Source organism: Chlorocebus sabaeus, chromosome 8 (genome assembly GCF_047675955.1).
Source record: "Chlorocebus sabaeus isolate Y175 chromosome 8, mChlSab1.0.hap1, whole genome shotgun sequence".
NCBI classification, from domain to species: Eukaryota; Metazoa; Chordata; class Mammalia; order Primates; family Cercopithecidae; genus Chlorocebus; species Chlorocebus sabaeus.
This window is the reverse complement of record NC_132911.1, coordinates 1,208,334-1,352,512: the sequence shown is the minus strand read 5'-3', so window position 1 is coordinate 1,352,512 and position 144,179 is coordinate 1,208,334. Positions and strand designations below refer to the sequence as shown.

The 144,179-nt window shown below is 45.0% G+C and overlaps 1 protein-coding gene, 1 long non-coding RNA gene and 1 pseudogene across 2 annotated transcripts; 1 reads left to right on the top strand and 2 right to left on the bottom strand.

Moving 5' to 3' along the window:
* Window positions 1-23,166: 23,166 nt before the first annotated feature.
* On the bottom strand, window positions 23,167-23,269 carry LOC119623296 (U2 spliceosomal RNA; annotated as a pseudogene).
* A 43,926-nt stretch (window positions 23,270-67,195) lies between these two features.
* On the bottom strand, window positions 67,196-78,472 carry LOC119619383 (uncharacterized). Its single transcript, XR_012093632.1, has 2 exons — window positions 77,259-78,472; window positions 67,196-69,901 (listed from the first exon to the last, which is right to left on the bottom strand). It is a non-coding gene; the product is annotated as an uncharacterized lncRNA (long non-coding RNA).
* An 834-nt stretch (window positions 78,473-79,306) lies between these two features.
* On the top strand, window positions 79,307-136,772 carry TDRP (testis development related protein). Its single transcript, XM_007961556.3, has 3 exons — window positions 79,307-79,620; window positions 131,976-132,079; window positions 133,840-136,772. Exons 1-3 carry the CDS (start codon window positions 79,516-79,518, stop codon window positions 134,183-134,185), a joined length of 555 nt encoding a protein of 184 aa, XP_007959747.2. The 5' UTR covers window positions 79,307-79,515; the 3' UTR covers window positions 134,186-136,772.
* Window positions 136,773-144,179: the final 7,407 nt, after the last annotated feature.

Sequence of the window (144,179 nt, the reverse complement as noted above, 5' to 3'; positions counted from 1 at the left end):
CCATTTTCTTGTATTGCTTTTTGGTATTAAGCGGATATTTTCTAATGTAATACTTTTTTTTTTTTTTCTTTTTGAGACGGAGTCTTGCTCTGTCACCCAGGCTGGAGCAATCTCGGCTCACTGCAAGCTCCGCCTCCCGGGTTTACGCCATTCTCCTGCCTCAGCCTCCGGAGTAGCTAGGACTACAGGCGCCCGCCACCTCGCCCGGCTAGTTTTTTTTTTTCATATGTTTTAGTAGAGACGGGGTTTCACCATGTTAGCCAGGATGGTCTCGATCTCCTGACCTTGTGATCTGCCCGTCTCAGCCTTAATGTAATACTTTTTATTTCTTAAATGACTTTTTTACTGTATTGTTTGAGTCATTTTCTTAGTGGTTGCTCTGGGGCTTACCATGTACATCTTAACATCAAATTTAATTTCAGATTTATACTAGCCTAATACCATTGAAATATAGAAACATACTCCTGTGGAATGAGTTCAATTCCATAGACTTCATACAACATAGTTTCATTCCATAGACTTCTTTTTTGTGCTCTTGTTTAATATATTGTCCCTGTATATGTTACAAACCCAACAATATATTTTTGTAATTACTACTTTATATAATCTTCAGTCTTTTAAGGAAATTGAGAGAAGAAAGGAGAGCAAGTATATGTTTATAAAGTTTGTTATATTAACCTCCTTATTTACCATTTCTGATTCTCTTTTCTTCCCCCTGTGGATTCTGGTCACTATCTGATGCCATTTCTTTCACTCCAATACAGCTTTGTTTCAACCCGCCTTCTTTGTGCTGCTATTTTCAAATGTATTACATTTCTATATGTTATAATACAAATAATACAATTATATACATATTATTTTATGTAAGTGTTTTTAAAATAAGTTAAGAGAAGAAAGAAGAAATATATTATATGGTCTTTTACAATTATCTACAGAATCCCCTTGTGTGAGACGGGTCTCCCCGGGGCTGCCTCCTGCACAGCGGGTCAGACGGGTCTCCCCGGGGCTCCCTCCTGCACAGCGGGTCACTTGCCCTTGCTGCTCTCAAGACTTTCTCTTTATTTGGCTTTCCACATTTCCACACGGGGCTGGGAGGTGGGAAACACGGGTGGCCAGAGCCCCAGACTGGGCGCTGGGGGAGTAGGGCCCCCATTTTCTTCTCCACATCTGTACAGAGCAGAGCTCCCGTTTTCTTGATGGGCTTGGAGGGAGGGGAAAAGGAGGCTGAGGCTCAAATGCCACAGACGCTCACTGTTCTTACCAAGATTTACTGAATTTTCCTGAAGAAATAGTTTTTCAGTCCGTGTATGCCCTTAGGATCATTTCAGAGACTTTAAATGATGTTTAAAACCATTTTCTCCAGTTAAATGATTGTCTTCTCGGGGGAGTCCACCACTCCCAAGGTGGTAGCTGTGTCCTCTACCTTTGAAAATTCCACCACTGATCTCCAACTTGGTCAGGCATTTGGGGGACCACATCTCAAGTGGCCCTCTCAGTCTGTGTACTCTTGCATTAAGATTACACGTAGCAGTGTAGTCCATGACACCAGGTTTAACCACCGTTTTAATAGTTAATATCCATTGGGTGCTGTTCCAAGCGTGCTGTGTGTGATAACGCAGTTAGTCTCACCACAGCCTGGAAGGAGGTTCCAGTCACACCCATTTCATAGCTGAGGGCTGGAGGATTTGACAATGTTGCCCAAGGTCTCTGAAAGAGAGTGGGGTGGGTGGGAGAGGCTACAGTCACTCAGTCAGTTAGCGTGTACCCACTGAGCTTATGCCAGGCACTGCTCCAGGCAGTGAGGACAAGCCAAGCACCAAGCACTTACAGGGCAGTGAGAATAGACCGAGCACCAAGCACTCAGCAGTGAGGATGGACCAAGTACCAAGCACTCAGAGGGCAGTGAGAACAGACTGAGCACCAAGTACTGAGCACTCAGAGGGCAGTGAGGATGGACCAAGCATCAAGCACTCAGCAGTCAGAGGGAAGTGAGGATAGACTGAGCACCAAGCACTCAGCACTCCCCAGTGGGGTCAGATGAGGAGCAAATGGATAAACGCGCAGGTAGCAGATGACAGGGAGTGATCAGTGCTGAGAACGGTGAGGCAGGCGTGGAGCCATGAGCAACGGCGACGCTCTGGACATAGTGGGGGAAGTCCTCTGAGGAGGCATCCTCTGGCTGCCCTGAACTGCCAGGAACATCCCAATTTAGAAGACGCTCCCAGCAGTTGGAGTACTTCCTGCTTTTTATGGAAGCGCTTCATGAGGGCACCAGTACCACTTGGAATCGTTTGGTCCCCACCGCCTGTGCCCCGAGTGGACTCCTGCCTTCTTCCATTCTCGGTTTCCTAGCCAGCTGAACTGGAATCATATGAACTGTCATACAGTCATGGGTGGGCTAGGACAAAGAATCAAAGTAGGAACCAGAATTATTCCATTGGGCCTGAATCGTTTTTCTTCCTTCTGGGTATTTACTTGCTTATATAATCAATGTCTCTCTTTCTGTCTCTGTCTCCCTCTCTCTCTATCCCTCTTTCTCTCTCTCCCCTCTTCTCTCTCTTCCTCCCCCTCTCTCTTCCTCCCCCCTCTCTCTTCCCTCATCTCTCTCTCTGTCTGTCTTCCTCTCCCTCTGCCTCTGTCCTCTCTCTTCCTCCCCCTCTCTCTTCCTCCCCCTCTCTCTCTTCCCCCGCTCTCTCTCTGTCTCTGTCTTCCTCTCCCTCTGCCTCTGTCCTCTCTCTTCCTCCCCCTCTCTCTCTTCCCCCATCTCTCTCTCTGTCTCTGTCTTCCTCTCCCTCTGCCTCCGTCCCCTCCTCCTCTCTCTGTGTCTCTCTCTCCTTCTCAGTCTCTGCCTCCCTCTTCCCATTCACTCTTATTCTCTCTCCCTCTCTCCCCAGCCCTGACTTTATCTGCTTTTCAGCTCCATTTCCCAGATGCACGTGTTGTGGTCCCCAGATATCAATTCCAAATTCCTGGGAGCAGTGCTCTGGCCATACATATCTGGGTTTGTTGTCCAGCCCTGAGTCTGCTTAGCCAGGAGAGCATGACCAGGGGTGCGGGGCTCTGTCAGCCTCACCCACGTGGCGGGAGTCTGTCTCGGGATGGCGGCTGTGCACACCTGGCCGACAGGAATCTGTCTTCAGCAACTGCCAGTTAACGCCCTCCCTCTTGCCCCTCCTGCCGCACAAATGTGAAAATGCAACGTTACAGAGATCTGTGCCCCAGACACCACCTGACACAGAGAAACTGTCATGAGCCCACGTGACTACACGTTTCAGGTTATGGGATTTCTTTAAGGTGTACCCTTGAGTTTTACTTATTAGTAACTTATCAATACAGAGAAAAAAATTACCAGAAGTACAGGGTGTTTCTAACGGACTTTCTTCTGTCGCACATTTCTGGGCATGGCGTGCACTAAAGGCGACGGAGGGGAGTGACGGGCTGAGAATGTGTCCTCTCCAACAATTCCCAAACACCTACATTTTCAAGAAAACAGCAATCGAGTTCATCTGGAAAATTGTAACTTAGTAATTCATTAGGTTAATTTCCCTAGGTTCTCTGTACTGCATGAGACCACAGCATATTCATTAAAGAGGAAAGCAGAATATTGACAGAAAACAGGGTTGTAAATTTGTAACAAGATGTTCTATCAGAAAATGAAACGCAATTTTCTGTCCTCTCTGAGCTTTTACCACGTAGCTCTTAGCAATGGGTGTTTTCTCTGTCATTCCACTCAGTTCTCACTCGAGTAAACCTCCAAGCAATAAGAATGTTGTCTTTCCTGTTTAGACTAGACTGATTGCCTTTCCAGGACAGTCCATTAAGTTGATTTCCATTGGTGAAGGGTCAGAGGCACGCCTCCCCTGGGCCGATCAGGGATAGTTCATAGCACTTGCCAAATAGCTGTCTGCAGCTGCAGCCATCACCTCCGTAATCAACACTGCCATTGTCTGAGCCTGCCCTTTGCAGGAATGGCATCAGCGCACCCAGGCCTCATAGAAACGACAGCCACCCCGGGCACTATTGTGATCCTTGCTTTGATCATTGTCCTGTTTATGACTGAGGAAAGGAGGGCTTAGGAAGATTAATCTTAGTTATCTCTTTATCCTAGCAATCGGCACACATCTGTGGATCAATAAACATTGTATTAAAATAATGAACACAACTGATCTCCCTTAACCTGATTTTCCAGGAGTTCTAAGCAGGCTTAAGACCGAGAAAATAAGAGGAGGAAAGAGAGAGGGGCCGCCTTAACCAGCTGTGGTGCTGACCTGGGCAATTCCAGGTCAAGCTTTTGACTTTGAACTGTCTGCTTTTGACTTTGTGTGATGAGTGACTTTTTAAGCAATGGACCAGGAACCCAAGACTCAGATGCCGCGAGCTTTGCGAGGCGGGCGAGAGCTGAGATCTTCAGTGGCCGGCGGGTACAGGGCTGCTGGGAGCGGGGTCTTGTCTGCTCCAAGGTGGTTTGAATGAGGCAGTGCCCAAGCCCTTCTGACTGGCTGAGGTGAGCCTGTGGCTCAGTCACGCACTCTGTCCTTCTCCTAATATATGCAGTCCCCAGACAGCAGCTCCCTGGTGTCACGCAGCTGAGGAACCTGACTGGCTGGGTGGGTTGTTCCTGTCCAGCTTCCACCTGAACGAAGGATGCTTTTTCAGATCAACAGCTACCATCCACAGCTGCCATCGTGTCGGGCACAGAGCTGGGTATCAACAAGTGTATGTTGGATAAAGAATGAATTGATGAAGTGAATGGAAAACATTGACTCAACACTCCTTCATACTTATTATTTAGTCCAACATGAAATATTAAGGAAGAGAAATCCTAGTCTTTATCCATGAAGAGCTTAGAATTTGGAAGGGGTCATAGACACACGCACATGACCATTAGTGATCCTGACACGGTCCCACCAGTAACCTGACAAATCTGTAATAATACTGCATTGAGTAGGCAGCACCTGTCTAGACAGATGCCAAGGGGATTATAACACTTGGAGTCAGATGAATCAAAAGTGCAAATGCTAACACAACTCCAGAACTGAGAGAGGTTAAATATCTGTAAAAACATGAAACCATACCCAGCAGATTTGGCTTAATGAAGACGTATGTCGGTGTTTCTTTTGCATTTCCGAAAGGTGGGCCCCAAGTCTCAAAGCAAGAGAGTTTTCCAAGGGTCTGAGATAAGGTTCCTCAGACTCCACCCCTCGGTGGCCGGGAAGCTGTTTGTGGGACAGTAGGCGATGGCCGGGACTGCAGACAGCTGACAGAGGAGGCATCAGATCATTACAGAGGAATGTGAAATCTGGCCTATGAGCTTTCCAGAGCAAACAGCCTGTTGTGTACAGGTGATTCATGTACAGAAATTCTCAGACACTGGTCGAGTCCCCCCAAAAGGTTTTCAGGGTTATTTCTTCAAGGCTGTCCTTGTTTCAACCACTTGTCTGCAGTGCTGGTGCCTCCTGGGAATCCTGCTTGCATCTCTGGGCAGATTCCAAAGGGAGGCGGCCCTTGCTACAGCTGCACCTGCCTCCTCCATCACCACCTGCCTGTCACCTGGGAGTCAGGCCCGCTGCACTGGAGCTGGGGCCAAACCAGTACCAAAGCTGCCCAAGAGCCAGCCAGGGCCTGGAGTGCTCCCTGATGACACGCAGACAGCAGGTGAGCATTCTAAGGCTGACACTTCTGGTTCTGGGCAGTCGCTGAGACCTTGGGAAAGAAATAGTCCCCCAGCCCTGCTTTCACTTACAGGTGGGAACAGCCACTGCCCTGAGTTCCTGGGAGGAGAAATATGCACGGTGCCCGGCCTGTGGCACCAGAGCTTTAGGGCACTGGTCCTTCATCGCTGGCCATGAGATAGCAAAGCTTTGAAAGGAAGCTTGATGGAGTGTCCAATCCTTGTGGGAATCTTCTCTTCTTGGAAAAAGAATGAATAAGTGAATTTGGTCACGGAGAACATTACATGCTAGAGGCATCTTTGTAGCCACCATCTGTGTTTGTAGCAAAGCACTTGATACATATTTGCCAAAAAGAATAACCAATAAATCAATACAACTCTTAAATTTTTCACACCAATTTGAGACTTTATGCAACTCTTGAAGCTCTTTCACAGATAAGGAAACAAAGGCACAAAGAAATTAAGCCATATGGGGGCCTTGGAGAGATCATTGACCAAATATTTTGTGTTTTATTTATCAGTTTTGACTAGGATTTTATAATTTACTCATATAACTTTTCATATATTTTCCTTTTCTAATGTATTTTCTAGATTGAGTCTCATGAATATTGAATTTTTATTTTAAAAAATTTGGATCTGTCTACACATATGAAATTCAACCCATTAGGCATTCTTATAATTTAAACAACTGTTCTTACCTAGGAAGAGTAATACATTTAAGATATTCCTTTGTCACAATTTCTGAACTGTACCTAATGAAAATTCTCTTTCATGTTTGGCATATTTTCCACTTCAAAGGCGTTTTATCCACGTAATGAGGTTCGTAATTCATTCTTTAGTATTTTTATTTTGCACATTCTATGTATATTCCATGCATCTGCACAAGTACTTTACTGGTCTCCAGATTTTATTCACGGGCATGTCATTTTAAATAAAAATTGGAAATTGAAAGTCTTTTTACTTAGCTAAATTAACATTAATAAAAGATACAACAAATCTGCAAGGTTTTCTTCATCCATGGAAATGAGGCCCTGAGCATTTTCAAATGTTGAGACCTTTCAAACTCTACTAGTTACTGTGTTAGCTGATTCATGTTCAGGTTGCTCAAACCCTCAGGACTCGCCCAGACATCTGAAAAGCAGGCACTGCGGTGCGTTGCTTTGTTACTCTACATTGTCGTTGTCTTTGAGCCCTTGAGTAGGACATGGAGCTTGGAAAAGACCAAATCTGGCTCAGTCACGCATGCTCCATTGGCTCCAGTACTTTGCTTTTCCTCTTTTAATCATAAGAAATTGAGTTGAAAGAGAAATAAGGAAAATCTATGTCTTTTATTTTGTGAGGGAATGTATTTATGCTGCAGAGTATAGAGTTGGAGGCAGACAAAGATAGAGTGTGCTAGCTCCAATCAAAATGGATCCATTTCAGATGGGAAGGAAGATGTTCGTTAAGGACAGTCATGGGAGCCTCTGGCCAAGATTTGATCATTTCCTTCCTTTAATGCTCTGGTGCATTCAAAACCAGCCGTTGAGCTCCATGGTACCCGAATCCCTCACTCTCACCACGATGGCTTGTTGCAAATACAATTCATCCTTTCTTAAATTTATTTAGGGACAGCATCTAGCTCTGACATCCAGGCTGGAGTGCAGTGGCATGAACCCAGCTTATTGCAGTCTCAACCTCCCAGGCTCAAACAGTCCTCCTGCCTCAGCCTCCTGAGTAGCTGGGACTACAGGCATGCACCACCACGCCCAGCTAATTTTTGTATTTTTTATAGAGACGGGGTCCCTATATTGCCCGGCTGGTGTCAGTTCCTAGGCGCAACTGATCCCCTTGCTTCAGCCTCCCAAAGCATTTGGGTTACAGGCATGAGCCACTGCACCTGGCATGATTTTCTATGAGACTTTTAATGAGCACTAACATCCTATGCAATCCATATACAATAGTATTTATATAACTTTTTGAATATTTGTGATGTTACCCTTTTGTGCTCCTCTAAAAAAAATCTATATTTAAAAACTTAGTGGAAGATGCAATCTAGCCGGAAATCCTGATACTAGGTTTTAGATATGGTCCTCCTCAGGCAGACCCCGTGAACTCTGGCGAGTCTGTGGCAGCCGGCGGGGGAGGCGTCTTCCTCGTGTGCGTGCTCCAGGGCACTCTGCTGACAGCGTCTCAGGAAGCACAGTTGTGCAGAAAATCTGAGATTCTCCCCACAGGGTGTTGTGTGCTTGGGCCCTACACAGTAATTATCTGTGACCATTTTGGAAGCATAATTCTGGCAGCAAACTGCATTTTAGAGTAAAGGATGTGGGGTAATTCACGACATGATTTACTCTAGTCTCCATGTAGTCACTCTTCGGTCTGAGTTACATAAAAAGAAAGTCTAATAAAATAAATTGCAGTTGGAACATAGCTGAGCTTGGCCCACAGAAAAGAAACCAGCAAAAAATATCATTTGTCTCTGAGGTTGATATGAATGACCCTGTTAGACATCTATTTTCTCCAAACTCACTTTGGGACACTTTATCTCTCAGAATAAGACTCATTTTCCCAAGTCTTTCCAAACCAAACCACGATGCGTTCCGGAACCTTTGTAGCAGTGTCTAGAATGTTGCGATGAGGTGATACTCAGTCTTTACAAATGAGAAAGACAAACTTAGAGACAGCTCTGGATCAGAAGAGAGAACGGCAGCGGCTTTTCAATTTAGGGCAATCTAAAATAGGAAAATTAACACCCAGGGCTTACGTGTGGAATATAATGACAAATTGTTCCAAGATAAGTCAACATATTAACTTCCTTTTAAAAATTCACTTGAAGATAAAATAAATGGAATTGGTTTTCACAACAGTTAATCAACTCCACTCCACTGGGCTCTGCACCCTCAATGTGAAAATCTAATTGCAATAGTTGAATATATACTTAATTGTAAGGCACTTTATTTTAGGAAATGGAAGTCACACTTAGCACTTATTCCACTGGAAAGAAATAGATAAGTGACGGTATTTGGTAATTGGGTAATGTTTGGAGAAAGATTTTTCATTATTTTTCAAGCATTTTTCAAACAGATGCTGGTTCTACACAAACCCAAACCATCCAGGAAGTTCAGTAAATCAGACAACTTGTGTTTTGTTGGCAGGGACTGACCTCCTCCCTCGCCATCTGCAGAAAAATGTGCTACTAAATATTTATTACACCCCATCAGATACTAAATCATAGCTACATTTAAAAAGACACACATTTCACAAGGTCCCCAGAGCCCCTTCTAGCTACTCAATGACTCATGGGCCCAGGACATCATGTAGCTCTCGCGCCAGGAGCTCACAAGACAGACCCTGCCTGACTCCCCTCCGGCCCAGGACGCTGTTATTGATAAATGCAGCATTACTGAGCAATTGAGCTGTTCGCTTTGTTTGAGGGGTTGCCATCATCCTCGCAAGAGCCCCGGGGGATGCAGCATGGTCCCTCCTGGCAGGGGAAGCATCCGCTCGGAATGCGGGGGGCTTACAGGGATCCGGTGGGGGCACCAGAGATGATGCCTGTGCTCCTGCCAATCAATCAGCCATCAGGATCAATCAGTTCTGGGTTTTCTATTTAGTCCCCCCTCTAAGACTTCACCCCATCCATTCATTTTCATACCTTTAGGGGCAGGTGAAGAAGTTTAACCTTCACTCAAGACAATGGGATATGATTCAGGGCTAAAAAGAAAATAACTTTCAGGCCGTGAAAAGACGTGGAAGAATTTAAATGCAGATTACTAAGTGAGAGAAGCCAATCTGAAAAGGCTGCACACTGTGTGATTCCAGCTACAGGACATTCTAGAAATGGCAGAACTATGGAGACAGGAAAAAGTCCAGTGGTGGCTGGGATTGGTGAAGAGAGGGATGAAGCCACAGAGCACAGATGATTTTTCAGAGCAGTGAGTCTCTGTGAGATACTGTGATGGCGGGTACAGGTCATTACGCATTTATCTAAACCCACAACATTTACAGACCCAACAGTGAGTTCTAACCGTTCTAAATGATTGACTTTAGTTAATAATAACATTCCAATGTTGGTTCATGGATTGTGACAAGGACGCCACGCTAAGACAAGATATAAATAACAGGGAAAACTGGAGAGAGGAGGCATGAGGAAACTTTGTACTTTCTGCTCAATTTTTATATAAATCTAAATTTCTCTAAAAAAGAAAGTCTATTTTTAAATGCAATATTCAAAGTTATTGCATACAGAGTATGATCTCAATTATACATATAAATACTGGAAAAATACACCAAAATGTTAATGGCTACCTCTAATGATGGACTATGGATAGTTTTGGTTTTCTTCTCTATACTTTACTGAATTTTCTTATTTTTATGCAGTGAAAATACGATTCTTTAATCATTAAAAAAGTGTTTCATATCGTTTTGTTTGAATAAGACACAATTTCACAAGTGTGACTGTACTTCAGGGAGAATAGAAAAGAATTTTGAAATTGTTGTTGTTTCAGAAAATCTAGGGACCGTGTTTTCTGTTATTACACAGACCAAGGCACATTCCCCAAGGAACTGACACTAAACTAAGAACAAATGTTGGACAAGTTCATGTGTGTCTCTAGCTAATTCAAGGCAGCAGAAGTTATATAAAAGTATTGGTGTACATTAAGACAAGGGTATGAGAAAGCACGTTGCAATTGTTTAAACTCCCCCGTGGCAGAATGAGACCCAACAGGAAATCAGAGATGAGGATGTACTTGATTCTCTTAAATTCCACTCCATACTGGAGTGTGTATGTCAGGGATGGAGTGAAGCCGGCGTCCTCCCCACCTGCTGGTCCATCTGTAATTTTGCTGATTCTCTATTCTGCACAGGGCAGTGTTCCATGCATTTTCTTTTTGTCAAGGAGCCGGAATTTTGTGAGAGTTAAATGGTTGGTTGTTGTTTCATTGTTTTGGCTGGGTGGCAAGTGGGTATTAGGCTGAACTGGCTTTTGCTTTGGGGTTCATCATGTCCTTTGGTTTTATCTCCCTCAGAAGGCGTGACATTGGGGGCAGAGAGTGGATGCTGCTCCATGCTTCCAAAGACAGGAATTTTCGTGGCTCTGACCTCCCGGTGATTGTGCTGCACAGAATGCTCTGGTCTTCAGGAGGTTCAAGTCCAGAATGACTTAGCAGCCACAGACTGTGTTAGGTGGTGTGGGGGACAGTGGGGACAGGAAGGGTAACCATGCACAATCCACAGGGGGACATTCCGGGGCCATTGGGCCTGGGATGGGCCAGCTGATGGGGGCTATACAGCATCCTGAGCCACAGAAGGGAATAGAGGCTTGGGGCTTCTTGGGGGTGGTGGAGGCAAATTTTAGGAGGGTGCAAGAAGGAGCTGTCTGGTGAATAAAGTCGTCTAGTTGTGCAGGTAAGAGTCTCTCTGGGCCAGGCTCAGTGGCTCATACCTGTAATCCCAACACTTTGGGAGGCCAAGGCAGAAGGATTGCTTGAGCCCAGGAGTTCAAGACCAGCCTGGGCAACATAGTGAGACTCCATCTCTACAAAAAAGGTTTTAAAAATTAGCTGAGCATGGTGGTTTACACCTGTGGTCCCAGCTACTCAGGAGGCTGAGACAGGAGAATCACTTGAGCCTGGGAGGTCAAGGCTGCAGTGAACCATGATGGTGCCATTGCACTCTAGCCTGGGGGACAGAGCAAGACCCTGTCTCAAAAAAAAAAAAAAAAGTTTCTCTGGTGCTCTGGGGTAGAGGCTATCTAGAGTAACTCTCCTCCTGGTACAAGATCTTTACTAACAAGTCTTTCCCTTATCAGTGTCAGTTCCTTTACAAAAGAGGAAACTTGTACATTAATTTAGGCATTTTATGAGGAGGCAAAGAGCATTCTTGTGTTGGCTCTCAATTTTTAAATTTTTTTTCACTGCAACCTCCAGCTCCCAGGTTCAAGTGAGCCTCCCACCTCAGCCTCCTGAGTAGCTGGGACGACAAGTGCATGCCACCACACCCAGCTAATTTTTTTACTTTTTTCTAAAAATGGGGGTCTCCCTATGTTGCCCATGCTGGTCTCAAACTCCTGGGCTCAAGAAATCCTCTGACCCCAGCCTCCCAAAATTCTGGGATTACTGGCATGAGCCACTGTGCCTGGCCTTCCATTTCTTTTAGCTCAAACTAATCAATATGCTATTGTTGCATATTTTGGGGTAGCAAGTTCTGGACCCCTTAAGTTAAAGCAGATGATGTTGGTCCTAATCCAGCCACTGAACTTGGTATTCTGACATTGGACAAGTAGCCTCAGCCCCTCAGTCTCCATCTCCTCTTCTTTAAAGAGAAAATAATAATCATTGCAAACCGCCAAACTTGCAGAGGTATGCACAGGTTCAAAGCAAACGTCAGATGTGAGGAAGCAGCATTTGTAAATTTAATTCAATCAACATCTATCTGGCATCTGATATGAGTCAAGTCATGTGTTGGGCACAGAGGATAACCGTGCTGTGACCTCGGATCTGATGGTGCTGCCATGATCACTTCTGTACAAATTCAAACTGCTGTCTTCACTTGCAAACCAGAATTACAAGGAAGACTTTCTTGAGCTCATGAGTTCAATCTGAAATCTTACAGAATGTAGAAGAAAATTCAGGGACATTCGTAAAGTTGCCACCTAGGAAAGATTTAATCTCCAATAAATATAATACACAGAAAGCCAAAAATAAAATATTTACACATCATGAAAGATAGTGGTCATTTGTGACATCGTCACTTTGAAAGTTCCTTTATGAGAGGATCCTTTATGAGAAGGATCCTTCAAAGTGACAGATCCTTTCAGCTCGACTTTCTTTCCTCAAAAATGAATTACTAGGATTTCCACTCATGGGAAGATGAAGATGTAATTTTCTCTATTCCTCATGTTAAGTTCAATTAAAAACCATACAGCATATAGAAAGGAAACAAAAACTGAAAGGTGAGAAGAAAGCATACTGACTGGGGACCCCAGCATTGAGAAGTGGCACAAGGTGAGCTATGGATTTTTCCTGGTGTATCCCAGACTTGGAGCTGAAGAAGCCAGGAAACTGCAACACAAGAGGTGCAGACAATAATAGGCCCAAGGGAAGCCTGCTCACACCAGCCACAGGACCAGAAACCAGGGAGCCTAGAGAGAGAATGTTCAGGCAGAGAGAGCTGGGGCCTCAGCTTCACTTGCACCAACCTTACTTGTACCAGCAAATGGTGTGGGGGCCTAGACTCCCCCGCTCAAAGATCTGCAAGGAGGCAACAAAACCAACAAAGCTCTGCCTGGGCTGATGACAAAAGCAAGAGAGAAGGCACTGATCAGCATCAGGAATGAGACGGGGCATCACTACAGACCCCACAGACATCCAAAGACAATGAGAGAACACTATGAACAACTTTACGCAGATAAATTTGACAACTTAGATGAAGTGGACCAATTCTTCAAAATACACAAACTTCCACAACTCACCCAATATGGAACAAACAATTCAACTATACCTATATCTATTAAGGACATTAAATTAGTAATTTAAGAAGTCCTCAGAAGATAGCTCCAGGCTCAGATGGTTTCACTGGAGAATTCTAACAAATATTTATGTAAGAATTAACACTAATTGTACACCATCACTTTCAGAAAACAGAAGAGAGAATGCTTCCTGATTGATTTTATGAAGCTGATATTACACTGATAGAAAAATCAGACAAAAAGATAGTACACAAAAAGAAAACCATGAACCAATACTCCCCATAAATACAGATACAAAAATTCTTAACATAATATTAGCAAATAGAAGTCAGCAATGTAAGATATAATTATTCACCCATGCCCATAAGGTTCATTGCAAAATAAACACACAAAAATCCATTGCATTTCTATATACTAGGAAGGCACACGTGGATGCTGAAATTAAAGACATGATACCATCTATAATTACTAAAAAGAAATGTGTGTGAATGTAACACATCCTCTACAGGACTGGTGTGCTGAAAACTAGACAACACTGATGAAAGAAACCAAAATCTAAATAAATAGAGGTAGCTTACCAATGGATTGAAAGACACGACATAGTAAGGATACCAATTCTCCCCAAATTGATATACAAGTTTAGCAAAATTCTTATTAAAACCCCAACAATTAGCTGAGCATAATGGCTCACACCTATAATCCCAGCACTTTGGGAGGCTGAGGCAGGCAGATCACCTCAGGAGTAAGACCAGCCTGCCCAACATGGCAAAACTCCATCTCTACTACAAGTACAAAAATTAGCTGGATGTGGTGGCACACACCTTTGATCACAGCTACTTGGAAGGCTGAGGCACAAGAACTGTTTGAACCTGGGAAGCAGAGGTTGCAGTGAACCAAGATTGTGCCACTGCACTCCAGCCTGGGCGACAGATTGAGATTCCATCTCAAAACCCAACAATTCATTTTTGAAATATAGACAAAATTATTCCAAAATTTGATGAAAAGGCAAAGGAACTAAATTAGCTAAAACAATTCTGGAAAGAATAAAGTGGGAGGGAACACTTTATCCAGTTTCAAGACTTATTTTACAGTGACAGAAAAGACAGTGTGACACTTGTGGAGGGGCAGACCCTGGATCAAGATGAGAGACCCCGAAATAAACCTGCATGAATTCGCCGTGCTGACGTTTGACGAAGGTATGCGTGCAACTTGGGAGAGGAGGTCTCTGTCCACAAGCGGTGGGAGGCACTGGACCCCTGAGGCAAAAACAAGCCTCAACCTGAGTCTCACACCTCTTACAAAATCAGCTCAAAGTGGACCCCGGACATACATGTTAGGAAAAGTGCAGGAGAAAATCATCAGGGTCTACCAAGGCAAGGAGTTCTTACTCTCCACACTAAACATCCAAAGGAAAATGATTACAAATTGGACTCTGGCAAAAACGTAAAACTTGCTCTGTGAAAGACCCTGCTAGGAGGATGCGAGACAAGCTCAAGGTGGGAGCAGTCCACACAAATCCGACACCAGACCGGCACCTTGAACACTCAGAGAAGGCTCACACTCCAACAGGACAGGAAAGCCAACAATGCAATCAGAAAATGAGTGAAAGCTCTGTAGAGGCATTTCACAAAGAGGACGTAGAGATGGCAGATAAGGACATGGGAACACTCCACAGCATTAGTCATCAGAAAACTGCAAATCGAAACCACTGCGCCCCTATCCCGATGGCTAACATGACAGTGACAGTGCCAGGCCCTGGGCCAGGGAGAGGCCGCTTGCTCTGCTTTGTTGCTGGAAACAGGAGATGGTGCAGATGCCCTGGAGGGCACCAGGCAGTGGCTTTAAAAACTAAACCTGTGGGCCAGGCGCGGTGGCTCAAGCATGTAATCCCAGCACTTTGCAAGGCCGAGACGGGCGGATCACGAGGTCAGGAGATCGAGACCATCCTGGCTAACACAGTGAAACCCCGTCTCTACTAAAAAATACAAAAAACTAGCTGGGCGTGGTGGTGGGCGCCTGTAGTCCCAGCTACTTGGGAGGCTGAGGCAGGAGAATCGCGTGAACCTGGGAGGCAGAGCCTGCAGTGAGCTGAGATCCAGCCACTGCACTCCAGCCTGGGCCACAGAGCGAGACTCCGTCTCAAAAAAAAAAAAAAAAAATCTAAACCTGCAACTACCCTGCAACCCAGCATTCATAACCCCGGCACTCATCCCAAGGAAACGAAGACTTACGTCCACACAAAAGCTGTGCACAAGAGATTATGTCAGCTTGTCCTTCAATGCCTGAAGGGTCAAACTGCGTAATGTCTGACCATGAAATTCTACCCCCACGCTAAAAGGGAGTGAATATGATACCATGACCTGGATGAATCTCCAGAGAATTGTGCTGAGTAGGAAAAAAAGTTAATCGCAGAAAGGTATAGACTGCATGATTCCAATTACAAAACATTCTTGCAACAAAATTAGAGAAGAGGGAGAGCAGAGGAGTGGCCGTCAGGGTAGCAGGGAGACACAGGGCTCAGGTGCAGCCGTGAAAGGCATGGCTGGGTTGCATCTTGGCCAGATGGGTGTTGACACTGGGCTGTGCCGATGCGACATGGTTTTGCAGGATATCAGCACTGGGGGAGGAGATGAAGATAATGTAGGAGCTCTGCATAATTTCTTACACCTGCTTGTGAATTAAAGGGTTTAATTTAAAAGATGAATTACTAAATCCCTAGTTATATAACTGCTTATCTAATTTTTAAAGAACTCAGATCTAATAAAAATATTACATATACTTCATCTAAAAGCACTTAAATCTGGTTCTTTAATCTGAAGCTCCCAAAGTAATTTCAGGAGTCACCACTGGGACATTAGCTGTTGGGGACCAACTAAAAACAAAACAAACAAAAAAACTTCAAGCTTCCTAGTGCCTTAGAATCCATGGAAATAAATCATATTCCCATTTCTACAGAAGAAACTACAATTTGTTTTTCCATGGTGTCATTGTTGCAGTTGAATAAACATGAGGTGAATCATAATGGACTGCAGCATCATTAAACACGCTGGGTGTCCTGGCCTAGAACTGGTAGGAGGCAAACGCATCTCAGGAGGACACAGCTGTCGCCGGATCTGGGAGGGGCTGTCACATGCGGGAGGGATGAGGCTGTGGGTAGCTGCAGAGGCAAAGCGTGGGTGTGAGCTGCAGGGGCAGGCTGCTTTTCCTCAAAAGGAGAAAATGGCAGCACAGGTCAGCTCACCTTGAGGGGCAGTGGCAGAGTCTGGGGGCCCTGGGTGTTGAGGTGGGGTCTGGCATGGGGGGTCTGGGCACTGAGGCAGGGTGGAGTGTAGGGGGCCTGGGTGTTGAGGTGGGGTCAGGTGTGGGGGTCCGGGGCACTGAGGTGGGGTGGAGTGTGGGGGGTCCGGCCATTGAGGCGGGGTGGAGTGTGGGGGTTCTGGGCGCTGAGGCAAGGTGGAGTGTGGGGGGTCCGGGGCGCTGAGGTGGGGTGGAGTGTGGGGGGTCCGGGGCACTGAGGCGGGGTGGAGTGTGGGGGTTCTGGGGTGTTGAGGAGGGGTGGACTGTGGGGGTCCCGGGCGCTGAGGCGGGGTGGAGTGTGGGGATCCGGGGCGCTGAGGCGGGGTGGAGTGTGGGGGGTCCGGGGCACTGAGGCGGGGTGGAGTGTGGGGGGTCCGGGGCACTGAGGCGGGGTGGAGTGTGGGGGTTCTGGGGTGCTGAGGTGGGGTGGAGTGTGGGGGGTCCGGGGCGCTGAGGCGGGGTGGAATGTGGGGGTCCGGGGCACTGAGGCGGGGTGGAGTGTGGGGGTTCTGGGGTGCTGAGGTGGGGTGGAGTGTGGGGGGTCCGGGGCGCTGAGGCGGGGTGGAGTGTGGGGGTTCTGGGGTGCTGAGGTGGGGTGGAGTGTGGGGGGTCTGGGGCACTGAGGCGGGGTGGAGTGCGGGGGTCCCGGGCGCTGAGGCGGGGTGGAGTGTGGGGGTCCGGGGTGTTGAGGAGGGGTGGAGTGTGGGGGTCCGGGGCGCTGAGGAGGGGTGGAGTGTGGGGGTCCGGGGTGCTGAGGAGGGGTGGAGTGTGGGGGTCCGGGGCGCTGAGGCGGGGTGGAGTGTGGGGGTTCTGGGCGCTGAGGCGGGGTGGAGTGTGGGGGTCCCGGGCGCTGAGGCGGGGTCGGCCGTGGGAGCTGATGGTGCCCTTAGGAGCCTGACTTCCCCCCACTCCCTGACCCGGCCCTCGCTGGTGAGAAACCTGGACGTATCCTGGGACGTTTGCGGCAGCCACGCAGCATCCTGGGGGTGGCGGTATCTGCCCTCTGTCCACTCACAACCCCCTGCTCTTCCAGGGGGAGGACGTGGCTTCCCCAGGCTGAACCCCACTTCTGTACCCACAGCGCCATGGGAGAAACTCAAAAGAGCCGGCTCGCTGCCCTGATTCTCTTTCCCTGTGAGCCAGTGTGGAATAAACGGAGAGCGGGATGCTGGGTGCCAGCGTGGCATTATTTGTGGATTATTTGTGGATGGCTCATTTTAGTCATGGCTGGGTCCTGACCTAAAGCAATTTTTCGGGTGTGCTTTGTGGTCAAAAGAATTTGAAGCCACTGCTTTAGGGCCTGTATTTTCTAAGGGGATGTTTATTTAAAATGGGGCCTGCATGTGCCCCTCCAGCCTCAGGGAGGGGCCTGGGTGTGCCATTGGGTGCCTACTGGCCCACCAGAGCCTGGCAGGTCCCAGGAACCCTCCTTGGTCTTGGGGCTCCCCTGTCCCCCCTTGAAGGTCAGAGTCAGAGTTTCTTAACCAGGGCATTTTCAAAACCCTCCTCCTTGGGCGTGATCTCCAGAGATCCCAGTCCTCCTGGTCTGTGTGGCTCAGCCCTCCCTCCCATCCAGGGTCTCTGAGAGAGCTGCTGGTGAGTCCTGCAGATGCTTCAAGCTCGAATCCATTGGTCTGTGTGGCACGTGGTACAAACCTGGAGAGGCCTGCGAAGAGGGAGAGAGAATGAGATCAAGACAGATCCTGTGGGCGCGTGTGGTATGTGCGGAGGGCTTGCCTGGGTATCTCACACAGCCTGCACTGACGGCCCGATCAAAGCTCCTCCTGCTCTGTCCCTCTCGCTTCCCGCTGCCCAGCACCTCCCTTCCCTCCAGGCCTCCAGCACCTGTGCCTTCTGACCCCTCCGTCAAGGTGCTCTCTGCCTGTGTGTCTCTCTGTCTCTGTGGGTGTGTGTCTCTGTCTCTCTGTGTCTCTCTCTGTCTCCTCCTCCTTGTTTCACTCCCTCCGGCTTCCTGGTAAACCTCTTCGCTGGAGGGGCGGCCACATGTCTTTCTGATCATGGGTTTGTCACTGGGTGTGGAAATTCCCGTTAAAAATATTTGCATGGCCGGGCGCGGTGGCTCAAGCCTGTAATCCCAGCACTTTGGGAGGCCGAGACGGGCGGATCACGAGGTCAGGAGATCGAGACCATCCTGGCTAACACGCTGAAACCCCGTCTCTACTAAAAATACAAAAAACTATCCGGGCGTGGTGGCGGCGCCTGTAGTCCCAGCTGCTCAGGAGGCTGAGGCAGGAGAATGGCGTAAACCCGGGAGGCGGAGCTTGCAGTGAGCTGAGATCCGGCCACTGCACTCCAGCCTGGGCGACAGAGCGAGACTCCGTCTCAAAAAAAAAAAAAAAAAAAAAATTTGCAGTTGGTGCTTTGAGCAGCGGGATGTGCAAAATCATGCAGGGCTGCCCTCGAGAGCCATGAGGCTCCAGGTGCAGCATGAGTGGCCCTGGAGTGCCCTCGCCCCTGCCTGCACCCTGCTCCTGGCCAGGCAGTAGCTCCTGGCTTCTTGCTGCTCTCTCGCTCCTGATCCTGATGGTCACAGTTCTGTCAATGCTCGGGGGAGGTGGGAGGGGTGGCCTGTGCTGTCCAGTATCCCCTGAAGAGAGTTCTGGGAGCGTGGCAGTTCCTGTGGAAAAGCCCTGCCATCTGGATGACACTGAGCAGTTTCAGGACATAGAAAACCCTGTGAGGCTCCAGACAGGTGAAACGTGGCAATGCCTCTAAGCGGTGACTCCATGGCAGAGGGGGCTGAACGAGGGGATTAGAACCCAGGCTGCATGGCAGGCAACAGCCCCTTCCCACTCCCAGCGCCTTCCACTGCTCCTCTCTGTCCTCTCTGTGCCAGGAGGAGTCGCCAGATGCACTCCTGCCCAGCTGTCTCCTCTAGCTTTGCAGTTCCAGGACTGAACCGAGGCAGCCACCACCCACCACATGGTGACTCCATGTTCTCAAGAGCCCAGATTTGGCAGAAGGAAGCCTGGCTTGAGGCCCCATTTGCCAGGTGACCGTGGATAAGTCCCTTCATAACCCACACAGTGGGAAAAATGCCCATCATGTCGTTATGCAAAGACAATATTCATGAAAGCATTTTATGAAGTGTGAAAGTACAAGCTTTTGAAAATATTAATACTTAAAGTCTTTCCATCTACCCCTAGTGGTCTATAAGGGTCTTCACACGTTTTTAAGGCGGGCTGTGTATCTGAGCGTCTTTGTGCCAAGTGTGTATTTCTGTGTCTTCCCTCGTCATTAGCACAGTAATATCATAGTAATATTACAGCGGCAAATCATGGGTTGGGAGAGAGGTCTTAGAAGCCAAGAACAATGGAGCTTTCTGAAATGTTTGTCCAATTTCACGGGACTTGCCAGCACCACTGGCACTGAGTTTTCTAAATGGAAAAAGAAGAGCTAGCATGCATCTGCCCTGTGACATGCTCTGTGGAGTCCTAAGCAGGACAAAATGGGCCAGTGAAGAGAAGCGGGTACACGTCTCATTAAAATTCTGCATTAAGCCTGAACTTGCAACCTCTTACAACGCCTCTCTGTGACACTAAATGTGGAGAATATTCACATTTTGTTCATTGGAAAATGAGGGCTGGAAACAGACACACAAGTGGTGTGAACTGCTCCCTACTCATGTTTCATCCTTCATCTGCCTGGCAGCCTCCCTGCAGCCTCGCTTCTCGTCTCCCCCTCACCTCCTCCCTCACCTCCTAGCCTTTTCTCAGTTCTTCCCGCTCTATTTTCTCTTCTCCTCGTTCCCTGTCTATGTCAGGAAGCTTGGGCTGTGCTGATTTACACAACTCTGTGCTGCAGGAGCCACCTTGCTCCCTGCCTCGTGTAGCTTATGGCCTACGGTTCTTTTTATTTTAATTTCATTCATTCAACAAACATTCCAAGGTCTACAGTGTGCTGGGAGCATGTTTGGTTTCCAAAGACAAGTAAGAGGCTTTCCTGTTCAGGGACTCAGCATCTGAGCAGATACTGGGTGCTCTAAACTGGCACTGCTGAGTGCGTGTCTGGGAAGTGCCTGTGAGTTCAGCGAATTCAGCAAGGCTCTCTTGGTCGCCCTCAGACCGAGAACCTGTGACCCTGGTGGGGTGAGGAATGAGCCGTGGCCACTGCCAGAAACTCTGTTGGCTCCTCCTAGATAAGTCACACCGAAGGGGCACTGGCGACCTCCTTGGTGCCACAGAATCTCCTGCTCCAGCCCTGCTGGGATCTCCTGCACCAGCCCTGCTGTAGACCTACGGCTTTAGTTTACTCGCTTTATTATGAACCATTGCCCTCAGTTCCTTTTGACCTCTCGGTGGGTGAGTGTCATGTTCTGTTCATTTCTGCAACCCCAGTACCAGGTGTGGCACCTGGTGTGTGGCAGATGCTCCGTGGATGTTTATTGGACTCCTAAAAGCAGCATTGCGTGGGGTGGATTGTGGAGCCCATGGCACATGTGGGTTGCACGGTGCTCTCCACCCTAAAGCAGTGGCCCCCAAGCTTTTTGGTACCAGGACCAGTTTCATGGAAGACAATTTTTCTACGGACCTGGTGGTAGGGGGGATGGTTTCAGGATGATTCAAGCATATTATCTTTATTGTGTACTTTATTTCTATTATTATTACATTGTAATATAATTATACAAGTCATCTCATGTCGAATGGGTGAGAACCCTGAGCTTGCTTTTCTGCAACTAGATGGTCCCATCTGAGGGTGATGGGAGACAGTGACAGATCAGCAGCCGTTAGATTCTCATAAGGAGCGTGCAACTTAGATCCCTCCTGTGCACAGTTCACAACAGGAGGTGTGAGAGTCTATCCATGAGAATCTAATGCCATTACTGCTCTGACAGGAGGCAGAGCTCAGGCGTTAGATTCTCATAAGGAGCATGCGACTTAGGTCCCTCGTGTGCACAGTTCACAACAAGGTTTGTGCTCCCATGAGAATCTAATGCCGCCACTGCTCTGAGAGGAGGCAATGGGGAGCAGCTGGAAATACAGATGAAGCTTCGCTCACTCACCTGTCACTCACCTGCTGTGCAGCCCAGTTCCTTACAGGCCACAAACCAGTACTGGTCCTTGACCCGGGGGTTGGGGATCCCTGCCCTGATGTGCCCTGCAGTGCTCTGATCAGTGGAACTGGCTTGGTGAGATATAGTTGTACAGAGGCACTTAAAATATCCAAATAGAGAATAAAGCATTTCTCACCACCTGTGGTTAAAAGTAGGTGTGTTTCCAGGTGATAGGTTGTTTGGCTTGGTACCCAGTCTGGTACCCAGCCCAGGCCTTCCCATGGGACCTTCAGGAGAGACAAGGCCCCATCCCAGAGTGTGCCTCATTGAACAAGGAATGAGGCAGCTGCAGGAGAAGCTCTAAGAAGTCGCCCTTTTGGAAGGGGAGTTTGCCTCTGTGAAGGAATCTCTACCTAGCGGGCATCTCCTCTGGGATCCAAGAGAAGGAGGAAAACTCAGTTACAAGAGACACTTGTTGAGGAGAAAGCTCTATTGCAAGCCCACAACAAGTTGTGACCTCGGTCACCTGCCTTTCTGGTCACCTCCCCACTGCTGGCCACCCCCACCTTCTTTCTTTGTTTTAGTTGAAGATAAGCTAGGGTTCTGGGCCACCTCCTGCAGATTTGCACATCTTCCCCTGGAGTCTCCCACCCATGCATGAGGTGTGTGGATTAATAAACTTCTATTTTTCTCTTGTTCATCTGCCGTGGGTTACAGGTGTCCAGTTTTTCTTCTCCTACAGGGAAACAATTTGCTCCACTGGGAAGAGGGGAAAAGGTCACAGAAAGGCAAGTTGACCAGAAGACCCCTCACAGCGTCCCCTTATCACCACCTCCTCTGTCTCTAGGGAAGGCGTGGGGGCTGGTGGTGCATTGGTTAGGTACAGAGGCAATGGCCATGGCTGGGACCACTGTGGAAACCCCCATACTGAAGACCCACTGCCTGATCTCATCATTTTACATCACTCTGTGACCTATGACTTTGACCCTCTCTCCTAACTGGCCTGGCCTGGTGGGAGCAGTAGCCACTTATTTAGGTCTAAGGACTCTAGGCTCTAGGGCTTTGCAGATGCAGGCAGATTTGGGGCCTGAGCAGAGGTAGGAATGAACTTGGAACACAACCCTCAGAAGTTCTGAGGTAGTCCTGGCCATGGGGTCCATGCAAGGACTACATCCCACAGCTTTCTGCTTCCCACTCTGCTGTCAGTGCCCACACATGGTTCAGGAGGTGGAGATCATGAGATGGCACCCGTGTCCACGCACTCGGCTCTAGTTCTGCTCAAGGCTTGTGGTATTGCTCATGGAAACAGAGGATGCTGGAAGCAAGGGGCTGGTTTTGTGGCAGAACCACAGCATCTGTGGGCGAGTACAGGGGCTCAGGCCATGTCCAACCAGCTGGCCCCTGCAGCAGGGCCTCCATAGCTTCCAGCCTCTGGGGACTTTAGGACCTAATGGAGACTTTTATTGGCACAGCTCTAAGTTGTTCACCTCAGTCTCTTTCAGCAATTCCCAAATTGCAGCCTGTGTGTAATGAAAACTACCAGCAAAATAAAAAGCAATGTGTCCTCTACTCATAATTATTTTTTAAAATAAAATTTCAGAAACTAATTATTGAAATTTTATAAGCTGCATCTGCCTCAAATTCCAGTTAAGCCTAGTAGCGCTGCTCTGTTTTATACATCAACACCCAAATTATTTGTTGCTATTTAAAACGTAACTTTCTACATATTTTTAAGGTTTTACTTGTGATTTTGATTACACTCATACATGTAAAATTCTTAAATGGCTCAGAACAGGTACTACACTTGATCTTAGCCAAAAGGGCAAGAATCACTGCATGCAAAGCTTTTAAGAGCCCAGCATTACTGCCTGGTGTGTGGTGAAAGCAGCTTCCTTATTCCACCCTCGGTCCCTGCGGCTGCCACTGTGTCTCTTGGTGTTTGCCTCCTGTGAGTGAACAACATGCTTGTGTTTCATGTTGTTTATTTTGGGGCTCATCTATTGATTTCCTTCAATGATGGGGGAGGGCCTAACCTTTCTGCTAAGCACATGCATGTACCCACACTCTCTGCACCCTCTTCTCCTCCAATGCGATAGCCACACTCTGTGATGACCTCAGTATTCCAGGTTGCCATCCTGTGATCACACAGAGCTTATTCTCAGCTGAGCTGTGTAATTGTAAAATGATTAAATTTTCCTTCATGCACTCCCTGTTTCCTCTGGGGTTAGGAGCTGTTGCATTTTAGTTGTTATTTCCTTAGACTTCTAGGAAGGGACCACTGTTCTAGCCACACACTTCCTAACAGAAATAAGAAAGACCCTTGCATGATCAGGCACATCGACGGTCTAACCATGGGGTCCCTAAGGCCCGCATTGCCTCAGCTGCCAAGGCTCCGGCCACATCTCCCTGTGTCTCCCTGCTCCTCACCTTCAGGGCTCCCTGAGAGACCCTATGTGGGAGGAATACTTTGAGACCTGCAATGTCTGGAGACATTGCCATTCTCTCCTTGACCTTTTATTTCTGGGACCAGGATTCTAGGCTGCAAGTAACGTCTCTCAGAACTGAGGAGGCCTCGCTTCCCGCCCTGCAGACTCCGGTGTTCAGTAGGGAGGTGTCAGCCATTCCAGTTCTGCCACGAGAGTGCTGGGGCCTATTGCTCTGGCCTCTGGGCTGCTGGTGAGCTCTGCGTGCAGTGTCTGGGCAATGAGGATGTGGATGACACAAGTGTTTTTACTCTGTTCTTTCATGCATATGCTGCTCTCTTAATCTGGGCTCCTGTCTGCAGTTCTGGACCACTTGTTTGCGTTATTTCTTTGCTGATCTCTCCTGTGTGACCTCTCTGGTCTCTCTTCTCATTAAGTGGGTATTGGAGTTTCTGGGTTCTCTATTTCTTTTGTCATTCCTCCCTAATTCTTCATCTGTGCATCTTTTTATTCTGTAAATGAGTCTAATATTCAACATTTCTATTAAATTATTTATGTGTATTGTACTTTTAATTGAAAGATTCTGTGTGTAGTTTTGTGGTGTCTGTTCTTATTTCACGGCCTCCCTGTTTCTCTGTGAATATCATAGGTTTGTCTGCGTCCTACTCCCTCCATCCACCCAGCTTCCTCCAGGTGTCTCTCTGGGTCTGCGTCATGTTAGAGTCTCCCTGGGTGTCTGGCCTACATCCTCCACACAGAACCCCACCCCACCCAACCCGCTCACATGCAGGGAGCAGCCGCATGTGCTTCCAACGGGAGTGGATGGTGTGTGGGGAGGAGATGCAGCCGGGCTCTTTCCCAGTGAGGTTTCCTCCAGTCGTCTGCATCCCTCTCCTGAAGGCCTTGCTGGGCATCCCTGCTGTCCCGTGGCCTTCCTGGGTTCCACTAACTGCCCAGGCATGTCCTTCAAGACTGGAGTTGGTGCTGGTGGCAGGGCTCTGCAGCTCTCCCATGGTTTCCCAAGACTGCCTGCACGTTTGCCATTAGTTCCTTTTTGATTATTGCTTTTCATTAGCAGTTCCTTAATTAAACTTTCCTCGATTTACCAAGCTTGAGCGTGTCATGGATTTCCTGCTGAGACCCTGGCTGAGAACAGCTCTTCAGCCAAGTGCCCTTGGCTACACCAAGGCATTAACAGCTGTAGGCAGCATATGGGGGCTTGCTTACGAGTGGCCCTCACCTCACAGCAATGGCAATGGCCCAGTTCTTCTACTGGGGACTCCTAAATCCAAAGACTGCATTTTTAGATTTTCCCTCCACAGCCAAGAGAGGGGTCCTTTAATTCTTTGACCTCCTGCCTGGGGGTATGAGCCTGGCCTTTGACATTCTGGGAGCTTGGGAGGTGGGTGAGGTATCCCACTCTCCACAGGGGGGCTCCACTCACCCCTCTTAGCACGGTGTCCTCCACCCTCACTGCCCAGCTGCCCCTGCATGCCTGAGGTGCCTCACAATCACCTGAGCTCCCTGACACCCCTGACTTCTGAAGTTTCCTGAGTCTGGTGCAGATCCCCTGGGTGGTAGCTGGGCTTCCCTGTTCCTGCTCTGCCTGGGAATGCTCAGTCCTCCCACCTGGCTGACTCTTCCTATCTTCTCCTCTTTGAGTTTTGTTTCTATGCCTTTTCAATTACTTTATTGCCCTTTTGATTGAGAGGTGAAGGAGCAAAGATGGGAGGTCTCTGTCTCTCCATCCTCAGCCCTGCTTTGCTTTACAGCAAAGATATTGTTGGTAAAAAAAAAAAAAAAAAAAAAAAAATAAAAAAATAAAAAAATAAAACCCTTATCCATGAGTGATGACCCCCAGTGTTTATAAGCAGGTGTGGAGAGAAGAGCAGCTTGCGTGTGAGCCACCCAAGGGGTGGACAAATGGACTGGGGAAGGCGTCAGGAGCTCCTTGCACAAGGTCCTCTTGTTGTTCTTGTTCCTGTCACTCTTGGCTGATGAAGAACCAAGGAGACTTCCATGATGACCCAGGAGAGAACCACAGTGACTGGCAGGAGGCAGGGGAGGTGACCAGGACCTTCTCACCAGGGACCCTTTCCTGGTCTCATAGGCCGAGGCCTGCTCCCACAACTAGCTCAGTCAGAGGTGTTTGCATGAGACAGAGAGTGAGCAACACTGGTCTCCGAGGTCCTGGTTGACCTTGAGGGTGACCAGAGGAAGGTTCTCAGGGCCCCAGTGGCCCCTGGAGAACCTGCACTCTAGGGCTTATAGGAGGCCCCACTCTCTTGGAGGCAAGGTGGTGAGGAAATGCTGCTTCAGGGGCCTTCTCAGTAACCCATGCCAGTGCCAGGCCTGTGTGGAGGAGCAAAGGGGAGAACGATGAAGGTGAAACCAAGGAATTGTGCTTTAAACATCCCCTCGCTGAGCTCTCCTCACAGAGCTCACTCACATCCCTCCCCTCATAGCGCCCCCTTCACATGCCTCCCCTCAGGGTGCTCCCCTCACATCTCTCCCCTAAGGGCTCTCCCCTCACAATGCTTGCTCACATCCCTTTCCTCACAGCGCCCCCCTCACAGTGCTCGCCTCACAGCGCTCTGGCACAGTGCTCCCCTCACATCTCTGCCCTCATGGCGCTCCCCCCACATCCCTCCCCTCACAGCGCCCCCTCACAGTGCTCCCCTCACAACAACCCCCTCACAGTGCTCGCCTCACAGCGCTCTGGCACAGTGCTCCCCTCACATCTCTCCCCTCATGGCGCTCCCCTCACATCCCTCCCCTCACAGTGCTCCCCTCACAGCACCCCCCGCACAGTGCTCCCCTCACAGCGCTCTGGCACAGTGCTCCCCTCACATCTCTGCCCTCATGGCGCTCCCCCTACATCCCTCCCCTCACATCCCTCCCCTCATAGTGCTCCCCTCACAACAACCCCCTCACATCCCTCCCCTCACAGCACCCCCCGCACAGTGCTCCCCTCGCATCTCTCCCCTCACAGCTCTTCCCTCACATCCCTCCCCTCACATCCCTCCCCTCACATCCCTCCCCTCACATCTCTCCCCTCACAGCTCTTCCCTCACATCCCTCCCCTCACATCCCTCCCCTCACATCCCTCCCCTCACATCTCTCCCCTCGCATCCCTCCCCTCACAGCGCTCTGGCACAGCGCTGCCTCACATCCCTCTCCGTGTCCCCTCACGGAGCTCCCCTCACAGGGTTCCGGTAGAGCGCTCCCCTCACTGCCCTCGCATCACAGTGCTCTGGCAGGCCTAGAGCCAAGGTGCCCAGGACATTCCTGCCTCCAATGTGTTCCTTTTTATGTACTTTTTGAGACAGGGTCTTGCTCTGCTGCCCAGGCTGGAGTGCAGTGGCGTGAGCTCTGCTGACTGCTGCCTCAGCCGCCCAGTTAGCTGGGACCACAGGCATCACCGCGCGGGTGCCTGGTTCCTGTTCCTTTATCCTCCTCTGGAGTACTCTTTCCTCTTCTCCCTCTCAAACCTACATGGATTCCGACCTTTGTTCTCTCTCCTTTCTTTCGGAATATCTCCTTTCTCCAAAATCGTAGAATTGACTCATCAAATATGAGAGCCAGGAAAGACTTTAGAGACAGCCTCATCCCACGAATTTTGGCACCAGATATGAGCCTGAAACCCTAAAGTTCACAACACTGCAATGGGTCAGGCGCTACTGCGCTGGTGGAGGTAGAATGTACTGAGCAGAGGAGAGAGGCTGGCAGCATCGGAGAAGCTGACTGGGCTTCAGGGCTAGGTGCTGAGGGGAGCAGCTGGGTGCAGAGCCTCAGGACTACACCTGTGTGAGAGACAGAGACACAGAAAGACGAGGAGGAGGAAGAGAGATCATGTGTTATTATGTACTACAAATGTAGCCTCCTCTCGAGATTTTGGGAGAGATTTCAGAAAAGATACATTTGGCTTTTTTCCTTCATTGGCCGTTTTTTGTCCTTGTTAGTTACTGCTCTGTCACTGACTTTCTAGATGGGATTTTTCATGCTGACAAATAAACTGTGGACTCCTGGAGGCGCCCTCCTCGCTTGCATGCGGATGTCTGACTCCCATGCATCTCCTCCAGACCTGGCCGCCTGCTGCTGTGACCTCCACGGCTTTGTTCTTTATGAGTGTGTTCCATCACAGTTCCTTGGCCACATCCACTCACACAACTGTGGATTCATTGAAGGGCCTGTGCATTATTCACTCCTGTCCCCTGAGCACAGAAACAGACACATAATAAAATGTGCACAGTGACTTGGTGCCCCACATCCAGAGGTGCCTCACTTGGCCTTCAGAGAGCTCTCTCCTCTCTCTAACAGATGCATATCATAGGAGAAAGCATGCATAATTTTTCATCGCTCAGAGCAAGATATAACATTTTGAAGACCATCTCAGGCTTTTATTCTCGTCCCTTTTATAACTTAAATAAACGATGCTTTGGGAATGGAACAGTGCACAGCTCGCAGTGCCTTGCTCTCTGAGTGAGAGTTCATCTGGGGCATCTTTGTTGGATGAAAGGGAGAGGTGCAGCCACAGCAGCAACAGAACTAAGGGTTCCAGGGCACCTTCAGGTCATTGACAGCATTTGATTATTTGCAGCTGTGGGACTGAAACCCTTGTTTCCTCACTGACTGTCAGCTGGGGCCACTCTCAGCTCCTCGGGCACCTGCACCTGCATTCTTCTCCCGGGGCCACATCCATCTTTAAAGTCAGTGACGGCGGTGAGCCCAGTCTTTGCATGCCCTGAATCTGTCTGACTGCCCTTTGCACCAGCTGGGGAAAGCTCTCTGCTTCACCAGATATGTGGTGAGATGAAGCCCCTGCCAGGTAACTTAACACAATCATAGGAGCAGCACCAGGTTCAGGGGCATCCTTAAAACTCTGCTGTCTCAAAGTACCTCCATCCCCAGCAGGGACTCCAGGAGGCCTAGAGGAGAAGCCATCCCTGTAGGGGGAGCCAGGAAGACAGGGCCGGCCGCTTCTTCCCACCAGTGGTGCTTCTGGCAGGCCAAGCCCATCAGAGCACCTGGGGAGAGCCTGGGCCCCATCTTAGGAGCCAGCCTGCAGTGCACGAAGGAGCTGAGCCATGGATGGAGGTAAGAGAGAGGATGTACATCCCGAATGAGCTGTTCCTCAGCTCTTTTTTTGCTTTTATAAATGTGATCTTTCCCTTTGTTTGTAGCTTCTAGCTTGTTATTTGCTTAATGAAAGCACTTGGATTGTGTCTTTTAATTTCATACCAGACTGCCTCACCAATTCTCTCATTGTTTGAGGTTGTTTTTCAGTTCATTCTGCCAGATTCTCCAGATATATGGTCTTTATCGGCCTCCTAATTTTGTTATTGCTATTTTATTTTATGTACATAAGTTTACCATTAGTGACATTTAGTGCATTCACAATATTGTGAATCACCTCTGCCTATCTCCGTCACCCCAGTAGAAAGCCCTGTCCCCACTAGAAGTCTCTCTCCATCCCCTGCCCCCAGCCTCTGGCAGTCCCCAATCTGCCGCCTGCCTCTGGGCTTGCCTACTCTGGATATATAAGTGGAGCCGTGTAATATGTAGCCTTTCATGCCTGCCTTCTTTCACTTAGTATAACGTTTTCAACTTTCACGTATGTGTAGCGTGTATCAGTGCCTCTTTCCTTTTTGTGGCTAAATAACACTCCATTGTCTGTATACACCACATTTTTGATCACCCGTTTTTCAGCTGATGGGCGTGTGGGTTGATTCTACCTTCTGCCTATTGAAAATAAAGCTGCTATCAATGTTCATGAGCAATTTTCTTTTTGAACACCAGTTTTCAATTTGGTGTGGGGGGTTATATACCCAAAACTGGAATTGCTGGGTACTTGTTGAGTTAAAACTCTTCCATGGCAGCCTCACCATTTTACAAATCTAAGGCAAGGTACCAATACAATGTAGGAATTCCAATTTCTCGGTCTTGGTTCCAAGATGGTCAACTAGGGACAGTGCTAGTCGACAGCTCCCAGTGTGAGCAACGCAGAAGATGGGTGATTTCTACATTTACAACTGAAGTACCAGGTTCATCTCACTGGGACTTGTTGGACAGTGGGAGCAGCCCATGGAGTGTGAGCCAAAGCAGGGCGGGGCATCACCTCACCAGGGAAGTGCAAGGGGTCGGGGAATTCCCTTTCCTAGCCAAGGGAAACTGTGACAGATGGTACCTGGAAAATCAGGACACTCCTGCCTTAACACTGCGCTTTTCCAATGGTCTTAGCAAACGGCACACAAGGAGATTATATCCTACGCCTGGCTAGGAGGGTCCCACACCCACGGAGCCTGCTCACAGCTAGTACAGCAGTCCAAGATCCAACTGCAAGGTGGCAGCAAGGCTGGGGAGGGGCATCCACCATTGCTGAGGCTTGAGTAGGTAAACAAAGCGGCCAGGAAGCTCCAACTGGGTGGAGCCCACTGCAGCTCAACAAGGCCCACCTGCCTCTGTAGACTCCACCTTTGGGGGCAGGGCATAGCTGAACAAAAGGCAGCAGAAACTTCTGCAGACTTAAACGTCCCTGTCTGACAGCTTTGAAGAGAGTAGTGGTTCTCCTAGCACGGAGTTTGAGATCTGAGAATGGACAGACTGTCTCCTCAAGGTGGGTCCCTGACCACTGAGTAGCCTAACTGGGAGACATCTCCCAGTAGGGGCTGACTGACACCTCATACAGCTGAGTGCCCCTCTGAGACAAAGTTTCCAAAGGAAGGATCAGGCAGCAACATTTGCTGTTCTGCAGCCTCCACTGGAGTGGACCTCCAGCAAACTCCAACAGACCTGCAGCTGAGGGTCCTGACTGTTAGAAGGAAAACTAACAAACAGAAAGGAATAGCATCAATATCAACAAAAAGGACATCCATACCAAAACCCCATCTGTAGGTCACCATCATCAAAGACCAAAGGTAGATAAAACCACAAAGATGGGAAGAAACCAGAGAAGAAAAGCTGAAAATTCTAACTATCAGAGCACTTCTTCTCCTCCAAAGGAATGCAGCTCCTCGCCAGCAATGGAACAAAGCTGGACGGGGAATGACTTTGACGAGTTGACAGAAGTAGGCTTCAGAAGATTGGTAATAACAAACTTCTCCAAGCTAAAGGAGGATGTTCGAACCCATTGCAAAGAAGTTAAAACCTTGAAAAAAGATTAGACGAATGGCTGACTAGAATAAGCAGTGTAGAGAAGACCTTAAATGACCTGATGGAGCTGAAAAGTATGGCATGAGAACTATGTGATGCATGCACAAGCTTCAGTAGTTGATTTAATCAAGTGGAAGAAAGGGTATCAGTGATTGAAGATCAAATGAATGAAATGAAGTGAGAAGAGAAGTTTAGAGAAAAAGAGAGTAAAAAGAAATGAACAAAGCCTCCAAGAAATATAGGACTATGTGAAAAGACCAAATCTACCTCTCATTGGTGTACCTGAAAGTGACAGGGAGAATGGAATCAAGTTGGAAAACACTCTTCAGGATATTATCCAGGAGAACTTCCCCAATTGAGCAAGGCAGGCCAACATTCAAATTCAGGAAATACAGAGAATGGCACAAAGATACTCCTCTAGAAGAGCAACCCCAAGACACATAATTGTCAAATTCACCAAGGTTGAAATGAAAGAAAAAATGTTAAGGGCAGCCAGAGAGAAAGGTCGGGTCACCCACAAAGGGATGTCCATCAGACTAACAGCAGATCTCTTGGCAGAAACTACAAGCCAGAAGAGAATGGGGGCCAGTATTCAACATTCTTAAAGAAAAGAATTTTCAACCCAGAATTTCATATTCAGCCCAACTAAGCTTCATAAGTGAAGGAGAAATAAAGTCCTTTACCGACAAGCAAATGCTGAGAGATTTTGTCACCACCAAGCCTGCCTTATAAGAGCTACTGAAGGAAACACTAAACAAGGAAAGAAACAACCAGTATCAGCCACTGCAAAAACATGCCAAATTGTAAAGACCGTCAAAGCTAGGAAGAAACTGCATCAACTAACAAGCAAAATAACCAGCTAACATCATAATGACAGGATCAAATTCACACATAACAATATTAGCCTTAAATGTAAATGGGCTAAATGCCCCAATTAAAAGACACAGACTGCCAAGTTGGATAAAGACTCAAGACCCATCAGTGTGCTGTATTCAGGAGACGCATCTCACGTGCCGAGACACACATAGGCTCAAAATAAAGGGATGGAGAAAGATCAGCCAAGCAAATGGAAAACAAAAAAAAGCAGGTGTTGCAATCCTAGTCTCTGATAAAACAGACTTTAAACCAACAAAGATCAAAAGAGACAAAGAAGGCCATTACATAATGGCAAAGGGATCAATTCAACAAGAAGAGCTAACTCTCCTAAATATACATGTGCCCAATACAGGAGCACCCAGATTCATAAAGCAAGTCATTAGAGACCTACCAAGAGACTTAGACTCCCACACAATAATAATGGGAGACTTTAACCCCCATTGTCAACATTAGACAGATCAATGAGACAGAAAGTTAACAGGGATATCCAGGACTTGAACTCAGCTCTGCACCAAGTGGACCTAATAGACATCTACAGATCTCTCCACCCCAAATCAACAGAATATACATTCTTCTCAGCACCACATCACACTTGTTCCAAAATTGACCACATAGTTGGAAGTAAAGCACTCCTTAACAAATGTAAAAGAACAGAAATTATAACAAACTATCTCTCAGGCCACAGTGCAATCAAACTAGAACTCAGGATTTAAAAACTCACTCAAAACCACTCAACTACATGGAAACTGAACAATCTGCTCCTGAATGACTACTGGGTAAATAACGAAATGAAGGCAGAAATAAAGATGTTCTTTGAAACCTTTTAGAACAAAGACACAACATACCAGAATCTCTGGGACACATTTAAAGCAGTGTGTAGAGGGAAATTTATAGCACTAAATGCCCACAAGAGAAAGCAGGAAAGATCTAAAATCAGCACCCTAACATCACAATTAAAAGAACTAGAGAAGCAAGAGCAAACACATTCAAAAGCTAGCAGAAGGCAAGAAATAACTAAGATCAAAGCAGAACTGAAGGAGATAGAGACAAAAAAAAAAAATCCTTCAAAAAATCAATGAAACCAGGAGCTGGTTTTTTGAAAAGATCAACAAAATCTATAGACCACTAGCAAGACTAATAAAGAAGAAAAAAGAGAAGAATCAAATAGATTCAATTAAAAAATGGTAAAGGGGATATCACCACCAATCCCACAGAAATACAAACTACTATCAGAGAATGCTATAAACACCTCTACGCAAATAAACTAGAAAATCTAGAAGAAATGGACAAATTCTTGGACACATACACTCTCCCAAGACTAAACAAGGAAGAAGTTGAATCCCTGAATAGACCAGTAACAGGCTCTGAAATTGAGGTAATAATTAATAGCCTACCAACCAAAAAAAGTCCAGGACCAGACAGATTCACAACCGAATTCTACCAGAGGTAAAAGAGGAACTGGTACCATTCCTTCTGAAACTATTCCAATCAATAGAATAAGAGGGAATCTTCCCTAATTCATTTTATGAGGCCAGCATCATCCTGATACCAAAGCCTGGAAAAGACACAACAAAAAAAGAGAATTTTAGACCAATATCCCTGATGAACATCAATAAAATACCGGCAAACCAAATCCAGCAGCACATCAAAAAGCTTATCCACCCCAATCAAGTTGGCTTCATCCCTGGGATGCAAGGCTGGTTCAACATACGCAAATCAATAAACGTAATCCATCATATAAACAGAACCAAAGACAAAAACCACATGATTATCTCAACAGATGCAGAAAAGGCCTTTGACAAAACTCAGCAGCCCTTCATGCTAAAAACTCTCAATAAACTAGGTATCTATGGGATGTATCTCAAAATAATAAGAGCTACTTATGACAAACCCACAGACAATATAATACTGAATAGGCAAAATCTGGAAGCATTCCCTTTAAAAACTGGCACAAGACAGGGATGCCCCCTCTCACCACTCCTATTCAACATAGTGTTGGAAGTTCTGGCCAGGGCAATCAGGCAGAAGAAAGAAATAAAGAGTATTCAATTAAGAAAAGAGGAAGTCAAATTGTCCCTGTTTGCAGATGACATGATTGTACATTTAGAAAACCCCATCGTCTCAGCCCAAAATCTCCTTAGGCTGATAAGCAACTTCAGCAAAGTCTCAGGATACAAAATCAATGTGCAAAAATCACAAGCATTCCTATACACCAATAACAGACAAACAGAGCCAAATCATGAGTGAACTCCCATTCACAATTGCTTCAAAGAGAATAAAATACCTAGGAATCCAACTTACAAGGGATATGAAGGACCTTTTCAAGAACTACAAACCACTGCTCAGTGAAATAAAAGAGGACACAAACAAATGGAAGAACATTCCATGCTCATGGATAGGAAGAATCAATATTTTGAAAATGGCCATATTGCCCAAGGTAATTTATAGATTCAGTGCCATCCCCATCAAGCTACCAATGACTTTATTCACAGAATTGGAAAAAACTACTTTAAAATTTTTATGGAACCAAATTAAGCCCACATTGCCAGGACAATCCTAAACAAAAAGAACAAAACTGGAGGCATCATGCTACCTGACTTCAAACTGTACTATAAGGCTACAGTAACCAAAACAGCATGGTACTGGTACCAAAATAGAGATATGGACCAATGGAACAGAACAGAGCCCTCAGAAATAATGCCACACATCTACAACCATCTGATCTTTGACAAACCTGACAAAAACAAGAAATGGGGAAAGGATTTCCTGTTTAATAAATGGTGCTGGGAAACCTGGCTAGCCATATATAGAAAGCTGAAACTGGATCCCTTCCTTACACCTTATACAACAATTAATTCGAGATAGGATTAAAGACTTAAATGTTAGACCTAAAACCATAAAAATCCTAGAAGAAAACCTAGGCAATACCATTCAGGACACAGGTATAGGCAAAGACTTCATGACTAAAACACCAAAAGCAATGGCAACAAAAGCCAAAATAGACAACTGGGATCTAATTAAACTAAAGAGCTTCTGCACAGCAAAAGAAACTACCATCAGAGTGAATAGGCAACCTACAGAATGGGAGAAAAAATTTGCAATCTATCTGACAAAGGGCTAATATACAGAATCTACAAAGAACTTAAACAAATTTACAAGAAAAAATCACCCCATCAAAAAGTGGGCAAAGGATATGAACAGACACTTTTCAAAAGAAGACATTTATGCAGCCAACAGACACATGAAACAATGCTCATCATCACTGTCCATCAGAGAAATGCAAATCAAAAGCACAATGAGATACCATCTCACACCAGTTAGAATGGCAGTCATTAAAAAGTCAGGAAACAACAGGTGCTGGAGAGGATGTGGAGAAATAGGAACACTTTTACACTCTTGGTGGGACTGTAAACTAGTTCAACCATTGTGGAAGACAGTGTGGTGATTCCTTAAGGATCTAGAACTAGAAATACCATTTGACCCAGCCATCCCATTACTGGGTATATACCCAAAGCATTATAAATCATGCTGCTATAAAGACACATGCACACATATGTTTATTATGGCACTATTAACAATAGCAAAGACTTGGAACCAACCCAAATGTCCATCAATGATACACTGGATTAAGAAAATGTGGTGCATATACACCATGGAATACTATGTAGCCATAAAAAAGGATGAGTTCATATCCTTTGTAGGGACATGGATGAAGCTGGGAAGCTGGAAACCATCATTTTGAGCAAACTATCATAAGGACAGAAAACCAAACACTGCACGTTCTCACTCACAGGTGGGAATTGAACAATGAGATCACTTGGACACATGGTGGGGAACATGACACACCAGGGACCTGTCGTGGGATGAGGGAGGGGGTAGCGATAATGTTAGGAGAAATACCTAATGTGAATGACAAGTTAATGGGTGCAGCACACCAACATGGCATATGTATACATATGTAACAAACCTGCACATTGTGCACATGTACCCTAGAACTTAAAGTATAATTAATAAATAAAGTATTCCAATCTCTCCACATCTGTGCCAACACTTGTTGTTTTCCTGTTTTTTCTTTCACCCCGACTGGAGTGCAGTGGCACAATCTCAGCTCACTGCAGGCTCTGCCTCCCAGGTTCACGCCATTCTCCTGCCTCAGCCTCTCAAGTAGCTGGGACTACAGGCACCCGCCACCATGCCTGGCCAATTTTTTGTACTTTAGTAGAGACGGGGTTTCACCATGTTAGCCAGGATGGTCTCGATCTCCTGACCTCGTAATCTGCCCGCCTCGTCCTCCCAAAGTGCTGGGATTACAGGTGTGAGTCACCGCACCTGGCCTTCCTGTTTTTTTTTTTAAAAGTATAGTCATCCTAGTGGGTGTGAAATGGGTGTGCAGTGGTTTCCATTGTGGTTTTGATTTAAAGCAAACTAAATATCCCCTGAGAAGGACTCCATACTTCTATATTTGAGTCCTTGTGGACAAACTGTAACTTAGCTTAATAGGCAGACAAGATTGAAAACCCAACTTAGGAGTATGTGCCTGTAACAACAGCTGAGTCTTGGCCAATCCCTGCGGCCATACTACAACCTCTCATAGACAGCTAAGTGTTCAAACTGTGTTCAAATAAGGCAAACACCAACCTGTAACCAATCCAGTTGTTTCTATACCTCATTGCTGATTTCTGTATGTCGGTTCACTTTTTTGTCTATAAATTTGTTCTGACCATGAGGCATCCCTGGAGTCTGTCTGAATCTACTGTGATTCTGGGGGCTTCCCAATTCATAAATTGTTCATTGCTCAGTTAAACTCCTTTAAATTTAATTCGTCTAAAGTTTTACTTTTAACATATATGTTTGTTGGCCATTTGTAAATCTTCTTTGGAGAAATGCCCATTCACTCCTTTGCCCATTTTTCAGTTGGGTTGCTTGTCTTTTGTTGTTGAATTAGAAGAGATTTTATGTATTACAGATAATGCAATTTGTAAATATTTTCTCCCTTTACATGGGCTGTATTTTCACTTTCTTGGTTGTGTTCTTTGATGCACAAAGTATTTTATTTTGATGAAGTACAATTTATCTACTTCTTTTGCTAGTGTTTTCGGTTTCATATCTAAGAAATCATTGACAAGCCTAGGGTTGTGAACATTTACTGCTCTGTTTTTTTCTAAAGGTTTTATGATTTAAGCACTTGTATTTAAGTTTTTGATTCATTTTGAATTTTTGTATATGTTGTGAGAGACGAGTCTAACTTCATTAGTTTGCTTGTGGATTTCTAGCTGTCCCAGATGCCTTTGTTGAAAAGATTATTCTTTCTCCATTGAATGGTCTTGTACCCTACTGAAAATTTAGACATACAATCTTAGTCCTAGAAAACAACTTTGTCTCCTCCTTTCTAATTTGTATGCTCTATGTTGTTTCTTTTATCTAATTGCATGCACTGATGCCTCCAGTATAATGTTATTCAGTAGTGCTGGTACTGGGTATTTTTGGTTTTTCTTGATTCCAATGAAAGTACTAAACTAGCAAGCATATTAATATTTCATATTAGATATGTTTTTAGTAGTAAAGAAATATTTATCTCATTTTATTCAATATTAAGGAATGTTTTAAAAATATGTTTACAGGTATTCTGAAAATGATATAATGTCTTTTCAGAATTATTAATATGATAAATGTTAATAATAGATACTCTATCATAGAACCATTCTGCCATTCCTTGATCACCTTGCACTATTTTAAATGTGCTACTGTATCTCTACATTTTTCTTTCTGCTTTTTATGTATTTATTTATTGCTCAGACCATTCTTGTAACAGACTATATTTTATTTACATTTTTATTGATATGTATAGATGAGATTGGGGATGACTTGTAGTTTTCTTTTTGGCGCAGTCTTTTCAGGTTTTGGTCACTAATGTTATTCGCTGTGTAGAAAAAACTGGAGGTTTACCTTCTTTTCCAATGCTCTGGAAGAGTTTTTAAATTATTGGAATTATCCACTATTTAAAGTTTGTTACAATTCTCCTATAAAAATGTTTGCACCTGTTGCTTCTGGGTGTCGGTGGTGAGCACCTCTTTTTTAAAATAAAGTGACTAATTTAGATTTTCCATCTCTTTTGAGATCCATTTGGTCAATATTTTCTTAGAAGATTGTCCATTCTTCTAGGATTTCAAGCTGATTTGAATAGCATTGAGCAGATGGTCTCATGCTGCTTTTAATTTCATCTGTTTCCTTGTTATTTTTACCTCATCATTCCTTATTTTGTATACTTGTGCTTTCTGACCTTGTATTCTTGACAACATTATCTATCAATTTATCTTGCTTTATTTTTCAAAGAATCAGCTTTCTTTTTTTTTCTTTTTTTTTTTTTTTTTTTGAGACGGAGTCTCGCTCTGTCGCCCAGGCTGGAGTGCTGTGGCCGGATCTCAGCTCACTGCAAGCTCCGCCTCCCGGGTTCCTGCCATTCTCCTGCCTCAGCCTTCCCGAGTAGCTGGGACTACAGGCGCCCGCCACCTCGCCCGGCTAGTTTTTTGTATTTTTTAGTAGAGACGGGGTTTCACCGTGTTAGTCAGGATGGTCTCGATCTCCTGACCTCGTGATCCGCCCGTCTCGGCCTCCCAAAGTGCTGAGATTACAGGCTTGAGCCACCGCGCCCGGCCTAGAATCAGCTTTCTAATTTGTTAGTCCACCTGTTATCTTTTTTTCTATTGTATTAGCCTGTGCTTCTATCTTAGCTCCTTCATTCTGGCTTCCTTCAGTTAATTTTGCTGTGTTGTTTCTAATTGTTGGGTTAGATGCTTAATTAATCAATTTTTACTCATTCTTTTTTATTGCTATAAGTGTTTCATACTATGAATATTCATCTTCTAGCTCGATTTTTTGATGACCTCAATAAATTTATTCTAAAATGCACATGAAAGCAGAAATGCCTGTTAGTAGATGTAGTAACTCTTTCATTGGAGATCAAGGCAGGAAAATAACCTACCAGTAACAAACCACAGTACACAGCCATGGCATCAAAAGATTAGAGACTGGTTATCGTTGAGGCTGCAGACGGACACATGGGTTATTTATACTACTCTCTTCTGTTATATATTAAAATTTTAATGATAATTTTTTTAAAATTCACTATAGTACTGACATAGGAACATTTTCATAGATGAAGGGAAAGGAGGGTTCAAAGTAGACCCACGTAAATGATGACGAGGACATCACAGAACAATGGAAGAATGACAGTTTGGCCAATGGTATTTAGAAAATCACATTGTGGATAAAACTGGTCCTACATTACAACATTTAAGCAAAGGTAGATTCCAGATGGGTTAATTTCCTAAATAACAAAAAATGAAACTAGGAGCCGGGTACAGTGGCTCATGCCTGTAATTTCAACATTTTGGGAGGCCAAGATGGGAGAACATGTGCACCAAGGAGTTTGAGAGCAGGCTGGGCAACACAGACCCCATCTCCACATTTTAAAAACATTAAAAAATAATTTTTTTAAAAAAAAGAGACAAGGACAGTAAGAGTAAGAAACTTTGTAGGTTGGGAAAGATTTTTTAAGACAAGAATCCCAAAGCACCATCCATAAGGCTAAAAAAAAGATAGAATTTTATGTCAACATTAATAATTTCTGCTCAGCGAAGTCTACGGTAGGCAGAGTTCATAAACCCACGCCATGCAGGGGGAAAATACTTGCGATGTTTCAGACACCCAGGATTATATTTAAAATATACAAGGAGTTCCTGCAAGTCATCACGAAGAAAGCAGGAAACCCAACAGAAGGATGTACAAGTGCTGTGGATGAATATCTGTGGTGAGATGTGACCCTCCCAAAGCCACTGGGTCCCTGCTGCCAGCAGCTGTGGAGATGAGTCAGGACACAGGGGCCTTTGCAGAGGTACTGGGTGGGGGCCTGGCCAGGAAAGGAGCCTGGTTGATCCGGATGGGCCCGGGGATGTTCCTGGGGCCTTTGCAAGGGAGGCAGGGGCCTTGCCCAGGAATGTGGGGCCTTGCCCAGGAATGTGGGGCCTTGCCCAGGAACGTGGGGCCTCTGGGAGCTGGGAAAGGTGAGGAAGTCAGCTCTTCCTAGAGCCTCCGGAAGGAACACAGCCCTCCCGACCCACATGCAGACTTCTGACCCCGGGACTGTGGGAGAAGATACGTGTGTGTGTTTAAGCCACGGCATCCGTGGTCATATGACAGCCACCGCAGGAAGCCAGTTCAAGAGACACAAGCACCCTGTGTGTGCTCATAACCTCAAAGTTACTGCAAAGGAGAGAAATGCAGATGAAAACAATGAGACACCACTTTACACCCACATGTCTTGAAAAGCCCGTGAAGTCGAGCCCCGAATGCTGGTGAGCACAGTGGAGCGGCAGCACGATCCGGCATGTGGGCCGCGGTCAGGTGGGAAGCGTGGGCAGGTGCCGCCTGGTGAAGGGGTCCCCAGCAGGAGCCAGAGGGAACCTGGAGGCTCCCACAGCAGCACGGACGGATGCGCCAAGCAGAATGGAGAGAACAGAGTTAGAAGATAGTGCAGTCGACAACCCAGTACCGCTCACAAACACAGCCAGGCACAGACGCTGCAAAGCCACTCATCAGACGCATCCTGCACTCAGCCCGGGATGTGGTGACCAGGTAGTGAATGGGACACTGAGTTCCCAGCCTGCAGTGGTGACAGGAGCACAGGTGAGCACAGGGCCAAGCACACCAGGACTGAGACATGAGGAGGGAGAACAGGCAGCCCAGGCAAGGCTGCACCAGCAAGCGAGGAGAGGCTTCTGGGGAGCACCAGGGAGTGCCCTGAGCAGCCCTCAGACAAGAGGAGTAAACGCACAGGACCAGGACCACCATGCCTGATGGGCCTCAGGCAGTGCATCTGTGGACAGCGCCTCCCCACAGCTCACACGCTTTGCCTGAGTGACTCCGCCATGCTGACTGGCATCTCGAGACCCTCAATGGCACTGCCACTCATGTCACCGGGGGGCACCTCCATCACCTGTGCCCAGCTGGGCTCCGTGGTGGGGGCAGTACTGAGTCCCAGGCCCTCTGGGAACCGACTCTAGCACTCAAGCACACGTGAGCCGGCATGCTGGCATCATGAGGAAGCCATCACCTGGCCCCGAGCAGACACGGCCCGGTCACCCTGGGGCTTATGTCCCTTCAGAGGGGACATAAAGATGCCAAGTCCATGCTCCCTGCTAGGGCCCAGGTGAGGGACACAGCGTTCAGTGCATGGCACCAAGGTACCCCGCACCGTCATGTCCTTGGTCCCATGTGCTGTGGGGAAGTGAGTGTCCACACCATGGAGGGAGGGGTCCCAAGCAGACCCTTGTCTTGTGCTGAGGTCACTGTCCACACTGCCAGGGCCACAGGGCCCACAGATCCACCATCCTTGCTGGGCTCTCTGCTCGGGGCTGTGGCAGATGCTCTTCTGAGACTCGGTAGCTGCTCCCTGAGAGGAGCGGCTGTGCCAGCAGCATCCTAGCTCAAGGCCGCTCGGGTTAAAGCTGCATTCCAGGGGCTGCTGTCCTGTGTCTTTACCAGTCCCGTTTCCGTTAGTGTCTGCTGCACTCCACGGCCATATACCCATCAGAGGCCCTCAGTGACTTCACGAAGGACCTGAGGAAGTGCAGGGCAATGGCGGCCACGGAGCCACAGCGGCTGCTTCGAACTGCTCCAGCCGTGGGGCACCGCGAGGCCACATGGCCCACGCCTCTCCAATGGAACAGACCAGAGCTAGCTGGGGAAGGACCCTGATTCGAGATACAGTGCGGTCTGGGCAGCGAATGTGTTTGTCAGCACGGTTCCAGTTCGGGAGGGGGATGATTTGTACCTGAGTTTAGTACCCACAGCTGGAAATGTGGATGTTCCTAGCGAGGCAGCCACGTGCTGCCACTTCAGCTGCCGGCGGACAGGGGTCTGCAGCGATGCCTTGAACAGTCTCCTGTGGACTTCAGCAAACCCGGCAGAGTGTTTGGTGGGAGGGAGGGCAGGGGCAGGGGTGCACCCAGCATGGTCTATTCCTGGTCTCCAGTGCTCACTGTCACAGAGGACGTCCGGTGACTTTCCAACTCGTTACATCAATTTTCCTTCAATAGCCACAATGAAGCCGTTAAGCCCCAGAGGATGATCCTGGCAGCTTGTGGCACTTTGGGTTTTAAAATCAGTTGCATATCCCAGTGGCTTTCACCGTAATTTAAAGGACTGTGCCAAGGAAAGCGTTTTGACAACACATGAAACGTGTCCCTGGCCGCGTGTCTCCCAGTTCCTGGGATCTGGGGGCAAGGGACGCATCTGGGCTTGGGTGGTCCTGACCACGCCTGCCGGTCATTGCACGCTGTGATTCCCCCGCAAGGTTGCAGACTATTCTGTCCTCATACTAGGGCAGAGAACTCACCCCTGCTGCAGGAAGTGGGTGCCCCTGGCCCACACACAGCAACAGTGACTTAGGGATCAATGTGGTCTGTGCCACGTGGTTTTCACAGGAGTGCCCAGGCCAAGCTCCCAGGCAGTGTCAGGAGCTGAAGGAGGATCTGAGCCCAGGGACGCCTGGCGCAGGAAGCAGGACCACAGTGGCCCAGAGGACTTGCGGGTTAAGTGATGTGGGCCCTGCCTTCTGTGGGGCCTCCTCTCGCTCACGTTCAGAAGAAAAGAGAGGCCCAGGCAAGTCCAGGGATTGGCCGGGCTTGGACTGCCCAGGTCCTGTGTCAGCCTCTGAACCTGGGAATGGCACTGCTCAGGGAGGGCTGAGGAGGGCTGGGGAGGGGCATCAGATGCTCCCTGGAAGGGAGGCGAGTGTGGTTGGCAAATCACCAAGAGCCCAAGGCGGCAGCTGGGAACTGGCTGGGATCCTGACCACGGAGGCTCCCACCCTGGCCACAGTCCACAGAGTCGGCCTGACCCGAGACAGAGCCACTGAAGGCCTTCCATGGGGATCTTCTGGCCAGAACGTCCAGGAACAAAGGAAACAGCCTCTGCCACTTGGGCCCTGGGTCTCCAAGGCTGTGAGCCCAGAGCTCTGCCGTGGGAGAACGCTGGTGGCCTGCAGAGATGGGCAGGAGAAAGACAGAGAGAGCCAGGCCGGCCCCTTCGCTGGCGTCCAGCCTACTTCTTTTTTTCCTTCATGGGCTTTTCAGGTTGAAATAATTTCCAGCGTACGGAGAAGGTTCAGGAATAACAAAGATAATTCCTGTTTGCCAGTTATACCCTCAACCCAGAATCACCGACCTCTAACCTGTTGCCCTGTGACTTCTCGCCCGTCTGCCCATCCCTACCTCTGTTCCAGCTCTGCCACCCGCCCTCCTTCTGCTTCCCAGCTCATCCATTTATCATCCATCATCCATCATCCATCACTGTGTCTGGCGGAGACTCACAGGCAGGCCAGGGAGCGGAAGTGGGGACGGTCCTGCAGCATTGTGGGGGGACGGTCCTGCAGCATTGCGGGGGGATGGTCCTGCGGCATTGTGGGGGGGACACTGGGCTTTCTCTGGTTGATCTTAAATTACAAGTAGGAGAAAAATCAGGGAAGGTGGCCGGGCACAGTGGCTCACTCCTGTAATCTCAGCACTTTGGGAGGCTGAGGTGGGCAGATTGCTTGATGTCAGGAGTTTGAGACCAGCCTGGCCAACATGGTGAAAACCCGTCTCTACCAAAAATCCAAAAATTAGCTGGGCATGGTGGCGCGTGCCTGTATTTCCAGCTACTCGGGAGGCTGAGGCAGGAGAATCGCTTGGACCTGGGAGGTGGAGGTTGCAGTGAACCGAGATCGCACCACTGCACTCCGGCCTGGGCAACAGAGTGAAACTCTGTCTCAAAAAAAACAAAAAATCAGGGAAGGTATTAGTTATGAGTCAAGTCCTGGCTGCAGGGGGCAGTGACTGCTAAGGGGTCACTGTTTGGCCTCCTGGACTCGCTCCTGGAGCAGTGGCCGCCCCCTCGCCATGGCCAGCTCCAGTGCAGGGCCTGTGTCGGTGCTCGTCAGGCTGGGAGTGGCTCCGGGAATAGGAAACCAACCCAGTGGGGCTTAGCATGCCTTGGGGCAAGTCAGGCTCCTCATAAACTGTTGTTAATGGATGAGTGACTGATTCAAAACTAATAAACGCGTGCAGAACCCTAAAACACTGGCCTTTCAATGATGGAGTTGTGGTCTCCTCGCGCTCCCTGCAGCTCGGGCCATGCCGCTGCCCACTGCTGAGTCTGTATTCGTGGAGCCTCATTCGGGTATAATTTCTTTTGAAATAATATCATGCTGTCATCTCAGCTGCAAAACAGGCCTCTGAGGTTTCTTTATCTGCAGCCGCACTTTTAGTAACAATTAGGCCAACACCAGAACATACAGTTCTCCCTCCTGCTACGGAAGTGCCAGCGGCAAGAGGACCCTGTTCCACCAAAACCGTTAACAAGTCGTCAGTGTTTCCCAGGTTGACATCAGCATCAGGGAAGCCATGTCAGCGTCCTGGGAGAAGGAGCCAGTGGCTGAGAGAGCGTCACAGGTGCGAAGGGGCCAGGCTAGTTCGCAGCACTTAGGTGTAATTTTAAACTATTTCCAATAAGAGAAAGTAGTTCCCACCTCTTTCTCTCTCATTTCTGCACTGACACTAGTGACTCCTTCTGTATGTAATTCTGACCCTTAAATTAAGTCACATTAAGGTCAATCGTGAAAGAAGTCAGCTCCCGGCTGCAAGGCCGTCTCCTGCCGTGCACCCTGGCTCTCGCTTGGCCAGGTCACCAGCAAGCCCAGTGGCAGGTCAGTGATTACCCAGGTTTCAAATTGGTGCCCACAGGTTTCAAAACAGGCAGGAATTATTTTTCTCTGACAGGATCCCTGGACTAAGAGGAAAAGGGGGGAAATTTTTTAGTCACAATATTACACTGAGTGCAATTGGAGAATGATGAGATCATTACAAAGTACTAAAGATACTTTTTAATGCAGTTGTGTTAAGAAAAAGATTTGTTTTACACTAGGAAAGGAAGCAAGACAATATTCGACCTTTTGGAGACAAAATTTACCTATTGAGATAAAAGAAACTTCTGGATATGACACAGAAGTTCCTTTTGGAAAGTAAAACTTCCTGCGGGGGCGGCAGATGGGCAGCTAGCTATTAACCTTCGGTGCATTCATTTTGTTCTCTTCTTGTTCTATGAAAGTATCTTTTTCTTTCAGAGAACAGATTACTGGGCATTATCTAAACTCCTTCCCCTCTGCCGTTCTTGTCTTTAAACAAGCAGCCGGAGTTCAGCTATTTTTCACCAACATCTGAACAGGCTTCAAAGCCTGAGACCAGATTTCCTTCCAGGAAATAGGAACGGAGGGAAGGGGCTGTAAAATGACTCCATTCCTGCCCCGATAAGGAATCCTCGGGTCTGAGAGGGCTCCTGGCCTCTGGGTCTACGCAGAAGGTTGTTTTCTCATGCAGAGATTTCCATCTGTACACAAAACAAATCCCTCTTCTCCTTTCTCACAAAGTGAATGGTTCCTTCCGCTCTCTCCCTCTTTCAGAGTTATTTGTTGGAGAAATCTAGGGATCAGAGATTTTAGTAATAATTGCACTTTGTTAACACTACATTCCTCCCCAGACCAACACAGCCCAGTTCATGGAGGGAGGAAGGACAGAGGATGAGGAGAGAGCACCGCAGGCTTCATACCGGCTGCTGCCTGCTCCGTGCGAAAGCCAGTGTGGCCCAGCTGTAAGGCCGGGAGGGTGCTGACCCAGCCGGTGTGGCGGGCGACCGTGTTCTGGCCCTGCCTCTGCACCACCCCCGGGATTCTCACCCAGCTCGGCCTGTCTGCATTCTACTTCTTGCCTCCTCATTGATTACTGAGGGGAATACAAAAATCTAAATGCTCATGAACTATTTTATAATTATTTTTGATTTCTAATTTTGCCAGTTTGAGGGCAATGTGAGAGGTTTCCAATTGCAGAGTTCAGTTTACAGACATCAGTGAACGCTCAGAAAGTATCCTCAGTGGCTGGGTCTCCACTGGGTCAGCTATGCTTTATTTTCTTATTCATCGATGTGGAGATTTTCCACGTTTTCTTGAGAATTATATCTTTCAATTCCTCTCCCATAAATAGGCATATTCACTCAGTAATTGGCTAAGCATCCTTGGTTTTAATCATTCTAGGCATAAATTAAGGTACCTTACTCCTAATTTCAGAAACTGGACATAAGAGAAATTCTGATCCTTCTTAGGCATCCATAAGGAAAACTGGTATCTAATTTAGAATGAGATAACAGTGTACCGTGGCAGGCTGCTCACCAGGATCAACCCAGATGTTCATTCACTCTATTTGGTTTTGTTCTGTGGATTGTTTTAATTGTGTGAACTAGAAAGTCCTTCTTGGACAAATCCCAAGTACATGGATAAAACATTAGGAAGTTACAGGTTTAGGAAGTTACAGGTATTCCCGACAGCCTCTTCTTCAGAAAAGCAGCTATCATAATAAATAGTATCAATTACTTATCACATCGTGAGGCACGTTTGTTCTCATGGATTGGTGGTTTGGAGTCACCTGCCTGCTCTTCTCAGAGGGCCACGCCGTGAACACCGTCAGAAGATCGCAGGTCTGGGTGTTTGCAGGTCTGGTCCCCACATGGCTGTTTGATCTCTGGGCAGCCAGGTGACCCCTCTGTGAAAGGTGAATGATGTAGCACAACGATGCTTGTCACTTGTGTAAACCAAATATAAAATTCTAAGCCCCCCATGCAGCTAGCAGACCCTCCGCAAAGGCATTCCAAATTATCCTGAAAAACGAGTTCAGGCCATGATGGGAAGTGGGGGTCAGGTGCACCTCACAAACATCAGCACTAGACCTAAGACAGACAAGAAACATTTACTACCCGTTCTCTCCAAAGCCTGCTACCCCAAGGCTTCATCTTCAGGATAAAACTTTGATCTCCACAACCGCTTACTGTAACCCAGGCCTGCCTTCCTATTGATTTCAGGTTTTTAGATAGTAACTCAACCAGTTGCCAATCAGAGAATATTTCAATCTACCTGTGACCCAGAAACCCCCACTTTGAGTTGTGCCCTGTTTCAGACTGAAACCATGTACACCGTACAGGTATCGGTTCAGGTCTCTGCCTGTAACTCCTGTGTCCCTAAAATGTATAAACCAAGCTGTGCCCCGACCGCCTGGGCACACGTTCCCAGGACTTCCTGAGGCTGCGTCACGGGTGAGTCCTTAATGTCGGCAAAACAAACTAAGTTGATTGAGACCTGTCTCGAGTCCTTTTTCAGTTTACACATTTGACCCGGTGTCAGAACCACCTGGGGGGTAGGCTGGGAGTTAAGAAAACTCAGACTCCAGGCCCTGCTCGAGTGTCTGACCCAGAGGGCCTGGGTGGGGGCTGGACCATCTGTAACAGGGCCAGGGCTGCAGCTGTTCCAGCCGCACACCCAACGGTCACTGTTCTGGGAACATGATGTGACAGGGCAGTAAGTGAGGGCCAGTAATTCCTTTTAAAGCACCGTACATTTTAATAAGCCAATTAAAAAATTGGATGCCAAAAACCCACTCCGCCTCTGTGCATAATGATTCTATTTTCTGAACCAGAGCTCTCGATGCAAACGTGGTAAGTGTGAGTGTGTCCCTGTGGAACCAGAGCTCCCAGGGCCCCCAGCATCTGGGGCTGAAGCCTCGGGGAGCCCCGGCTTTAGGAGGGCGTCATCCCCGATATGTAGGCCCCGTCTTGGAGAGGCTTGTGGTACACCCAGGATGGAGGCACCCACAATTCTGCCTCTGCTGTGATCGCAGGGAGAGGAGGCTCCGAGCAGCCGCCATGGCCAAGGGCAGCTTCCAGGAAGGCAGGGACTGCACTGGGGCTGCCGCAGGCGCCTCTGTTCTGTGGCCACGCAAGATAGCAGGCGTGGCAGGCAGACGAAAGCAAATGATTGTGCTTTTATTTTGGGGGGTTTTTTTGTTTGTTTGTTTGCTTGCTTTTTCTTTTTTTTTTTTTTTTTGCATTCAGCCTTTGCCCATGGTTTTAGTGACTGGCTCAATTGCATCTCCGTGAACCTCCCGGGTTGCTGAGAGGCCACAGGTGCCGGGTCCTCTTAATTGCATTCTGTGATCTTCCTTTCATTTTATGTCTCAAGGCCTCAGTGTACTTTGCAAACACCTTTTCTCTAGAAGGTGCCTCTGAGAGACGTGCCAAGCACTTGGGCCTCCTTGATGTGCGTCAACCAGGGACCGAGTGCATGGACCCCATCAAGGCCTCAGCCTGGCCTGTCCCTGGCTCCCAGGATGCCTGCCTTTCCGGGGCCCTCCGGGACAGGCCTGTTTCCCCTCTTGGATGCTCTCTCTCCTTTTGGGCATTTCCATGTTTAATGCATCTTCGGTGCCTCTGTAATCTACTGACTCCACATGACACCCCCCACATCATAGCGAGCTGACCTTTGAGAACATTTCCTGTCTCCTCAGCACGAGTATAAAATCTGTGGGCATGTTTCTGTGGAGATTTTATTTTTAATTTTAAATTTAAATTGCTGATTGTGTGAAAACATGACTGGGCTTTTTCTGTTTTCATTCAGAAAGGGTTTAGTTTACAACTGAATAAGACTTTTTAGGACAAGGACAAAGCGTGGACAGAAACAGCACTAAGCGTGAAGGTGAGCTGTGGACTTAGGAATGCCCGCACCTTTCTCACCTGTGCCCCCAGCCCCACCTTCCTTCCTGAAGGAAGAACTCTTGGAATGTTTTTCCTTTACAGGAAGGAGAGTCGTTTGATCTGTAACCGGATCTTGGTTGTTTTATAAACTTATGAGTGGATTTTTATATTCACACAGGAAATGTTTAGAAGAATGACTGTAAGCTGCAAACAGACTTGGTCTTGCACTTTTCCTCAAGCACTGTAATTCTGTTAGAACACTGCCTGTTTAGCTGCTTAACATCAAAGTGTCAGAGACTTTTGAACTGGAGTGACTCCATTTTGCGTGAGGGCTGGGAAATGAGGCTGGGACCCGCTGAGCTGCATTCCCGGAAAGAAAGGCATTCCTGGCCTCTAGATGTTTACCACGAAGGGAACAGATTAATGTTTACTAAACAGACCCAGGCTTGAGAGTGTCCTAATATCCTGATATCTTGAGAACAAAGGCGTTCCTAATTTTTCTTTAAAGATAATAATATGAATTCTTGCAAAATATAGTAATTAAGAAAATTAATACTTTATCACAAACCCTTGTAGCAGAGCACATCTCCCCATGACCTTTTTTTATCCCATACATAAACAAGCGTTGTACCTAGGGTGGACGCGTTCCTCCTCTCACTGTCGGGAACATCCTGCTCTGTCTACAGAATAGCTGTTCTTTCACCACTGTACTCTCTTAATAAACTTGCCTTTACTTTGCACTGTGGACTTGTCCTGAATTCTTTCTTGTGCGAGATCGAGGAACCCTCTCTTGTGGTCTGAATGAGGACCCTTTTCGTGTAACAAAAGTATGCCAAGCCAGGCTTCCACTGGCCTAAATCCCCACCCGCTCCCCTCACAGGCCAGTGGCAGGGTGTCCTGGCAGTTAGGGCCATACCGGTGTTTCCCGGTGTTAGCTGAAAAACCAAACCGTGTGAAGTATTTAAAGAGGTTTTTTCTCAGCCAGTAGTGTGATCACGGCCCAGGGAACCGTCTCTAGAGGTCCTGAGAACATGTGCCCAAGGCAGCCGGATTACAGTTTGGTTTCATACATTTTAGAGAGGCAAGAATTGTGGGTAAAATCGTAAATCAATACATGGAAGGTGTACCTTGGTTTAGCCTAAAGAGGTGGGACATCTTGAAGGGGGGCACCCAGGTCAGAGGTGGATTCAAAGATTTCCTGATGGGCGGTTGGTAGAAATAATAAAGCTTTGTTTAAAGAGGAAGTCAGCAGAAAGAGATGCTTGTATTAAGATAAGGGGGCCGGGCGCGGTGGCTCATGCCTGTAATGCCAGCACTTTGGGAGGCCGAGGCGGGCGGATGACGAGGTCAGGAGGTCGAGACCATCCTGGCTAACACGGTGAAACCCCGTCTCTACTAAAAATACAAAAAACTAGCCGGGCGTGGTGGCGGCGCCTGTAGTCCCAGTTACTCGGGAGGCTGAGGCAGGAGAATGGTGGGAACCCAGGAGGCGGAGGTTGCAGTGAGCCGAGATCGCGCCACTGCACTCCAGCCTGGGCAACAGAGCGAGACTCTGTCTCAAAAAAAAAAAAAAAAAAAAAAAAGATAAGGGGGGTTGTGAAAGCCGAGGTTCTTGTGTCGATGAAGCTTCCAGATAGTAGCCTTCTGAGGGAAGGATGGAAAATGTCTCCTTTCCAACCTCAAAGGTGTCAGGCTCGATTCAGCTCTCCTGGATCTGGGGAAGGCCTGGCAGTGTGAATGGAGACTCGCTACAGATGCAAATTTCCCCCACAAAAGGCTCTGCAGGGCCATTTCAAAATATGTCAAGGAAACATTTTGGAGTGAAATACTTTGATTTCCTTCAGGACCGGCTATGTCATGTGGTTCTGCTCCAGAGTCAGGTTGGAGTTTGGTCCCCACAGAGGGTCTGTTCTTACTCATTTTGGAGTTAGTGCTGGTCAGCCGTGGCTGCCCTCCACCGGGAGGGCGTATAATGGGAGTGTCCTCCCTCCCTCCTGGAATTCCGTTTTTCAGGTTTCTCTCAGTCAATTGAGAGCTTAGGATATTACCTTTGGTTTACAACTGGAAAATCTTCCCTTTCAGATGTCAGAAATCTGCTTTTCACGTTGCCCCCAAGATCCATTGTTGGTGCAAAATTCCTGTCTACCAGCCATTGGTCCAACCTGCTTCAGACTGTGGTGAGGGTGGAGGCAGCGTCAGGCAGGGAGCTCCATGCCTCTCATCTCAGAGAACAGGGGTGTTTGCAGTTGCTCGTTGCAAGAGACCTGGAGGTGGTGCTGCCTGTGTCAGCCTGAATGGAAGAAGCTGAGGCAAAATTAAGCTAAGTAGAGGGTTTATTTGAGCCATGCTTGAGTCTGCAACCCAGGAGCAGAGATCTGAGGTGCCCTGAATACACACTTCAGTCAGCAGCAGTTACCAGTAGGTTTTTAAAGAGTAAGAAGAGGCAGTTCCCTAGCTGTTTCCCAAGAGTTCACCCTAAAATAACGCAGGCTCCTGACGGGCTGCGCATGGTTCTTCGTGCCCCAAATCCCAAGAGTGTGGAGATAATGGGTGAGGCAGCCATTGGGTCGGTGCGTAGCTGCCGTAGGCGTGGGTGTGGCAGGAGGGGCCTGACTGGCTCCTGGCTGGGATGAGCCTCTGTCAGCCCAGGGCGGGGGCTCTGGGCAGAGCTGGGCTCTGCGATGAGGAAAGAAGAGACTGAAGTGTCTGCCAGCACCCTCTTCCCAGACCGGGCTCCGGGGCCTGTGACTCCTCTGCAGCCAGGCCTGAGACAGGGCACACCCCTTGCTCCTAGATGGGAGACCGAATACGCAAACAGACAAGGGACCAGTCAATTGTAAAAACAGAATTCAGGCCCCTGATGCAGAGTAGCCAGCCGGGGAAGCAGCCCCTGCCGGGCAGGAGGGCCAGCCATGCGTGCCAGGAACAGGTCCCAGAGGCCAATCAGTGGCCCCTGTGACAAGCAGCCCCAATGGCGTCACATGACCCTACCCGGACATGTGTCCCTGCCCGTAGCTTCAGGTCAGCAGAGAAAGTTCAGTGACCCCACCAATCCCACAGTGCACCAGCTCCTGGAGAGCCGCCCCTGCCCCGTCGGGCTCACCTGGGCCTCTTATTCCCGCTCCTCAGCCTGGCCGTGAGTCTCCTGCAAACGCAGTGACGGCACCGCTCCCTCCCCTCAGCCAGCTGTGGATGCCTCGGCCTGTCCACATCCATGCGGCTCCTGCCCCGAGACTGGGCACACCTGGCTTCTGCCGCTGCCCTGGACACCTGTGGTGTTTCGAGGCATTTGGTGTTGATGTGTTTTCTGTTCTCAAAGTGTCACATATTCTCTTGGTGTCTATAATCCACAGTATCTGGGGATGAATTGGCCAACCAGCATATACTCTCCAAGCTGCTACGTGCAGTTTTAAGGAAAAAGCCCCCAAATCAACCAACCCTCAGCGAATCTCACTAGCCCATCAAAAGTTCATGATTCAAGTCACACTTTTAAACACTGCAGGCAACCACATTACCTGTGACAGCGGGCAGGGGCGTAGCTCCATCCGTGAGTTTGCTTTACGTCCTCTCCCGTGTACTGTGTTTTGGATATGACATATTTTTCTGTGTTTCTGAACCTGCTCATCTTAACCAAAATATATTCATCCAATTCACAGAATGGAAACAGTAATTCTTTTTTTTTTTTTTTTTTTTTTTTGAGACAGAGTCTTCCTCTGTCACCCAGGCTAGAGTGCAGTGACATGATCTCGCCTCAGCGCAACCTCTGCCTCCTGGCTTCGAGTGATTCTCCTGCCTCAGCCTCCCGAGTAGCTGGGATTACAGGCGTGCACCACCACACCTAGCTAATTTTTTGTATTTTTAGTGAGATGGGGTTTCACCATGTTGGCCAAGCTGATCTAGAACTCCTGACCTCAGGTGATCTGTCCGCCTTGGCCTCCCAAAGTGCTGGGATTACAAGTATGAGCCACCACACCTTGTCAGAAACAGTATTTTGTTGTTGTTGTTTTTAATATGAGGCCTCACTTTGTAGCCCAGGCTAGAGTGCAGTGGCACAGTCGTAGCTCACTGCAGCCTTGAACTCCTGAGCTCAAGTGATCCTCCTGCCTCAGCCTCCTGAGTAGCTGAGACCGTCGGTGTGCTCCACCAGGCCCAGCTCATTGTTCAATTTTTTGTAGAGATAGGAGTCTCTCTATGTTGCTCAGGCTGATCTTGAACTCCTGACTTCAAGCAATCCCCCGTCTCAGCCTCCCAGTGTGGGGATTATAGGCATGCACCACCGCTCCCAGCCCTAAAGTCCTTCTTATCAATCAGTGAAATTGTAACCTGTCTGTTTTGACCACCCGCGTCAGCCACATGCAGGGCGGTCACCCACGCTCCTCTGGGAGGGACTCTGTGGGCCTCAGACCCGCGAGAACGCCACCTCCTTGACGAGGTCAAGTACTGCATTTTCTAAGAGAATCTCATTTTTAATGGCCAAGGATCTTTCGAAAAGACCTTGCTTTGTGAATGGATCTATTTAAATTTGTTCAGTCAGCCTGTCTGTTTTGAGTACCTGCTTCCTGAAAGGTCCTAGCTCAGCACAAACATGAACAAGGGAGAGGCATCTACTCCAGGGACTCTCAGTGTAGCCAGACACAGAGCTGTGAGGACGATGGCTGCGTGGCCAGAGCTGTAATAGATATCTCCGTCTGGACACTGTCATGGTGCTGAGAAACTTGGCTGGGAGCATTCCTACAGAAATACACAGATTTGTATTACTGAGAATTTTTAATGTCTTATTAAAATTCTTATTACATGGTATTAAATGGAAAAAGGCTGGATGAAAAATTTGAATTTAGAGTATAATTTTATTTTTTTTTTGAGAGAGTCTCGCTCTATTGCCCAGGCTGGAGTGCGTGGCATGATCTCAGCTCACTGCAACCTCCACCTCCTGGAGTCAAGCAATTCTCCTGCCTCAGCCTCCCAAGTAGCTGGGATTACAGAGGTGCGCCACCTTGCCCGGCTAATTTTTGTATTTTCAGTAGAGACGGCGTTTCACCATGTTGGCCAGGCTGGTCTCGAATTCCTGACCTTCTGATCCACCCGCCTCAGCCTCTCAAAGTGCTGGGATTACAGGCGTGAACCACTGTGCCTGGCCTAGAGTATAATTTTTTAAAGGGCAGAAAAAGAGTGAACAGAAAGGTTCTTAAACACTGAAACAGAAATTCTGAATGAAGTTTCCCCAAATGCAATGAATGTCATCTAGGTGTGTATTGCTGCTAAAATAACGTTAAAGAAATAAAATAAGTTAATTAAACAAATTAACTTATGGTCTGGAAGTCAAAATCTGAAACAGGCTCGCTGGGCTGAAACCAAGGTGTTGGCAGGCCTGGCTCCTTCGGGAGGCTCCTTTTCCTCTTCCTGGCTCCTTCCTCCATCTCTGCAGCCAGCAAGGCTGCCCGAGTCCTTCTCGAGATCTCTGGTCCTCTCTTCTGCTCCTGCCTCCACTCCTAAAGATACTGGTGGCTATGTTGGGCCTACGCAGATAATCTAGGACAATCTCCATATTTGAAGATCAGTGTTGGTGAAGTTAATTGCATCTGCAAGCACAATCCCCCTTTCCTCTTTTACACATAGTCACAGGTTCTGGGGCTTAGGACAGGGACATCTTTGGGGGAAGCCATTATTCTGCCTCCCAAACTGTGAGTGGCAGGAATCAATGTTCGTTGCTTTATTTCGGCATTTTCTCAGCATTGTTTAAATTTTTTCAATGAACACATATTTAATTCTTATACTCTTAAGAGTTTGTTGTCTTTTTCCTTTAATTTTAGGGGAAACTATTTTTATAAATGACTCAATCATATTTTGGGGTCTGGATGTCCCTGCCTGGGGATTTTGTGGATAGGGTCCAGGAAGAACATCTCACATAGGTAGCTTAGTGAGGATCCTGCCTGGCCTGAGACCTTGGGATGGCTCACACCTGCTTGGAGGTGATTTTGGATCTTGACGCTGTCCTTCCTGCATTTCCCAATCACGCATGGACTGCAGCTACTTTGGGGATCCCATTGTCACCAGCATTAACCTGCCAACCAGCCCAAGCCAAAGGGGCCTCGTAGGAACATCCTGGGCGTGATGCCAACCAGCCCAAGCCAGAACCGTCCTGAGCATGGGGGGCACTTTCCCAGGGCAGACTCAGACCTCGAACTGGGGGTGTGCGCCCGCTCCCTTCCCTACACACGCCCTGCCTCACTGGGGGTCTCTGAGCCCTCCTCGGACACAGGGCACGCAGCCCTTCGGGGTGGGGATTCTGGCTGAACCGGCCCAGCAGGGTTCCTGTAGAAAAAGTGACACAGAAGTCTAAATTTGAGGCCTGGTTGGGAGAGGATTTGGAGGAGCCTGGCTGGAGAGGTTCAGGGAGAGCGTGGCAGGCCTCCGGGAAGGGGCTGATGGAGGCTGCTGTGTGGCCCCCAAGAAGAAGAAGGAATGGTGCAGCACTCACCCTACTGCAGCGGGTGGGCTGGGCTCAGACTGGTCACCGCTGGTCACCGCTGGTCTGTGGGAGGACGAGAGGGAGGGGAGGTGGAGGAGATGATTACTCCTGAAAGGAGATATTGGAGAGTAGCCAAAATTCCAGCCAGGCTGGACCCCATCCTAGGGGATGACTGGGGGCCACCTGTGAGCTGTGTGGCTGGAGGGAGAGCAGGGAAGGGAGCCTTGGGGTCTCATCACAATTTTGAGTCACCAGGCGTTTGCCAAAGGCAGCATGGGCTTTCCCTGTGTTTGGTGAAGTGCCAAGTTGATTGGCTTGATTATTAGGTTATCAGATTGGCGAATTTCTAGTTACTTTGTGCTTTTCATTAGCTACCAAGTAGCCTATTACGAAGTGCATTATTCATTAAAGCAGGAAAAAAACACACACAATATACTTTAAAAGATATAGAATATTTTAACACCATTATAGCAAGTATTTTACTGCTAAATGGGACAAGCAAATTGTCTAAGGAGAAACCTTTAAAAATATAATCATTGAAAAAAATAGGCAGATGCCAGCGGCCTCAGCCAGGGAGCAGTAAACCTGAAAAGGGCTGGGAATGACCAGACCATTGTTGACTGATACCTGAGCTTCCTCACATTGTTTCACCCAGAGCTTTTCTGGGCAAACCGTGGAGCAGCAAGGGCGGGTCCAACTTCCTGCCCCCAGGTCTGGCCTTACTCCTCTGGGGTTTGGAATTTGCCACCGAGAAAGCAGGAAGGTTGGCCTGAGACGGCAGTCACGTGTCCTGCTGTGTCTCTGCTTTAAAAATGTTCTGCATTGACATCTTCACAAAAGGCAAACTCCATGGTGGGCGGGGACCTAGCCATGGGTCAGCACCACCCCCTCCTCCTCCACTTCCTGTCCCTGCAGGAGGTCAGGCCTAGGCCCTGGCATGGACTGGAACACAGGGAGGGAGACGGGCTTGTGTCCTGCCGGTATTGCTGGTGTGTGGTGCGTGTAGAGTATGTGTGCCTGTGTTATGTGTTGTGTATGGAGCGTGTGTGTGGCATGTGTGTATATGGGGTGTGCCGTGTGTGTGCTGTGTGGCATGCATGTGCATAGCATGTATTGTGGGTGGTGTGTGGATGCCCCGAGCTCAGCCTGCTTTGGCCTGGCCAGCTCCAAGTGAAGGAAGGAGAAACAGCTCTGGGTTTGGGAGGAGAGAGGCCCCTGCCCGTAGCTCTGCGCCCACCCACACTGCAGGGCCTGCCCCCAGCTCTCTCTTCCTGGCCCTGTGGTTCAAAAACAGTTTTCCAGTCTAGGCACGACTGTGCCTCTCAGGGTGACTGCAAGTCCCTAGAGATCAATAATCATAGCAAAGGCTTGGTAAGCACCTCCTACAACCACACACTATTTTAAGATCTTCACAGCCACTCCATGGGCTAAGCGCTCCTATTACTCCTGTTTGACAGATGAGGAAACTGAGGCACGGAGACAGCATGTGATTTACCTAAGCCCTGAAGCTGGCGGCTGGAGCCTGGATCTGCAGTCAGGCTGGCCGCCGTCTAGGGTCTTCACCTCCACTGCTTTGTCGTCACTGTAGGTCACAGACTTTAACAACGCATATGTTTATGAGTTTCAGTTTCCACATTTTAAAGGCATATAAATATAATTATTTAAATACAGGATAGCATTTCACAAAGCTTCTCTCATTGACCAAACTCCAGTTGGACTCCTGAGTTTTTTTCAGCTATGCCTGTCCTTGGATGTCAGCCAAGAAATATGATGAGGCAACTCTCAATCATTTTAGGAGGTTTATTTGCTAACGTTTGACGTGCACCCGGGAGACGGGTTTGGCCTTTTTCTGAAGATGATTTTGAGGGCTCCACATTTAAAGAAGAAAGAGCAGGATATTGAGAAGTACAGAATTTTCATGTGAGGGAGCATAGGGGGAAAGTATGCTCAGTGAATCTGCATTTTTATATAAGATAATATAGACAAATGGGGCAGGGGAGCAAACAGATGTGTGTTTGTGCCAGGGAGGCAGAGGGGTGAGTGCACCTGTAATGAGAAGCCGTCCATTGACATTGCCATGGTGAACTCTAACAAAAATGCTTCAGGGTATTTTTACTCTAAATAACAAGATATTTAGGGTAAATATCTTGGAGCTCCCTAGGGATTTCCTTGTGGGCCAGATATGTGGGAAATGTGTAGCTTTTCACCTTGTAGCCATCCTGTTTAGGAACCAAAAAAGGGGAGGCAGTTTTGTGTGACCCAGTTCCCGGCTGGACTTTTCCCTTTGGCTTAATGAGTTTGGGGTCCCAAGATTTATTTTCCTTACACATGGGCATGTCCTCAAGAGACTGATTTAAGCAAGAATCTGAAGTTGGTTTAGTAGGAACCCCTGACCCTCGATACCTGATAGGGTTCCTCACCCCACCCCACCCCCACGTGATGTCTGATGGCCCCACCTGTCTTCAGCAAGAAGCCTGCTCTGATGCCTAACCCTAACCCTAACCCTAACCCTAACTCTGGCCCTGTTCCTTGGCTATAGATTCCCACTTTTCCTTGTCGAATTTGGGGTTGAGCCCAGTCTCTCTCCCCCACTGCAAAACCCCATTTCAGTGGTCCCCGCACCTATGGCAAAGTCCTGAATGGGGTCTTCCTCACCGTGCTCTGACAGGTGCTGGGGAATCGTTCTGCCATTGACAGCTGTGGAACCACATCTTGGATGAGGTCAAGTTCACCACTGGACCCGGACCTCTCACCCAGGCCCCTGAGCGCTCACCTTTGAAGCCTCTGTGTTTGCTTCTGATTCAATGGATTCACTGGAGAGTCAGGCTTCAGACAAGTGTCCTCTGGAGGTCGGGACAGGCTTCGATTCCTCAGGGTCCGCGCATGCTCTAGGAGCAGGGCTAAGGCTGGCTTTCCTTTGAATGGTGCCTCCTGGGCTAGAAGCTCTTCTCCCAACCCTGCACACTGAGTGGGGCTTCTTCTGCCTCCTGGGCTGGAAGCTTTTTTCTCCCGGCTCTCTCTGAGGCCCCCTGTTCTCTCTGTTGGATCCAGGGCTGCTTCTCTGGACTGAACCCCCTTCTTGAGCCCTGTGGACTGCGTGCTTCACCTCCCACCCCTCCCTGCTGGCCGGAGTTTGCTGAGGGTCATGTGGAGCTTCTCCAGCCTCTTTGGAACCTGAAGCTCTCCCCAGGTTCTGGCCACTCCTTCTTTTTCCCTGCTTCCCCTCCCTGCAGCCCTTGGCAGGCACCCTTCATGCCCGACCACCCTCCGTCCACCTGCCAGACCTTCCCTTCCCACCCTAGCCCCTCAGTCTCTGGAACTTAGGGCCCCGCCCTCAGAGGGACTCTTGAGGGACTCAAAGAATCCCTTCAAGGAGTTCTATTGAAATTGAACTTAGAGATAAATGAGCACTTATACTAATTAAATATTTCCCAACTCTCAGAATAGGAACTACTCCAAATGCCTTTTTGAGCTTGCACGGCTTGGGCAAATCTTTGGTAAATAAGATTAGTTTAATATTGTCAGTTTAATAAAAACTGTGTCTTCTGAGTTTTTAGCATTAAGTGTAATACTTGGGTTTACTAGCCAAATAAGGTTAAAGGAGTTAACAAGGAAATAACTTGAGATGGTTAGTCTTGTGTAATATTATGTCTGCCTAAAAGAGTTTCTTGTTAGTAACTTGAAACCTTGAAGTTATACTAGGTTAAATTAAATAATAGATATTCATTAAATATCTGCAGCCCAGGGAGTTATATTCCTTTGAGGGTATACCCAGTAATGGAATTGCTGGGTCAATGGTATTGCTGGTTCTAGATCCTTAAGGAATCACCGCACTGTCTTCCATAATGGTTGAACTAATTTACATTCCCGCCAATGGTGTTAAAGTGTTCTGACTTCTCCACAGCCTCGCCCACATCTATTGTTTCTAGACTTTTTAATAATCACCATTCTGACTGGCGTGAGATGGTATCTCATTGTGATTTTGATTTGCATTCCTCTAATGATCAGTGATGATGAACTTTTTTTCATATGTTTGTTGGTCGCATAAATGTCTTCTTTTGAGAAGTGTCCATGTCCTTTGCCCACTTTTTGATGGGGTTGTTTTTTCTGGTAAATTTGTTTAAGTTGCTTGTAAATTCTGGATATTAGACCTTTGTCAGATGGGTAGATTGCAAATTTTTTCTCCCATTCTGTAGGCTGCCTTATTGCTCTGATGACAGTTTCTTTTGCTGTGCAGAAACTCTTTAGTTTAATGAGCCATTTGTCAATTTTAGCTTTTGTCGCAATTGCTTTTGGTGATTTCATCATAATTTTTTTTGTCCATTCCTATGTCTGAATGGTATTGCCTAAATTTTCTTTCAGAGTTTTTATGGTTTTGGGTTTTACATTTAAATCTTTAATCCATCTTGAGTTAATTTTTGTATAAGATGTAAGGAAGGGGTCCAGTTTCAGTTTTCTGCATATGGTTAGCCAGTTTTCCCAGCACCATTTATTAAATAGGGAATCCTTTCCCCATTGCTTGTTTTTGTCAGATTTGTTGAAGATCAGATGGTTGTAGATGAGTGGTCTTATTTCTGAGGTCTCTATTCTGTTCCATTGGTTTATATGTCTGTTTTGGTACCAGTACCATGCTGTTTTGGTTACTGTAGCCTTGTAGTATAGCTTGAAGTCAGGTAACATGATGCCTCCAGCATTGTTCTTTTTTTTTTTTTTCCTTTAATTTTCTTATTTTACTTTGAGTTCTGGGATATATGTGCTGAATGTGCACTTTTGTTACATAAGTATACATGTGCCATGATGGTTTGCTGCACCTATCAACCCGTCGTCTAGGTTTTAAGCTTTGCTTTAGGTATTTGTCCTAATGCTCTCCCTCCCCTTTCTCCCAACACCCCAACAGGCCCCAGTATATGATGTTCCCCTCCCTGTGTCCATGTGTTCTCATTGCTCACCTCTCACTTATGAATGAGAACATGTGGTGTTTGGTTTTCTGTTCCTGTGTTGCCCATCAATGATAGACTGGATAAAGAAAATGTGGCACATATACACCATGGAATACTATGCAGCCATAAAAAAGAATGAGTTAATGTCCTTTGCAGGGACATGGATGAAGCTGGAAACCAGCATCTGGCTTTGTTCTTTTTGCTTAGGATTGACTTGGATGTACAGGCTCTTTTTTGGTTCCATATGAATTTTAAAGTATTTTTTTTTTCTAATTCTGTGAAGAATGTCAATGTTAGTTTGATGGGAATAGCATTGAATCTATAAATTACTGTGGGCAGTATGGTCGCTTTCATGATATTGATTCTTCCTCTCCATGAGGATGGAATGTTTTTTCGTTTTTTTGTGTCCTCTCTTATTTCTTTGAGCAGTGGTTTGTAGTTCTCATTGAAGAGGTCCTTCACATCCCTTGTTAGCTGTATTCCTAGGTATTTTATTCTCTTTGTAGCAATTGTGAATGTGAGTTCATTCATGATTTGGCTCTCTGTCTACTGTTGGTGTAAAGGAATGCTTGTGACTTTTGCACATTGATTTTGTATGCTGAGACATTGCTGAAGTTGCTTATCACCTTAAGGAGCTTTTGGGCTGAGACAATGAGGTTTTTAAAATATAGGCTCATGTCATCTGCAAACAGACAATCTGACTTCCTCTCTTCCTATTTGAATACCCTTTATTTCTTTCTCTTGTCTGATTGCCCTGGCCAGAACTTCAAATACTATGTTGAATAGGAGTGGTAAGAGAGGGCATCCTTGTCTTGTGCCAGTTTTCAAAGGGAATACTTCCAGCTTTTGCCCATTCAGTATGATATTGGCTGTGGGTTTGTCATAAATAGCTTTTATTATTTTGAGATATGTTCCATTGATACCTAGTTCATTGAGAGTTTTTAACATGAAAGGATGTTGAATTTTATCAAAGGCTTTTTTTTTTTTATATCTATTGAGATAATCATGTGGTTTTTGTCATTGGTCCTGTTTATGCGATGGATTACATTTATTGATTTGCGTATGTTGAACCAGTCTTGCATCCCAGGGATGAAGCTAACTTGATTGTGGTGGATAAGCTTTTTGATGTGCTGCTGGATTCGGTTTGCCAATATTTTCTTGAGGATTTTCACATCAATGTTAACAGGGATATGGGCCTGAAGCTTTCTTTTTTCATTGTATCTCTGTCAGGTTTTGGTGTCAGGATGATGCTGGCCTCATAAAATGTGTTAGGGAGGAGTCCCTCCTTTCCAATTGTTTGGAATAGTTTGAGAAGGAATGGTACCAGCTCCTCTTTGTACCTCTGGTAGAATTTGACTATGAATCCATCTGGTCCTGGGCTTTTTTTTGGTTGATAGACTATTTATTGCTGCCTCAATTTCAGAACTCATTATTGGTCTATTGAAATATTTGACTTCTTCCTAGTTTAGGCTTGGGAGGGTGTATGTGTCCAGGATTTATCCATTTCTTCTAGATTTTCTAGTTTATTTCTGTAGAGGTAAACTCTAGTATTCTCTGATGGTAGTTTGTATTTCTGTGGGGTCAGTGGTGATATCCCCTTTATCATTTTTTATTGTGTCTATTTGAGTCTTCTCTCTTTTCTTTTTTATTAGTCTAGCTAGTGGTCTATTTTATTAATTTTTTCAAAAAACCAGCCTCTGGATTCCTTGAGTTTTTGAAGGGGTTTTCATGTTTTTATCTCCTTCAGTTACACTCTGATGTTAGTTACTTTTTGTCTTCTGCTAGCTTTTGGATTGGTTTGCTCTTGCTTCTCTAGTTCTTTAGGTGTGATGTTAGGGTGTCAATTTGAGATCTTTCTAGCTTTCCGATGCAGGCATTCAGTGCTATAAATTTCCCTCTTAACACTGCTTTAGCCGAGCTTTCTGTTAACCTTTGTTATGTCTTGGATTACTTAAGAAAATGGAGATTTCTTGCCTTTAAAATAGCTAAGGTTTTTACAAAATATTTTTGACAGTTTTGCCTTCCCAGATCAAATCCTAAATGAAATCTTGTTTTTGAACTGACCTGAAACTTCCCAGAAGGTCCCAGATAATTCCAAAGGACTTCTTTCACTTTTGCTATGTGTTTTTTTTTTTTTTTTTTTTTTAAATTTTCATTATACTTTAAGTTCTAGGCTACATGTGCACAATGTGCAGGTTTGTTACATATGTATACATGTGCCATGTTGGTATGCTGCATCCATTAACTCATCATTTACATTAGATATATCTCCTAATGCTATCCCTCCCCGCTCCCCCCACCCCACAACAGGCCCTGTGTGTGATGTTCCCCTTCCTGTGTCCCAGTGTTCCCACTGTTCAATTCCCACCTATGAGTAAGAACATGTGGTGTTTGGTTTTCAGTTCTTGCGATAGTTTGCTGAGAACAATGGTTTTCAGCTTCATCCATGTCCCTACAAAGGACATGAACTCATCCTTTTTTATGGCTGCCTAGTATTCCATGGTGTATATGTGCCACATTTTTTTAATCCAGTCTGTCACTGATGGACATTTGGGTTGGTTCCAAGTCTTTGTTATTGTGAATAGTGCTGCAATAAATATACATGTGCCACTATGAAGACACTTTTGCTGTGGTTTGAATGTGTCTCCCAATGCTCACGTGTTGGAAATTTAATCCTTCATGCAACAATGTTGAGAGGTGGGGCCTTTGGTAGGTGATTAGGTCATGAGTGCTCTGCATGGATAGGTTAATGGAATGGGTGAGTTATTGCAGGAGTGGACTCTTGTAAAAGGATGAGTTCAACCTGTTTTCCTCCCAACATCCCACCACCTTCCACCATGGGATGATGCAGCCAAGAGACCATTGCCAGATGCAGGCCCTCAACCTTGAACTTCCCAACCTCCAGAACTGTAAGAACTAAACCACCCAGGTACTCTGTTATAGCAGCACAGCACTGACTAAGACAACCTGTAGGAGAATGTCAAAACCTAATTGGGTTTATTTGATATGTTGAATTGCATGAAAAGTCATTGTTAAATAAGAAGGGGTGTGTAACCTTCTTTAGGTTGTATTTATATAGGTAAATCATCTTAATGTAACTCTTTCAGAAGTTGTGCAGAGATATGGACAACTGTCAGTGCCTGCACTGGCCATGCTTTATCCAGTTCGACATTATCGGTCACAATTTCAATTGTTATTATTTAAAAAAGTATTTTGTCAAATGAATTCTCATCAGATATCTAACCATACCCATTTAAAATCTTTTGTTATTCACAGATGGTTTTGTGTTACTCTGATTCTTCCCTGAAAGCATTTGCAATCAGGTGTAGGCCAGAATGATTTGTGATGGCATCGCTTGGAAAACTTTGAGACCTGTATTAGTCAGGATTCTCTAGAGAGACAGAACCAAGAGGAGAGAGAGATAAGAGGGGATTTTTTAAAGGGAAATTGCTCACATAATTATGGAAGCTGAGAAGTCCCACAACAGGCTGTCTGCAAGCTGGAGACTGAGGGAAGCCAGTGGTATGGCTCAGCTCAAGTCTGAAAGTCCTAGAACCAGAGAAGCTGATGGTGTAACTCTCAGTCTGAGTCCAAAGGCCAGAGAACCTAAAGTTTTGATGTCCCATGGCAGGAGAAGAAAGATGTCCCAGCTCCAGAACAGAGAGAGAGAGAATCTGCCTTCCCTCTGCCTTTTTGCTCTTTCTGGGCCCTCAATGGCTTGGATGATGATATCCACATTGGTGAGAGGAGGTCTCCCTTATTCAGTCCATTGATTCAAATGCCAGTCCCTTCCAGAAAAACCTCACCGACATACCCAGAAATAACACTTTACCAGCTATCTGGGTATCCCTTAATCCAGTCAAGTTGACACCTAAAATTGACCATTACAAGACCATGCTGGGCTGAATCAGAATTTTTAGAGCTCTTCTGGAGAAGCTGATAGTTCATGAAACTGCTATCTCAAGGTCACACAGAGCAAGTTTTAACCACATAGGACTGAATGAATGGATAAAAGATGATTATGGTTATTGTCTGGAACACTGAAGATCCTTTACTGTTCTCTTTTCTGGAAACCCCTTTCTCTTTTCTCTTAAGTTATTGTACTTTTGTAAACAGAAATGAAACATTTATTGTTTCTCCCCTCCTGATTGCTCCAGGATTGGAAAACTCTAATTGAGTATTTTTATTTTCATGGCAACACAGTTATTTGCATACGTTCAATAAGACTATGTTTTACTTGTAACAGGATACATTGGATATATTACCAAGGCTTTTACTGGAATGTCACATGTGAAAATCTGCATAGAATCTGAGGTGACCAGACAGCTTTAGGGAAGTAAGGCTAACTCCAAAGAGCCAATGTTTACAGAGTCCACTTGGAAAAACCATCCTGGTACCTCAATTACAGGATTCCCAGCCTTGCAGGTAATTAAGGAAAGTCACTTCCTGGCAGATTCAGGAAACTTAAGATATCTTTGGGACCTCTGGTAGAGAAGAATTCACCCAAATCTATAGATATTGCAAGCAAAGTCTGGGTGAGCTCCTGAATTGAAGAATCTTCCTTGAAGATGTTTCCTTGAAGAAGCTTCAAGGAATCCCCCACAGTAGATCACATATGAGTAACCTGTGTGCCCACTACTGAATAGGCCACTGCAAAAGTTCACTGGAACACCCACTGCCTTCACCAAAAACATTAAACTGCACACCAGGAAACTGTCAGATCACCACTGTGGTCCTCACACCTCCATTGAATGATGCTTTGAGCTTAATTTAGAAATCTTGACTAGCTGCCCTGTGGATTCAGAAGCTGGGTTTCCAACCATTAGTTATAGCTTTTCTTTTCTTTCCTTCTTTTTGTTTTTGTTTTTGTTTTTGTTTTTGAGACGGAGTCCTGCTTTGTTGCCAAGGCTGGAGTGCAATGGTGCGGTCTCGGCTTACTGAAACCTCTACCTCCCAGGTTCAACTGATTCTCCTGCCTCAGCCTCCCGAGTAGCTGGGATTACAGGTACCCACCCCCATGCCCAGCTAATTTTTATATTTTTAGTACAGACAGGGTTTCACCATCTTGGTTAGGTTGGTCTTGAACTCCTGACCTCAGGTGATCCACCCACCTTGGCCTCCCAAAGTGCTGGGATTACAGGAGTGAGCCACTGTGCCCGGCTGGCTTTTCTTTTATTTTTAAAGAAACATCCTTCATTAAATGCCTGACTGCTCACACCATCCTGCAAATGCCCTTTACCACAAAGTCTCACCAGATGGATCTGCTGGTCCTTAATAAACAAGAGGGGACACCACAAGGAATGGATTTACATTGTTCAGAGGAAAGAAGGACATTTGATTGATGGCAACTCTCTCCCGCACCAGATAGCCTCCTGAGCCCTCTCCTCCAACAGGCCTGACCTGGGGCTTCCATCTCCACCCGCAGGGCCCATCTTTAGCAAGAACCCTGCTAGGCTGGTTTATCCAGATCCCCCCCACTCTCAATACTTGATCACGCTTAATATTAGTCAAATTCCTCATCCCCACCCTCCCCCAGGGATCACCCTGGCCTGCCTTCTGAAGAATCCTGGTCACTCAGATTCTGAATTAGCCAGAATCCCCCTTAACTCTTACGTTTCCTCTCAGCATTTTTTATCCACAGACCCCCACCCTGCTCCTTTGCTGTAAACTCCCACTTTTCCTTGCTGTATTTGGAACTGAGTCCATCCTTTCTTTGCCACTGCCAAACCCCCGTTGCAGTGGTCCCTGCACCTGTCACAATGACCCCTGAAAAAATCTTCCTCCCTGTCTTAACACATGCCATGGATGACTTTTTAACAACTTTAACAACAATTATAATTTTTAAAAAGGAAATAAATATTACCCTTGTTAATTAAGATATTGGTTGTGACTCATACAAGACACCAGATATAAAAGTGCTTTGAAAATAAAGCCTGCTGTGCAAGGATAAGTGTATTTATTGTTCTTGTAATTGTATAATTTCATTGCAGTGAAGTTGGAATTAATGAAAAGGCAATGGCCTCTGGCATGGTAATGAGAGCATGGCGGTCACCACTGGCTTCAGCAAGGTGAGGCACCTTGGATGGGGACACTCTCCTGGGAGGGGGCCCTAGGGGCTGGGGTGGGGCACTTCTGCTTGTCCTTGCCTTCATACTTCATTTAGGAATGTGAGTGGGCAAGGCTGTCCTGATGAGGAATAAAGGCTGTGTCCAGATCCCCTGAGCAGCCTCAACACCCCACACAGAGCTTGTCTGCCAATGAACAAGTGGGTTAATGGTTTTAGTGCTTCACACATTGCATGCACCCATTCTGTGCTAGTGGGGCTCTGCAGGTGGTGGGGGTGTCATGCTCAGGGTGTGAGTGAAGAGCTGAGGCTCAGGGTTGGGCAGGCACTCAACCTCCCGAGCCTCACAGTGACTTGCACGACATCTGAGTGCCAATACTGTGCCCCATCCATGTCTCATCTGTTCATCTCTGTGACCCCATGAAGCCATATCATCCCTATCTTATAGGATGATCATAGCTACCATGCTAAAATGCCAAAATGCCTTGCTCAAGGTCACAATAGTTAGGAAGCTATAGAGCAAAATTATTTGTATTTGTCAAATAACTTTTTAATTTGAAAAATATAGAAAAGTACCAAGACAAAAAACAAATTTTGTATATATATGTGATTGTTAGTATTATTATGGTGTACTTTATATTTAATGGCAGAAGTATGACCTTTTATATATGCACATTATTATGTACATATTTGGATATGGTCACAAAGGTTATGGTAGGGCTTTGAACATGAAAAATAAGAGAAATGAATTAGAAAATATCAATCATATTTAATTTAAATTTGTTGTAAATTTCCTATCCGTTGCAATGTTTAAGTGTTTTACATTTTATAGAGTATTAAATTTCTTAAAACTTCAAAACAACAGATGTTTTAAACACTTTGCCTACATAACACATACTAGATATATAAGGTTTATACAAAATGTGTGTATGTGTTATAATTCATACATCTATGACTATACAAACCAAAGTGGAATTTTCTCACTCTGTTCCCCCAAGCTTACCCCTCACAGGTAACCAGCATTACAGTTTGGTGGAAATCCTTTCAGATTGTGTGTTTTCTTGGTAGAGCTAAAATTGCAGTCCAGGTCAATTTGCTCTGGTCTTTCCATTAAATATGAAAATGTATATAAAATACTAACGAATGCCTGGCATAGAGAAAGCAGTCAATATTAGATGTAACTTTTATTTTTATTTTATAAATACTGTTCAATGAAGAGAATCAATTGATCAATTAGTGAATATTTATTTGGCAAACACCTTGTTCTTAACACTGTAGTATATAGGTGTAGTACATGTGACTATGGTATAGTCGTAGAAGCATGTATATGAGAAGGTTTACAGAAGGTAGGCAAGGGTATGGAGTGTTATATTAACATACTCTTACAGTTTCAGGTAGTGCAGAGAGAAATGTGGGTGGATACAAATATAAATTTTAATGTATCAGGATATGAAGGTTGATCTTTAAGGCCATATTGATCTTAAAGTTTGCAGATTACGTGAAGTCTCCAGATATTATTAATTGTTTCCTTGATATTAATAAAAACCACTTTCAGGAGAGTGGAAGTTTCTCTGTGAGTCTCACTTTAACTTGGTGAATATAACCACCAGGAGTAGGGAGCGCAGACTCTGTTGAATACTCATGCCCTCCATGGTCCACAGGTGTTTGAGGAATGGGCACCATGGCAAAACATAACCCACCTCATTGATTTCAAAATCTGAGAGGAGGGCACTGACCCACCTAGCCCATTGGGGCTACCACCACGTGGGAACCAGAGGGTTGTCCCTCCACTACTACTGCCATTGTCCCTGTCATGCTTGCTACCCAGGGGCCCAAGGACCTACCCACTCCCCTGGCCCACCACTGTCACCACTGACACCTGAGCAAGCCACCTGGAGGACCAAGATTTGGCTCAATCAGTGCAGCAGAAGCTGCCCTGAAGCCCAAGGCCAGGCATGCCTGACCTGCTGCTGCCACCATTGGGGCCTGAGGACTGGCTGACCTGGTGTCCCTATCTCCAGCAAAACTCTACCACAGCCTCCACTAACAATCGCACCCTAAGCCACTGAGGAAATCACAGATACCACTGACACTATTTACAGCCAAAGAAATCATATGGAGACTAGACCACTGCATGCATCCAGAATCAAAGCCAAAGTGCCCTACCCAGCCAAAAGCATAGATACATCTTCAGAAAAAATCCTCTCCTACAAAAGTAAATTTAAAAAATTGGAAAAAGCAACTGTTATACCAGATACACAGATACCAACATGAGGATGCAAGAAACATAAAAATGCAAGGAAATATGACACCTCTAAAGGAATATAATTCTCCAGCAATGAAAAAAAAAAAGCTGTAAAATCCTGGAAAAAAATTCAAAATAATGATATTAAAGAAGTTAAGCAAGATACAAGAGAACACAGATAAACAATACAAATAAATCAGAAAAACAGTTTACAGTATAAATGAGAAGCCGGGCGTGGTGGCTCACGCCTTTGATCCCAGCACTTTGGGAGGCCAAGGTGGGCAGATCATGAGGTCAGGAGATTGAGACCATCCTGGCTATCACAGTGAAACCCCATCTTTACAAAAATACAAAAAAAATTAGCCGGGCGTGGTGGCAGGTGCCTGTAGTCTCAGCTACTAGGGAGGCTGAAGCAGGAGAATGGCCTGAACCTGGGAGGCGGAGCTTGCAGTGAGCGAGATCGCACCACTGCACTCCAGCCTGGGTGACAGAGTGAGACTCTGTCTCAAAAAAAAAAAAAAAAAAGAAAAGAAAAGAAAAAAAGAATATATATGAGAAATTTGCCAGAGATATCATAAAGAACCAAGTATTAGTTTGGTGCAAAAGTAATTGCAGTTTTGAACCATGAATTTTAAATCATTATAATAGGCTCAACCACATCTTTATTAATCAAAATAGGAACCATTACAATCAACACATTTTAGCCAATGAGAAATAAGGTTGTTTATTCTTGTAGTATAAAAATCTGTGCTTTGGGATTTGATGAACTCCTGGAAAGCATTTTCTGCATCCTGCAGGTTGTGGAGGCATTTTCCCAGAAAAAGTACTCAAGATGCTTGAAGAAGTGGTAGTAGATTGGCAAGAGGTCAGGTGAATATGGCAGATGAGGAAAAACTTCGTAGCCCAGTTTGTTCAACTTTTGAAGCAGTTGTGTGATGTGCAGTCAGGCGTTATTACGGAGAAGAATTGAGCCCTTTCTGTTGACCAATACTAGCTGAAGTCATTGCAGTTTTCAGTGCATCTCACTGATTTGCTGAGCATACTTCTCGGGTGTAATGGTTTTGCTAAGATTCACATAGCTGTAGTGGATTGTCTACCAGCAGCAGACCACCAAACAGTGACCATGACCTTTATTTTTGGTGCAAGTTTAGCTTTGGGAAGTGCTTTGAAGCTTCTTCTCAGCCCAACCACAGAGCTGGTCATCGCTGGTTGTCATAAAAAATCCACTTTTCATTGCATGTCACAATGCAAATGAGAAATGGTTCATTGTTGTTGCGTAGAATAAGAGAAGATGACGCTTCAAGATGACAATTTTTAAAAATTTTCACTCAGCTCATGAGCACTCACCTATTGAGCTTTTTCACCCTTCCAATTTGCTTCAAATGCTGAATGACCATAGAATGGTCGATGTTGAGTTCTTCGGCAACTTCTCGTGTACTTGTAACAGGATAAGCTTCAATGATTGCTCCCAACTGGTGGTTGTCAACTTCTGAGGAGGAGCCATGAAGAAGCTCCTCATCTTCAAGGCTCTTGTCTCCTTTGCAAAACTTCTTGAACCATCATTGCACTGTACATTCATCAGCAGTTCCTTGGCCAAATGCATTGCTGATGTTCTGAGTTGTCTCCACTGCTTTACAGCCCATTTTGAAATCAAATTTGCTTTTTGTCTAACATCATTTCCATAGTCTAAATAAATATAAAATAAACAGCAAGTAATGTCATTAGCAAAAATCATAAAGCAATGTATGTTAAAATGATGTATAACATAACCACATTTATTTAAGATGGAATTCCAATATGAAATGGCAATTCCAACAATGCAAAAACCACAATTACTTTTGTACCAACCTAATAGAAATTCTAAAACTGAAGAATTTATTGAATGAAAAAAATATGTATTTGAAAGCTTCCCCAAGAGAGCAAGCAGAAGAAAAAAATTTCAGAACGAGAAGACAGATCCTTTGAAATAATCCAGTCAGACAAATACTAAAAGAATAAAAAGGAATGAACAAAGACTACACGACAAATAGCACTCCACAAAGTGACGAAATATTCAAATTTTCAGTGTCCATGAGGGTAAAAAGGAAACAAAAAGGATAGAAAACCTTTTAAACAAAATAACAGCTAAAAATTTCCCAACTCTAACAAGAAGTTTAGATATTCAGACACAGGAAACTCTGAGATCCCCAAATGGATACAATTCAGAAAGGTCTCCATAGTACCTTATAGTCAGACTGTCAAAGGTCAAAGGCAAAAATAGAATTCTAAAAACAGCAAGAGAAAAGCATCTTGTCACTTATAAGGGAAACTCTATCAGACTAACAGCATACTTCTCAGCAGAAACCTTATAGGTCAGGAGATAATTAGACAATATAGTCACAGTGCTGAAAGAAAAAATGTTAGCCAAGGAAAAAATGTTAGCCAAGGATACTGTACTCAGCAGAGTTATAGTTCGTAGATGAAGGAGAAATAAAGTCTTTCCCAGATAAACAAAAGCAGAAGGAAGTACTCACCACTAGACTGGCCCTAAAAGAAATACTTAAGGGAGACGGTATTAGTCTGTTCTCATGCTGCTGATAAAGGCATACCTAAGACTGGGCAATTTACAAAAGAAAGAGGCTTAATGGACTTACAGTTTCATGTGGTTGGGGAAGCCTCCGAATCATAGTGGAAGGCAAGGAGGAGAAAGTCATGTCTTACACAGATGGCAGCAGGCAAAGAAAGAGAGCTTGTGCAGGAAAAGTCCTGTTTTTAAAACCATCAGATCTCATGAGACTTATTCACTATCATGAGAACAGCACAAGAAAGACTCATCCCCATGATTCAATTATCTCCCACCAGCTCCCTCCCACAACACGTTGCAATTATGGGAGCTGCAAGATGAGATTTGGGTGGGGACACAGAGCCAAACCATATCAGAGGCCTACATCTCAAAGTAAAAGGACAGTGTCTGTCATCATGAAAACACATGGAAGTATGAAACCCACTGGTAGAACCAACATTCAAATAAGGAAGAGAAAAGAATCAAATATTATCACTACAGGAAACTACCAAACCACAGTGATAAACAATAAGAGAAAAAGAAAAGAACAAAGGATATACAAAACAACCAGAAATCAATTAATAAAATGACAAAGATAAGGCTTCATATATCAATAATTACCTTCAATGTAATGGATTAAACTTTTCACATAAAATATATAAATATGTTTTATGGATTAAAAAATCATCTTTAAGTGCACAATAGACAACTGTTGAAACAAACGAACAAAATATGACCTAATTATGTGCTGTGTACAAGAAACTCACCTGAATTGTAAAGACACATATACTCTGAAAGCAAAGGGATGGAAAAAGATATTCCATGCAAATGGAAACCAAAGGTAAGCAGGAGTAGTTATATCAGATAAAACAGTCTAAGTAAAACATACTAAAAAAAGACAAAGAAGGTCATTATATAATGATAAAGGGATTAATTCAGCAAGAGGATATAACAATTCTAAACATATATGCATCAAACACCATAGTACCTAGGTAAATAAAGCAAATATTAGATCTCCAGGGAGAGCAAGACTCCAATACAATAATAGTTGAACACTGCAACACCCCCCCTCTCAGCATTAGACAAATCATCTACACAGAAAATTACCAAAGAAGTATGGGGGTTTAAACTGTACTTTAGACCAAATAGACCTAACTGACATTTAGAGAACATTTCACCCAACAACTACAGAATATACATTCTTCTCATCAGCTCATGGAATGTTCTCCAGAATAGACCATATGTCAGGATACAAGACAAGTCTTGACAAATTTTTAAAAATCAAAATACCAAATATCTTCTCAGACCACAATGAAATAAAACTATAAATCAATAACAAGAAGAACTTTGAAAACTGTACAAATACATGGAAATTAAGCCACATAAATCTGAATGACCATTAAGTCAAGAATGAAATTAAGAGGAAAATAAAAAAATGTTTTGAAACAGATGAAAATCAAAACACAACATACCAAAGCCTTTGGGATACAAAAAAAAGCAGTGCTAAGAAGGAAGTTTACAGCAATAAATGCTTACATCAAAACAGTAGAAAGGCTAGGCGTGGTGGCTTATTCCTATAATCCCAGAACTTTGGGAGGCAGAGGTGGGAGGATTGCTGAGGACAGGAATGAGACTGCTTGGGTAGCACAGTGAGACCTCATCTCTACAAAAAATTAAACAAATTAGTTGAGTAGGCTGGTCGCAGTGGCTCACGCATGTAATCCCAACACTTTGGAAGACCGAGGCAAGAGGATCACTTGAGGTCAGGAGTTTGATACCAGCCTGGCCAACATGGTGAAACCCTGTCTCTACTAAAAATACAAAAAAAAAAAAAAAAAAAAAAAAAAAAAATGCCAGGCCTGGTGGCAGGTGCCTGTAATCCCAGCTACTTGGGGGGCTAAGGCGGGAGAATCTCCTGAACCCAGGAAGCAGAGGTGGCAGTGAGCCGAGATCGCACCACTGCACTGCAGCCTGGACCATAGAGCAAGACTCTATCTCAAAAAAAAAAAAAAAAAAAAAAAAATAGCCGAGTGTGGTGGTGCATACTTGTAGTCCCAGCCACTTGGGAGACTGAGATGGAAGGACTACTTGAGTGTAGGAGTTTGGGGCTGCAGTGTGCTGTGATCATGCCACTGCACTCCAGCCTGGGTGACAGAGTGAGATCCTCTCTCAAAAAAAAAAAAAAAAAAAAAAAAAAAAGTAGAAGTATTTCAAATAAATAGTCTAATGATGCAACTCGAGGTACTAGAAAACCAAGAAAAAAACCAAACCCAAAACTGGAAGAAGGAAATAAATAATAAAGATCAGAGAAGAACAAAATGAAATGGAGACTAAAAAAGATACAAAGGAACAACAAAAGGAAAAGGTGTTTTTCTGAAAAGATGAGCAAAATTGATAAACTGCTAGCTATACTAACCAAGAAAAAAAGAGAGAAGTTCCAAATATAATCAGAAATGAAAAAGTAGGCATTACAATTGATAACACAGAAATACAAAAGATCATTAGAGGCCCTTACGAACAACTGTATACTAACAGTCTGGAAAACCTAGATGAAATGGATAACCTTCTGGACACATACAAGCTACCAAGATTGAATCAGGAAAAAACAGAAAATCTGAACAGACCAATAATGAGATTGGATCAGTAATAAAATGTCTCCCCACAAAGAATAGTCTAGAACTGCATGCCTTTACTGCCAAATTCTACCAAACTTACGAAGAAGAATTAACACAAATTCTCCTCAAATTATTCCAAAAAATTGAAGAGGAAGGAATTCTCCCTGAATTGTTCTATGAAGCCAGCATTATTCTTATACCAAAACCAGACAAGGATGCAACAGAAAAAGAAAACTACAGGTCAATATCTTTGATAAACATAGATGCAAAACTTCTCAACAAAATACTACCAAAATGTATCCAACAGCACATCAAAAAGATGATATACCATGATTAAGTGGAATTGATCTCAGAGATGCAAGAATGGCTTAACATAAATCAACCAATAAAGGTGATACATCACATCAACAGAAGGAAGGACAAAAACCATATGATAATAGATGTAGAAAAAGCATTTGATAAAATTTAACATCCCTTCATGATAAAAGCTCCCAACAAATTAGGCACTGAAAGAATATACATCAATATAATAAAGGCCATGTGATAAACCCACAGCTAACATCATAGCGAATGAGGAAAACAGAAAGCCTTTCCCTTAAGAATTGGAACAAGACAAGAATAACCATATCTACCATTCCTGTTTAACATAGTACTGAAAGTCCTAACCAGAGCAATCAGGCAAGAGAAAGAAATAAAATGCATCCAAATTGGAAAAGAGGAAGTCAATTTCTCACTCTTTGCAGATAACATGATCTTATATTAGAAAAACCTAAAGATCATAACTTGATCTTACATTAGAAAAACCTAAAGAAAAGCCAAAATACTCTTAGATCTGATAAAAGCAGTTATATTGCAGAATACAAATCAACATACAAAAATCAGTAGTATTTCCATATACCAATAATGAACTAGTTGAGAAAGAAAAAAGGCAATCCCATTTACAAAAGCTACAACAAACAAACAAATAAATAAAACAATGCTAGGAATAAATTTAACCAAGGAGGTGAAAGATCTCAACAAGGAAAACTACAATACACTGATAAAAGAAATTGAAGAGGACACAAACAAATGGAAAGACATCACATGCTCATGAATTGGAAGAATTAATATTGTTAAAATGACCATACTGTCCAAAGAAATCTACAAATTCAATGAAAACCCTATCAAAACATCAATATAATTTTCACAGGAAAAAATCCTAAAATTCATGTGGAACCAGAAGAGAGCCCCAATAGCCAAAGCAATCCTGAGTAAAAAAGAATAAATCAGGAGTCATCACACTACCTGCCTTTAAAATATATTACGAGGTTATAGTAATCGAAATAGCATGGAATTGGTATAAAAACAAACACAAACACCAATGGAACAAAATAAAGAGCCCAGAAATAAATATATGTATTTACAGCCATATTATTTTTGAAAAGGCACCAAGAACAGACATTGGGGAATGGACATGCTCTTCAATAAATGGTGCTAAGAAAATCGGATATTCATATGCAGAAAACTGAAACTAGACCCCTATCTCTCCCAAAATACAAAGAACAGCTCAAAATGGATAAAGCTTTAAATGTAAGACCTGAAACTATAAAACTCCTAGAAGAAAATGCAGAAAAAACACTTAGGACATTGGTCTACGCAGATCTTATGGCTAAGACCTCAATGGCACAGGCAATAAAACCACAAATAGGCAAGTGGTACCAAACTAAAAAGCCCCTGCATAGCAAAGGGAACAATTAACAGAGTGAAGACAAACTGTTGAATGGTAGAAAATATTGCAAACAATTCGCCTGACAAGGAACTAATATCTGGAATACACAAGGAACTAAAACAACTAAACAGTAAAAAAAAAAAAATCATCCCATTAGAAAGTAGGCAAAGGACATGAATAGACATTTCTCAAAAGAAGACATACAAATGGCCAATAAGTATATGAAAAAATGCTCAACATCACTAATTATATGGGAAATGCAAATCAAAACCACAGTGAAATATCATCTTACTCCAGTTATAATGGCGGTTATTAAAAAGACAAGAAATAGGCCAGGTGTGGTGGCTGACGCTTGTAATCCTAGCACTTTGGCAGGCCGAGGCGGCCAGATCATGAGATCAGGAGATTGAGACCATCCTGGCTAACACGGTGAAACCTGTCTCTCCTAAAAATACAAAAAATTAGCCGGGCATGGTGGCATGAGCCAGTAGTCCCAGCTACTCGGGAGGCTGAGGCAGGAGAACTGCTTGAACCCGGGAGGCAGAGGTTGCAGTGAGCCGAGATTGCGCTACTGCACTCCAGCCTGGGTGACAGAGTGAGACTCCGTCTAAAAAAAAAAAAGAAAAGAAAAGAAAAGAAAAAGACAAGAAATAACAGATGCTGGCATGGATGTGGAGAAAAGGGAGCTTATACATTGTTTGTGAGAATATAAATTAGTACAGCAATAGATTTCTCAAAAAAAAAAAAAAAAACCCACTAAAAATAAACTACTATATGATCCAGCAATCCCACTATTGGATATCTAAGGAAAGGAAATTATTATATCAAAGGGATATTTGCATACCCATGTTTATTGAAGCATTAATCACAATAGTAAAGATATGGAGTCAACCTAAGTGTCCATCAACAGAAGAACAGACAAAGAAAATGTGGGGCATATACAGAATGGAATAGTATTCGGTCATAAAAAGGAATCATATCCTGTCATTTGCAGCAACATGGATGGAGCTGGAAATCATTATGTTAAGTGAAATAAGCCAGACATAGACAAATATCACACGTTCTCACTCATATGTGGGAGCTACAAAAATCCTGATATCCTGGAGGTAGAGAATAGAATGGTAGTTACTAGAGCCTGGGAATGTGTGTGTGTTGGGGGAGAAGTAAAGTGAGGTTGGTTAATGTGGACAAGCATGCAGTTAGAAGGCAATGTTTGATAGCAGAGTAGGGTAGCTATAGTTAGCAACAATGCATTGTATAGTTCAAAATAGCTAGAAAGGAAAACTTGAAATATTACCAACACATAGAATTGAAAAAACCCAAATATCCTAATTTGATCATTACACATTACATGCTTGTAACAAAATATCAAATGTACCCCTAAATATGTAAAATATTTTGTATCCATTTTTTTAAAAAGTCAGAGAGGACTGAGGGTACAACTGTCCTCAGATCCAGCCTCTGCCTAATTACCTCCACGGATAAGAACTTGTTGTAGTTTTTAAACAGCTTCGGTTGCTAGAAAGTTCTATATGGCACCCCAAACCCCACTCCTATTTAAAATTAAGTTTGCCAGAGCAAAATCTCACTAAGTCGAGCTTTATGCATTTTGAATTCAGAGACTGATGACACACTTGATCTTTACTTAGTAAAAAATTAAGAGTTCCTGCACCAGTGAATTTTCAGTGGCCAAATTAGCCAATAAGGGCAATTCAGTTTAAAATGAATAGCTCCCTCCAACTGAGGCCTCAGTAAATGAAAAGATTGTTTAACCATGACTTTCTCGATCCCAAATGAATTTTTAGTGGTAACAATTGTATTTTTATGACACTGGATTGTGTAAAGTATGCCTCTTATGGACTTTTAACAATAGCATGACTTAATTATATAAAACTCATAGAGGAGGTAATTAATGAACTGAGTCAAATTCATCAAACTCGGAGAAGTTCTAAAAATTCCAGAAATGCCTGCTGCTCAGTAACAGCCCTTTCACCTGTTTCTCTCTCCCACCCAACCCCCTTCCCTCTCATTTGTGTCAGGCCTTTAGGTTGTAGATATCCTGACCAGCTGTGCTCTTCTGCAGAAGAAAGCTAAATGTCTAAAATATTCAACAAGTTAGCTTTTTGATTTAACAAGCCTCTCCTTCTTCCAGATTGTCGTGGATTTGCAGGGGCTTACAGTTTAATGACAATTCATGGAGTGGATGTCGATAGACTGAGAGGAAGCCAGCTGTCTGGGCATAAATCCTGTGTTCCTTCGCATTAGCCAGGGGGATTTGTGTTATTTGTCCAAGCGTTCTGAGTTGGTTTTTTCTAGCGTCTTTGAATGGGCTGTGTTTGGATCCTGGTTTTGTTTTGCAACCTCTGTTTGATAGTTTTTGACTTTCATCAATTTGTGCTTGCGGTGTGCTTATTTTGACAGCACCCCGGAGAAACACCATGCCATCTTGCATTTGCAATTTTCTAAGCCTTCTAGCCCAGGAGGTCTGGCCTATTAGGCCTATTTGAAAGGAGCATATATACATTTTTAACATTCTTAATATTTGCGTGAAGAGGAACTCTCAAATTTAGTTTGTACTGGGTGGAGTGGTCCTTAGTAGGCGCCCGTGTTTTATTCTATTTCGTGATGTTTGTGGCTGGTGGGTTTAGCAGTCACTGGGTAGGGGTGTCGGTGGGGGTGCTGCCCTCCTCTCTGGGTGATGGTATCGTTAGGTTAGTACCATTAGGTTAGTATCTGGCTCTTCCCACTCGGCTGAGGGGTCCCTGCCAGGCCCAGTCCCTGTCCTCCCTGTGCGTCCCGCGCACGGCCCCGAGGTCCCCCCATGCCTTGGGCACAGGCGCCACCCCCTCGGTTCTCGGGGATCCTGGCCGGCAGCTCCCAAAGACAATTCAGAGCCCCTTTCATTTTAAAAGCTTTGCTGCTCATCACTTCTTGGAAACTCTAAAGGTACATTTCATTTTTTTAAGAGTTGTAAAGTTACGAAGCTTGCAGTTTTTCAAGGGAGCTCAGAGTTCTGGATCCTCCTTTAAAATGCGCTTTTACATGACTGCACACATAAATACATATTTGCTGAGAGAAAGAAGCGATACGAAGTGCGTCGCGCAAAAATTAACTTGCTGGACGGGTGCGGACGCCCAGGAAGATCCGGACGTCCAGAGTCCCCCGTTCCCGCTGCTCCGTCCCGGGCTCGGGGGTCGCTTCGCCGGCTCCTTTCGGCCTGGGAACCAGGCGGTTCTGTCCTCAGGAATCTGTGGGCGCCTCTCCCGCTCCTGACTCTGACAAAGCCATAGCCACGCGGGAAAACTTTCTCCGGGCCCTGGGCCCCACCCCGGGCTCCGCGGGGGTCCCAGGGCGTCTGCGCGGCCCGGCACCCCGACCCCATCCCCGCCCCCCACCGCCGTCCGTCCGGACCGAGTCAGCGGCGCCCCAGGCCCCAGGGGCCCCACCGCCCACCCGGGCTGGGCGCGGCCTCCTCTCGGCGTCCCCCGCTATCCTGCGACCTCGGGCGGCAGAGGGGACGAGTCCCGGACGCCCCGGAGGCCCGGCGCCCAGGCTCCGAGGGATGCCCTGAAGCGCTGGGGTACGGGCGCAGCTCCGCGAATCCTGCGCCCTCCACCTTCACCTCAGCCTAGCGGCGGCCTGAGCGTCAGGGGCGCGCGTGCGCACTGCGCCTCTCGGCCGTTGCCTTGGTGACCCGGGCGGACGTAGCCACGCCCTCCGGCCAGGGTCGGGGAGCGGGTGGGGGGAGGGGGCAGCCCGGGAGTGAGTGGGGGTCGGTGCGGGGGAAGGAGGGAACGTGTTGAGGGGAATTTGCGGGGGCCGGGTCAGGGCTCGGGGGTAGAGGAGGACCCAGGGAACCGGGGAGAGGGCAGGGCCAGGGACTTGGTGAGGGCTCAGGATGGGGGGGTTCCCGGGTGAGGAAGCAGCTAGGGGTGGGTGGGGGCCAAGGTGGGGGGACCAGGTGACGGGGTAGCCTGGGGTGAGGACGTCGCTCAGTAGAGCAGCGAGGGGCGAGGGTCTCGCCAGGGCGGTGGCGGGGACGGCACTGGGAGGAGGGGACCGAGGCTGACCTGTCTGTGGGGGATGGGATTCGGAGCCCGGTCGAATTTGGGGGCGGGTCTGGTCCTGGGGAAGGTTCGGGGGCGGACCTGGTCTTGGGGAGGGTTTGGGGGCGGGTCTGGCTCTGAGGAGGGCTTGGGGCCGGCCTGCTTGTGAGGATGGTTTGGGGGCGGGCCGGGTCCTGAGGAGGGTTTGGGGCGGGCGTGGTGGGGAGGGGGCGGGTCTAGTTTTGGGGACGCCCCGCCCGCCGCCTGGCCCCGCCCGGCCCACTGGGCCCGCGTCCCGCAGGAGCCGCAGACAGAGCGTCCGGTGGCCGGGAGGGACTCGGACCCACAGCCTGACGCACGGACGGAGGGACGCCGGAGCCCGCCCGACCATGTGGAAGCTGGGCCGGGGCCGGGTGCTGCTGGACGAGCCCCCCGAGGAGGAGGACGGCCTGCGTAGGGGGCCGCCACCGGCCGCTGCCGCCGCCCAGCCGCAGGTGAGGGGGTGCGCAGGTGGGGAGTGCGAGTAGGCCCGGGGCGCGCAGGTGGAGGGCGAGGGTGGGCGGCGCGCAGGTGGAGGTGCGGGTAGTTTGGGCGCGCAGGTGAGGTTGGGGCTGCCTAGCCCCGGGGCGCGGCCCGCTAGGTGCCCGAGTGCGGAGTCGGAGAACTTGACCCGAGGCTGGTCCCGGGCTGAGTTTCCTCTGTGGTCCGCGTGGACCCCCTCCCCGCGTTACTGGCCAGGGCTGCCGGCGTTCTCGTCGATTGCAGGGGGGCCCAGTGCCCCCCACGCCTGTTACTCGGGGCGCAGCCCCAGGAGAACGGGGACGCAGGGCGCGCACCCCGCAAGCTGGGCGTCGTGGGCCCAGGACGCCGAGGTCCACGCCGGGTGCTCGCTTCCCGGGCGGAGCTGGCGAAGAAGGCCTGAATCATCGCGCACCCGGACGGCCTCCTCGCGGACACTGAGCAGCTTTGGACGACCGCAGCTCAGTGTTAAGTGGGCTAAATATTTGTTTGCATAACAAGTATTTTGTTAAATCCTTGATTTTTCTGAAGGAAGGCGGCAGAAGTCCCTTATACTGAAAACTGAAAGGCCTTTGCCTGACGAGTGTAGAGATATGTTTGGTATGTCTAGAATTTTTTAATTAAAAGTGCTCCCAGGTGGGCCCTGTGTGCCTTAGATGTGCGCCCCCTCCCCCCGGCCCCCTTTTTCCATTGCTGTGCTCTTTTTCATGTACAATGAAATTTAGGTCAGAAATCCAGCTTTTTTTTTTTTTTTTTTTTTGAATGAGGGTCATAAAATATCTTTTTCTGTTAAACGTTTGGCAACTTCCTCCTGATGCTGTTAGGGCTGAATGGAAGCTAAGGATTTGTACCTTTCTTCCGAGGACTTGGAAGTAGTTTCCGAGCAGAAGAGTTTCTCTTAGGGACTGGAGTTGTTTCTTCTTGATAGACATTTCCTATGAAAGTTAAATTCTGTTCCCAACTCATGGAAAATGGAGCCGATTATGTTAAGCGCTTGAATATGGTTACTATCTGAACTTGTCTGAGAAATTTCTTTTAGGTAGTGTTAGTGCTTACCTACCCTTTATTTTAAAATTCAAAATAGTTACTCTAAACAGCTGTCTTTTTGAATGTAATGATGAGAATTTATATGTGGCTACAGAGTTAACTGCAGAAACTATAACTAATGTTGGTCAAAGATGAGCCATATTACTCTTTCTGGATAGAGCCTTGAGAATTTTAAACCGAGCCTTCCTATGTTCTCCCATTTTTCCTAATGAGTCCTGAAACCCACTTTTTGTTTTTGTTAAGTTTTTATTTTGAGACGGGGTCTTGCCTTGTCGACGAGGCTGGAGTGCAGTGGGGCAATCTCGACTCACTACAGCCTCAACCTACCTGGGCTCAAGCGATTCTCCTCCCTCAGCTTCTGTAGTAGCTGGGACTACAAGCGTGCACCACCTCACCTGGCTAATTAAAAAAACCCGTTTTTGTGGAGATGGGGTCTTGTTATGTTGTCCGGGCAGATTTCGAACTCCTGGGCTCACGTGATCCACCGGCCTCAGCCTCCCAAAGTACTAGGACCACAGGCGTGAGTCACCACGCCTGGCCTTAAGTTCTTATTTTGAAAAATTTCAAACATGCAGAAAAGTAGAAGGATAGGAGATTCTTCCTCATATCCTCCACCTAGATTCAATCAGTGGCAGTGCCTTCGATAAAGCTCCTTTTCTGATTTTCTCTTTACAGGATTATCATCTATACTGTGGTTTTTTTTTTTTTTTTTTTTTTTGAGATGGAGTTTCGCTCCTGTCGCCCAGGGTGGGGTGCAATGGCGTGATCTCACCTCACCGCAACCTCCGTCTCGCGGGTTCAATGATTCTCCTGCCTCAGCCTCCTGAGTAGCTGGGATTACAGGCGTGTGTCACCACGCCCAGCTAATTTTCTATTTTTAGTAGAGACGAGGGTTGTCCATGTTGGTCAGGCTGGTCTCAGACTCCCCACCTCAGGTGATCCGCCCGCCTCAGCCTCCCAAAGTGCTGGGATTACAGGCGTGAGCCACCGCGCCCCACCTGTCATCTATACGTCTAAAGTGTGTATGGGTTTGGTGGGGGGAAAAAACTTTAATAGACTTTATTTTTCAGGTATCCAGTTTTAAAAAGTGCCCAGCAAATTTGAGCAGAAAGTACAGAGAGTTCCCATGAATCCCCGGCCCCCCGGTATCATCACCCGCAACAGAGTGGTGCGTTTGTTACAATTTGTGGACCTACACGGGCTCATGGTCCTCACCTGGGAGGGCTCACGCGATGTACATTCTATGGTTTGGACAAATGTGTACTGACGTGTGCCCACCATTATAGTATCACACACAGGAGTTTTGCTGCCCTGGAGACTCTCTGTGCCCCCTCCCTCCCCAGAACCCATGGCAACCACTGATCTTTGTACTGTCCCCATAGTTTTCCAGAATGTCATTCGGTTGCATTCAGTGTGTAGCGTTTTCAGGTAGGCTTCTCTCACTTAGAAAGATGCACTTAAGGTTCCTCCGTTTCTTGTCATGGCTTGTAGCTCATTTCTTTTTAGCACTGAATACTATTCCACTGTCTGGCTGTACCACAGTTTATCCCTTCACCCTATGGAGGGCATGTTTGCTGCTTTCACGTTTTGGCAATTATGAATAAACATCAGTTTATTCACAGACCAGCTGTAAACATCAGGTGCAGGTTTTTGTGTGAATGTAAGTTTTCAACTTACTTGGGTAAATACCTAGGAGCCTGATTGCTGGATTGCATGGTGAGAGTTTAGTTTTATAAACACTGCCAAACTGTCTTCCAAAGTGGCTGCACCAGTTTGCACTCCCATGGGCAATGAATGAGATTGTCTTTCGCTCCACCTCCTTGCCAGCCTTTGGTGCTGTCAGTATCTAGATTTTGTCCATCCTAGTAGGTGTGTGGTGGTTTCTCTTTGTCTTGAATTGTGCTTCCCTGATGACAAATGACATGACCATCTTTTCAGATGCATGCTTGTCATCTGTGTCCCTTTTTTGTTGAGGTGTCTGTTTAGATCTTTCACCCCATTTTTTAATTAGGTGGTTTGATTTCTCATTGTTGAGTTTTAAGAGTTCTTTGTATATTTTGGATACTAGTCCTTTATATGTATGTGTTTTACAAAGATTTTCTCCCAATCTGTGGCTTCACGTTCTCTTGACAGTGTCTTTTTCAGAGCAGAAGTTTTTTATTTTAATGAAACTTCACTATGAATTATTTCTTTCATGGATGTGCCTTTGGTATTATATTTAAAAAGCTATCACTGTACCCAGGGTTTTCCCAGTTATCTGCTACTTGTAAATTTTGACTGGTTTTTATGTTACTTTATTAAGGGTATCTAAAGTTTGTGTTGAAAAACATTGCTATATAAAAATAGAGAAAATTTGTGTTAATTATGACAGGTTAGTCATATTCTAAATTTAATTTCGTCAAGAGGACTGATCTTTATTGCAAAGCTAACTTAGAATTAAGACAAGTTAGAATTAAATTTAAATTAGAATTAAATTTTAAAATTCATGAAAAGTCTCATAAAACTTCTGCCTACAAAATTTTAAAGTTGAGAGAAGTAGGAATTAATATGCAAATAGGATTTATTGAATCTGTTAAATTCACTGTCATGTTAGAAGTTCTCAGTTCTGTTTCATTCTTAGTCTTTTGTCCTACCCTCCAAATCTGTCAGTCAGTGTGATATTGAACGTGCAGGTTGAGAGGACATTCTGCTTGATTCTAGAAAGGCATTCAGTTTGCAATCATACCTGTCCTGTTGCCTTTCTTGAACATCAGGTTACACAGCTTTTTTTTTTTTTAGTGAAAAAGTAGATCATGTTTGGTTCTGATAAATTTGAAATGTGAAGCATTCAAACTTACTTGGATTTAAGAGACACTTAACTATTACTAAAATAATTTTAACATTTTAGAAAGTACATTTTTCTGAGCATCTTTTAGGCTATGGGCCTTTTTTTTGGTCACAAATACACATCTATTTTGTATTAAAATATAACTGTAAGGTTTATAAGGAGACTCATTCATTGCAATCCTTCAACAGAAAGATACAACTTTTGATGAATCTGATGTTACTTAAAGAACTGCTAATGCATATGGTAAAATGTTTCTTGAGATTGTTAGGTCTTAAATTCTTCCCCATGGGAAACATTGTTAAGTTCTTTTGTGTATCTGTCCATAAAATATTTACGCAGATACATAAATGTGTGTTCAGAAACAAAGATTTGCTGTCTCACTGTTCACATTTTTCTGTACCTTGAGTTGTTCTCTTCATAGCATGTGTCTCATGGAGTGCTCCCCATTTCAGCACTGCTAGCTGGAAAAAATCCATTTTAAGGCTATGTGATACTAAATGATATTAAATTTCTGTGACAAAATTTATTTCATTGGGCCTCTTATGGTGGATATAAAGGTTGCTGAACCGTTTTCTGACCTCTGCCCCTCAAAATTTTATGCAAATAGTAGGGAAAGAAGTGCAGAGAACTGTTCAACATGGATGGTTTAGATAGGTCTAATAGGGACAGTGTAGACAAGTTCATCAGTTGCCTCTAAACTGGATTGCATAGGGAGTTGGCTAGAAACTAATGGCTTTCTAAACAAAACTCAGAATTTTTGGCATTTTTTCACTTACAAACTTAAAAGGCTTAGACATATTCTATAGACATTGCAAAGAAAAAAAGGAAGAAAGAAATCAAGGACTGTTTCAGGTGTTGTAAAATCATGCTTGGAGATGAGGAGAGCCAAGGAATAGTGAATCTTAGTTTAGATGACACAAAGTCACTATTTTATGGCACTGTGAGGCTCTGTGACGTTTGCTTTAGTGGTGTCTGGGAAGAAAGGAGTGGAGTAGACTCAATAGCTGGTGTTGATGAGTGCTCTGAAATCTAGAAAAGGCCTGATGTTCTACTGGAGGTCGGGTATGTGGGAAGGCAGAGGCCTTTCCTTGCATAGCTAACATTTTGTTACTGTTTTCCATTATTTCTCTTTAAAAATAAAATTCTTTTCTTATGCAGACTTTAACCTGCGGTGAACACTTTCACACCTGCCTTTTCCCATTTGCAGTAAGTTGTAGCCCTTACCAGTACATGAAGAGCTTCCTCATTCTTTTGTCTGTATTTGTGTGTTAAATGTTATACAGTCATCCTACTTCATTCAGGCCACTGTAACAGAATAGGATAAACTGGACTGATTCAACAACAAACATTTATTTCTCCAGTTCCAGAGGCTGGAAGTTTTATATCAGGGTGCTTCGTTCTTGGTGAGGGGCTGCTTCTTGGTTTGCAGAGGGCACTGCCTTCACACTACATCCTCCCAAGGCAGAGGGAGCTCCAGCTTCCTACCCCCATATTAGGACACTCATCCCATCTTGGGGGCCCCACCCTCAAGACTCCCATCTCACCCCGATCACCTCTCAGATACCCACCTGCATATGCCATCACATGAGGGAATGTGAGTTCTGGGAACACAAACGTTCAGTCCACAGTAATTGCATTTCCTTACATGGATATACAGGTTTTTAAATACAAATTTAAAAAACGAGTCCCCCATTGATGCCTTTAGGGGGTTATTTCTAGTCTCTATCATAGGCCTGCAGCATGGTTATTTCACGTGTCTAGAAGTGGAGCTGTCCAAGGATGCATGCATTTGTGGTTTTGATGTCTCCAAATTGTCCTCTGAAAGAGGCATCCTGGTTTACATTCCACCCAGCAGCCTATGCGAATGTTTCTCTCCAGCATGGTGTGACGCACATGTCTTCAAGATATTATTAGATCTGATGGGGGGAAAGTCGCATCTTAATGTGATTTTAATTTGCCTTTCTCTTATTTATATTCAGTAGCTTCTTACATGTTTACAAGCCTTCTTATATGTTTACAGTGAAGACCTTTAAAGACTTCTCCGCCAGACCCGTTACCATGTCATTGAATGTATGGAACTGTAGTCAAGATGACTGTATTTGCATGAAAGTACAGTTGGGTAGTTTAGATTTGGACTTGGTTTCTGGTGAGCCATGATTGAATCTACACCGTATCTCTGCCTTTTGTTAAGCCACTTGACCTAGTCAAGTGTCAGTTTTGTTTTTTTAGCTGTAAAATTGGGATAAGTAGAGCTATCACTAGTGTTTATTGAGGCGGTGCTTAGCCCCTGTTCATAAGACCTTGATATGGGTTGATGCCACCATCTGACACATGGGCACAAAGCAGGAGGGACCGGGAAGGCCACATGGCTGCCAACAGACTCTCCCTGACCCAGCTTTAGTCAGGACCTCGCTTTTGTCCTGCCCAGCCTCAGTAGAAGTCCCCGCAGTGAGAACCTTCTTACTGTTGATGTCTGATTGAGTTCCTCATCTCCTGGCCTTGATGTCTGAGTTCTTTGCCCACCTGTAGCAAGAATCCCCCACCCTTAATGTCTTCTCTTGGTCACTTTCCATCTTGAGACCCCTTTGCGGTTGGCTGCAAATCACAGCTGTCTTTGCCTGTTGGAAGCTGAACCAAACCTCTCTCCTCTATTGAGATAGCCTTGATTGAAGTCTCCCTGTTTTAACAATGCCGCAGAAGCTTTTTCTTTATCAGTGGTGAAAGGTTGCGGACATTTTGTTTTAAAAACAAAAACCCTTCCCGACGAAGAAAACTTAACAATATAGGAAGAGAAAGAAAATAATTTTATTATGAAGGAGCACTTAGGATGGAACACATCATAGGCACAGATTGTGAAGATGAAAGAAATCATACTCTTTTATATAGTCAAGTAGGTACAACCCATTGTATTCATGTTTTCAAGATAAAATTGCTAAATTTATCCTATCTTTACAGGGAGACAGGATTTGCAACTTGGAGTCAGGTGAGAGTTGAAGTTAGGCCCTTCTTCTCTGGGAAATGTCCTCTTGTGTTTCAGGTAGTTGTGAGACTGACAGGAGGCTAATTTAGCATTCGACTTTAAAGGAGTCATAATTCTCAAATCCTGGCAAATTCTTACTTGTTTATGAGTCTAATGAAGACTTCTAAAAACCTCGTAGTCCCCATGGCCAGCATGTGCAAACCAGGTTGTCCTGCCCCTGGGATGAAATGAAAAAGTGAAAAGTAAATGAAATCATCCACATCCAGCCCTTAATATTTTTCTCTGGCAAACAGACACAAAGAAGAAAAAGTAGGTCTTGTTATTGAATAATAGAAATAGTTAATGCTTTTTACTGACTTAGGATTTGGCTGATATCCCTTGCTCCAGAACATGCTCGTTGGCCGAGTTGATGTGGACAGTGGAGTGCGGTGCAGGCAGGAGGGTCCTGGGACAGCCGCATTCAAGCACTTCTCACTTGTGCGACAGACATTCAGACAGACATTCAGACAGTGCGAGCCTCTCCGGAGGACCATCTTATCCTAGGCTGAATGCTCACTGCTCTATCCCCAAGACCAGGAAGGGAGCCAGGCCCACGTGGGTCTCAGCAGTGCCCGTGAGAAGAGTGTACCTGGTGTGGGGTTTCCACATTACGGCACCCAATGGGAGTTGCAGAATTGAGTCAGGGTGGGAACCCTGGAGTCTGGAGCAGGGAGCAGGAGTTCTCCAGCCTTAGGGGAGCTGATCTCGCTGCAGATTCATTCTTGGGTAAACAGATATTTGTAGGGTTAGTCTAATTGGACTCTCATATGAGCTGAGTCAGATATTCAGTCAGCAGAAGCACTTGAGTCAAGTCTCTGTGGGTGATTACTTGAGAGGAAGCAGGAAGGGTCAAGTTATATTCTAGAAGGGAAGGAGGATCCTCCGCGCTGCTTATGCGCTCTGGATTCAGCTGGCTCCTCTTAACTGATGCTTGGGGAGCTCCTGCCTGTGGAACAGAGCGGTGCTTTCCTCCACTGAAACATAGCAAAACATTTTCTGGTGGCCACATTAAAAAGTTTTAATTCAATATTTAAAATTGATATATTCAGCATATTACATCAATAGGTAATCAATATAAAATTTGTTACTGACATCCTTTACATTTTTTTCATACTCAGTCTCAAATCTATGTGTATTTTACATTTACCAGCACAAGATATTAATAAATGTGTATCCATTTGGATGCTAAGTTTTCTTCAGAAATACTTGGTCAGTATTTAGAGTTTATAAAACGTACAGGTGAAAGACTAGGTTGCTTTATCTGAGTTGTTCCAAACATACTTAAAAGTTTTCTGGTAACTGAAATGAAATGTTTTAAAATTGAAATTTGAATAATTAAAAACTCATTTCTACTAGCCCTATTTCAGGTCCTCAGTAGTGTTTTTAGTGAATGCCAACTGATTTGGAAAGCACAGCTTTAGGATCTTCTCCCAGACTCATATCAGCTCACTAAAGACAGTGGTGGATTCTTCTACTTGCTTGGGCCTGTGGAACTCCTCAAGCAATTAGCTAGGTAAATTCCAGGTGTCTCGACTGTGTCCTTTTAGTAAGCCACTGAATGGTAGAATGATGAGGGCTTAAATATCTGCCTCTCGGGCCTTAACATTTTACTCTGTATAATCTTCACCTGTAAATGTTAATAATAGGTTGAAATTTTTATTCTTGAGAGTTTAAAACCCTAATTGATAAGATGTACTTTTACTGATTTTTGTGAGAACTTAAGGTGGCATGACTTAGTGTGTCTAAAAGCTGCTATTCTTACCATTAGAGTTAGTCTGTGGGTTTCACTTTGTGTCAATGTCTTGAAAACTGAACGTCACTGAATGTGGAGCCTAACTTGCTCAGCCAGGGCAGGTGGGCTCCACCCCTACACTCAGACCTGCCTCAGGGGGCACTTGTCCATACGATGGGAGGCACTGCAGTCCGTCTTCTGCTTTTTAAAGATCACCTGTTGGGAGGAATGGGCGACTTGGCTTTACGTCTGCATTTGGGGAGTGGTTGTATGTGTGGGGCTCATCAGCCTTGCTGTAGGGCTTAAAAGCCAAAGACTGAAGCTCAAGAGGATTTTACCTGTTATTTCAGAGTGAGCTGAGATGCAGTCCACAGACCAGGGACACTTCCTTTTGTTTTCCTGTCAGCTCAGCACAGGGAGGTTGTATTATGTTCATTTGATCCTTCACCCCATGTTAGCTGGCGTTCTGTCTTGGTGCTGTGTGTAACCAGGTGAACCACAGTTTCTGCTTTGGGTGTCCCATGGGGGCTGCTGTGAGGGAAGACTGCCTGCTCTCACCTTGGCTTTGTCTGGAAATGGTTGGACCCGTGAGCTAGGGTGGTGCAGCTGCTCCCAAAGACTTGGAAACCAGGCGAGTGTGTGGACAACCTGCAGACCAGTTTGAATCTAAGGAGAGGACTTTGGGGCTCTGGGTGTGGCTTTTTTCAAGATATTAATAAATGTGTATTAAAGAAAACCATGATGTAGCTTTATAATCTTTCAGATGGAAGTACAATATTCTGTACAAAAACGTTATAAACTAAGTGGCAGATATTAGTTCTAACGTTTGAAAGATAACTTGAGTCCTTTTATGATGGCTGCTGTTGTGTGCAGAGAATGGAATGCATTTTAGAATGTGTTGTTTTGTTTTTAGAGCGTGTCTTGGTTTGGAGGATAGAATCCTGGATGATGGTACTGGTGCCTGCCATGTGCTGGGCATTGGAGTGAGTGTTTTACAGCTGTTGCAGCTTCTCACAATAGCCCAAAAAGTAGTTACAGTTCATCTTCATTATTTGTGGATTTCACATTTGCAAATTCAGCTACTTGCTAAAATTTATTTGTAATCCCCAAATCAGTACTCGCAGTGCCTTGAAAGTCATCCACAGACTTACAGAGCAGCAAACACTCATCGTCACCCATTGAGCTCCTTCCCAACTGAGGCATGTGTCTTTCATGCAGTCTGTTGAGAACTACCTTTTTTTTTACATTTTTGTTTTTGCGTGTGATTTCACTGTTTATCACAGCCCCCACGTGTAGTGCTGAAGCACTGTGTAGTGTTCCCAAGCACAAGAAGGCTGTGACGCTCCCTCCGTAGGGAGCACCTGTGTTAGAGATGGCTCAGGCATGAGTTACAGGGCTGGTGGCTGAGAGTTCGGTGTGAATGAATCAACAGCAGATGTTAAATCAGGCATCTTTAAACAAATGCATGTAAAACAAGGTCATGCATTGTTGATGAAAAGTTGTTATCAGAGGCTCACAGGAGCTCTAGCCTTGGGTTTCCCGTAACAGCAATAATTCAGTATTTGCTAATTGACTGTTTGTGGCAACTTTATACAACATAACTACTGTGAATAATGAGATTAAACTGTATTTTACATTCGGTGATCTTAGAGAAGTTAAATAACTCGTGTAAAGTTACAATCTTATAAATAATTTGTGTTAGTAGCCACCAGTAGGAATTCGAATCCAAGTTTCTCTGGGTTCATATTCTTTGTTGCATTCTCTTACCTTATAGGTTATGATAAATTTGTGATACCATTTTTCTTCATTTTCCAATTTTTTTAATATTAAAAAATAAGGCTTCAACAGTCAGTGCCTTTGGAAAGCACTGATAAAATTGTATTTTGGGTCAAATTCCAATACAGTAAACATCACAATATACTTTTGATTTTTGTCATGCTTGAGTTTTGTATCAAAGAGTTTCTTGATGGAAGTCTTACTATGAGAGATAAACAGTTCTCTGGTAAATTAGCAAGTGAGAAGCGCGAGAATATTGCGAGAAAAGAGAACCAGTGTACATCTGCCTACCCTCTGCTTTATGTACTTCCCTTTTTACTTAATGATCGGGGGATGGGGTTGAACTGGCACAGGAGGGCTGTACAGGGGAGAACTGGGAAAATCCCATTAAGGAGTGGAGACTTCATTTCATAGCTGAATGTTGAAGAATTCTGAGTAACACCTTGGTTGTATTTTGTAAAGATTACCTGTCTAAGGAGGAGAGGTTGGGGGCAAGATGCTGATGAAACAGCTGGGGTTCTAGTCAGGGAGGTCAGTTGTGAAATGAGAACCTGAGTTTCAGATGGAGGATTTGTCAGGACAGGTAGGAAAAGGTGAGCTTGCCAAAGAGTGCTGATGAGAGCTGGTGCCTTTGGATGTGAAGATGAAGGCAGAAAAGCAGCTGCAGGTGAAAGTTTTGAGTTAGGGTGGTCTGGAGAAGGCGTGCCCTGAGAGTCCCAAGGAAGTCCCTGGGGTGGCCTGGCTGTGGGAGCAGCCCGATGAGGCTGCTGATGGATCTGCTGGCTTTGAAATGATATCTGCTGTCCGGGGTTGAGGAGCCCAGCAGTGACACGGGGTCGGGAGGGAGAGCCTTTTGTGCTTCTGGCTTGTGACACTGTAAAAAATGTACAAGAACCTGGTTCTCCGTTTCAGAACTCATAATTTGGTTGATAAGTGGTTGAGACCAGGAAGAACAAGGGAGACAGCGTGGTGCTAGAAAAGCCTGTCTCAAGTGGTCTGGAGGCAGGCCTGGGTCCCAGCGCTGTTACTCATTTTGGGACATTGGGGCAAGTGAGTTCATCTCTCCAGACTTCCTGTTTAAGTGAGGGCTCTAGAGCAGGAGTCAGCAAACTTTTACTGTAAAGGAACAGATAGTAACTGTTTTAGGCTTTGTGGGCCATGCAGTGTCAGAACCACTCAGCTCTGCAGTTGCAGGTGAAAGCAGCCGTAGGCAACATGTAAATGAACGGACGTGGCTGTGTTCCAGTATAACTTTATTTACAAACACAGGCCTTATTTACTGACCCTTAGTTTAGACTAAAGGGTCTTTGAAATCTTTTCTGACTGTAAGGTAACTTATTAGAGTTTGTGATACAGAATTTGTTGTGATTTAGGGTAAAAATAAGAAGTCAATGCTAAACTCAAATAGCATTGTCATGAAGCTCACTTATATTTTTCCTGAGCTTCCATTTTATTAGTAAGTGTGCATTTGTATAGTTTTAAGCGCTTTTGCATAAATGGTCTTATTTGGTCCTTATCCTGTGATAAAATGAATAAGATGATACTCAAGGAGAAGACATTTAGAACAGTTGTGATTGTATTCATGGTCTTTACCCTAACAGAGTATAGAAGCTAGAAGAGCTGGAGTGCATTTCTGTAGACAGCAAGAAATGTGTGATGGGTTCATCGTCTTGCTAGGGAGCCTCGGGGCTGATATGTGCCCTTCTGAGACAGAATGCACATTTCCCCCAATAGCAGGTTTCAGTGGGTACATGGCTGCCCCAGAGCCTGAAGTCCCAGCATCCTTCCCCCTGCAGGGCTCATGACTGAGAGCCACCACATGTGAGTAGACACAACACAGGCACCTTCCTAGATGTGTGCTGCTGCCTCTCTTTCCCCTTCACAGAGGTTAGTGGATGTGCTGCACTCTCTTTCACCCTGTGGATGAGAGCAGTGTCCAGAGGTGGCAGAGGAGTGAGAGGCAAGAACCTGGATTTCTGACACTGTTGAACACCTAACCGTTCCCCTGGACTTAGGAGAAAAAGAAATATAAACCATGTCTTTTGTTCGTTTTGTTCTGCTATAGCAGCAAACTGTATCACAGCCAGGAGATTTTATTACACAACCACCGCAGGAGCCCACTGTTTGTCAGAGTGCTGCTTGAAATCCCCCCATTCCTGTCCCAATTTCTTAAACCATAAAATATTAGGTTGAAATAATATCCGGTGTGATTTAGTGTTTTCTTGTAACTACTTACATCTCCTTTTAGCTGTTCTTTGCCAGATATTTGACTATGGTTAATACTAAGCTTGTTGACTGAAGATGATTAATATTTCTTTTTAAAATAAAGTTGTTTTATAGTGATGATATTTTTAAAAAATGAAGTTTTGTCCCCACAGTATAATTCAGACATTTGTTTGATGTGGAAAGAAGTTATGCCAAGAAAGTTTAGAGAAAAGGCAGTCTGTAACTGTGATTAAGGATGGCATCCTCACACCTTTTCATTTTTGTCATAGATTAAAAAAAAGTGTCCGTATGTGTGGTTTCTTCTAACACCAACCAATTCTTCATTACCAGCTGGGTGTCCTACCAGTTTCCTTCTGACACTCCCTACCCAGAATTAGCACAGACCTTATGGGTCCGGGTGGAAAGTGAAGAATGGAAGTCCACCATTCTAAATTTTTTGGGGGTCACCTGATGGACTGGTTTCTGTCTCTCCTGACTCAGTGCTGAACAGGAACTGGCATACTTTGGATGCCTAGGGGCTTCAGAGAGAAAAAGAGTTAACTGGCTTTTTGTCGCATCAGAGACCCAGCAGTGCTGCGGATGGAGGTCGGGACAGTTCAGTGCAGTCAGGAGAGAACACGTGGTTTTTGGCTTATCTCTTAGGCAGGAATGGGAAGAGTGGAAAGTGCATTCAACATTCTGGCTTTTCAGGGGGCTGCCCAAGAGACTGGTTCCTGTTTTGCCTGACTCAGAGCGCTGATAGAACCAAGCATACGTTGAATGTCTGGGGGCTGCTGAGAACAAGCGAGAGCTCCGCAGCCTTTTGCCCTTCCAGATAACTTGCAGTGCTACAAACACCAGAGGGATCGAGAGATTACAAGCAACTGAAAAGAAACTGGCAGACCTCTCTAAATGGGACATTACATGTACAAGCCCAGAGAAGTTTCATCCCCAGAAAAGGTTTGAGAGGCCCCAGAATCTCTAGCTGAGCTGACTGGTGAAGGTCTTCTCCTGTACCAAGCCAGTCCATAAAGACTGGGAGAGGTGGCTGTTTTTTCAGATGCTGCAAATCCCAGCAAAAACTAATGAGACATGTGAAGAAACAGAGAAACATGGCCCAATTAATGGAACAAAATCTCCAGAATTTGACCCTAGAGAAATAGAGATATATGAATTACCTGACAAAGAATTCATAATGATCATCTTAAAGAAGCTCAGTGTGCTATGAGAGAACAGAGATAGTCAACCAAATGAAATCAGAAAAAAAATGCAATAACAAGAATATCAAAACAAGACAGAAACTATAAAAAAGAACCAAACAAATTCTGGATCTGAGAAATAACTGAATTGAAAAATTAACTAGAGGGATTAAAAAGCAGACCCAATCATGCAGAAGAAAGAATCGGCAAACTCAGCAGCTCATTTAAATTGATCAAATCGGAAAAAAAAAAAAATGAAAAGTAAAGCCTAAGGGATTTATGATACACCATTGAGTGGACCAGTATACACATTGTAGAAGTCCCAAAAGGAGACAAGAGAAGGGAGTAGAGAGCTTATTTGAATAAAGAGCGGTGTAAAACATCCCAAATGTGAGGAAGAAAATGGACATCCAGATTCAAGAATCTCAGAGGACTCCATGTAGGATGAAACCAAAGAAAGGGTAAAGAAGTCCACACTGAGAAAGATTTTAATCAAATTGCCAAAAGTCAGTGATAGAGAATTTTGAAAGAAGAAAGAGAAAAGTGAGTTGTCATATAACAAGGGAACTCCCATAAGATTATCAGCAGATTTATCAGCAGAAACATTACAATACAAAAGGGAGTGGGGTGATACAGTTCAAGTACTGTTAAACAAAAATATACCCAGCCAGCCAAGAATATTATAGCTGGCAAAACCATCTTTCAAAAATGAAGAAGAAATAAAGACCTTCCTAGATAAACAAAAGCCAAAGAAGTTCGTAACTACTAGATCTACCTTATAAGAAATGCTAAAGAGATTCTTTGAAGTTGAAGTGAAAGGATGCTAAACAACAATATGAAAGCATATGAAAAAACTCTGGTAAAGGGAAATATGTGGACAAAAACAGAATCCTATAATGTAATGGTGGTGAGTAAACAACTTTAAATTCTGATATAGAATTAGATAAAAGCATAAAAATAACTATAAAGCTATGTTAATAGATAAAAATATAAATATGATTTGGTTTTTTAAATTTTAATTTTTAATTTTCGTGGGATCATAGTAGGTATATACATTTAGGGGGTGTGATGGTTAAAACTGAGTGTCAGCTTGATTGGATTGAAGGATGCAAAGTACTGATCCTGGGGTATGTCTATGAGGGTGTTGTCAAAGGAGGTTAACATTTGAAACTGTGGACTGGGAAAGGCAGACCTACCCTTAATCTGGGTGGGCACCATCTAATCAGCTGCTGGCACAACCAGGATATAAAGAAGACAGAAAAACATGAAAATGCTAGACTGGTCTAGCCTCCCAGCCTACATCTTTCTCCTGTGCTGGATGCTTCCTGCCCTCAAACATCAGACACCAAGTTCTTCAGCTTTGGGACTCGGACTGGCTTCCTTGCCTCCTCAGCTTGCAGACATCCTGTTGTGGGACCTTGTGATTGTGTAAGTTAATACTACTTAATAAACTCCCCTTTATATATATATGTGTATATACACACACACACACACACTATTCTGTTCCTCTAGAGAACCCTGACTGGTACAGGGGTACAGGAGATTTTGATACAGGCATATAATACATAATAGTCACATCAGGGTAAATGAGGTGTCCATCATTTTATGCGTTTATCCTTTGTGTTACAAACAATCCAATTATACTCTTAGTTATTTTTAAAAGTACAATTATTTAATATTGTTGGCTATAGTCATCCTGTTGTGCTGTCAAATACTAGATCTTATGCTAACTATATTTTTGTACCCATTAACCATGCTCCCTTCACCACCAACTCTACCCCTGGCACTACCTTTCCCAGCCTCTGGTAACCATCCGTGTACACTCTTATCTCCATGAATTCAGTTGTTTTAATTTTTAGCTCCCCCAAGTGAGTGAGAATATGCAAAGTTTGTCTTTCTTTGGCTGGCTTATGTTATTTCACTTAACATAATGACCCCCAGTTCCATTCATGTTGTTGCACATTACATGATCTTACTCTTTTTATGGCTGAATAGTATTCCATTGTGTACATGTACCACATTTTCTTTATCCATTTATCTGTTGATGGATACTTAGGTTGCTTCCAAATCTTGGCTATTGTGAACAGTGCTGCAGTAAACATTAGAAGCGCAGATACCTCTTTGATATACCAATTTCTTTTCTTTTGGGTATATACCTAGCAGTGGGATTGCTGGATCCTATGATAGTTCTGTTTTTAGTGTTTTGAGTAACCTCCAAACTGTCCTCCATAGTGGCTGTACTATTTTACATTCCCACCAACAGTGTACAAGGGTTTCCTTTTCTCCACATCCTCACCAGCTTTTGTTATTGCCTGTCTTTTGGATAAAAGCCATTTTAACTGATGTGAGTGATATCTCATTGTAGTTTTGACTTGCATATCTTTGATGATCACTGATGTTGAGCACCTTTTCGTATACCCATTTACCATTTATGTTTCTTCTTTTGGGAAATGTCTACTCAGGTTTTGTGTCCATTTTTTTAATTGGCTTTTAGGTTTTTTCCTATAGACTTGTTTGATAACCTTTTATGTTGTGATTTTTAATCCCTTGTCAGATGGGTTGTTTGCAGATATTTTTTCCCATTCTGTGTGTTGTCTTTTCATTTGTCGATTGGTCCCTTTGCTCTGCAGAAGCTTTTTAATTTGATGTGATCCCATTTGTCCAGTTTTGCTTTGGTTACCTGTGCTTGTGGGGTATTACTCAAGAAATCTTTGCTCAGTCCAATGTCCTGGAGAGTTTCCCTGATGTTTTCTTTTAGTAGTTTCATAGTCTGAAGTCTTAGATTTAAGTCTTTAATCCATTTAGATTTGATTTTTTTTGTATATGGTGAGAAATAGGGGTCTAGTTTCATTCTTCTGCATGTGGATATCCAGTTTTCCCAGAACCATTTATTGAAGAGATTGTCCTTTACCCAATGTACGTTCTTGGCATCTTTGTAAAAAATGGGTTCACTGTAGATGTATGGATTTGTTTCTGGGTTCTCTAGTCTCTTTCATTGACCTGTGTGTCTTTTTATGCCAGTTCTATGTGGTTTTGGTTACTCTAGCTCTGTAGTATAATTTGAAGTCAGGTAATACGATTCTTCCAGTTTTGTTCTTTTTTCTTAGGATAGCTTTGGCTATTCTGGGTCTTTTGTGATTCCATATACATTTTAGGATTGTTTTTTCCATTTCTGTGAAGAATGTAATTGGTATGATTAGGACTACATTGAATCTGTAGATTGCTTTGGGTAATACGGACAATTTAACAACATTGACTATTCCAGTCCATGAACATGAAATATCTTTCCATTTCTGTGTCTTTTTCAATTTCCTGCATCAGTGTTTTATAGTTTTCATTGTAGAGATCTTTGGTTCAGTTACCTCCTAGGTATTTAATTTTATTTGTACTTTTTTGACTTTTTTTCAGATTGTCTGCTTTTGGTGTATAGAAATAAAAGTCTGTTGATTTTGAATTTATTAGTTTTAATAGCTTTTTGGTGGAGTCTCTCTAACTTCTGGCCTCAAGCCATCCTCCCATCTCAGCCTCCCAAAGTGCTGGCATTACAGACGTGAGTCACTGTGCTGGGCCTATTTGGTGGAGCCTTTAGGTTTTTCCAAGTATAAGATCATGTCTGCAAACAATGATTATTTGATTTCTTCCTTTCTAGTTTGGATGCCTTTTATTTCTTTCTGGTGTCTGATTGCTCTAGCAAGGACTTCCAGTACTATGTTGAATAGTGGTAAAAGTGGGCATGTTGTCATGTACCAGATCTGAGAGGAAAGGATTTCATTTTTCCTTTCAGTATGAAAAATCGAGGAGGTGCGAATATGTCCAAAGCTATTCTACAAGGCTAGTATTGCCCTGATACCAAAACCAGACTAGGACATATCAAAAAGAGAAAACCACAGGCCAATATGATGAACATAGATGTGAAAATTCTCAACTAAATACTGGCAACCAAATTCTACAACATACTAAAGAGATAATTATGATCTTTTTATCCCAGGGATGTAAGGATGGTTCAACATATGCAAATCAACCAATATGATACATCATATCAACATAATGAAGGACAAAACCCATATGATAATTTTGATTGATGCTGAAAAAGCACTTGATAAAACTCAACATCTCTTCATAATAAGAACGCTCAAAAAACTGTTATTGTTATTATTTGCATAATAATAGCCATATGCAACAGATTCATAGTATCATACTGACAACCCAGTGGTGCATTTTAAAGAACTAGAGCATGGGCATGGTGGCTCACATCCGTAATTCCAACACTTTGGTAGGCTGAGATGGGTGGATCACTCGAGGCCAGTAGTTCAAGACCAGCCTGGCCAACATAGTGAAACTCTGTCTCTACTAAAAATACAAAAATTAGCTGGGCATGGCTACAACAAATACTGCAGAAATTCAAAGGCTCATGAAAGCCTACTCTGAGCAACTATATGCCAATAAATTGGAAAATCTAGAAGAAATAAATACAACCTATGAAATTTGAACCATGAAATCCAAAACCTGAACAGACCAATAACAATAAGATCAAAGCCAGAATAAAAAGACTTCCAGCAAAGAAAAGCCCAGGACCTAATGGCTTCACTGCTGAATTCCACCTAACATTTAAATAAATACCAATGGCAAATGTACTCAAACTGATTGGAGAGTTTCATCCATTGGCATTCAGTGTTATTGATAAATAATGACTTACTCCTGCCATTTTCTTATTTGTTTTCTGGTTGTTCTGTGGTCTTGTCTTTCCTTCCTTCCTGTCTTTCTGTTGGTGATTTTCTCTTGTGGTATGTTTTAATTTCTTGGTTTTTATTTTTTGTGTATCCATTGTATGTTTTTTGATTTGAGGTTACCATGAGGCTTGCAAATAATATAACCCATTATTGTTAACTGATGACAATTTGACACTTATTGCATTAAAAAATGAGCAAAAATTAGGAAAAACTCTATCCTTCATCCCCCTGATTTCTCTTTGTTGTTTCCATGTATATCTTATTGTATTACATCTCAAAAAGTTATTTTTAATTGGTTCAAAAATAAAATATGAGTACTTTACACACTATAATATAGTGTTATAATATTCTGTTTTTCTATGTACTTAGTATTACCAGTAAGTTTTGTATCTTCAGATAATTTCTTCTTGCTAATTAACATCCTTTTCTTTCAAATTGAAGAATTCCCTCTAACATTTCTTGTAGGACAGGTCTGGTGTTGATGAAAACTCTCAGCTTTTGTTTGTCTGGGAAGATCTTTCTCCTTCATGGTTCAAGGATATTTTTGCCAGATAATCTAGGGTAAAAGTATTTTTCCTTCAGCGCTTTAATTATGTCATGCCACTGTCTCTCTTGACCTGTAATGTTTCCACTGAAAAGCCTGCTGCCAGACCTATTGGAACTCCATCGTATGTTATTTGTTTCTTTTCTCTTGCTGACTTTAGAATCCTTTCTTTATCTTCGATCTTTAGGAGTTTGATTAGTAAATGCCTTGAAGTAGACTTGTTTGGGTTAAATCTGCTTGGTGGTCTATAATCTTCTTGTACTTGAATATAGATGTCTTTTTCTAGTTTGGGAAGTTCTCTGTTACTGTCCCTTTGAATAAACTTTCTACCCCTCCCTCTTTCTCTACTTCTTTTTTAAGGCCAATAACTCCTAACTTTGCTCTTTTGAGGCTATTTTCTGGATCCTGTAGGCAGGCCTCATTGTTTTTTATTCTTTTGTCTCATGTCTCCTCTGACTGTGTATTTTCAATAGCATGTCTTCAAGATCACTAATTCTTTCTTCTGCCCGATCAATTCTACTGTTGAGACTGATGCATTCTTCATATGTCAGTTGAATTTTTCAGCTTGTAAATTTTTCAGAATTTCTGCTTGATGTAAAAGCTTGATGTAAAAACACTTATTTCAATCTCCGTGTCAAATTTATCTGATAGGATTCTGAATTCCTTCTCTGTGTTGTCTTGAATTTTGTTGAGTTTCCTCAAAATAGTTACTTGGAATTCTCTGTCTGAAAGGTCACATATCTCTGTTTCCTCAGGATTGACCTCTGGTATCTTATTTAGTTTGTTTGGTAAGGTTATGTTTTCCTGGATGATCTTGATTCTTGTGGATGCTTGTCTGTGTCTGGGCATTGAAGAGTTAGTAATTTATTGTATTATTTGCAGTTTGGGCTTGTTTGTACCCATCCTTCTTGGAAAAGCTTTCCAAGTATTCAAAGGGACTTGGGTGTTGTCATCTAAGTTTTTTGTCACCGTATTAGGGGCACCCCATGCCCAGTAATGCTGTGACTCTTGCAGACTTTTAGAAGTACCAACTCGGTTTTGATTAAGATCCAGGAGAATTCCCAGGATTACCAGGCAGAAACTATTGTTCTCTTCTCTTACTTTTTCCCAAACAAATGGAGGCCCTCTGTGCTGAGCTACTTGGAACTGGGAGAGGGGTGACACAAGCACCTTTGTGGCCACTGCCACTGGGACTGTGCTGGTTCAGACCTGAAGCTAGGACAGCACTGGATCTTGCTCAAGGCCCTGCTGTAACCACTGCCTGGCTACCACTTATGTTCGCTCAAGGCCCTAGGGCTCTACAATCAGCAGGTGGCAAAGTCAGCCAGGCTTATATCCTTCCTTTCAGGACAATGAGTTCCCCTGGTCCATGAGTGTATCTAGGGATGCTGTCCAGCAGCCAGGGCCTGGAGTCAGAAACCTCAGGAATCAACTTAGTGCTCTGTTCTACTGCAGCTGAGCTGGCACTCAAGCCACTAGACAAAGTCCTTGCCACTCTTCCCTCCCCTTTCCACAAGCAGAGGAGCCTCTCCCCTTGGCCACCGCTGCCCCAGGCCCTCGGAGAGTACTGTCAGGCTATTGCCGATGTTAACTCAAGGCCCAAGGACTCTTCAGTCAGCTCGTGAATGCTGAAAGGCCTCGGACGGATCCTTCAGGGCAGTGGGTTCCCCTTTGGCCCAGGGCAAGTCCAGAAATGCCGTCCGAGTGGCAAGGCCTGGCATCAGGGACCCCAGGAGCTCAATTGCTGCTGTACCCTACTGTGGCTGAGCTGGTACCCAAGCTGATTTTTAGTTCTTATGATGGTGATTTTTGTGTAGATAGTTGTTAAATTTGGTGCTCCTTCAGGGAGGTTGATTGTTGGAGGCTTCCATTCAGCCGTCTTACTCCACCTCTAGTCCTCCCCAAAAAATTAATTTGTGATGGAATAGCATAAAGGGGAGACATAAAGTAATACAATTATGTGTCGGGTTGAATTAAATTATCAGTTTAAAATAGATTATTATAAGATGTTTTATGTAATCCCCATGGTAACCAGAAAGAAAATGCCTGGGGGATACACAAAAGAAAAAGAAAGGAATAAAAACATTTCACTACAAAAAATGAAACACAAAGGAAGGCAGCAAGAGAGGAAAAAAGGGTCAAAATTACTACAAGACTTACAGAACACAATTAACAAAGTGGCAATAGTAAGTCCTACCCTATCAGTAATTACTTTCCATGTAAATGGATTAAACTCCCTAACCAAAACGCATGTGGTTGAATGGATTAAAAAAAGATCCAATCACATGCTGTCTACAAGATACTCACTTTAGATATAAGGACACACATAAGCTGAAAATATGGAAAAAGATTCCATGCAAGAGGTATTCCATGTTCTCTACTTAAAGGGAGTAGGAGTGGCCTACTTCTATTGGATAAAAGTCAAAAACTGTCACAAGACACAAAGAAGGACTATGTAGTTGCTGTGGGATAATCGAGGAATTGGAGACCCAGGGGTTGAGGAGGAATTATTTAATTATTTAGGTGCACTGACTCAGTTGGATTAACATCCAAAGGACTGAGCCCCAAACAAAGAGTGAAACTGCCTTTTAAGCATTTCGTGGGGCAGGGGGAGATCTGTGCAGGGGGAAGTGTATTACACAAGCGAGAAACAAAGACAGTATTTGATTAAGACATGCATTACATTATTTCTTACTTTTCAAGGAGCAACATGTTTTACGACTTGAGATTATCTGTCTAGTGACCTTGTAGCTGCACAGCTGGAGAAACAGTCTTCACAATGCCCGGGAAAGGGAGAGATAAGGCTCACTAGCCACACAGAGAAAAACAGGTGGTTAATTTTAAAGGACTCCAGCCCTTTCTCTTCCTCAAGGGGAATTGGGTTTTCTTACATACAACTGAGTTTTTGCTTACAGTCTTTAATTTCTTTTAATTCCTGTTCCATAATGACAAAGGGGCCAGTTCACCAGGAAGATACACTGATTATATCTGCATCTGACAACACAGTGCTCAAATGTGTGACACAAACATTTAGAGGATTGAAGGGAGACATAGACAGTAGCACAATGTAAATAGGGGACTGTCTGACCTTATATGTAGAGAACCCTAAAGATCCCAAACACACAAAAAATGTTACAACTAGTGAACAAATTCAGCAGAGTTGCAGGATACAATATCAACATGAAAAGTCAGCCACATTTTTACACTAATAATGAAAAATCCAAAAAGGAAATTAAGAAAACAATTAATAAAACACTTAAATAGTATCAAGAAAAAAGGTACTTAGAAATAACGAAGGAAGTGAAAGACTGAAAAAATATAAAACATTGCTGAAAATTATTAACTAAGACATAAGTAGACACCCTGTGTTCATGGTTTGGAAGACTTATATTGTTAAATTGTCCATATTACCCACAGCAATCTACTGGTTCAATGCAAATCTCATTGGCTTTTTTTTTTTTTTTTTTTTTTTTTTGCTGAAGTAGGAAAAAAAATTCTAAAGTTCATATAGAATCTCTAAGGACCTGAATAGCTAAAACAATCTTGAGAAAGAAAGAAAAAACTGGAAGCCTCACACTTTCCAACTTGGAAACATACAACTACAGTAATGAAAGCAGTATGACATTGGCATAAACATGGACATACAGAACAATGGAACAGAATAGAGAGTTAGAAATAAGCCCTCATATATATGGTCACATGATCTTAAACAGGGCTGCTTGGATTACCCAATGGAGAAAAGATAGTCTCTTCCGCAAATGATGTTGGGAAAACTGGATATTCACATGCAAAAAATAAAGTTGGATCTTTTTTTGGGGGATGGAGTCTCACTCTGTCGCCCAGGCTGAAGTGCATTGGCGCGATCTTGGCTCACTGCAAGCTCCGCCTCCTGGGTTCACACCGTTCTCCTGCCTCAGCCTCCTGAGTAGCTGGGACTACAGGTGCCTGCCACCATGCCCAGCTAAATTTTTTGTGTTTTTAGTAGAGACGGGGTTTTACCATGTTAGCCACGATGGTCTCGATCTCCTGACCTCATGATCCGCCCGCCTCGGCCTCCCAAAGAGCTGGGATTACAGATGTGAGCTGCCGTGCTTGGCCAAAGTTGGATCTTCAGCACCTGTACAAAAATTAATTCAAAATAAGATTAAAGACCTAAATCAGAAATTATAAACCTCCTAGAAGAAAACAGGGGAGAAAAGGTTCAGGGCATTGGATTTGGCAATGATTTCTTGGATATGACACCAAAACACAGGAAAAAGCAAAAATAAACAAATTGCAGCATATCAAAATTTAAGACTTACATGTAACAAAGGAAACAAAGTAAAAATGCAGCGTTTGGAATGGGATAAATATTTGTCAGCCATATCTCTAATAAGGGGTGAATATCCAAAATATGTAAAGAACTCCTGTGACCAAACAATAACAAAAAATCTGATTTAAAAATGGGCAATGGACTTGAGTAGACATGGGTGCAGAGAAGATACGCAAATCACCTATAAGCGTATGAAAAGATGTTCAACATTGCTAATCATCAGGGAAATACAAATCAAAACCATCATGAGATGTTACCTCACAACCATTAGTATGGCTACAAACAAAAAAGCAAAATAACCAGTGTAACCGAGGATGTGGGGAGATTGGAACACCTGTACACTGTTGGCAAGATTGTGATAAGCTGTAGCTGCTGTGGAAAACTGTATAGAGATTTCTCAAAAAGTTAAAAATAGAATTATATGTTTCAACCATCCCACTTCTGTGTATATATCCCAAAGAAAGGAAAACGATCTCAAAGAGATTTGCACACCCATGTTCATTACGGCACCACTTATGATAAGAGGAGAAGCAGCCTCCGTGTCTGTGGATGGATCAATAGATAAGGAAAATAGAGTACATGTGTTCAGTGGAATGTTATTCAGCCTTACAGAAGAAGGAAATCTGATAATATGCTGGTACATGGATGAACTTGAGAATATTATGCTTCATGAAATAAGCCAGGCACTAAAAAACAACGAATGCATGGTTCTACTTATGTGAGGTACTGAAAGTCGTCAGGTAACTGAGCAGCTAGGCTTCAAACCATGTTTTAAAACGTTTTCTTTCCACTTTTCTCCCCAGCCACAGGATGTAACTTTGAAACAAACTGCGTATGTGTTTCATTTTGAAATACAGCCTCTGAATGTGCTGTGACCTCCATTCCATTTCTTTCCCATTGTGTGCCTTACACACATTTATTTAGCTGGATGCTGGTAAAGCACACAAATTGCCCACTTCTCTGGTCATATATTGCCTTAGAAGCTTCAGGGGCCAGATGCTGATTTGGATCAGACACCTCTGGCCACAATGGCGCCAGCCCCTTCGCCAGATGGAACAATAATTCAAGATGAGCCATCAGAGTGGGTCACGTACCACGTGACAACTCCTCGCCCCACTGCCTCTCTGCATTCCAAACCCTCTCTTTAAAAAGTACATTTCCTCCACAAATTGAAGAATGGATTTTTTCACTCCCTTTTAGTCACGCCTCATTATTATTTTGGGTTCTTTCTACAAGCAGTGAGCAGCCCAACCCTTTGAGGGTTACAGCAAACTCTTAGAGAAAGTAGAATGGTGGTCACTAGGGGCTGAGGGTGGGGGAAAGGGGGATTGTTCAGTCTGTACAGAGTTTTACAAGATGAAAAAGTTTTAGAGATCTGTTGTACAACAGTTTGCATGTAGTTAACACGATTGAACTCTATACTTAAAGGTAGTTAAGATGGTAAAGTTGATGTTCTAGGTATCCAGGCTACCCTTGCTTCTACTCAGCTGACTCTAAACTGGGGGTTTCCCATGACTCTCTGTCATGTCTAGTAGTTCACAGAACTCCAGAAAGCTCATTTTTCAGGATTGCTGGTCACTTGAAAGGATACAGCAGAGGAACAGCTCAACAGAAGAGGCATAGCGAAGGGCAAAGCATGGGGAGGGCACACAGCTCCCACCCCTCTGTGAACACGCATGCTCCCAGAACATGGATGGGTTCACCGGCCCGGAAGCTCCAGAACTCTGTCATTTAGCTTTTTAAATGAAGGTTTCATTACTTAGGCATGACTGATTAAATCTTTGGCCATCGGTGATTGGATTCAATCTCTAGCCCTCCTCCTGTCTCTGGAGGTCAGAGGAGGAGGTGGCTGTGGGGCTAAAAGTTCTAGTCCTGAAATCATGGTGTTGACAGCCGCCATCGCGAAGCTCTCTATCCTCCTCTCATTAATCATCTCATTAATGTACAAAAGACAGTGAATTCCAATACTTTCAGGAACTCTGTGTCAGGAACCAAGGATAAAGACTAAACATTAAATTTTTTATACTGTACTCCAGTATTTTATTTGTTAATAAATTTGTATGAATTTCAAATTAGACTTTCTATTAAGATATTAATGTAAATGACTTTTTAAGTTAAAAGAAATGGTGGAATCTATTTACTTTTTCAGTTTTTTTCCATTTGCCCTAAGGCTTAGAAAGGAATTTCTTTCCCTGAGATCAGATTCTTTTAGTTCCTTTATGGCTTCTTTTAAAAGGAATAACTCTTTAACTGTGTCAAAGTTATTTTGCTGTGAAAACAAGATCCTTTTCTCTCAAAATAGTTACTCAGCTTTCCCAGACCTTTGTTCTTTTTCCTTTTTTTGTCATGCGCCTCTTAACGTATACTAAAATCTCTGTATGCAGGGGTTTGTTGGGCTTTCCATCTGTTTTCTTTGTTCTTTTGTATACTTTTATTCCATTTCTACAGTTGTCTTAGTGAAGTTTTCTAATACATTTAATAACTGGTAGCACAGGTTGCCTTTTATTAGACTTATAAATATGTGTACCCATGCCTGTTTGCTTTTTTGTGTGTGTTATTGAGCCAGTTATTGTTGTCATCTTCTCTTTTTCAATAGACTTTTTTTTATAGCAGTTTCAAGTTCACACCAAAATTGAAGGGAAGGCACAGAGTTCTTACATGCTCCCCTGCCCCCACACATTCCCTACCTTCCCTGCTACCAACACGCCTCTCCAGAGAGGTGCCTTTGTTACAATTGACAAACAAACGACCCAAAGTCTAGAGCTCATATTAGTGTTTATGCTGGGTGTTGTCTGTTCTGTGGGTCTGGATGAGTGTACAGTGGCATGTACCCACCAGTATAGTATCAGGCTTAGTGGTTCCACTGCCCTAAGACTTAAAATTCCACTGTGCTCTGCCTGTTCATCCGTCCCTCCCCTGAACCCTTTGCAACCACTGATCTTTTTACTGTCTCCATAGTTTTGTGTTTTCCAGAATGTCATTTGGCTGTAATTGCACAGTGTGTAGCCTTTTCAGATTGGCTTCTTTCACTTAGTAAGATGTATTTCTTGGCAGAAAAATCCAAACTCTGTAAATTATTTGAATAGATTTATTCTGAGACAAAATGACAGTTTTGCTGTATAGCCTCAGGTGATCTTGAGAACATGTGCCCAAGGTTGTTGGGCTACACCTTGATTTTCTACATTTTAGGGGGACAAAGTTACAGTTATAAATCAATACATGTAAGGTATATATTGGTTTGGCCTGGAAAGGCTGGACATCTTGAAGTGGGGGCTTCCAGGTTGTAGGTGGATTTAAAGATTTCCTGATTGGCAGTTGGTTGGAAGGGTTAAGCTCTGCCTGAAGTTGGAAAGGAATGGAATGCTTGGGGTTAAGATAAAGGAGGTTGTGGAAGCCCAGGTTCTTGAGGCCTCCAGGGAGAGGCTTTAGAGAGAATAGATGGTAAATGTCTCTTGGCAGACCTTAAAAGGTGTCAGATGCTTCATTTAATCTCTGCTTGTTCAGGAAAAGACCTGGGAGGGGTGGGGGTGCCCTATAGAGTATGAATTTTCCCCACAAGGGACAGCAGTGCAGGGCCATTCCAAATATGTCAGATGTATTTTGGGGTAAAATATTTTTATTTCGTTTAGGGCCTGCTGTCATGTGATGCTGTACCAGAGTTAGGTTGGAATTGATTATCTCACTGATATAAAGAGTCATTTCTGTCCATCTTAAGGTCTCTGTTTTAATGTTAATGCTGTTCAGTTTTGCCTGAATGCCAAAGGGAAGAAAGTATAATGAGGCATGTCTGACTCCCTCCTTCCCATCGTGGCCTAAACTAGTTTTTCTGGTTTCTTTGGAATCCCCTTGGCCAAGAGCGGGGTCCATTCCGTCAGTCAGGAGGCTTAGAATTTTAGTTGGTTTACACGTTTAAGATTCCTTCATGTCTTTTCATGACTTGATAGCACATTTCTTTTTAGCACTGAATAGTATTCTATGATCTGGATGTACCAGCTTATCCATTCACCTACCGAAGGGCATCTTGGTTGCTTCCAAATTCTAGCAATTCCGAATAAAGCTGCCATAAACATCCATATGTAAGTTTTTATGTGGACATAAGTTTTCAAGTCATATTTTCAAGTCATTTGGATGAATACCAAGAAGCGTGATTGCTGGCTTGCATGGTGAGAGTGTTTAGTTTTATAAGAAACTGCCAGACTGTCTTCCGAAATGGCTGCACCATTTTCCCACCAGCAGTGAATGAGAGTTCCTGCTGCTCCACGTCCTTGCCAGCATCTGGTGGTGGTGGTCTGGGTTTTGTCCATTCTGATAGGTGTGTGGCCGTGTCTTGTTGCTGTCTTAATTTGCATTTCCCTGATGACAAATGTTGTGGAGAGGTGCTTATTTGCCATCTCCGTGTCGTCTTTGGTGAAGTGTCTGTTAAAGTCTTTTGCTCATCTTTTTTATAGGGCTGTTTTCTTATTGTTGGGTTTTAAGAGTTCCTTGTATGTTTTGGACAACAATCCTTTATGAGATGTGCCTTTTCCAAATATTTGCTCCAAGTCTATGGCTTTTCCCCGCATTCTCTTGAATGTTTTATTTGTATTCCACATTCCTGAGGGACATGCCATAGTCCCAGTAGTGATAGTAGCTCACTGTGTCTGGGGAGATTTTATGAAGAGGGAGTAGGTTAGATGTGAACCTCCTGAGACCTGTGTGTTTTCTTCTCCATTCACACCTCCACATTTAGGAACCGCTCTACCAGACCAGTGCAGTAATTTGAGGGTAAATTATATATTTTTTAATGTTCAGCCATACCATTCAGGCATTCAGGTATGATTTTTCTCTTTATTCAAATCTTCTTTTTAATGTAATTTAGTAAGGAAACTTGTGACTTGTTCTTTTGGACATTTTAACTGTTGTTCTTGTGAATGGCATTTCTTTTTCTATTGTCTAACTAATAAAGCTATTTATTTTTATATCTTTTATATCCAGCCATTTTTTATTAGGTCTAATCGTTCTTTGATGCTCTCCCATTTTCTAGTTATGTAGTCATTGTCTAAAAGTAATTATATAATCTGTAATTCAGTATATATATTTAGCACATACTTATTTAATTATATAGTGATAAAAATTATATTTCCCTTTCCAGTAACTGTAACTTTTATTTCTCTCTTATGCGTTGTCTTGATTATAACTTAACAATTAATTGTCAGTAAGTAGTGATGTTAGAGGCTGCCCAGTCCTCTTCCTGACATCAGTGGGTTGTGCCAACTAGAATGTCATTTATTTTGATAGTACAGGTTGAGCATCTCTAAAAATCTGAAATGCTCCAAAATTCAAAACTTTCTGAATGCTGACGTGATCAACAAAAATGCTCTTTGAAGCATTTTGGATTTTGGATTTTCAGATTTGGGATGTTCAACTGGTATAATGCAAATATTTCAAAATCCAAAAATATCTGAAATCTGAAATACTTCTGGTTCCAAGCATTTCAGATAAGGGGCACTCAAAGTGTACTTTCAGTGTGCTAATGTAGACAGTACTTTACATGCATAATGTATATACTCATAGTTTTAATCAGAGAGAGATTTCCTAATTTTACATTTTTTTCCCTCCAAATGATTGATAAGTGAGCAGTTACAAGTCATAGTAAATATAGAGCAGAAAAGACACTGAGAATGAGGGGAAGAGAACCTATCAGTGAGCGTGTACTTGGATCTCTGGCTGTGCCCAGAACATATGTCAGTGCTGTCTTCTGTTTAGTGAACTTCAGGCCAAGGAGGCTCTGTGTGATTCCCACAAGGTTGCAGAGCTGGTGAGTGGAGCCCTGAAACCTGATCTGTGTCTCCAGTATTGATGGAATATTTAATCATATATATTAGCTGAATTGGAATAAAGTCTGAATTGTATGACTTTTCCTGATTATCTTTTGCAGGATAAATACCATCATGATCCAATTCCTTCATTTTAGAAAGTGAGAATCTTAATTTTAAAGTAGCCCTCCCCCTGAAAGAAAACTCTCCTGCCTGTTGGTGCCATTCCTTGGAGGACTGGGGTGCGAGAAGGCTGAGAGGTGGTAAACTGGCACACTCAACGCATGTTCCCACTGCTTCTCAGGTGGGCCTTCCCCTATAGAGCTGGAACGCAAAAGTGGATATTTCCCAGTGTCCCGGGGAAGGGCTGTATCCCCACTCAGTCACTGAGGTGACTGGAAGTGGAGAGAGGGCTTCAGGCTCCTTGACTTACGTGGGTCCGGCAGTCACAGGGTGGTTTTGTGGCCACACGGTTCCTCGTGTTTCCATATGCAGAGCTAAGGTCATGGGTTTCTGAGGTCAACAGACTTGGCAGTGGTGTCCCGGTCACTGCATCGAGGCAAATGTGGATCTAGAGTCTGCGTTCAGCGTCCTGTCCTCAGTTTTGTGGTTTTGTGGGTGGCAGTTCCCCTGGTGGGAGGCAGGTGTGAAGATCCAACTTCATTTTCTTACATGTGGCTTTCCAGTTGTCACACAGCTACTTGTTAAAAAGATTATTCTTTCCCCATTGAATTATCTTGGCACTCTTCTTGAAAATCAATTGACCTTATACGTATAGGTTTATTTCTGGACCCTTAATTCTTTTCCATTGATCTGTCATTGATTAATGCCACTGATTCCATTGATGTGCCAGTACCACACTGTCTTGATTACTGTTGCTTTGTGGAAAGTTTGAAATGGCAAGTGTGAGTTCTCTTACTTTGATCTTTTTTGAGATTATTTTGGCTTGAATCCTTTGTTGTTTTGTATGCATCTTAGAGTCAGCTCATCAGTTTTTACAAAGAATCAGCTGGTATTCTGACAGGGGTTTCATTGAATGTGTAGATCAGTTTAGGGAGTATTGCCATCTTAATGTTATGTCTTCTGATTCATGAAAATGGAATAATTTTCCACTTATTCAGATCATTTAAACATTTTAAGCATATTCCTAAGTATTTTATTATCTTGATGTAATTGTAAGTGGAATTGCTTTCTTAATTTCACTTTGGATTGCTCCTTGCTGGTGTGTAATTGATTTTTTGTGTATTCATGGTGTGTCCTGTAACTTTGTTGAACTCTTTTATTGGTTCTAACATAGCTTTTTAGTGGATTTCTTCATATTTTTTATGCAAAAGATCATGTTAGCAAATGGAGATAGTTTCACTTTCTTTCCTTTCTGTATGCATTTTACTTTTCTTGTCTAGTTGCTGTGGCTGAAATGAGCACAGTGTTGAATAGAAGAGGCAAGAATGGGCGTCCTTGTCTTGTTCCTGATCTTGGGAGGCAAGCTTTCAGTCTTTAACCATTTATTATGTTGTGTTAACTGTGGTATTTTCATAGACACCCATTATTAGGTTGAGGAAGTTCCCTTCTTTTTCTACTTTGTTGAATGTTTTTATCATGAAAGAGTATTGGATTTTGCCAAATGTTTTTTCTGCATATATGGAGATGCTTATATAGTTTTTGTTTTTTATTCATTTGCTATATTAATTGATTTTCAGATGTTGAGCCAACCTTTCTTTCCTGAGATATATCCCACTTGATTATGGTACATAATTCTTTTCATATTTTACTCTTTTTGGATTCAGTTTGGTGACATTTTGGTGAGTAACTTTTGTCCATATTCATAAGAGATACTAGTCTATAATTTCCTTTTCTCATGGTGTCTTTGTCTAATTTTGGTATCAGCGTAATAGTGCCATCACAAAATGAATTAGAAAATGTTCCTTGCCCAAAGGGCTAATATCCAGAACCTACAAAGAACTCAAACAAATTTACAAGAAAAAAACAAACAACCCCATCCAAAAGTGGGCAAAGGATATGAACAGACATTTCTCAAAAGAAGACATTCATACAGCCAACAGACACATGAAAAAATGCTCATCATCACTGGCCATCAGAGAAATGCAAATCAAAACCACAATGAGATACCATCTCACACCAGTTAGAATGGCGATCATTCAAAAGTCAGGAAACAACAGGTGCTGGAGAGGATGTGGAGAAATAGGAACACTTTTACACTGTTGGTGGGATTGTAAACTAGTTCAACCATTATGGAAAACAGTATGGCGATTCCTCAAGGATCTAGAACTAGATGTACCATATGACCCAGCCATCCCATTACTGGGTATATACCCAAAGGATTATAAACTATGCTGCTATAAAGACACATGCACACGTATGTTTATTGCAGCACTATTCACAATAGCAAAGACTTGGAATCAACCCAAATGTCCATCAGTGACAGATTGGATTAAGAAAATGTGGCACATATACACCATGGAATACTATGCAGCCATAAAAAAGGATGAGTTTGTGTCCTTTGTAGGGACATGGATGCAGCTGGAAACCATCATTCTTAGCAAACTATCACAAGAACAGAAAACCAAACACCGCATGTTCTCACTCGTAGGTGGGAACTGAACAATGAGATCACTTGGACTCGGGAAGGGGAACATCACACACCAGGGCCTATCATGGGGAGGGGGGAGGGGGGAGGGATTGCATTGGGAGTTATGCCTGATGTAAATGACGAGTTGATGGGTGCAGCACACCAACATGGCACAAGTATACATATGTAGCAAACCTGCACGTTGTGCACATGTACCCTACAACTTGAAGTTTAATAATAATAAATAAATTAAAAAAAAAAAAAAAAAAGAAAATGTTCCTTGCTCTTCTATTTTTTTTTTAAAGAGTGAAGAATTGATATTAATTCTTTAAATAGTCGGTAGGATTTAGTAGCAAACATATCTGGGCCTGTGCTTTTCTTTTTGGGTAGCCTTTTGATTACTAATTCAATTTTTCCACTTTTTTTTTTTTTTTTTTTTTTTTTTGAGATGGAATCTCGCTCTGTCACCCAGGCTGTGCAGTGTCACAATCTTGGCTCACTGCAACCTCCACTTCCCAGGTTTAAGTGATTCTCCCACCTCAGCCTCCTGAGTAGCTGGGATTACAGGCTTGTGCCACCATGCCCGGCTAATTTTTGTATTTTTATTAGAATGGGGTTTTGCCACGTTGGCCAGGCTGGTCTCAAATTCTTGGCCTCAGGTGATCTGCCCACCTTGGCCTACCAAAATGCTGAGATTACAGTCATGAGCCACTGTGCCTGGGCTCTCCACTTGTTATAGATCTATTCAGATTTTCTGTTTCTTCTTGAGTCAGTTTTGGTAGTTTGTGTCTTTGTAGGAATCTGTCCATTTTTTCTAAGTTACCTATTTGCTTTGATGGACAGTTGTTCATAATGTTTCTTTATATTCTTGATTTATATAAGATCAATAGTAATGTCTCTTCTTTCATTTCTGATTCCAGTAATTTGTCTTTTTTCTTGGTCAGTTTAAAGATTTATCAATTTTGCTGATTTTTTTGTTGTTGTTGAGACAGAGTCTTGCTCTGTTGCCAGGCTGGAGTGCAGTAGCATGATCTTGGCTCACTGCAATCTCCGCCTCCCGGGTTCAAGTGATTCTCCTGCCTCAGCCTCCCAAGTAGCTGGCACTACAGGCGTGTGCCACCATGCCCAGCTAATTTTTTTTTTTTTTTTTTTTTTTTAGTAGAGATGGGGTTTCACTGTGTTGGCCAGGATGGGCTCAATCTCTCGACCTCGTGATCACCTGCCTCGGCCTCCCAGATTGCTGGGATTACAGGTGTGAGCCGCTGCATCCGGCCCCGATTTTGTTTTTTTAAAGAACCAAATTTTGCTTTTGTTTATTTCTCTTCTGTTATTCTCCATTGATTAATTTCTGCTTTAATCTTTGTGATTTCCTACCTTTTGCTTCCTTTAGGTCTAGTTTGCTCTTTTTCCACTGCCTTAAGATAGAAGTTTAAGTTGTTGATTTGAAATCTTTATTTCTTTCTCTTTATAGACATTTACAGCTACAAATTTCCTCCTAAGCATTGTGTTAACTGCATCCCATGTTTTTTGTATGTTGTGTCTGCACTTTATTTACTGACTTCCTTCTTAGACCCATTGGTAATTTAAGAGTGAGTTTTAAAATTTCCACATATTTGTGAGTTTTTCCTGCTTTCGTTTCTAATTTCATTCCATTGTGGTCAAAGAATGGGCTTTGAATAGTTTTATGCTGTTAAATATATCCAGGTTTGTTTTGTCACCTAGCTTATGATCTGTCCTGAAGACTGATCTATTTGCACTTGAGAAGAATGTACATTCCATTGTTGGAGTGTTCTATAACTATCTGTTAGGCCTTATTAGTTTGTAGTGTTTTTCCACATCTTCTGTTGTTAATCTTCTATCTATTATTGAAAGTGGTAAAATCTCTGTGAACCTTGGATTTTTTTAGTTCTCCCTTTATGTCTGTCCATTTTTGTTTCTTGTATTTTGTTGCCCTGTTACTATGTACATATAAATCTTTGTTATATCTTCTTGATTGGCTGTTGCATTTATTTTGATGAAATTCTCTTTAGCAACATTAAAAAATTTTTTTAAACTCTTTTGTTTACATAGTCACTTCAGCTCTGTTGTGGTTGCTGTTTGCATATCTCTACTTCCTTCATTTCACTTTCAATCTGTTTTTATCTTTGCTTCTGAAATGTGTCCCCTATAGGCAGCATTTAGTTGGATTGTGTTTTAAAAATCCAGTGTGATAATATTTGCCTTTGATTGGAGTTTTAATCCATTCACATTTAATATTAGTAGGGTTGGATTTCTGTCTGCCATTTCCCTTTTTGTTTTCCATATGTCTCATGCCTTCATTTTATTCCTTTACTGCTTTCTTTTGCGTTGTGTATATTTTTAAATGTAACATTTTCATTTATTACCTTACCATCTGTAGCCAATTTCTTAGCCTGATATAGCTTTGCTTCTACCTTCATCTTTTGTGGTGTTACTGGCAAATATATTACATACACATTACATTTCTATGTAGTATATCCCTATTCTTCTATGCAATTGCTTTTCAAATTAGTTCTGGGAAGAAACAAAAATGCATCAGTACTGTATTTTAAAATTATATAATTACCTTTACTGGTGCCCTTTGTTTTCTCATGTGGATATGAGTTGCTGTACGGAGTTCCTCATTTTCAGCTGAAGAAGTTCCTTTAGTGTTTCTCATAAGGTGGGTTTGCTAGCAAGAAGTTCAGATTTATTCATCTAGGAAAGTCTGTATTTTACCTTCATTTTTGAAAGATGGTTTTTGCTGGGTATAGGATTATTGGTTGAGATTTTTTTTCCCTCCATTGAGTGCTTTGATTGTGTTATTCCACTGCCTTCCGGCCTTCATTTTTTTTTTTTTACTGAGAGTCAGCTGTAATCTTATTGGGGCTTCCTTTATAAGTTATTGGTCATTTTTCTCCTGTAGCTTTCAAGATTATCTCTCTGTCTTTGGGTGTTATAATAAAGATTACCTCTGATCTTTTGTCTCTGGTTCCTGGCACAGAGGTTCAAAAACTCTTGGAATTTCTTGAGAAGAATGTCATCTTATGCTAATGAAGTGACTTGAGGCTGGCCCCTAGGTAGCCTCAGGATGGGGGCTGCATACTAGGAAGGCAAACATGCAATTAGAGGGTTGGAATTTTCCAGCTGCCAGACTTCTGGGGATACGAGAGGAACTGGAGACTGAGTGCAGTCGTGTGGCTGATTATTTAACCAATTATGCATACCTATTTAAACCCCAGTAACAACTCTGGATGCTAAAGCTTAGTGGAGCTTCCTGGTTGGTGAACACACTGGCATGCTGGGTGAGTGACACACCCTGATTCCCTGGGGAGTGGGCACAGCTCTGTGCTTCCTCCTGGAGGTCACATTGCATGTGTCTAAATTTGGTTGCTTGGTCTGTCACCCAGGCTGGAGTGCAGTGGCACAATCTTGGCTCGCTGCAACCTCCACTTCCCGGGTTTGCCCTAAGCAGTTCCCAGCTTGACTTTTCCCTTTAGCTTAGTGATTTTGGAGTCCCAAAATTTATTTTACTTTCACAGAACTTATGTTAAAAAGGAAACAGGCATAAAAGTTTGGAAAATTTGCAGCCTGACAATGTAATAGAAAAGAAAAACCCATTTTGGGGGGAGAAATTCAAGCCAGCTGCAGAAATTTGCATAAGTAACAAGGAGCCAAATGTTAATCACCAAGACAATAGGGAAAATGTCTCCAGGGCATGTAGGAGACCTTTGTGGCAGCCCCTCCCATCACAGGTCTGGAGGCCAGGAGGAAAAAATGGGCCAGATGAGGCAAGTCCAGGGCCCCCCTGCTGTGTGTAGCCTGGTACTTGCTGCCCTGTGTGCCAGCCGCTCCAGCCATGGGGAAAAGGGGCCAAGGTACAACTCAGGCCATTGCTTCAGAGTGTGCAAGCCCCAGTCCTTGGCTGCTTCCACTTGGTGTTGGTCCTGTGAGTGCACAGAAGTCAATAATTGAGGTTGGAGAACCTCTGGCTAGATTTCAGAGATGTATGGAAATGCCTGGATGTCCAGACAGAAGTTTGCTGCAGGGGCAGAGCCCTCATGGAGAACCTCTGCTAGGCCAGTGTGGAAGGGAAATGTGGGGTTGGAACCCCCACACAGAGTCCCCTCTGGGGCATTGTCTAGTGTAACTGTGATAAAAGGGCCATCTGTTATGCCCAGACCGTTTATTCCCTGAAGAAGACCACCAGAGTCCAGAGTCAAAGCTAAGCAGCAAGGATCTTTATTACAGGTTTGAACCTGGAACTGTCACTCACTCGTGAAACGAGACGGGCAGGAGAGCTCCCCCACTGAGCTCCGAACAGTGTTATATAGTCTAAGAAAAGTGGGCATAGAATTATTATACAAATCAGACGTATGATTGGCTAGTGTTTCAACAAGGCGATTTGGCTAACTATGATTGGTTCCCGCCATTTCTGATATTTCGGTTCAACCCTTGAGGCGGGAGAGCAGTTTTACACAAAGGCAGTTAATTATATTGCGTCAGGTTGCACAACCGGTTTATGGCAGCATGGGTGTATCTTACTTAAACACGTCTTGTGACCCGGCCTCAGAAAGAAAAACAGGTACTTACAGAACTTACGAAATCTCTGGTATGTGCAGAGATTAGAGAGCAGAACAAAAGGGTTTAGCAATAGGGTGTAGCGGGGGAGCGGGTACGCATTTTTGTGTCTTTGTGTCCTTTCACCATCATCCCCATCCTCTGATCCCAGAATGGTAGATCCACTGACAGCTTGCACCATATGCCTGGAAAAGCTGCAGACATTTAATACCAGCCATGAAAGCAGCTGGGGTGCAGGGGACATACCCTGCAAGACCACAGGGGTGGAGCTGCCCAAGGTGATAGGAGCCCATCTCTTGCATCAGCATGAGCTGGATGTGTGAGACAAGGAGTCAAAGGAGATTATTTTGGAGCTTTAAGATGTAATGAGTGCCTCATTGGATTTTGGACCTGCATGGGTCTGTAGCCTCTTTGTTTTGGCCAGTTTCTCCTATTTGTGCAGGAACATTTACCCAATGTCTGTATCTCCATTGTATCTAGGAAGTAACTAGCTTGCTTTTGATTTTACAGGCTCATAGGCAAAGGGACTTGCCTTATCTCAGATGAAACTTTGAATTTAGACTTTTGAGTTAATGCTGAAATGAATTAAGACTTTGGGGAACTGTTGAGAAGGCATAATTGTGTCTTGAAAAGTGAAAGAAATGAGATTTGGGAGGGGCCAGGATGGAATGATATGGTTTGGCTCTGTGTCCCCACCCAAATCTCATCTTGAATTGTAATTCCCATAATCCCCATGTAACAAGGGCAGGCCCTGGTGAGAGGTGATTGAATCATGGGGATGGTTTCCCGTATGCTGTTCTTGTGATAGTGAGTTCTCATGAGATCTGATGGTTTTATAAGGAGGTCTTCCCCCTTCACTCATTTGCTCTCTGTCTTGCCTGCTGCCATATTAGATGTGCCTTTGCCTTCTACCTTCCCCCGTTTTTGTAAGTTTCATGAGGCCTTCCCAGCCATGTGGAACTGAGTCAATTAAACCACTTTTCTTTATAAATTACCCAGTCTTGGGCAGTTCTTTATAGCAATGTGAAAAAGAACTAATACACATTTTATCTGTAGCAATCTGTCTTCAAGTTCACTTAATTTTTTCTTCTCTAAAGTCTACTGTAAAGCCTCTCTGGTGAATTTTTTATTTCATGTATTATACTTTTCATCTCTAGAAATTCCAGTTGGTTCTTTTTGATAATTTCTGTCCCTTTACTGACATTCTGACTTTGATGCAACATTACCATCATACCTTCCTTTACATACTTTCTTTATCATACTTCCTTTATCATACTTTCCTTTAGCTTTGGTAACATATTTATAATGGTTCTTTGAAGTCTTCTTCTGTTAAATCCACAGATCTGGCAGTTTGTGTTGCCTGCTGTTGTTTTCTGATGTGTGGGTTATGCCTTTCTTTTTTTTTTCTTCTTTTTTTGAGACGGAGTCTCGCTCTGTTGCCCAGGCTGGAGTGCAGTGGCGCGATCTTGGCTCACTGCAAGCTCTGCCTTCCGGGTTCCCACCATTCTCCTGGCTCAGCCTCCCGAGTAGCTGGGACTACAGGTGCCCGCAACCGCGCCCGGCTAATTTTTTGTATTTTTAGTAGAGACGGGGTTTCACCGTGGTCTCGATCTCCTGACCTTGTGATCCGCCTGCCTCGGCCTCCCAAAGTGCTGGGATTACAGGCGTGAGTCACCGCGCCTGGCGCCTTTCTTTTTCTTTGGCAGCCTCAAAACTTTTTGTTGGAAAGTGGACACTTTATATGTTTTATTTTTATTTTTTAACTTTAAGTTAAATAGTACAGGTGAAAGTTTGTTATATATGTAAACTCGTGTCACGGGAGTTTGTTGTACAGATTATTTTGTCACCCAGGTATTAAGCCTAGTGCCCACTGGTTAGAAACTGGACATTTTGGATGATACATTGTAGCAACTCCGGGTACTGACTGTTCCCCCTTTCCCATTCTTGCTGTTGTTATTTGTCTCTTTATTTGCTTAGTGATTGGCTGGATTATTTTAGAGAAGCCAATTCTCCACCATGCGCCGAGTGGCCGAGTGTTTAACCCCTGATGTGGCTCCTGGTGGGGAAGGGCACTGTTGGGTGTGGCCCCTCTTACCTGGGATGAGGGAGGTGTGGCAGCCTTTCTTCCTCTGTCCCTGACCCCATGCAGCTGCTAAATTCCAGTAATTGCTGCTGATTGCTCCGTGGTTTAAAAAATGTCCTGGGGCATACATTGCTCTACAAATGAATCCAGTCAAACTGTGGCTTCTTTGAAGGAATAGTTTGAGGTCCCTGCCTGATATTTGCTCTGACCCCAAGAAGGATACTTCCAGCTGTCTTATTCCTTAGTTCTTCCCTGAAAGCCAGCAGCCTACAGGTTAGCCTGTGTCTCAAATCTCCTTCTGGTATGGCTTGGCTCTGTGTCCCCACACAAATCTCATCTAGAATTGCAGTCCCCACGTGTTGAGGGAGGGAAGTGATTGGATTATGGGGGCAGTTTCCCCCACACTGTTCTCATGATAATGAGTGAGTCTCATGAGATCAGATGGTTTTAAAGATGGTTCTTCCTGTGCGCATTCATATTCCCTCCTGCCTTGTGAAGAAGGTGCCTGCCTCCCCTTTGCCTTCTGCCGTGATTGTAAGTTTCCCAAAGCTTCCCAGCCATGCTTTCTGTTAAGCTTGCAGAACTGTGAGTCAATTAAACCTCTTTCCCTTATAATTACCCAGTCCCAGGTATTATCCTTTATAGCAGTGTGAGAATGGACTAATACCTCCTAGTTGCACTTCACCACAAACTCCAGTGGTGGTGGAACTCCTTTATGTTTAAACTTCTCCACACTCTGTGCAAATGAAGTGGGCTCCTTTGGAAAGAGATTGTCTTCCACAGCTGTGAAGGTTAGTGCTGGTCTATAGCTATCTGCTTTATGTCCTGCTTCTCCACCAGGGACATCTCTCCGCCAAGGCTCTGGAGCTGGGGATGGGGACAAAGGCAAGCTGCTCTCCGAGTGACAGTCCTGCTCTGGGAACTGCGCATTTGCTATAGTGGGGAGTCTTAATCAGCTTGCTTCTCCTGGGGTGGAACCATCACCTCTCGAACCCAGGAAGCAGCGCAGCACACCCACAGCAATGCCTCCTTCCTGTGAGTGGAGCTGGAAGAAGGGAGTCCTCACTTCTCCGTAGCATTCAGCTGGGGCTTAGCGTCAGCCACAGGCAGCTGGGGACAGCATGTGAGATGCTGAAGTCCAGCTCCTCCTGGGATGAAAGTTGTCCCACTTGGAGCTGGAGTGAGGGAACCTGTGCTGTTGGCTGTGGCTTTCCTGAGTGGATTCTCCCCAACCCCTGAGCTGGGGGGGGCGGTGAAAAGGGAGTGGTCTTGGTTGCTGGTCTTTTGTACCAAATGTTTAAGCATTTTCTTGAATATATACTTGTTCACTGTTTGCCCTTAGGAGCATTTCCAGAAGTCCTACATGTGTTGTTGTTGTTGTTTAAATAATTTCAATTTTCTTACAGCAAAAACAGGGAAATCTGGAGTATTCATTTCTTGAAAAAATAGCATTCCTGTGGCTCTGCTCCTCTGTCTGTGTGGCAGGGAGAGCGGCCATGGCTGAATGGGTGAGGAGAAAGAGGAAACCCAGACCCCCAGCCGTTAGGCCACAGCGGTGTCCATGCCCACATTTCCAGACAGCTCCCACTACCCTGCTGCTTAGGGACCCTGTCCTGGCTGGCACTGGGTGAAGCCAGCAAGTTGATATCTATGTGCTGACTTTGGGTGTGATTTGAGGGTTTGTGTGGCTGCCTCTGGACCCAGCAGTTTGAGAGTTTTTCATGTTCATCGGAGGATGTTTATATAGCAGCTCACGATTTCCCTTCTGCTACACACAAGCCTGGGCTGTGAGAATAATCATTTTTCTTACTGTTCTCAACCTAAAGCCTCGGCAAAGCACTGGCAGGTGGCATTGGTTTCTGTTGGCCACGCGTTCCCGCTGCTGCGGCTGGAGATCTGCAGGGCCTTCATGGGAAATGGCTGGAAGTTGATGGGAGCTGACACTGGCTTCTGGCCATGGCTTAAGTTCCCATCTGAGGCATTTCTAGCAACGCTCTTGCACCTGCAGTCTGGGTTTCGGTTCGCAGTAGTCATGGATTATATTTCCTCGTCGGCATTGCTCATTCTAGTTTTATAAAAACAGAAGAGAAATTTTACACGTCTTCAATATGGTGAAAAACAATATTTATACTTTTAAAAGATCCTTCCCACCCCTGTTTCACAAGACTCATAATGAACCTGTTATTAAAACTGCTTTAGCACTTGGTGGCAGAGGTATTTGTGGACTTGTACAGTTAATGCACTTACAGAATTAATCCTTTTCAGTTCTTTACAAACCTGCTGTAAAGAATATTTGTACCAAGGGTGGCTATAGCTGTTTTAGGTCTGTGGGTCCATTTGCAGGTAGGCAGTGTTGAGAGTTTTTGGTTTTAGATTACATAAGTAATTCCAAATGTGTTAATTAATGTTTGTTTTTATGAGGCATACAAAATTATGTGATTATGTGTATTGTTTTTGTAAATTGAATATGAAGCTATCATGTATGAAATATTTTTATTTCATCAAAATACTTTGTTTAAAACTGGGGGAAGTAAAAGTTCCCCTTTCCCTAGTCCCAAATCCTTCTCCATATAAGTAATAACCATTATTAATATACACTTAGTCATTTGGTTTCCAAATACGTATCTTAAAAAGGACATAGGTAGAAGTTTTTCAGAATGAGAAATGATTAATAGTGCCCCTCATGAGCTTAGAATGAATTTATAAGTCTGGGTTCCGAAATGCGAATGAGCAGAGAACACATGTTCATTTGTCTCAGTGACTGTCTTGAGTGCCAGTTTCTGGTGTGTTCAGATTTAATTGGCATCAAGATCTTCAGACTGACTGTTCTGAAATAAATGGCAAAGTCTGTTGACCCAGATTGTAACCTGGTGATCCTTACAGGAATTGCCAGTTCACCAAACAGGGCTGGAGTGGCGACTTCTTATTCCCAAAACTGCAGGTATTGAGCGTGAGTAGTTTGAAGGTTTGGACTGTCTGTGTGCGAATCAGGGTTTGTGGCAGAGCCCAGAGTCTGCTTTTTGAACATTCTGCAAACTGGATCCCTCCTGCAGGGAAGGGGGCTCCGTTCTCACTTCACTTGCTGAGAGGGGGTTTGTTAGGGGCTCCTGGACAGCTCTAGGCCCTCCCCCTGCCTCCCCTGACTGACTTCAGGACTCTTGAAATAAATACTTTATTGCTGCACCCCCAGGTTAAAACTCAAGGAAAAAGAAAACGCTGCCCAAAACATGCTGTCTGGAGCATATCAAAGGAAACACAAGACCCAGTGCTGCAGTGGGGCCTTTTTTGAGGCCGGTCCTCCTTTTGTTTTTAAAATATATGTTTGCAGAAATTAACAGGAGGAGAAACATCTCCTGGAGGTCACACAGCTGGCATCTGACAGATGAGCAACCAGTGACAGGGCTGCTGTCAGAACCCAGGGCAGGCTCAGGTGGACTGGGTTCCGACACGGGGCTCTGGATTCCGTGTTGGCTGGTGCTGAGGTGGGCATGGGTTCCAGTGTGTGACTCTGGATTCCATGTTGGCTTGTGCTGAGGTGGGCATGGGTTCCAGTGTGTGACTCTGGATTCCATGTTGGCTTGTGCTGAGGTGGGCATGGGTTCCAGTGTGTGGCTCTGGATTCCATGTTGGCTGGTGCTGAGGTGGGCATGGGTTCCAGTGTGTGGCTCTGGATTCCGTGTTGGTGTGTCCTGAGGTGGGCATTGGTTCCAGTGTGTGTGTCTCTGGTTTCCGTGTTGGTGTGTCCTGAGGTGGGTACAGTTTCTCATGCCTGGCTCTGGATTCCGTGTTGATGCATGCTGAGGTGGGCTTTGGTTCTAGTGTGCAGCTCTGGATTCCGTGTTGGTGCGTGCTGAGGTGGGCACAGGTTCCGATGCATGGCTCTGGATTCCATGTTGGTGCATGCTGAGGTGGGCGTTGGTTGATGTGTGGCTCTAGATTCCATGTTGATGTGTGCTGAGGTCGGCATGGTTTCCAGTGTGTGGCTCTGGATTCTGTGTTGACGTGTGCTGAAGCGGGCATGGGTCCTGGTGCGTGGCTCTGGATTGCGTGTTGACACGTGCTGAGGTGGGCATGGGTTCCAGTGTGTGGCTCTGGATTCTATGTTGATGTGTGCTGAGGTGGGCATGGTTTCCAGTGTGTGGCTCTGGATTCTGTGTTGGTGTGTGCTGAAGCGGGCATGGGTCCTGGTGCGTGGCTCTGGATTGTGTGTTGACACGTGCTGAGGTGGGTGTAGGTCCCAGTGCATGGCTCTGGGTTCCATGTTTGTGTGTGCTGAGGTGTGCCTAGGTCACCCAAGCCAGTTTTCTGAGTCAGACTGCGTTCAGGCAGGCTGGGGGTCAAATCAGCAGCCCCTCCGGTGGGAGCCTGGTCTTGCTATGGCCACGTAGTCCCACCACGCCCTGAAGGGTCCTCGCCTGGCACCCTGCAGTTTGGGGAACATGGCTGTGGGCCTTCCTGTAGCCTGATGGGTCTCGTGTGATGACTGTGGGATTTGGTCTCACAGTTTGACTGGGATGTCAGGACTGGGTCCAGCAACCAATGTTTTGTAGAATGGCCAGTTTCTCAATAACTTCAGTGTGTTTAAAGTAAGTTCACTGTGAGTTTCAAAATGTAGAAGGGATGAAAGAAGACTAGGCCGTTCTGTGCCTTTTTGTTGTACGTAATTGAAATCTTCGCCTCTGGGGGGCACTGTGTTTTGTGTTCCCAGGATCACAGCATTTCCACGGTATTCAGGAAGACGGGGGGTGGTAGCCAGTGGTGATGCCAAGAAGAGGCCTGGGGCCTGTGCTTTCACTCTTCCCAGAGTCCTCCTTCACCACGTCACCACCCCCAAAACAGCTTCAAGACACTGAATGCCAGCGCTAAGCCTTTGTCCAGAACTGTTCTGGGGGTGGGCTTTGGAGAGGGTGGGCTCTGGAGAGGGTGGGTCAGGGTCGTGTACAGCTCCTTCCACATTCCCCTCTTTTCATCGTCACAAAGAGCTGTATTGTGTGCCCGTGACTGCAGGGATGCCAGCGCCCTGTGGTTGATACCAGCAAACCATCTGTACCGTGTCCCATGCTGGCACTGCACATGCTCACCCCGCTGTGATGCAGTGTTCCTCATGAGAAGTTGGGATACCTGGCCTAACAAAGATTTCTTCTTTTGCCCTGACGTATGAACTTAAATACCTTTAAAACGTATACCAGGAAAGGGCTGGGCATGGTGGCTCGCGCCTGTAATCCCAGCACTTTGGGAGGCTGAGGTGGTTGGATCACTTGAGGGCAGGAGTTCGAGACCAGCTGGGCCAACATAGTGAAACCTCATTTCTACTAAAAATACAAAAGTTAGCCGGGCATGGTGGCCATCACCTGTAATCCCAGCTACTCGGGAGGCTGAGGCAGGAGAATCACTTGAATCTAGGAGGTGGATGTTGCAGTGAGCCGAGATCGCGCCACTGCACTCCAGCCTGGGCAACAGAGAAAGACTCTGCCTCCAAAAAACAAAACAAAACAAAAAACATATACCAGGAAATTTGTTTTATTAAAATATTAAAATTCCATGGACTCTGGACTGAACTGGGAGGTGCAGGTTATGTGGCATGCACTGAGCTGACCCGAGCGTTATGCTCATGTTCTTGTTAACCCTCTCTCTGGATTCTGTCCTTCACAGGTACTCTGGTGTAACGCTTCCTGATCTTGCCCACATTATTGGGATGGTCTCAGGTGTCACCGTTCAGCCTTGCTGTGCTTTTTCCTGCCCTGGTCGTCAGGACCCAGAGTTGCCGGGAGCAGCCTGGAGGTTTTCTCCCAGGGCCAGGGTCCAGTACACCTGCCCTTCCTGTGGCAAAAGGAGAAATTTCCATCTGCTTTAACGGGATAATTCAAACCTTAATGCTCGAATTTTACATTTGATGAAAAATAGGAGAAAACACAAATGACGCTGTATCTTGGACATTTTGTTTAAGATTTCAAGATTACAAATTGTGAGATTAAGTATGAAGGATGGCACTTCTGAGAGTGTCACTTGGTTAGATGAGGGTCTGTTTTCTGATTACAGGAGGTAAAGATTGGCAGGTTCAGTTCTTCTAAACAAAGCCTTCAGGGTTGCCATACCCAAGCTCTGTGCCCACGGACAGGATCTGGATGTGCGCGCTGGTGGGGCCTGCGGACGAGGTCTACGACTCCCTGTGTATTCAGTGCCGGCCAGAGGTCCCGGCCTGTCTGCACATTTTTGATAAGACACTGCCATTTAACCTCTCTAACAGGAATGATTTTGGTAAATTATGGATATTAATTTTCTTTACAATATTTCGTAATTTTCTTCATGAAACATGAAGCACTTTTTTACAACTAAGGTATAGCTAAAACAGGAAAAAAATCATTTTTCGTTGTTTTGCGCGGAAACTTACTTTCTCATTTCTGTGACCTAACTTCTTGGTCATCACCAGCGTTTTACAGCACATCTCATCTATCTTAGATGTTTTAGATGTCGCTTTCTCTCTGAATTGAATCTCAGTTTTAAAGAATGTTTTACCATCGTTCTTCCTGGTCTCCAAGACGCGTTTGGGTTTTTTGTGCCTTCCCATAGAACAGACTCCGCAGGGCGTTGCCCGCAGAAGAGGAGAACTTTCTTCTTCATGCCCCACACCATGAGCAGCACTTACGCTGACACCACGTAAGAATTTGTCCACCTCAGGACAATGTCCATGTCCTCCCTGGGCCTTTCAGAAAGCTCCACCTCGAGGGCCGGCCTTGCTGGCTACAGGAGCGGAGTGCTCAGGCGAGGACTTTCCCTCCTGTCCTTCCCGGGGGATGCTCAGAAGGAAATGTGGAGACTTCAGGTAGAGACCAAGGTGTCTGGTTTTGATGGATTCTTTCTGAATTATTAAGTCCAGCTGTGATGACCTCGGCCCCAGAAGGACCATGCCTGGCCTGGGCTTAGGGACCCCAGAGGTGCTTCTGAAACCTGCTGCTCCTCCCAGCTGCACGTGGCCGTTGTCTGCCTGCATAATGGATGAGTGGTGGCCTCGCAGCACTCCTCAAGCTCACACTTCGATCATGTCTATTTGTGCACCTTCTAGGACTCCACCCTCTTCTAATTGCTCACCTGGCAGTAGAGAGGGATTTCCTTGCTGGTTCTCCATGGAGGCGCACGTGAGAGCAGGGGCTCAGGAAGCTGGTGGTGGGATGGAGCCCTAGCTCCAAGGTCATCTGATGGGATGTGCAGCAGCCAGCCAGGTGCTACAGGGACACTGGTGTGGTTAGTGGAGACCACACAACTGAAAATGTGGGTTCTACTGCCAGCCCAGTGTGGTGTTCAAAGGGTGGAATTCCTGAAAAGTTCTATGCAGAAATGGGAGATTAAGGCATGCTTGTCAGGAAGGCTGGCCTCCTCAGGGTTAGCGTGCTGTGGGTGGTGGCTGGTGACTGACCTGCCTAGCACGTGGCCAGATGCTTGAGTGTGAGGTTTGTGGGCCTCAGACTTTGGGTGGGCCTGAGACTTCCTAATCCCGAGGGTGAGTGAAGTTAGAAGGGAGAGGAAGCTGTTCCCTGCGCACATTACTGCACTGCCTAGGGGATAAGGACATTTCGGTATCTCACAGTAAGAACAAAACAGAAAAGAGAGATTTGAAGGCAAAGGAAGTGGGGAGAAGGGCGAGCCCCTGGAGGCCAGCAGATACCCGTAAAAGCAGCAGGGGTGTTGTTGTGCAGAGGTGAGTTGTGTTCAAGCCATGTGCACTGACTCTCCGGAGAGCGTGTGTGATGTGCGTTGGGGTTTCTGAAGATCACATTTTAAGATGCTTCTTTGGGTGGTGGTTTTGTTTGCTAGTGTGTTACAGATTTGCCTTTAGGTCTGAGGCCTAAATCTCTGGCCCGTAGGCCGGGGAGACACTGTAGCAGTGCTGTGTTAGCTTTGAGTGAGTTCCGGTCTCATGGGTTTGATAATATTCGTTGCGTGAATAGATGACTGTCCAGATGTCACTGGGGTTTGGGTGGGGAGGGTGTGGGTCACCTGGTGTCCCTAAATGGATGTGCCTTGTTTGCCTATGTTCTGAGATGGCCTGTGGCCCAAGATGCTCTGCATCTCAGTTCATGGGAAGCTCAGGGAGTCTGAGCCATTGCCATCACTGTCGTCTTCATTAAACTGAAGCATGTACGTGACTCTTGTTCTCGGCATCGGGTGCTGTCCAGAGCACTTTCTGTGGCCTGCGTTTAGTTCTTGGGTGGGTGGCTGTTGTTCTGCTCAGCCAGCAGGTGAGAGTGCTCAAGGCAGGTTGGCGATGACATCTCTGAGGACCAGGAACAGAAAGTGGCTCCCAGGAAAAACACTGACCACCCATCAGGAAACCACTCCTCCTTTTCACCAAAATCTAGTGGAATGTACCAAGTCAATGATCTCTGACAGATCCTTACACCTGAGAAGATTTGCTGTCACACAGAATGAGCCAGTTAACTCTTTGTCTCCTGGTGAGAAGAGCATTACCGAAGAATGGTCCAGGAAACCGTAGAAGTCCCACAGCTCCCCTGGGACTTTTGGGAAGCTTATGGGTGAGAAAGACTAAAAATTTATGAATTAACAGTTTATAAACAGTGAAGAAGTCGGTGGAAGAGGATAAGGAGGCCAAGAGTGTACAGGAAATAGTGCATCTCTGACCTTGCAAAGGAACACTGGTGCCCCGTGTGCTTCAGTTCTGTCTGGAGACATCAGACGCCAGTGGTGCATGCTGTAGTAAGCCAGGCACTGTAGAACACAGGGCTGAAAGGCCATCGGCTTCACAAAGGGCTCTTCAGAGGAGAACCTTCAGTCTGGTGACACTGGCCGGTGACCGGGAACAGCAAGAGCTCTGTGCACTGAGGCTTGCTGGGAGCCTCACTGGCCTGTTCTTTGTAATCCCATAACTTTGTGTGTTTCACCTTCCCCTGCCCCCAGATATTGCAGCCATACATTTGTACTTCTGGATCTAAGTGAAGACCATCCACTTTTTTTTTTTGTTTTGCACATTCACTGTTTATTTCATTCCTAGAAAACTTTTCTCTCTGAGTAAATTTCATTTGTAGATTTTTCTTCTTCAGTGACATCAGTTTGATCCCATCTCTACAAAAAATACAAAAATTAGCATCGTGGTGCATGCCTATAGTTGGTAGCCTGAGGTGGGAGGATCAGTCAAGCCTGGGAGGTTGAGGCTGCAGTGAGCTGTGATCATGCTATTGCACTGCAGCCTGGGTGACAGAGAGAGACCCTGTCTCAAAGAAAGAAAAAAAAAAGATCTCTGTTTGAAGTTCATAAACTAGAGACTATTTTTTTTTGGCATCTTATTCCTAATAATTTCAATGGAAACAATAGGTAATAATTTATATTTCAATAAATCTCATTTCCTGTTGATTTTCCTTATGATATCTAAAATGGAATCTTAGGGGAATCACCTTGTATTATTCCATTTACACACTGCTGTAAAGAACTACCTGAGACTGGGTAATTTAGAAAGAAAAGAGGTTTAATTGACTCACAGTTCCACTTGGCTGGGGAGGCCTCAGGAAACTTATAATCATGTCAGGAAGCAAGGGGAAAGCAAGGCATATCTTAACATGGTGGCAGGAGAGAGAGAGAACAGGGAGGTGCCACACACTTTTAAATGATCAGATCTTGTGAGAACTCACTATCACGAGAACAGCAAGGAGGAAATCCGCTTCCATGATCCAGTCATGTCCCACCAGGTCCCTCCCCTGAAGTGTGGGGATTACAGTTTGACATGAAATTTGGGTGGGGACACAGAGACAAACCACATCATTCTGCTCTTGGCTTCTCCCAAATGTAATGTCCTTCTCACATGTCAAAACCAGTCATGCCTTCCCAACCATTCCCCAAAATCTTATTCCAGCATTAACTCAAAAGTCAAGTCCAAAGTCTCATCTGAGACAAGGTAAGTCCCTTCTGCCTATGAGCCTGTAATATCAAAAACAAGTTAGTTACTTTCAAGATACAATGGAGGTGCAGGCATTGGGTAAATGCACCGATAACAAAAGGGAAAAATTGGCCAAAACGAAGGGCTACAGTCTGAAACCCAGCAGGGCAGTCATTAAATCTTAAAGTTCCAGAATAATCCCTTTACATGCCATGTCTCATATCCAGGGCATGCTGATGCAAGAGGTAGGCTTCCAAGGCATTGGGCATCTCCATGGACCTTGTGGCTCTGCAGGGTACAGCCCCGTTCGGCTTCTTTCACAGGCTGGCATTCAGTGCCTGTGGCTTCTTCAGATGCGTGGTGCAAGTTGTTGGTGGATCTACCATTCTGGGGTCTGGAGGACAGTGGCCCTCTTCTCACAGCTCCACTAGGCAGTATTCCAGTGGGGACTCTGTGTGGGGGCTGCAACCCCACATTTCCCCTTCATGCTGCCCTAGCAGAGGTTCTTCTTGAGGGCTCTACGCTTGCAGCAGATTTCTGCCTGGACGTCCAGGCATTTCCATACCTCCTCTGAAATTGAGGCAGAGGCTCCCAAACTCCTGCCTTCTGTGTACCTGCAGGCCCAATACCATGTAGAAGCCACCAAGACTTGGGCTTTGCACCCTCTGAAGTCATGGCTGGAGGTATACCTTGGCCCCATTTAGCCACTGCTGGAGGTGGAGTGGCTGGGACACAGGGCACCATGTCCAGAGGTGCACAGTGAAGCAGGACCCTGGGCCTGGCTGAGGAAACCATTTTTCCCTCCTAGGCCTCTGGACCTGTGATGGGAGGGGCTGCCATGAAGGTCTCTGAAATGCCCTGGAGATATTTTCCCCATTGTCTTGGCAATTAACATTGGCTCTTCTTTACTTATGCAAATTTCTGCAGCTGGCAGCTTGAATTTATTCCCAGAAAGGGTTTCTTTTCTACCATTTGGAGGGTCAGACTTCTAATTTTCAAACTTGTATGCTTTGCTTGCCTTTTAAACATAAGTTCTAATTTCAGATCATCTCTTCGTGAACACATATGACTGTATGCTGTTAGGACCACCCAGGCCACATGTTGAACCCTTTGCTCCTTAGAAATTTCTTCTGCCAGATATCCTAAATCATCTCCCTCAAGTTCAAGGTTTCACATATCTCTAGGGCAGGGGCAAAATGCCACAGTCTCTCTGCTAAGGCAAAGCAAGAGTGACCTTTACTCCAATTTTCAGTAAGTTCCTCATCTCCATTTGAGACTACGTCATCCTGGACTTCATTGTCCATATCACTGTCAGCATTTTGGTCAAAACCATTCAACGAGTCTCTAAAGTTCCAAACATTCCCACATCTCCCTGTCTTCTTCTGGACCCTCCAAACTATTCCAACCTCTGCCCATTACCCAATTCCAAAGATACTTCCATATTTTCAGGTATCTTTATAGCAGTAGCCCAATTCTCTGGTACCAATTCTCTGCATTAGTCTGTTTTCACACTGCTATAAAGAACAACCCGAGACTACGTAATTTATAAAGAAAAGAGGTTTCGTTGACTCAGTTCTGTATGGCTGGGGAGGCCTCAGGAAACTTACAGTCATGGCAGAAATGGAAGCAAGGCACATCTTATGTGGCAGCAAAGCAAAGCATATCTTACATGGCGGCAGGACAGAGAGAAAGGGGAGGTGCCACACACTTTTAAATGATCCGATCTCATGAGAACTCACTATCATGAGAACACCAAGAGGAAAATCTGCCCCGATGATCCAGTCATCTCCCACCGGGTCCCTCCCCTGACACATGGGGATTACAGTTTGACATGAGACTTGTGTGGGGACACAGAGCCACACCATATCACACCTTTAGGACATGCGGGTGGTGTGTGGAGCAAATAGCATCTGAAGGTAGTGATGACAGATTAAGGGAAGGGGTGGGCAGTCCATGGAGGGGTGAGGCACAGGCTTGTGCCTAGTGGTGTTGGGACAGGGCAGGCCTGGGAATGGTGAACGTAACAACTTGGCAGTGAGACATCAGCTCAAGCCCCAGCTTTGCTTCCTGGCCATTTGCGTGAGCCAAGTTCCCCAAGGTTATGAAGCTTCACTGTGTCTGTCCCATGGGGCACTGCTCAGAGTGAGGGATGTGGTAGGTGGGCATTGCACGCACAGTGCTGGGCACATAGTGACTGCACCTGGTCCTTCCTCTAGAGTCCAGACGGGTCAGCCTCTAGAATTACGTTCTTGAGACTTCTTGATAGGATCCTGCCACGTGCTCTGTCATGCCATGGGCCCTGAGCATCAGACGTAACCCTTTACCTGATGTACATGCAAGTGTGCCAAAGCTGTCAGCACGACATGGGTTGTGTGATAGGTTTTTGTGCAGTGTGTGATGTGGAAAGCTGATACCTGATGCCAACGTTTTTGTTGTGATGGTTTCTTTGGCATGGGTGCTGCTGTCATGCTCCTATCCCAGGACCTAATTCATAAACAGCTCTCCAGTCATAGCTGTTGGAGGGCCTGTCCCCCTGTCTACAGATGCAGACCTCTGCCCAGACAGGGAGTTGAGGGTCTGGCCTATGGGAATAAAAGTGGGACCCCTTAGTCGCTGGTTAGTTTTCAGGGTCATCTCTGCCCTTTGCCCCTTGAGGCTGTGTTACACCCTGGAGACGCCCAGGCATTGCACCTGGCAATCACTGGGTTACCTCGAATGGTTGATTGAATTGTATTCATTATCTTTGTCTCAGATCAGTGTCATCCTGCAGCCTCATTTCAGCTTTCAGGATTGCTTTATTTTTGTATTATATTTTTAACAATGCAAAGTATTCAAAAGCTAGCTCTACCCTGTGAGAGACCCTTCCCAGCCCTAGCAATGTGATGATAAACCCTGGGAAATGTTAATCAGTGAATATGAAGGGCCCTCGACACACGCCAGGTTGTCAGATATTTTTCTCCATTCTTTCTTCTTAGTAATGGATTTCATTGTATCCAATATGCCATTAATTGTAAGATACCTTGATTTCAGAAATGAAAAAATTGTACAAAATCATTTGTTTACAGTCAACAAAATTATTTCTTCTCAGAAATCTACACTTGTAGAGGTTAGGGCAAAGGTCATTGTCTCCATGGAGGTGCTGACGCTTAAAGGTAGTGGCAGAGTTGTTCCAGGGGACCTTGGAGAAGCCCCCCTTCTAGGGGACCTCGTAACAGCCTTCTCAAAGGTCAATCTCCTACGTGTTTTTGTTGTTGTTGCTGTTGTTTGTTTTTTGAGATGGGGTCTTGCTCTGTTGCCCAGGCTGGAGTGCAGTAGTGAGATCACAGTTCACACCTCAACTTCTGTTGTTTGTTTTTTGAGATGGGGTCTTGCTCTGTTGCCCAGGCTGGAGTGCAGTAGTGAGATCACAGTTCTCTGCAGCCTTGACCTCCTGGGGCTCAAGTGAGCCTCACACCTCAACTTCCTGAGTATCTGAAACTACAGGTTTGCACCACCATACTTGGCTAAATTTTTGTATTTTTATAGAGACGGGGGTGGGGGGTGTCTCACTTTGTTCCCCAGGCTGGTCTTGAACTCCTGGGCTCAAGTAATCCTCCTGCCTTGGCCTCCTAAAGTGCTGGGATTTCAGGTATAAGCCACCATGCCCAGCCCAATCTCCCAAGTTTTAAGAAGACCTAATTCTTAATTGTGAGGGAAGCTTCATCTGATTTTAAGCATCATTTTCATAAGCTATTTAGGCAAAGTATAATTATTGACTAGTCTTTTACTAAATTTAGATTACTCAGCATCACTGATAAGCTGTTAAGCTGTTATGAGCATAATACCAAAACAGCTGAGATGACTAGTAGCTAATGGGAGAAAACTGTGTATACACAGGTATGGAAACCTAAGATGTAAGTTCTGCCAATTCTTTTTTCTAAATTTCAACTCCATGGTTATTGGAGTAGAAAGCAGAGTTCTATTGATTCATGACATCACATTTGACATTTTTCTTAACCTTTTATTAGGTTCAGGGAGCAAGTTTCCGAGGTTGGAAAGAAGTGACTTCACTGTTTAATAAAGATGATGAGCAGCATCTCCTGGAAAGATGTAAATCTCCCAAGTCCAAAGGGTAAGTCACAATTGTGTAAGAAAATGATCATTTCAGGAGAGGGAGGAAGTCACTGAGGAGGTAGAAATGAAAACTTGATGGCATAAATACAGTGTAACTGGACACGCTGTGGGGCGTGGCACGTCCCTGTTTCCCTCCCCACTCCGTCTGTCCCTGTTGAGTGGCAGATGGTCATGGACTTCGTGATGTGTGCTTTGGAGTTAACATCCCCCTTGTGAATAAACAGAAAATGGGCTGGGCACGGTGGCTCATGCCTGTAATCGCAGCACTTTGGGAGGCCAGTGCAGGCAGATCATAGGGTCAGGAGTTCGAGACCAGCCTGGCCAACATGGTGAAACCCCGTCTCTACTAAAAAAAAAACCAAAAAACAGAAATTAGCTGGGCATGGTGGCATATGCCTATAATCCCAGCTACTTGGGAGGCTGAGGTGGGAGAATTGCTTGAACCTCTGGGAGGCAGAGGCAACAGAGCAAGACTCTGTCTCAAAAAAAAAAAAAAAAAAGAAATGAGTTGCGTTGTTCGATGAAAAACAAACTATACTTTGGATAAAAGGTCATGAGGGTCTCTGTTGGCATTTTGAAAGGTTATGGAAACATGGAAAATAACTTAGAATTATAAATTGAACTTATTAGCCTTAAAGCAGCCTGATTTAAGATTTTTAGTAGTTTACACTACTAAGATTTTTAGTAGTTTCAGAAAAAAGCCAAATCAAAACAACAACAACAAAAAACGACTGTTAAAAATGCAAAGGATTGACTGGTAAACTATAAAAGATTTTAGAAAATTTAATAAATTTAAACTGACCTTGCGAATTTATCATTAGTGTTTCAGAATTTTAAAAGTGTAAAGTTGAAAATATAAGTTCAGTGACTACCCAATGATATTACCAATGGCATATTTACTCTGTGTTATGGAAAGTTGTTTGATTAGAAGATGAATCCTGGTGAGTCGACAAGTACAGAGTTTGCTTTTGTTTGAGGACTGTGGGCCCCCAGTCTGCTTCCTTGCAGTTTTGTGCACTGAGGACAGACACGTGGCCTGGCGTGCTCTGGTGGAGCTGTGACTTCACCAGTCCTCATCTGTAGAAGACGGGTAAACTGGTTCACCTGCTGATGAACCAGTCAGGTGACCTGCTAATACATCAGCATCTGGAAGGAGAGGGCCTGGGCACTGGTGTTCTTACAGATGTCCCCAGGTGATGCTCACGGACAGTCAGGGTGACGAGTAGTTGAAGATCTTTCTTCAGTAGCTGTCGCTCACTACCATTTCCTTTTTATAGTAGATGGTGTTCTGAATTTTCATTTTTGTTGAGTAAATTACCTACTAAATGCTTGACACAACCTTGCTATATTAATAATCCAATTGCAAACCTATTTGAAAAATTGAATAGATTTCCCTCCTTGTTTCTTAATCTAGACCCTGGATTCTCATAGATCTGATTTGCTCAAAATCTTGAGTACTACCTTCCTATTGCCTTGAGGATCTCTCTTGTGTAATACTACTTATTTCTTGTCAGAACTAGTTATTTGCTTATATATTGCCAAGTGGTGTCCTAAAATATGGCTTTTACACACTTCATTAACAACATGTAGTGACTGATTTTTCCTTAACTTTAATATTTGAAACTTTTCATATAGACTTGTGTTAGTTTTCTAAACATTTTTTTTAAATTTTAAAGAATTTTATGTTTGTAAAATGGATACAGCTTGAGGCCCTAAGACCACTGGGTCACCAACACCTAACTCTTTCATCTCCTATAGAACTAACTTACGATTAAAAGAAGAGTTGAAGGCAGAGAAGAAATCTGGATTTTGGGACAATTTGGTTTTAAAACAGAATATACAGTCTAAAAAACCAGATGAAATTGAAGGTTGGGAGCCTCCAAAACTTGCTCTTGAAGACATATCGGCTGACCCTGAGGACACCATGGGTGGCCACCCATCCTGGTCAGGCTGGGAGGATGACGCCAAGGGCTCGACCAAGTATACCAGCCTGGCCAGCTCTGCAAACAGCTCCAGGTGGAGCCTGCGCTCGGCAGGGAGGCTGGTGAGCATCCGACGGCAGAGTAAAGGCCACCTGACGGACAGCCCGGAGGAGGTGGAGTGAGGGGGCTGCGTGGCAAGTGTGCCCCGACGTGGTGGCCTTTTATTAGTATACCATGTAGTTGTTGAGTCTTTTCTGTTAGAAGGAATAGAGTCTACTTTTTGCCTATATTTCATATTTGGACCTCTGTTTCATTGTTTAATGAACTCTCTCTCACACACACTGTGACTCCTTGGTGAACACGTGCAGGGATTGTACATTTGATTGCCTTATTGCAGAAATACCCATCAGTCCATGTTTTGCAGAAACTGGAGATGTGAATTTTTGATGCTGTCCCATAATACAGCAGTAATGATTTGCAGGTTGCCACAAATCATCTTCATGCTGCTCTCTCGTCGTTCTGTTTCAGGACTTCTATCCCTTTTTCTTGTACGTAGCACATACAAATGCAGCAGTCATGCAGTTCTTTTCTTTTGCCAGAAAATTACAGTCAGGAGGTAAGATGAATCTTCCAAAGTTAGGTTAAATTTTGTTTAACTTGACAAATTCAACTTTGTTCTTATTAAACAAATATTTAAACAAATACTGGAAAGGCAAAGGTTATATTTGGGTGTAAAATGTCAGTATCTTAAAATGCATGTTCATCTTTTGCTGAGGGAGGAATAGCCTCTTGTGTGTGCACTGGATAGTAACCATGGTTCTTTTTTGGAATTTTATTTTTACCTCTTTTGAACTTCTAAATCGGTTCCTTTATTTTCTTAAAACATTTTCTCTCTCTTTTGTTTACAGATTAAAGAAGTATGATGATAATTTTATTTAGGAAACATTGTCTTGCTCATTATAGAGTGAAGACTGTGCATAAAATACTGAAGTGCCTCTTTTTTATTAGGCTCATATGTTTGTTCTTGCAAAGCGAGATGCCGATTGTGATTGGTGTTAGATCTGTAAGAAGCTGTGTCTTCTCCACAAGAACTGACGGCCAGTTTGAGAGCATCTCGCTCGTTCTTTTTCTGTCTGCTTTACTGTCCTTGACAATGTGATCCTGCACAGTATCAGGTGCCAGTTATGTGTCCCTGGCAGGTTGGCGCTTATCAGCAAGTCCTGCAGATATCTATCTTAGGTAAAAGTGGTTTGAAAGAAAAGGTATATTTTTCTTTTTTGTTTAAAAGCAAAATAAAACCTCCAGTTACACTGTGCATTCCCCTCACGTACAAACAAGACAAAAACCCTTTCCTGAGTTGCTCGGCATGCACTTGTGTGCTGTTTCATGCGTGTGGATGTTCCTTCCACTTGTTCCTGTGGAATAACTGAGTGTGCCTGATGGCAGAACACACTGCAGTGTTACCAGCGTCTGCATGTTTTTTAATAGAACAGGTTTACTTGATCTGTCATCTGTTATGGAAAAAACAGCAATTACTTTTGCATCAACCTAATACATCCATTCATCTAGCTAAATCTATAATCTGTATCAATCGCTTATACCTATCAATCATCTGTATCTATTCACCTACCCTCTGTCTGTCATCTCTCAGTCTGCATCCATCTAACCTTCTGTCAATCATCTACTTTTTTTAATAGAATAAGAATTTTACTTATCAAGTCTTGAAAGGGGGACATGCTTCAAGTGGTGTTCAAACAAAAATTCCAGTTTGTATTAGAACCTTGAAATGGTGAAGTTGTGGAGGTTTTCTTTGTTCCATAATACAGAGACAAGTTCATAATTTTTAGTATAACAGTTAAGTTGACAAATTCTAAGTTTCCTCAGGTAAACAGTCATAACTGTCTTTCTCCCTAGAGAAGTGCTTGCTGGGAGAGTAAAAACATTCACCATTTCATGACTTCTGCAAATACTTTCAAGCGGAAGTCAGTGTAGGCTTGTTTTTGGCTAACATGGTCTTGCTGCGCAGGAATGTAAACGCTGTGTTTGAAACTCTGGAAATCACACGTGTGTGGGGAGATGGGGACGCTGCCCACGTAGTGGGGAGCTCTGGTGTGATGGCAGCGGTTGCTGTGCCTCTGTTGGAACGCTAAGTGCCTGCAACTCACGTCAATCATAGAATTGTGACGCACAGTTGGCAAAATAGTTCTTTATGCTATTTCTCAAAATTTGAGGACAAACCCAGATTGGGATTGGAATGTACACTGTAAATCAAATTTTTCTTATCTACAAAGACTAATGTAAAAATGATTTTTTCTTCTGTGCCTGATTAACTGTGGTTTTTAATGTAAATATTTATTGGTGTGCTTTGGGAGAAAAAATATCTTTTCTTGAAAGAACTTACCAAAGCAAATTTGTTATCTTCACAAGTTAATAGGAGAATGTGGTTTTTATTCTGGGTGTTTGAATTGTGTAAACACACAGCTTCCCTGTGTGGAGACAGTTGTCCTGTGCTCCTTCTACTGTACTTTTTAAATTTTTTAATAGGAAAGTGATGGGCTTCAGAGAAGGGTTCCTCCTTAGTGTTGAGGCTTTTTAAAAATAAAAATATTGTTTCTAAGCTCTTTCATTATTGGTTTGCATGATTATTGGCATCTGCTTACGATGGCTTTAATCACTCAGAGCTAATGGCACCTTTCCTATTTAGCCTCATTTTAGAATGCAGTAAACACATGTGGACTTTTCACGAATAAATGAGCAACTTCAACCTTGGTTTTCAAGATGTGTCTTTTGCGTATTTGAATGGCCTGTGTGTGACTGAGTCCTCGGTGCAGGGCCCTCCACTCCGGAGGGCAACAGTGTGGCGGGGCACCCCGGCTGCTGTTTTTGGTTCTTTATTTCATGAGTTCTGTCCTTAAGCAAGATTTTACTCCTTCAAGTGGAGAAACATGAACATAGTAGCAACAATTCATTTCTATTTATCTTTAAGAAAATGACCATCTCTTAGAAAGAAGTCTTTTAGAAAGCAGCGGCCTGTTCTAGAGAATGCTGCTCACTTCCCGTGGGAGCGGGACCCTGGAGCCTGCAGTGCCTTTGAGGCTGTTTTTTGGGGTGCAGATGCTTTGCAGGGAGGCGCAGGGCCATGTGGGATCCCTCTTCTCAGACCTGCATCCTGAGCAGGTGGACTCCCTGGCCTTCCTCGCTGACCGCATGGGTGAGTGTGGACTGCACTGTCACCTACTCCGCCCTCGCCGGGGAGCATGGATGGCATGGGTGCCCACTCTGCCCCCCCCCAGCCTTGCCTGGTGCCCTCAGAGCCTAAGCCTGAGCTTCTCACCCACACCTGCCATGTAATTCCGATCGTCCTCTGGCTGTCTCACAGGTGAGGGAACCGTTCTGCCCTCTCTTACTCTCCCAGTTCAGTTTTAGCCATGAATGCGCTTTGAGTTTTTTTGGTCATTCTTCAGTTGATATTTGCTTGATCAACCAAAAGACCAGCCAGCAGGGCACACTTGAGTCAGCTCTGAAGAGATCAGTTGGCTAAGATGATTTTTCCAGATCAACATTAACTTGATCATTTTCAAAAAACAACAACAAAGAAAACCTCAACTGCAGAGTGCACTCTAGTCTGGGTGACAGAGTGAGGCCCTGTAAAAACAAAACAAAAAAATGCTCGGAGTAGTCCAAAGGTTGTTTAAACAGTGCTGAATGACTGAGATAGCTTGCTGCTGCTGTTTTTTTCCTTATGGTAAAAAACCAGTTTTAGCCCAGCTGATGAGGTAGGAATGCACTGTGAGCGGCCTCGGCCTCAGCGGAAACGGAGTGGCCGTCCTCATCCAGGTGCTGTGTTGCTTGGTAGAAGTGTCTCTGCCTGGGGCTGCGACTTGCGACGTGAACTCTCTGACCCAGCACCCGCCAGAACCAACATCTGGGGATTTAAACTGCAGCAACAAGTGATTCCCCTCTTGGCCTGTGGTTCTGTCATCCCAAAATTGTTCATAATGGTGGATATGAGACATCAAAACGAGGGCTGAATCAGATGAAATTATGCTCAATTCAGCCTCAGATTTAAGTGATTTATTGTTTTCTAGTTCTTCATACCTACTAGAGCTGCTGTGGTGGCTTTGTCAGTGGTTGGCAGTGGCCGCCAGCCCTCACCCTGCCACTGGGGCCTTGTGCATTGACATCTGGTTGTTGCTGGCAGCCCTGAGGGGCACAGGGGCAGGCCACCGCCACCACCTCTCACTGGCCACTGGGCTCAGGACTGCTCTGCTGTTAGGGAAGCTGCAAGTCCAGCCAGTTGACTGCACCTATTTAAGGAAAAGCACTACTCTGTTACCTGAGAACCTTTGAGATTCCTACTGTGAAGGAAGAATCACATGGAAATGAAAACTTAAGCTTTTAGCTAATAACAGAAAAGTGAACTAGCTTTTGGCAGTTGTCCAAAAGTGTAAAATTCTACCGAAAGAAGACAGCTCAGTACTTCAAACATTGGAGCTGTGTTATTTGGTAACCAAGCAGTCTCTGCAGTGCCCGGCAGTGCCCTGAGGCTGCTCAGTGTGGCCCTTTCACTGAGGCCTTGGCCCGCAGCACCAGCCCTGAGAAGGGGTCCCGGCTGCTGACTTTAGGCTCTTTTCTGTTTATAAAGTCAGAGTGTTCCCAGAAGGCTTTGAGGAGAAAATAGTGAAGCTTGAAGGATATTGGTGAATCTGTGAAACACTGAATACTTCCTAATCTTAGATTAGGTTTTCTGCATCTTAGTCTTGAATAGCTATAACCAAAGGCTCGTGTCTGTTTAAACACTTTTAAAGAGCTAACGGCAGGAGGCACGGGGTTTGGGCGGGTGAGGGGCCTTGCGGAATACAGCTGGTGCCCATCAGCCCTTGCTGGGAATTCAGACTCACTGGTGTAGTTGCTGTAAAAGCTGCCACCTCCAGGAAGACCACTCGGGGTGTTTGTGGTGGGGCTGGTGCAGACAGTGACATTTCCAGTGAGGTTTGGGCAGGGATGCGGGGCCTTGGGAGCGAGGCAGCAGGCGGGCAGGCGGGGATGGGTCCGTGCTCGGAGCCACATCTCCCCCCCGGCAGCATCCTGAAGCCCACCGAGAATTTGGGCTGAGTGGTGTGGCCCAGCATAGGAGGCAACTGGCACCACACATTTCTCCGGTAGCTTCTTTGGCTGTGAAGTTTCCAGGTTAGGGGCTGATCACCACCTTTTTCTCCTGTCTTGAGAGGTCAGCGGAAAGGTTCCACAGAGCCGCCCTCTCTTCAGCCCAGATGCTCACACCGAGCTTCCTGGTTGTCCTTCTCGTCGTGGCTGTGTTCAGGGTGTTCTTTCTGTGGGGCGTCTCTTCCTTGCTGGGCTGACAGCCCTGGGACAGCAGGGACGCCACACCCCGGGGCACACTGCTAGGGACCCTTGTGTAGTGAGGAGCCAAGAGCAGCTGCTATGGAAGGAAGGCGATGTTGACTGGGATTACCAGTACAGGTCCTGACAACTGGAAGGTCACAACTAGTATCCAGTGTGCCTGCCTGCCAGGATCCCTCTGCCCATCCTGAGGTGGTGATGATGCCACGTGTGAGGCCCCGTCCTGAACTCACCACCGTGTGGGTGTTTGTTTGCAGCTCGGCCTCAGAGACCCTGTTCCTCCTGCACAACGGGAAGCAGCAGGCCTGTCTCTTAGGACTGCTGTGAGTCACTGCGATGGCCCAGGAGCCTGCCACGTTCTGAGGTCGTGAGCACAGCACCCGTTGTTGTTACTGGGAGTTCTTAACCTGCGGGGGGCAGGGACTCCCTCTAAGGGCAGCACACTGAGTACTGGCAGCCTTATTGATCCAGTCCTGCGGCTAGCCCCGACTCTACCTGGGAAGCCACAGGCTTCATTCACAGCGACAGCCGAGAAGGTTTTACTTTTAAATGGCATCAGCAGGTAGGTAAGAGTCGATGACGCTGCTGGCAGGTGAGGGACCGGCTGTGGACTTCCATCCCTGGTTCCACCTGCCCTCCTGGGCCAGGGTCTCTGAGATCTTGGATGTGGGTTTTATCTCCTTGTTGTCAATACCTGGTGCTTTTATCTATCGTCAGTACCCTGTACTTTTACTTCTCTGCTATGTTGACTCCTGAGAACATCAGATTTAACAATGCATTTATTTTAAAAGCCACTTTTTCTTGGCAATCTGTATTTTTTAACACAAGACAATCTGATGTTAGCGCACTGGTGTTGGCAGCCTTTGATGAGGCAAACCCACCTTTTGCTGCCACGTTGCCTCAAGAACACGGGTCATCTGGTGATGCGGACACATTCCCGTTGGAGCTGGAGTGTGTCCCCCTTGCTGCTGTGAAGAAGCACAGTAAGACGTGATAAATGATACATTTTAATAGTTGTGTTTAAATGAAAGAATTTTTGGGTGAATTTTACCTCTGTTCTTAATCTTTCTGGAATGTGTCAAAAAATATTAGAAAAGAATACTGACTATTCACAAAGAAACACGGTGCGTGTATACCTGTGGTGCTTCCTAGATACGCCATCCGCTGTCTCAGCAGCTCCACCTTGGATCGCGGGGAAGCGAGGCAGCAGCTGGAAGCCTGGGGTCCTGCTGGTGCCGTCTCTGAAGCACCTCTGCCAGTCACGTGCGTGTCCTGCTGTCTGGCTGCGTGCGCGCTTCATGTACCTGCTCACCCTGAGGTGGTGCGGCTTCCATGTGGGCATCATGGGAAAAAAGTCAGAATCTACCAAACGGAGGCAGGCACAGCCTGGGGTGGAGTCAGCTCAGAGCAGTCCAGGCAGAGGAGACCACCTGCAGGCAGGAGTGTTGCAGTGTCTGGGGCTTTCTACTCCACTGGGTTGAAAGCCTTAGGGGGTGTCAGGTCCGTCTCTTTCCGTCTCAACTTGAGCACGGTGAGCTGAAAATGCACCCCTTGCTGACCCCCGCTCCCTCCCCAGGTGAAGGCCATTGGCCTCCCAGAATGTCAAGCTATTCAATTTAGGCAGTGACTTGGCACAGTGAAAGGCTGGGGTGGGAGGGAGGTAAACAAAACAAAATCAGTTTACTTCCCCTGAGGAAGTAAACTATTTTTGATTGAATTAATATATTTCAGTTCCCTGAAGTGGAAGACTCCAGCTCATACGGCCAGCTGTGTTTGAGGATTCAACTAAACTTTCTGCCAAAAAACCTCAGCTGAGAAATAAAACTAGAAGTGAGCAAAATGAAAACTTTTTAGGTTGTTTATGTACTTGTTCTTAGGTTATTAAAAAATAATCTAATTTTTAAACAGTGACAAGTGGCAGGGCTGCCTGACCATGCTGCCTGCCTGTTCCTGTGGGCTTTGGAAGGAGGCTCGGCTGCCTCTGCTGCTGCAGTCGGCTGGGATAGGCTCAGGCGACATCTATGTGAGCTCCTGTTGCTTTTTAGGGAGGGGACAGGTGGAAGGGCTTAGAGCAGCAACACCAGCCTTTGGCCTTGCCCTGCTGGGCCCCAGCAGGCACTGACACCTGTGTGCGCCACACCCGTCACACACCTGTGCTTTGCCCTTGCCTCCCTCTGGGGCCTTAGCACAGTCCTGCAAGGCTGGCATTGCTGTGCCCATTTTGTAGATGCTGAGTGAGGTCTGAGAGTCCCGCTCTTGAACGCCTGGAATGAGTTTGTTCTGTTGCAGGTGGAATGACAAGTGATGATGGGGGACTGCAGGCTGAGGTGGGGAGGAAAGGCAGCCTTGATTCAGTTGGGGCTATGTACGCAGCATTTCCCAGGAATGAGGCAAAGTATCACAGGTGCAGAGAAGCTCACACAGACCACTAGGGACAGCCTGCTCAGGATGGGCAGGCTCGAGGCCAAGGCCATGTCCCGAGTCTGGGCAGGAAAGGGCTGTGCCTGCGCCAGGTCTGAGCCACTGTGAGAGTGTTGGGGCTCCCTTCTGGAAGGCGCCTCCCGCTACCATGACCTCTGGCATTTCCCTAGGGGGGGTCCCCCTCTGGTGTGGGTTTTGGGGTCAGATGCTGAAGTTGGGATCTTTGCACCAAGGCAGACACCTGTTTGGCCCTGAGTTTGTTTTGAAGCTGCTGGGCCCTGATGGGGTTTGGTGCTGTGTGGTTCTGGGGCCTCTGTGTCAAGTCTGGGCCTCCCCTGGCCAGGTGGGTGGCATCCTTTGTAAGGTGTGCGGTGGCCCGAGTACTGTCTCAGGAGGCCGTGGCCTATGCCAACAACATGAGTGCAGTCTGGGCAACTCCCTACTCTGGGCCTCTCTCTACTGATCTGAGCTGTGCTCTGTAGGGTCCACTTGTGGGCCCAGCCTCAGCCTGGCCCGACTGCAGCATGTTCTATGAAGTACTCAAAACACGATCAGCTTGAAGGCGCACCCTTCCCAACCCTGGCCTGCTGCTGAGGTCGGGGTCTGGGGTGCTCTTGGTGGAGGAGATGCAGCTTTCAGGCCTGCATCCCAGCTCTGCACGCAGCCCCTGCCACCTCCCTCCCAAATGCCAGGAAGCCACTTTTGTCTCCCTCCATTCTATGTGAAAGCACCTTCCCAAAGCTTCTCTAGTGTTTCAGGGTCTTGGCCCAGGGTGGTGCTTCCACTGGGACATGGTCCCCAGGGTTTGTAGGAGCCAGATTTGGGTCCCCTGCTGCCTCCCAACCCCAGATACCATGGCTGCTTCCTGTGCACCCACTGCCTAACAGCCACTCTCACAGGACACCCACAGGAGATGCCCGCGTGACAGCCACCCTCACAGGACACCCACAGGAGACGCCCGCGTGACAGCTGCACTGGCTCCTCCCATGGCTGAGCCCTGGGCCCGGGGAGTAGAAGGCATTGGAAGCAGAAGGGAGACCTGCCCTGGTAGCATGTACTGGGGTTCTGAAACGCCCTTCCATTCACATGAGAAAAGTCAGGGGTGTGGTTGGGGCTGGGCCTTCTGAACTTCAGTTCTTGGATTTCTCATTTTTGTCACACGAGTGCCATCTATTCTGTAACATACTTAATACTCTTTAAAATTGATTAAAGAATTGCTTGCTGAGGAAGCTGGTGGGTGAGGACAGGGTTGGGGATGGCGGGAGGCCCTGTGAGGAGGGGCTTCAGGGCTGGAACTGCCGAACAGCCAGTGGAGGGGCCAAGCCTGGAGAGCGTGGGGCAACTCGTGTGGGAGGTGTTCTCGGGCAGGCTCACCTGCAGCCTGTTAAAGCATGTGCTTTCATAGAATCCTCTTGCAGATCCTGAGGTCCCTGTGCCACCAAGGGTCCAGCTCACCTGGCTGGCTCCTTGGTGCCCTGACCCATTGGGTCCTCTCACCTGTGTGCCACCCCCAAGAGGCTTTTCTTTCTTCTAAAACAGGCCCTTTTCTGTGAACCACTGTCCATTGTGGTCCCCTCCCGTTCGTTTTGTTCATTTTGTTCATTTTCTACTCTTGCTTGTTTCTCCCTTGACGCCATGAAGTCCATTTCTGGGTCTAAATGCTGGTTCTCAACCCTAGAGAGGATCAATGTCCGCACATCAACAGGAAGTAGAGCCGGTGGCAATTCTACCTCACCCAGTGAGGACCAGGGAGGTTGTGTGAGGTGAGGCACAGCTCTTGTGGGGGGCTAGTGTCATACCCCCAGTCTCGCCTTCCCTTGAGGCCAAGGCTGGGCCCTGCAGGGCTTTGTGCCATGGGCAGACGTTTTCATCAGAATTAGGTGCTATTTTCTTTGTGTGGAGTGTAGATTTGATGGAAGGTCATGTAGCTGGGGGAGGTGGGAGCCAGGTCTCTGGACAAAGTGGGAAAACTAGTGGGTTACTGAGTTTTGGAGACATTTCTAGGGCAACAAGGTCTCTTTAGGAGTTTGGTCCATGGCAGCCTTGGGCAGATATTTAAAAAGACAGGCTTGAACCTGGAATTTGCTTTTAAAGTCTGCCAGCTGCCCAGGGTCATAGGTTCATTTGCCCAGGCTCCTGCACATTCTGATTTTGTCTGTTGGGGCCCAGGACACATGGAGTCTCTGCTCAGTCTCTATCCTTAGAAGGCAGCTTCAAGCCGGGCTGTCAGAGCTGACGGTAAACACACGATGAATGTCCCCGCTGCCCTGGACCGTCTTCCTGAGATTCTGTGTGCCTGCCCACTTCCTCCCAGAGTCTGGAAGTGCACTGCAGCGTGTTCCTCCGGCTCCCAGAATCGGACATCCGTTTCATCTCGGAGGAGCACATCCT

Bases quoted from the DNA above. Each gene is read 5' to 3' on its own strand.
- TDRP (XM_007961556.3), top strand. From the start codon at position 79,516: ATGTGGAAGCTGGGCCGGGGCCGGGTGCTGCTGGACGAGCCCCCCGAG. The intron at 79,621-131,975 runs GTGAGGGGGTGC...ACCTTTTATTAG, and splicing joins CTGCCGCCGCCCAGCCGCAG to GTTCAGGGAGCAAGTTTCCG. The intron at 132,080-133,839 runs GTAAGTCACAAT...CATCTCCTATAG, and splicing joins AAATCTCCCAAGTCCAAAGG to AACTAACTTACGATTAAAAG.